This window comes from Lagopus leucura, unplaced genomic scaffold (assembly GCF_019238085.1).
Source record: "Lagopus leucura isolate 7727_CA_CO unplaced genomic scaffold, USGS_WTPT01 Super-Scaffold_100014, whole genome shotgun sequence".
Lineage (NCBI taxonomy): Eukaryota > Metazoa > Chordata > Aves > Galliformes > Phasianidae > Lagopus > Lagopus leucura.
The window spans coordinates 3,741,304-3,885,482 of NW_024962268.1; the positions used below are offsets into that span (position 1 = coordinate 3,741,304).

Genomic DNA, 144,179 nt, shown 5'->3' on the forward strand with positions numbered 1-144,179 from the left:
ACAGAGTTAGAATGGTGTTTCTCTTCAGTCCTCTCTTCTTAAAAAAAAAAAAAAAAAAGTGAAATCCATCTTCATATTTATTTGGAGAGAATGTGTCCATAGCAGCCTTTCTTCATTCTGAGCCTGGCTTGGACTTTGGTCTATCAACCTGATTTAAGTGCTTTATATGTTACTGAGAAATAAAAGCCTACTAACATCCATCTATAATGTTAATCCTTTTACAAATACTTATTTGCACATCTAAAAGCTGAAAGAAACTTTTAGCTAATGTAAACCAGCATAGCCCTAACTATGCCATTTTACACCACCTGTTCTATTTCACATGAGCCACTCTTTCCTGGAGGTGGTCACGTCTCTGACAATGCAGAATTATACCAGCATTGTTCAGGGTGAAAAAATTGAACAAATTTATCTCCTAATAAAGCTGCTAAGATTGCTAAGACTGTTGCTGAGGTCCTCCATGAACCTAACATCCCATCAGTTTATGGAAAACTGGGAGGAAGGGGATTACAAGAAATGGTTTTGCACCCGAGTTAGACTGAAATCTATCGCTTCTGAAAGACCTGGAAGCACATGCTAATCTGGGTTAGTTAGAGCATTCTAAGCTTATATGCAGACCATATTTTGATACAAATGGCATATTTCAGCGTCAGCTTATGCTTGCATGATATAAATAAATATGAACTGGAGCTTAAGAAAGAAAGACTGATTTTCAGTGGCATTTTTTCTGAATCAGCTACATCAAGTTTAAAATCATACTTTGAAGGAAGCCCCTGTGACTCTGCATGCAGACAAGCCTTTGAGCTTTATATTTGTTTGCATGATGTAAAGAGTAAAGAATACAAACGGGATCATTGTTTCCCTCCCAGCTCTGATCCACATCTCTTTATTTCTTCACTTGTTATTTTCTGCTGGATCCATGAGGTCATCACAGTTGGACTACTGTGACTGCAGTAGTGATTTTGTGGAAAAGTCATCTGTGGTGAAAATACCAAGTCTAATTTTGTTAACAACATGGTGAAAGACAGGCAGATCTTTACCTGAACAATGCTGGTCTGTTGGAAGTGCTGTTTTCCTTACCTGAGACTCATTTCAGTCTCAAGCCTATTTGCCTATGTGACATGCCATCAACGCTCCCACATACTCTGAGGAAAATTTGACACTTACAGCTGCACACTGATGATTGCCCCTTTCACTTCCTCTCCCCTAGTTCATTAACATGCATGTCTTCTCTTGTTAGTGTTCATCATTATCAGCTGGTAACTGTTCTGTTTTCCTTCTCTTCCAAAAGAGAGCTTCACAGCCATGAAGAAAATTAGTAGTAGGTAAGAGCAATTTTTAATACTGACTCCAGGTTCATTAATTTTTTCATTATTATTATTATCATCATGATTCCAAGGGTGGGAAGATAGGTTGTGGGCCCAATTCTTCTGGTGCTTGGGAGAGATAAAAGGAGAGAAAATCTGAAAGCAGCAGGGCTGAGATGAAAATTCAGGGTAAGTAAGAATCAGGGTCTGATCAACATTTTTTCATGGCTGCCTTTAAAATATGAGTATTTTCTCTTTCAAATTCCATTAAATGTAATGAAGGGGTTTTTTTGTTTGTTTGCTTGCATTTTTCAGATACATACTCCATCAAACTTTTGACTTACCACTTGCCTCTGTGTGTTACTATCAAGGTAAGAATTATTTCTCTCACTCATTTAAAGAGAAGATGAAGAAGTATGAGGTAATTGGAAACTAGACATATTTCCTAGTTTCCCAACTTCTATTTTTCCTTCAGAATATGATTAAGATAGAATATGCATTTTCAGTGGATCATTGCTGTATTTAAGACTGTGAACTATGAATACTCATGTTGCAAGACACTGCGGAATGTCTGAAACATCCCAGAATTTAGATTTCCACCATCCAGGTAGATGACAGTTTGGGAATAGTATTTCACCTTGCTTTTTTAATCACTTAGGACAGCAATTTTCCAGCATGCCTTTCATCCAAGACATAAAATGTACTCATTTTCCTTTCTCAAGTAATAACCCTGAGAACTTATTCATTTTCCATAGGAATGGACATGCTCACTTACCATTTTATTCTGGTGTGGGAAACTCCATTACATGAGGTGTTAGACTTGGACTGTGTTTTCCATGCTACCTGTGGGAGGAGGCAAGAGCCCTGAAACTGAGACACAACCCACTGAGGGCAAGAGATATCTTCAGCTACGTAATTTAGCTGAGGTGTTATCCATCTATGTGACCTCACACCGCATAGTAGCCCTTGGGTATATAGTGTGACACAGCAACCTTTCACCTTATGAAATGACCAACTTTTTTAAATTATTACTAGCCAAATGTGGTCACTTGGCAAGCCAGGTACTAAAGACAGATAGCTTTAAGGAGTCTTATCTGTGCTTCTTGCCTAGTGGAGCCAATGTCCTGCTGTAGGATTGATTTGATGTTTCAATGTGCTAAGTTTTCCCATAGCTACAGATATTCCTCCTTCAAGCTCTTCTCTTTACACAGGGTTGTGCTGCCACAGAGTAGCTTGCTGTAGTCCCTGAGGTAGGAGATCATTTTTTTCCCCAGAAATGTTGTCATAAAGCTGCGATCAATGGCTGACCAGTCTCCACTCCTTTTCCATATTAAATACAAGGGCAAAATACAGAGTGCTATTTTCTTAAACCAAACAAGTTCTTCAGAATTTATCTACAGTTAAGTGAAAACATGTGTTGGCGTGATAAGGACTGGAAATCAATTGGATTGACTTGGAACTGATTGTTTCCTTTGCATATTCCTTCTCTATTGTTATACTGTCTTGGTTTTCATTTGACTCTAATCTCCCATTCCAAAGAAAAACAATTTAAAACAAATTGATGGGATACTTCAAAGAGAATGGAAATCTTAAGCAGTTGGATGAATAGAAAATTTAGGAAATGATGGAGGCACGATGTCAGGAGCAAAATAACAATATATATATACTTAGAATGTTGAGTTAATTCCCTGTCTTCCAAGTAGAAATTTACATACAGCAATCGGTTGTATAAAGAAAGTCAGACAGACAGCACACCTTCTGCTTACTTATCCCCTATGGGACCAGATTTTTCTCTTTCGATATATTTATTGCCTATTGTCTGCCACTAGAGGGTGCTCTGATTTAGTATTACCGGGAGTTTATAAGAAGTTTCTCTGTTGGAATCTCTTCTCTGCAGTTTACTGCAGCCTTAATTCTTATAGTCCTAATTCTTATACTCCTAATGGCTCTGTCTGGCCTGTTTGTTTGTTTGTTTTCCTTCCCTTTTTTATTTAGAATTTCTGCAAACTGAGAAACTCCTTCTGAATGAGTTAGTTGTTCATCATCGTGATGCTATTTTAATGGCATTTGTCAGCACAGCACAAATACTCTCCCTGAGTCTCTCCTCACATCACAGCCAAACATGACCTACTGCACTACACTGAAGCCATCATTAAACAACAGCTTTCAAGTGATTAAAATAGATGTGGTGGAATCTGGGAATCCAGGACTGTAAGCAAACCTTGGCTCACTCCCTCCTCCGTCCTCTCCTTAAACTAAGGATATTTGTATGCCCCAGGTTTACCAACACGTATTTCCCATGCAAGGAGACACTCCATGTCCTAAAATTATTCACTCTGTCACCCATACTAGAAAGCCTAGGCAAATACACAGCACTTGTATGAGGCATTTGAATGTCACAACTCTTACAGTAAATACATTTCACTGTGCTGTGTAATATATGTGAAAGCCTTTGTGATGACTCAAAAAAAACCTTGCATATACACTATTTATAAGTCCTCCAGGGGCAAGGAGGGGGAAATCTTGATCAGGAAAGCACAATACCTGGTAATTAACTCATAATTTGGTTTTAGTAGGGATAATTAATCTGTGGAACTCCACGCATCTACATTTACAGTATACTACAAAACACCAAGAACGTATTTTTCTGTTTCTTCTCCAGCTTTCGAGACAGGTCAAGACATGGAAAAGAGTAATTATTTAATTAAAGGTACATTTGTGCCATTAGAATCATAGAGTGGCTTGGACTGAAGTTGGCCTCAAAGTTCACTCACGTCAATCCCCTGCTGTGGGCAGGGCTACCACACAACAAATCAGGTGGCCCAGGTCCAGATTCAACCTGGTCTTGAATTCCTCCAGGGATGGAGTACCCACAGCTTCTCTGGGTAACCTGTTCCAGCACCTCACCATGCTCTGAGAAGAGGATATCCTCCTAATATCTAATCTAAATATATTCTCTTTTAGTTTGAAAACATGTCCTCTTGTCCTATCACTATCAGACCATGTAGAAATAAAAGTTGCTGTCTTTTTATATGCGTGCCTTGGATACTGAAAGGCTGCAATGAGGCCTTCCTGGAGCTGTCTCTTCTCCAGACTGAATAAGCTCAGTTCCCTCAGCCATTCCTCACAGGAGAGGTGCTCCTGCCATGATGATCACAGGAAGAGGCAGAACTGTGTTAAGATCGTCTCTCTGTCTTCGTTAACTTGATCTTAACTTTCCTTTATTTAGAATCATACTCCAGATTGTGCTCAGATGACTGAGCAACCTCTCTATGCTGTGAATGACAAGATAATCAAAGTGCAATTTGATGGAATAGAGAGAAAGAATATGTTAGAAGCCTGATTTAAGGGATCACCACTTAATTACAAAATATATGTATATATAATAAAATAAGCAGAGAGAGTTAACAACATGGTCCAAAATTTTAGAGGTGATAAAAGGGTAAATAAAAGAATTCAGTCGTTTGAAAACTAGTTATTGCAGAGAAGTTTGTTCAGAATGGAAGACCAAAGTGTATTCCTGTAGACAGGTAGGGAAAAGATTAAAGTTTGTACAAGTGAAACGCTAACAGGGAGAAAAGGAAAATGATGCGAAGAAGAGAGAAATAATGGGGTGAATGTGCTAGCTTTAGAGGCAAATTGGGACAGGACAGCTTCTGCAAGAGGGAATTCCTATTCTTAATGAGAATTAACTGGTACTGTTCTAAGTCCAAGGCAGCATGATTTTTCTTGCAGTATGCTTCCTTCTTTAGCAGAAGTTGTGTTATTCATTATCATCTGAAATTAAACACAACAGAAGAATTATCATTCTCAAACAATCCAGTAAGAAACCCAGTATGTCATTTTAAAGGTCAGATTTTAAAATGGGTTTGAATCTGCTTTACTGAAATAAGCCTGGAAATGTTGCACACAGTCATTTCTGACTGCAAATAAAGAATATTTTACTTTCCTGGATTGTGGCTGAAGGTAATCTGGGTCAGCAAACAAGCTGCAAGTGGTGTTGTGTACTGAAATACAGTAGAGAATGAAAAAAGGAGTATTCATTTTTTCACACTTGCAGTTAATTACATTCTCTAGAAGGTGTTTTCCGGACATCACTAGGACTGTCCTATGACCTGTGATTTCATATCTTCACTCTAATACTGAAAGACCCTTTGCATAGATGTTGTAACTTTTATACCCTTTATCCTTACATCAGAATGAAGCCTTCATGCAATTTTGACTTTTCTCTGCGACTTCTGTTATTTTACAACTGACAGTAGTGTTTTATAATCTACTCTTACCTACACTGCTGAAAGATTTCTCAGTCTTTTGTGTAGATACCATTTTTACACGCCCATTGACAGAACTGGGAAGAGAGACATATTTTTTTGCTGTGGTAAAGCTGTAGTGAAGATTCTCAAATGCTTCTCAGAGGGCAATACAAGTCATCTTCATTGCTTGTGGAAACAGGCAGATTAGAGCTGTTGTGCCTCAGACAGGACTACACAGCTCAGAAGAAGATGCATAGTCCTGTCACCGTACCTCTTTTGGAGCGGATGTGTTTTATTGTGATTTTGATTTTTAAATAAAAGAAAAAAGGTATTACTGCTTTTCCATTCCCACTCTGAATATTGTTTTTCTCCCAGACTTGTGTAACTACAGATAACTGTGTGGAAACCACAAAACAGGTATGTATGCTAATTTATATAATAATTACCTTTGTATTGTATCAGGTACTGTAATAAAGGATAACAATTTTATTGTGATAGGTAGTTGAAAAGTTGTGCAATAAGTTTTCTGTCACCTGCTGAAACCTCACAAGATATTCTAAAATTAACTTGTTCTAGTTATTCCTAGAGTCAGGTAATATTACTTTCTGGCATGTACTTTCACTAATTCATCCCTGTGTACAATTGCATGCAAAAGGGCCAAGAACAAGGCTGAACTTTCTAAACTGGGACTGACTGCAGATCGCCATGATTTGCAGATCTGAATACCAGGGATGTAATTGTTCTGGGCTAGACATTGTAGAATGCAGGAAAAAAAAAAAAATATTCTGCTGCTGCATCAGTCTCCTTAATTGTTCAGAAATGTTCATGAGGTACTTTATATGACATGAATTGAAAAAAAAAAACAGAATATAGATCTATATGATGAGCTGAGTAGTGATTTCTCAGAGCTTTAACACTGGAGAGATTGTAAACCCAACTGTTAAATATTTTTATTCCAGCAGGTACAGAAGTATTCATTTGTAAACATCACATTAACATTACTTTGCACAGGCATGTTGTCTTTTGTCCCATAATGCCAGTGAGCTTACAAATAGTAACATTTCATGGAGTCTTGTTTGTCATAGCTTCCTTAGCCCTGTGCTTGTCCTTTCAGTCACAAGTGCTGCAAATAGTACGCAGTCTGTTACGTAAACTTTGTATTTGGTTGCACAAGAGTACATCCTGTGATGTAGTCATGCTTGACAATGCATTACTTACCACATATCCCTGTGTAGAGGGATGTAAAATAGTGGGATTTGTGTTTGTGTGTTTAAAGCATTTGCCTGACCATTTACAGGTAGAAGATGATTCTTGTTATTTTGTTATTCTTTTGCATCCTTGCCAAGTAACCATAGAGTCATAGAATAGCTTAGGTTGGAAGGGACCTTAAGGTTTACCCAGTTCCAATTCCCTGCAATGATCAGGGTTGCCATACAGTAGATAAGGCTGCCCAGGATCGCACCCAACCTGGCCTTGAATTCCCCCAGGGGCAGGGCATCCACAACTTCTCCGGGCAGCTTGTTTCAGTGCCTCACTTCTTTGAGAAGAGAATGTCCTCCTAATGCCTGATCTTGCCATGTCTTTTTTGTGCTGGGGGCTCCAGAACTGGACACAGTACTTCAGGTGAGGTCTCACAAGAACAGAGTAGAGGAGCAGAATCACCTCCCTTGACCTGCGGGTCATGCTTCCCTTGATGCAGCTCAAGACACAGTTTTCCTTCTGGGCCATGAGCACACATTGCTGGCTCATGTTGAATCTTTCTTCAACTGACACCCCCAAATGCCTCTTCTCAGGGCCGCTCTTAAGCCGTTCTCCACTTAGCCTGTATCCATGCTTAGGACTGCCCCGACCCAGGTGCTGGACCTTGCGTTTGGCCTTGTTGAACTTCAGGAGGTTGGCATGGCCCCCCTCTCAAGCCTGTCCAGGTCCCTCTGGATGTCATCCCTTCCCTCTAGCATGTCAGCTTCAAAACTCATCTTGGTGCAATGTGTAGAGTTGCTGAGGATGCACTTGATCCCACTGTCCGTGTTAAATACAAAGGTGTTAAATAACATCAGTCCCAGTACTGATCTCCAAGGAACACCACTCATCACTGGTCTGCACTTCAACACTGAACTGTTGACTGCAGCTCTCTGAATGCGACCATCCAGCCAGTTCCTTATACTGCAAGAAGTCCATCCATCAAATCCATTTTTCTCCAATTTGGCAACTAGGATGTTATGTGGGACAGTGTCAGTCTGTACAAGTCTTGGTAGATGACATCAGTTGCTTTTCCTTCATCCACTGATGCTGTAACTCCATCGTAAAAGGCCACCAAGTTTGTCAGGCATGTGAAGCAATGTTGGTTGCTACCAATCACCTCATCTTTATTTTTCATGTGCCTTAGGGCCTTCAGAAGGATCTGCTCCACGATCTTGCCAGGCACAGAAGTGTGACTGACTGGCCTGTAATTTCCTGGACCTTCTTTTCTCTTCTTGAAAATGGGGTAATGTTTCCCCTTTTCCAATCAGTGGGAACTTCACCAGACGTCCATGACCTTTCAAATATGGATAGCAGCTTGGCAACTTCATCTACTATTTCCCTCAGAACCCATGGATGGATCTCTCTGGGTGCCATGGTCTTGTGCACCTTCAAGTTCTTTAGATGGTCTCAAACTTTATCTTCACTTACAGCAGGCAAATCTTCCTTCTCAAAGTTCTTACCTTCGCTTTCTACAGCTTGGGTGGTATAGCTAGAGCCTTTGCTGGTGAAGCCTGAAGCAAAACTGTCATTGAGCACTTCAGCTATTTCTGTATCCCTCATGACCAGGTCTCCAGTTTCCTTCCATAGACGGCCCACATCTTCCCTCACTTTCCTTTTATCATTGATATGTTTGTAGAATTTCTTCTTGTTTCCCTTTGCATCCCAGACTAGATTTAATTTTGTCTGGGTTTTAACTTTCCTAGCCTGATCTTTGGCTCCTCAGACAACTTTTTTGTAGTCCTCCCAGGCAACCCATTTCCACTTCCACTCCCTATAGACTTTATTTTTGTGTAAAAGCAAGCCCAGGAGCTCCTTATTGATCCATGAAAGTCTCCCAGCATTCTTGTTTGCCTTCCTTTTTCTCAGGATACACTGCTTCTGGGCTTGGAGAAGATAGTCCTTGAATACTGACCAGCTTCCTTGGGTCCCTCTTCCCTTCAGGGATTTATCCCGTGTCACTCTACCAAGTAGTTCCCTGAAGAGTTCAAAGTCTGCTCTCCTCAAGTCCAGGGTAGCAAGCTTGCTCCACACCCTCTTTGATGCCCTAAGGATCTTGCACTTCACCATTTTGTGGTCACTGTAGTCAAGGCTGCCCTTGAGATTCACATTACTGTTGTTGAGGACAAGGTCCAGCATAGCACCTTTTTTGTGGTTTCCTGTACCACTTGGAAGAGGAAGATATTACCAACACATTCCATAAAACTCATTGATTTCTGGTGTTGTGCTGTGCTGTATCAGGATGGTTGAAGTCCCTTATGAGGACCATGTTTTGTGAACATGAAGCTGCTCCTATCTCTTTCTAGAGGGTCTATATCATATTGTATTGAGCTTCACCTGGGTGTGAATGATGAAGTGAAGAGCTTGTACGTAAGAGCTACAGAGTGGGCTAACATAGGTGACACAATTGCAGGTATGTACTACAGGCCATCTGATGAGGAGGAATTGATGAGGTCTTCTACATACAGCTGGAAGTAGTCACACAATCTTGGGCTCTGGTTCTTATGGGAGACTTCAACCATCCTGACATTTGTTGGATAAGCAACACACGTGGCAGCTCTGAAGATAATTTTCTGATACAGATGGTGGAGGAGGGCTGTTCCACTTGATGTTGCTCTTACTAACAAGGAAGGGCTGACTGGGGATGAGAAGACTGGGGCAGATTGCGATGCAGTGATCATGAGATGGTGGGGTTCAAGACTTTGTGTGAAAAAAGCAAAGCAATAAGTAGGATTGCTACACTGGACTTCAGGAGAGCCAACTTTGAACTCTTCAAAGACCTACTTGGGGGTATCTCAGAGGCTAAAGCTTAAAAGGTACCCACGGTAGCTGGTTGACACTTAAACACCACTTCTTCCAAGCTCTAGATGGGTGCACTCTTAAGAGTAAGAAATCAGAGAAAGATGGCAGAAAGCCTGAGTGGATGAGCAAGGAACTCATGGATAAACTGAAAGGAAGAAAGAAGGTCCAAGAAATGTGAAAAAAAGGGCCTGTCCACCCAGGGACAATGTAGGTATGTTGTCAGGACCTGAAGGGATGCTAAGGCCCTTTTGGAATTAGATCTTGCAGAGGGGATAAAGGATAGCAAGAAATGATTTTTTTAGGCAGGTTAGTGGTAGAAGGAAGACTAGGGAAAATGTGGGTCCCCTTCTAAATGAGATGAATGACCCAGTAACAGGGTATGCTGAGAAAGCATAGATTTTGAATGCCTTCTTTGCTTCTGTCTTTAACACTAAGACTAGCCCTCAGGAATCTCAGACACTGGAAGTAAGAGACAGTTTCAGGAAAGGAAGATTTCTTGTTGGTTGAGGAGGACCTGGTCAGTGAGCATCCAATCAAAATAAACATACACAAATCCATGGACCTTAATAGGATGCAACTACATGTGCTGAGGGTGCTGGCAGAGGTGACTACTGAACTGCTCTTGATCATCTTTGAAAAATCTTGGTGAATGGGAAAGGTGCCTGAATACTGGAGGATAGCCAGTGTCATACCAGTCTTCAAAAAAGGCAAGAAGTAGGACCTGGGAAATTACAGGTCAATTAGTGTCACTTCTGTCTTTGGAAAAGTGATGGAACAACTTGTTCTGGATGCTCTTTCCAAGAAATTGGAAGAGAAGAAGGTTGTCAGAAGTAGACAACATAGATTCCCCAAGGGAAAATCATGCTTGGCCAACATGATAGCCTTCTATGATGTCATCACTGGTGGGGTAGATGGGGGGAAAGCAGAGGATTTTGTGTACCTTGACTTCAGCAAAGCATTTGACACTGTCTCCCGCAATATCCTTGTTATGAAACTTTAAAAGTGCAGGATAGATGAATAGACAGTGAGGACTGTTGAGAACTGGATGACTAGTGGTGCTCAGGGGGATGGTCATTAGTGGCGCAGGCTGGTTGGAGGCCTATAACTAGCAGTGCTCTTGTAGAGCTGGTGCTGCATCCAGTCTTATCCAACATCATCATTAACAGCCTGGATGAAGGGATAGAGTCCACCCTCAGCAAGTTTACTGATGTTACAAAGCTGGGAGTAGTGTCTGACTCACTGGAAATCTGTGCTGCCATTCAACAAGACCTGGACAGACTGGAGGGTTGAGCACGGAGGTACCAGATGAGGTTTAACAACAGCAAGTGCAGAGTCTTGCACCTGGGGAGGAATAACCACATGCATCAGTACAGGTTAGGGGATGACCTGCTGGAAAGGAGCTCTACGAAGAAGGACCTGGAGTTGTGGTAGACAGCAAGTTGACCATAAGCCAGCAGTGTGCCCTCTTGGCCAAGAAGGCCAGTGGTATCCTGGGGTGCATTAAAAAGAGGGTAGCCACAGGTCAAGGAAGGTGATCCTTCCTCTCTACTCTGCCCTTGTCAGGCCACATTTAGAATACTACGTCCAGTTCTGGCTCCCCAGTTCAAAAAACAGAGGGATCTCATAAAAGGCAACAGAGAAGGGCCACGAAGATGATGAAGGGCCAGGAGTATCTCTCATATGAGAAAAGGCTGAGGAACCTGGCTCTGTTCAGCCTGAGAAAAAAGAAGACGGGGGATCTGACTAATGTTCATAATTATCTAAAAACAGGTGGGAGGGTAATGGATGAGGCCAGGCTCTTCTCAGTGGTGCATAGAGATAGGACAAGGAGTAATAGACTAAAGCTTTAGCATATGAAGTTCCATACAAACTTGAGAAAGAAATTCTTCATGGTAAGAGTGAGGGGACTGGAATAGGTGCCCAGAGAATCTGTGGAGTCTCCTATTCAAGACCTGTCTGGAACAGCTACAGTGTGACTGTAGGGAATCTGCTTTAGCAGGGGCTTTGGACTGACTCAGTGACCTCTCAAGGTCTCTTCCAACATCTGCAGTTCTGTGATTCTGTGATTCTCTGAAATAATTTGTTGAGTACTTTCACGTTCCCCACATTTCTTCCTTCTTGTATATCAGAGGGCATACACTCTCTTTTGCCTTTCTTTTCTGACTGAAGTACCTGTGGAATCCCTTCTTGTTATTTTTCACATCTTTTGCCAAAGTTCAATTTCATCAGTGCCTTGGTTTTCCTGATCCTAACTCTGCACATATGGATGGCATCCCTATATTCTTCCTACACTACACATCCCACCTTCCACTGCCTATACATGTCCTTCTTATCTCTCATTTTCACCAGCATGCTCTTGCTCAGCCATGACTTCTGCTAGTACAGTTCTGCCAAGTATTGTGGCTCTTGAAAGCTATATTTATGTTTTTCCAGGGAGACAGATATTTTTCGTAAGCTACAATCTGCCAAAATGAATAGAAGTTTTCTTGTGATGCCTAAAATGAATACTGATAAATTAATGTAATAGTAAAATGTATGTCGATGGATATTCAAAAGCAAATCTCAGTGCCAAAAGTTGGTATTTGTTTATTGGGCAGACAGCAAAAAGAGCAGAGAATCATTACTTAAACTAGGGAAGATTATTTTTTTCACAATGTTTTTATTATGAGTTTATTTTGGAATGAAAAAATCCATTTTTGGAAAATGCCTTTTTTTTTTTTTTTTTTTTTTTTTTTTTTTTTTTTAAATACACAGTGCTACAAATCAGGGTTTGCTGGTTACTTTATAACTGCTTCCCAGTTAGAGAATGCATACCTCATCTGTTTTTATAGTGGCATTTTTTATTCCAGAGTCAGTCAAGGACTATGATCCACTAAAGATTTGTGTTTCCTAATCATGAGATAACAAGACAGTATCTTCATGTGAACTTCCGTGGCAAAAGGACCAGACAGTACAAGTCCTAAGTTTACTCTAGAGAGAGAAAATGAATTCACTGTCTTTTCTAGCAATTTGAGCAGTGTTTCTCATGTACTACTGCCTGATATACTTCACGAGATGTACGTTCCATACTCTAGCCATGAATGACTGAGCTGTGCTTAATTCTGCCAGAGGGGCTCATTGAGTTCAACGTTTCTTTTTCTGTAGTTCTTCACAATGTAGCATTGTGTTCTCTTCCAATTTGCTGTAAGTCTATAGAGAAGTGATTCCCTTGGTGACTGTTCACTTTTTGTGATGATTGCAGTTTTCTGGCTTGTCATTTACAGATTTTCTTATGCTGGAATATTTTTACACTCCATTACTTTTGACTTACCTTGCAAGGATGTACAAGATACCAATCACACTTTCAGTTGAAAACACACTTAACAATAAATTGATTGTCTACCAACCAAATTAAGGCACTCCAAGGCAATACAAGACAATACTGTACATTTCAGCTTATGAACTGTATAGCTGATTTAAGATATTATGGCACTGACTGCATACAAATATTACACTGCAAAAGATTAATTAGGACAAATGAAAAGCAACTCAAGTAACTGATACACTTTGAAGCCTATAGATAGGAAGAGGATTAATGCGGGATCCTGTAGCCTTTCCCTCATGCTAATTGTACCAGTAAAGCCAAAGGCATCAGGAACGTCTGAAGCCCAATGGAAGCTCTTGTGAGACCTCTCAGTGAGACCTCTCATTCTCAAGTGAACAGAAATCTCTTCTTGCCATTCTCTTGTTTCTGCATGCCAAAGTCGAAAATGGCACTGTGAGCAATTCAGCTGTTCAGCGCTTTTTCTGTTGGGCTGGGTTTTTTGTTTGTTTGTTTGCTTTTTTTGGTCAAGAAGTTCACAGAGATATGTGCAGATGATATGTGCAGATGGAATAGAATTAGGGGAAGAGCTTGGAAATGCAACGTATAGCTAAGAGCCAGGCACCAAAAGAGCAGCATAAAGCCCACAGCTCGTTCAGCTTCCTCTGTGCCTTTACGTGAAGTGGCAGTCAATTGTTCAGGAATGCAAGCAAATTCATTGCTATTGTTCTTGTTCCTATTGTTATTATTGTTATTACTCTTATTATTGAATGATGTTTCCTTCTCTGGAGAATGGTTCTTTCTTAGCTAGTGACAAAAGCAATGCTTTTTTGAGTATGCATCACATGACATCTCTGTCAGGCAGTGTTGTATTCACCCAGCTGTGTTCTGCTAGAGTATTGTTAGACAATTACCACAGCTTCCAGTGTCAATCTCCAGTGATTTGTCTCTGCCCTCGTGACTACCTAAAAACCTGAGGAGAGATTAATGCAAAGTTTGTTTTTAAGATGAATGAGAGAAAAATCAAACAAAACAAAACCAACACAACAACAACAACAAAACAATAAGGATGCAACAGTATTTTTACTCTAGTTTAGCTTACAGTCTGGTAAATTTTTGATATATTGATATTGGAGCTTACATGTAGATTATGGATGTTCATAAAAATTGTTTGTCCATTTTAAACAGCTGATTTTGAATGGCTTATCTATTGATATCTAGCAATATTTTCTAGGCTGGCCGAACACAAATAAAAATAGTTTTTGTCAAAGAACACAGAAATCCTACTTCTACCAAAGAGGTAGGAATGAAATCAGAGGAGGAAATTGTGATGGCAGGGAAATGAGGGAGGACTTACTCACAGGGACAAGTCAATCTGCAAGACCAAGAATCTTTTGTACTTTGCTAAAGCCAAACAAATGGTCAAGCACAGACTTTGAGCTCTGCAGTCTGCTTGAGCCCAAAGCCTCAGAGCCACTGCAGTGAGCATTTTGCTTGCTTAGGAAACATGAGTTCTGTTGCTATTGCAGCATGGGCATCTTGTTCAGGCGTGCTAGGGAAAGTCCATACAAGGAGAGAGTCAAATAACCTTTTTTACTGTTGGCTTAAGTGTAATAACTTCTCAGAAATGGGCTCCTCACAAACTAATCTGTGGAAGAGATTAATTTTAATGGCAGATTTATGCAAAGGAAATCAAGAGGGCAAAATGTTAAGAACATAACTGGCTTGTGTGGAGGAAAGAGCAAGAGAAACATCATAAGAAAGAAACGAGGGACTTCTGGAATGATAAAAATGTTGAGAATTACCTTCTTGATAGTAACAGAAGAAAGTCCCAAAGAAATTAATATGAAAATGCAGCCCAAAGGAGAGTTGAAGTCTGTGTACATTACCCACTAGGAGGCACAGTGTTTGCATACTAGAATTTAAAGTTATTACTCAGGACACTAGAGTGTACTTACAATGCTCTCAGAACAGAGCAGAAGCAAATTAAGAGAGATGAAATGGATTAATAAAAAAGCAAATAAAAAGGCTGTAAAGTTCAAATGAAGGGCTTAATTCCATTCCTATTAAAATATAAACAGCCACATTCCCATTGAGTTCAATAGAAGTAGAATACTGAGTCTGAAGTAGAGTCCATACTACATCCTAAAATCTATGTGCATGGAAAATGCAATGAAAAAGCAGACAATTAACTTTTTTTTACTTCTAGATCTAAAAGGAGAATAGGCAGAATAATGCACTATATTTGGGTTGCTTCCCTGGAAACAAGGACTTAGTTACTTTTTATGCTCTAAATCACTGACGTTAGCACCAGCAATCTACTCTCAAGTCACAGGTGAATAAAAGGCAAGTGGAATTGTGCCTGTGCCGTTTGTTTTCTCACAAAAACCTGTGCTGACAGAACAATGGAGGATGCTATCCTCTCTTGAGAGTGCACCCTAAGGACCATTTGCCTGCCAATGGTTGTTTACAATAGGACCAATTCTGCTGTGTTTCCTGTGTCAGGTTCTCAGTGTTTGCCTGGAATGACACTGGCTGTTCTCAGCATTCCTCTGGCAAGTCCTAAAAAGCCACATCAGCTGGAAGACACAAGAAGAAATGCAGGGAAGATCTGTGTGGAAGCTGCAAAAGATCTCTGCAAATGTATCTAAAATTTTATCTTTGTAAGCACTTCCAAGACCCTATGTCCAGATGTGCACCTTGACCTCACCCTGATGTGTTCCTTAGGTAAGGTCTGAGCACTTCCTGCCCCTTCTCTTATCTTCCTATGTCTTAGCAGGAAAGACGACTTGGCTGTACAGAATGGCCAGAGCAAAAGGCATCCTTTGGTTAGTCCTTGCTGTGTTCAACTGGGGAAGCCAGGGTCCCAAGGCAGGCTGCGACGCTTGTCTGCTGCAGCACTGCTAGTGTGAATGTCCTTTGAAATAACTGGGCAAAGCTGACTCTGAGGTTTGCAGTTAAAGTCTGATTCACAGCATTTTATACCACTTTTGAGACTGACCTGGGCTACAGGCGCAGGTGTCTGAGAACGTGGCTATAGCAAACCTCCTGTTCACCACAGATCACTCTGAGAAAATGGAAGGGACATGCACTTCTAGACAACAGATCTTGCAGATGTATGGCCACTGAACGGTGGGTGTTCTGACCTCCAGATAACAACATTTCAATATACAGTTTCTCTGGAGTTTCTGGGGAGCTCAAGCAGAATTGTGCCTGCTGATGGTGTCTCTTCTCCTGAGGAAGTAGGGCAGCTCTTCACTGTCCCTGGCCTCAATCTGACACAACCTGCTGACCCATACCGTTTCTGCTGCTCCTCTGAAGAACTGATTTCCTCTACAGGTTCAGTGCTTTGAATTTATTTTGTGATATATTTTGTGGTCTGTGTTTTGTGGATCTTTGGATAGGAAGCAGCTGTGAGTTAACCACTGTTTATCCCACAGCTCCCAGTCATCTTTACTCTTGCTTTATTTTTGTGACACTCAGTGGCTCTCCTCTGTCTTGTATGCAAATCTTTGACTCTTTTGGTGTAGGGATTTTTTTCTGTTTTGTTTGCTGAGCTTCTTGTACAGCTCACTTGTTGAGGCACTGTAGAGCAACAACAGTATTAACCATGGTAATGAAGTACCAAGAATCAGTAATGGAAAATGGAAAATTTCTCCAAAATGGAAAATAGCAACATACTGCTTTTGAATCTTGAAGGAAAGAGCAATGACGTGAGACAATTAAGTCCAGTCAAGCCCAAAGATATCATTCCAAAGGGAATGCATTCCACCAATGTGGCACTTGTTGCAAACTGGAGTATCACAAAGATGAAAATACACTTTGCAGCATGTCTTGGGTCACATCTCTGATGTTTGTGATTTGCCCAAGGTCAGGGTAACGCTACCCTCTCTTAACCCCGGGGTGTTTGTTCTCCCTCTCTTTGACTAAGAGGCTGGATTTTACCTGAGGACCCTAGATATCTCTGGACACAAGCAATCTGCTCCACGGACAGATTTACTCTCTCTCTCGAGGGGCGGTAAGGATTTGCCTTTTTCCAAAGGCTGCATAACTGAAGCAAACCCAGCTCCCGATGCATTTTACTTTCCCCATTCTAAACATTCCCATGCGGATCATGAAACGAACAGAACAGGGCGCGGGCTGGAGGCGCGGAGCAGCCGGCTTCACCTCCGTCCCGTGGGAGCGGCGGGGGCTGCGCGGCCCGGCCCCGGGGTGGTGCCGGCGGTGGGACCCGCCCCGCTCACCTGTGCGGGTCGGACGGCCGCGCTGCTCCCGCTCCAGCTGCAGCCCGCTCCTCGGAGGATGAACGCGCCGAGGCTGCCGGCAGAGCCCGGCAGGGAGGTGAGAAGAGAAGGGGCTCCTCTCTCTGGCTGGTTTGGGCCGGCGGGCAGCCTGCGGGTCTCCTGAGTCTGGGGAGCGGGGAGGTCAGAGCTGGCCGGGACCGGTGCAGCGGGTCCAGGTGGAGGTATGTCTGCTGCGGATGAAGCCTGGGCCCGTCCAGGGCAGCTCAGCTCGCCGGGAGTTGCGTTCAGCAGTGCTTCATGTGCAGAGCCAAATGCTTTCACCACCAGAGCCATATTTGCTGTGCAAAAATTCCCATGCAACAATAAATCAAAGGGGAACAGTTGTGTTACTGCAGTTGTAACAAGCTGATGATGAGGAAATGAAGTGTTGCTGGGGGACTTTTCGGTGGTGCTATGGGAACTGCGGACTGATCTTTTTGACTCTAAGTGCTGTGAAGTACGTGGTTCACTCCTATTCTGAAGCAAACCAAAGGGCTTGATGGAGAGCAGGAGACATTTAGGCTTCGTAAATGTGGTGTGATCACTGTTGCCCTACAAATTTTGCTTATAACTGCTGGCATCTGACCAGCGTGCTGCCCAGAGTTCTGCTCCTTGAGGGGATTAACAATAATACATAATGGCAGTGCAAGTGACCAAAACATGTATCTATGTTTCTATACGTTAATTTTCCTGTTCAGAGCCATAGGATATCTGTGTCTCTCAAGAACGTGTTGAAGTACAGTGCTGCGTTAGCCCATTTTAGGGAAAACAACTGCAGAAAACAACTGCAGGTTGTCTCCTGGAGGTAATCTGCATCCCAGAGTACTCTGAGGCAGACTATGGCTTGCACTTCCACCCCTGTCAGCAGTGAGGTGCAAAAGCCCAGGACTGCACATTTACCTGCCCCAGGGGAGAGAAACAGCTGCAGATGTGGGGAGGTGGGAAGTGCAGCCCTGCCTCGCTTCTGCAGGAAGAGCTAGAAGTGAAGAGAAAGGAGGGCCCCTGCCTTTCTGCATTCTGTGCCAAGCAGTACTTACATTGACACAGGCTGCTAGTGGAAGGGCAAATGCTCTGGGTTCCCTCTTCAGCTCTGCTCCCTTGAGTAGTTTTAGTACTGGACTTCTCTGTGACTCAGTCTTCCCACTTGCAAAATATCCATCAGGGAAAGCATTCTATGTACTTCTGGTAAAAACTGAGATAGCTGCTATAGTCCAAGCCAGTCAAATATGCCTGTGAAAGAAGACCAAATTTGCTTATAAGTTTTACAGTGTGATCATCCGAGCAAAACCATTCAGTTTAAGTGGGACTTGCCTAAAAGGATATTATTGTAGTGTGATATTTATTCATAGCACTCATAGAATTTAGTATTTAAACACAGAATTTAGTATACAAACATGTAATAAACTTAAGAAAAAAAAAGTCACAGCATTATTTTTTCAAAGTTAGGAAATAGAGGAGTTTTGAGCAGAGAAAAGAAATACAGGACTTGATTTTGCTTTCTACATGAACTGAAAGAAACTATTTGCTTGCAGTGGGTTACTCTTGTTTACACTGATGTGAGAATCATCACACAATTGTGGGCTGAAAGATACATTCTGCTCTTCCTCAGGCAGAAGAAATAACCCTCAGTCTTGTATTTAACATCTTCCTTTTTTTTCAAGTAACATCATTTCTTATATTGTCAGTGAGTAAAAGCATGAGATAAGCATTTGATAATTTGTTATTACAGAGCTGTGTTTTTTCTTGTTTTGGTTTGGTCAGTTGTTTTGTTTTCAACAAAATGGAGGTATGCATAGAAGGCTTTCATTCTAGCTACCATGATTTTTTCTTCACATCTATTTTGAGTTATGAACACAGCATGTAGTCTGACTAATTTAAATTAATATTTAGGTATTTACTTTTCTCCCATGTGGGCATGCATGTTAGTTTTTAGTGTAGTTTTGAAATCCATTGGACCAATATGAAAGGGCTGAGAAACTGTTGAGCCTCCTCAGTGCCCAGTAAATTTTTTTTAGGTATACAAGCTAATTTGTACCTTCTTAAACTGGTTTACAGTAAAAGAAACACGAACAGAGGTAACTGTCGTCAGAAGCTGGCTGTGAAGTACAAGATTTGCTGTAAAACGTGACCTCTGAAATAGTACATTCTTACTGCAGTGAACTCAGACTTGCAGATGTCATTTCCAATAGCTTACCAACCTACTTGTAGCACGGGGTTAATAGTGAGGTCAGAGTGAAGCCTGTGACTGAATTTGGAAGGGATACAAAGTTTGGAGGAGTATATTTTCCTCATTATGGGGGGATTTGCAGGTGTAAATGCCATAGAGAGTGTGTATCTCTTGCTTTTTACCGGAAAAATAGACGAGGTTGTACAGATGTTCCACTGACATCTTCCAGAATCACTAGTACACTTAAAGCTGAAATTTGTCCTGTAAGAAACTGGTTTCCTGTACAGTGTAAAATTTATTGTATAGTTGCAACGAAAGCCAGTGAAGAATCTTTAATAGTGAAAAAATGGGTGCATATCTTCCAGTGACTGGATGCACTGACTAAATGCTGAGGCCATATGAAATACACAATTCTGAGGGCAGAATCTGCGTTAGTACCTTGCCTGTCCCTCCTGGAGAGGTTCCTGGTTGAATTAGCACATGCTATTTAGAGTAAAACCTTCCATGTTAGTGAACATAAGTCAGGATAAGTAAGCCATAAGACATGGTACAAGGATGTATGTGTGTGTGTTATACATTCCCTCTCTGCCCTGTTCAGTAAATCTATGGCTGTCTTCTCACAGGCAAGATGCAGCAAAAGCAGCAATATTAGAAGAGAATCTTTAACCTGCCTCTCCATTTCCTCACCTGTTCCAGCTGCAGACAGTCATCCTATTCCTCTGCATCCACTTACTTTGCCTCACCCTCTGCTCATACCTGTCATCACTCGCATGTTCCATTCCTTGAAGTTCCTCCTGTTGTCAGATGAAGCAGCAAGTGACTCTCCTTTCTACTGCCTTTTGGCTGTCCATGTATTTCTCTGTCCTGCAGCCTTCCCTCCTCTCAAGCATTCTGGCACTCTGCACAGGCAATTTTATTCCTTCAGTGGCAATTCTTCCCCATTAGCCAAAAATCAGTAGAACAGAACAGGGAGAGGTACTCAACAGTTGCATTTAGTCAAAATTTTCCAGACGTGTGACTTACGCTCTATTCCTATGATTAAATTTCTGGCAAATATCATGTCCAGACAAAGGAAGTCCACATAAGAATGGGCAAATGCCTGCAATGCTGTCTAAAATAAATAGCAAAATTGTAACAGAGCTCAGTAAGAACAATATAGAATGTTGAGTATTGGGAAGCTATGGAAACCTAAGTATTCCCTGTCTGATGAAATAACAGTGAATCTATCTGAAGAAATGGACTGCAAATAGCTGAGCACATAATCTAGATGTGATGTGACATCTTTGAAGTCAAAATACAGTTTACTCCCACATTCTTTTTTATTAACTAAGTCTCACCTAAATAGCCAGCAATTCTCAGGGGTCTTTTTGGGACACTTCATTTACAGTGCATGTATGGATTTCATGTGGGATGATCCTGGTTCTGTTCTAAATCTTTGGTGTGACCCACAGCAAGTAATTCAGATGCTAAGCTTATGTTTCCCATTAATTAAAGAAAGATTAGTTCTTCAGTATAGTAACACTAAAATGAGGAAGAACTATGATATACTGCAAAAAATGGACTTGTTGCTCAATTCATAGAATCAAAGAATCATTAAAGTTGGAAAAAACCTCTAAGATTATCTAGTCCAACCATCAGCCATTCCCACCATGCTCATTGAACCATGCCCCGCAGTACTACTTCTCCATGTTTCTTGAGCACCTCCAAGACTGGTGATTCTTCCACCTCCATGGCAGCCATTCCAGCACCTGACCATTCTTTCTGAGAAGAAATTTTTCCTAATATCCAACTTTAACCTCAACTGGTGCAATTTGAAGACATTCCCTCTTATCTCGTTACCTGGGAGAAGAGGCCAAATCCCAGCTCACTACAGCCTCCCTTCAGAAAGCTGTAGAGAGTGATAAGGTTTCTCCTGAGCCTTCTTTTCTGCAGTCTGGACAATCACAGTTCCCTCAGCCGCTCCCCATAGGTCTTATGCTCCAGACCCTTCTTTTCTGGACACGCTCCAGGGCCTCGATGTCTTTCTTGTAGTGAGGGGCCCAAAATGAATGCAGTACTCAAGATGTAGTCTCACCAGGGCAGAGTACATAGGAGCAATCACCTGCTCCTGCTGACACTATTTTGATACATGCCAGCATGCCATTGGTCTTCTTGGCCACCTGGGCACACTGCTGGCTCATGCTCAGCCAGCTGTCAACTAGAACCCCCAGACCCTTTTCCTCCATGCAGCTTTCCAGCCACTCTGCTACAAACCTGTAGCAATGAGTGGGGTTTCTGTGACCAAAGTGTAGGACCCAGCACATGGTCTCGTTGAACCTCTGGCCTCAGCCCACCAATCCAGCCTATGGATTTTGCAGGACATGTTCATCTGCAGCTAAGTGTATTAGGATCTGGTAGACTGAAAGATCTCACTCAGAACTGCCACCTAAGCAGCAACAACAGCTACACCAATGGGTTGGAGGATAAGGCATTGTTCTCTTTGTTTCACTCACAACCAAGCCTGGTTTCACATTGGTTGTCAAAGACAGCCGTCAGTAGGGCAGTGCTGCAAACATGCAGTATGTGCAGGACATGAGCCACAACCTTGTGAACTTAGACAAGTGGGGAAAAAACTAGTGAGAGAAATGTGTTTGCTAGGACCAGCACAGACAGCCTCTCTCTGGTAAAGCCGTAATTTGTCCTATAGTTTGGTAATCTCAGGCTGGTGCTTGATGGATGACTGAGTGTTCATATTGCCGCAATGACGCATGGAATTGATTGGCACGAGCAGAAGACAAAGCAGCCTTCCTGTGCTGAGGCATTTTGTCTGTGAATCCATCACTCCTGTGGCAATGAATGAACTGGTCTCCGATCATCACGGGACTCCTTTTGGAGTACTAGGAAGTGAAATGAAAAGCTTAAAGCATGCTGTTTGGCATCACAGTACTTATACCAGTCATTCTTCATGTTTCTACCGTATTTACAATGCTTATTAAAAACTGGAGGGGGGAAGAGTGATATCAAATATCAAGAGATGCTCCAAGGAGTGGAAAGATGTATACAGACATACTGTTTGGTAACTGAATGTCGGGTAAATGCTGCATTAGGCAGTAAACATAGAGGCTGGATGACAGTACCAGTTCTTGAAGGATTTATAAAATGCCATGGAAAACAGAGGAGTTTAAACTAAAATGTAGCAAAGGCTTAAGAACTGTGGTTAGCTTTACACCTTGTGTGCACTTTCACTGTAGGAAGCCGAGGAGGTGTGCAGATCACTGCCAGACTGAGCCTGACGGTCTCTGGGACTGGCTGTAGGGGCTGGTACTTACTGGGCATACAGGCTGAGGCTGCAGGGGCAGCTCTGAGCTCTGACTGAAAAGCAGCATTCACAGCCGTTGAGCAGTCCTGGTCTTCTTCTCACACCTGTGCGGCTCCGAGCTCGTACCTGCAGTCACACAAAATAACTGACACTTGCTTACCAATGGCTAAGAGAAGTGAGCACAGTCGGATTTTTCTGTAGAAGCACTTTAGAGACCTTTCGCTTGCAAAGCGAGTTGACGGAACGGGGCCGGGGGGACCGGACGGGGCGAGAGAGCGCTGAGAGCCGTGGGGCTCCTCCGGGCGGGCGCGGCGGCGGCAGGGGGGCGTTGCGGGCGAGGTGGGCGCCGAACGAGCGGAGCGGCCGGGGCAGAGCTGCAGGCTGGGCGGTGGCAGGGGGTGGCGCCACGGGCAGCGCGGCGCAGGGCGGCGGCCCTGCAGCCCGGGCGGGCGGCAGGTGGGAGCGGGCTGCGGCCGGTGGTGAGCGGAGCGGGGCGGGGACGGGATGGGCTGCGCGCCCAGCATCCACGTCTCGCAGAGCGGCGTGATTTACTGCCGGGACTCGGACGAGTCCAATTCCCCCCACCAGACCACCACCGTCTCGCAGGGTGCCGCCACACTGCACGGCCTCTTCGTCAAGAGCGACGCGGCCGACTCCATCCCCGCCGTCCTCGCCTACCAGAGCCGGCAGCCGCCGCCCTGCTCCGGCCCCCGCCGCAGGGAGCCCAGGGCGCCGCGCTGCTGCGGCATCGAGGCGGAGACCCAGACCGGCAGCGCCAGCCTCAAGGTGAGCGCCGAGCGGAGCGCGATGGGAGAGCCGCTCGGCGCTGGGGTGCAGCTGTCCCGCTGACTCACCGCTCCCTGCCCGCCTGCAGAGCTCCGGGGTGGAGAGCTGCGCGGCCGCAGGGGAAGGGCTGCTCCGGCGGCTGCGGTGGGTGGCGGGGACCGGGCGTCCGGGAGAGGTCCGCCGGGTTAGTTCCTCTTGAGAGAAACGCTCCTCCTGGAAGCTGAGCTCTTCCATTTCTCTGTCGGTCGGAATGAGCTGCTGCCGTCCGTAGGAACTCAGCCGTCCTCATCCGCACGGCCGGCAGCCGCGGGCCTCTGGCAGCGGGCGGACAGCGGCCGTCTGCAGGCTCCGCTCCGAGCCGGAGCGTCTGCGGCAGCGGCCGGCGGTTCGGCGGAGAGCGGGCGGACAAGGCGCTGCTCCGGGATGCTGCACTGACCCAGCGCATGCTGCCGGCGTCGTGGGGCACTGGTTTCCCTGCGGGTTCCCTTTAGGGTTCTGTTTTGCAGCGTCGCCCCGCTCCAAAACTTGCTCACAAGACAAGCGGTGTGGTGATCGCAGAAGTGCCCCAGGGTGCGCCTCCTCACTCGTATTAATAAAGACAGGTATCGTGCCGTAAAGTTGTTCTCTGGGATTAAATAGATTCTATACTCGGCTATAATTAAGAAATTAAGAGATGAGGTGAACTTAAAATATACTCTGTAATTAAAAAAAAAGAAAGAAAAGAATAACCAAAGCAACTGAATCCACTTCAATCCACAAAGTTAAAAAATAAATAAATAAATAAATAAATAGATTTGTTGATTTTTTTTTCTACGCACAGTGGGATGCTTTGTGAGATAAACTACAACTCTTCAAAATGCAAAATAAAATAGTTGTGCAAATTAGAAATTATTGCACAATTCTTTAAGTTGAAATTTGGAAGGAGGTTCTTAAAGTGGCAATACCATTTTTTGTTCTTAGGGATTGTTTATACTTTGTTTACCTTTTTACTGTTACACCATGCACTCTTGTAAGCAAATGTACTTGTCAGCTTTCTGGTTGTCAGAAGTGAGAGTATTTCAGATGTTTCTCAGCTTCATAATTGGCACCCAGATGTCATTGCTTCAGTGTTTTGCACAAGCGTGGGGACCTATGCTCAGGGAAATGGTGCTTCTATTCAGTTAAGAACTGCTCCAATGATACAGTGGAAATGTTTCCATCATACGTGCATTAAGATCTGTAAAATACTTTTTGTCACTTTAAAACCAAGTCAGAGCTCCCCATTTTTTCCATCATTCCTTCTACTATTTCCTCTGGGATGATAGGTTCTTTTGTGACCAAAATAAGGTCCGAATATTACAGAACTATCACAAAAGCAAAGTAATAGTAAACTTCTCTGATAGAGAAGTTAAGGGGACTTGCTGAGTATTATAGATGATAGAGACGATAGATTGTGTAAGATGAGTCTGCATCATAATTTGAAATAGGACCCCCAATTTGAGGTTCCCAGTCATACGCTGTACTACTAAAATATTTTATGTGCAAGCACTGAAGTGAAAAACTGCCATCCCTTGCCCATGTTTAATTCTTGATAAAACACATGCTTTATGTATTAGCTATGGCCAACTGATAATCATAATTTACTTACTGCATCATATCACTGCAGACAGTAGATATAGTCTTCTGTGATGAGTTGACTGCAACACCAAATCCTACTTGTAAACAATGCAAACAGCCTCATGGCAGCAAACTATTAACATCTCAAACCTTTCATTGGCCTTTATAAAGATAAGATGCACTTAATTTGCTTAATTGAAGGCTAACATTGAGTATGAGATGATACTAAGTGAATAATAGTTGCTTGATCCATTGTCTAAATATCACCAGTTTTCAAGTGCAAATATACCAGCTGTTCAGCAAGAAGAAAAGGCTTCTTGGACATTTCTATGGTGATTGGAAAAGATAATTAAGTATTTCCTCTGTGGGTCTTAAAGAATGCAAATGCATATTTTTATTACAGCCAGTACAGATCTTGAGCAAAAGTTTGTGCATAGAAGGACACTTCTTGCACACTATAGTACGTAAGCATTGGCCAGAAGACTACAAGAACAAACAAGCTTTACAGCTCTTATCACTAAAACATAGCAACAAATGGGAAAGCAAAACAAACAAACTCCTCAGTCTTTCATTGACTGATTACTTTATCCTCTTCTTGAAATGACAGGAAGCTTCTTTGTGGAAGTGCAAAACGTGTTTATGAACCTCCAAAACTTTTGACAATTTTCAAGCATTTCCATATCAAAACAAAAGCAAAGCTCAGGAATAATAAGAAATTGAATGGACCAGTATCTCTAGTATTAGATCATGACAGGAGACCTTATTTCTCTCTTCCAATATCTGAAAGGTGCTTACAGCGAGAGTGGGGTTGGTCTCTTCTCACTGGTGACAGGTAACAGGTGAGGGAAGTGGCCTCAAGTTGCACCAGGGTAAGTTTAGGTTGGGTATCAGGAAACACTTCTTTACAGAAAGGGTTGTTAAGCACTGGAATAGGCTCCCAGGGAGGTGGTTGAGTCACCATCCCTGGATGTGTTTAAAAACCATTTGGATGTGGTGCTTGGGACATGATTTAGTGGAGGGTTGTCAGTTAGGGTAGTATGGTTAGGTCATGGTTGTATTCAGTCCTTGAGGTGTTTTCCAACTTGAACAATCCTATGATTCTAAGTTCTGACGTAGAAGCACAGGTAAGATGACCCTCCTTAATATATCATGCACCTAGCTTTTCTGATTTACTTATTTGTGTTTTATTTTATTGGGAAATACCAGAAATGATGTAGCTGTCGGTTACAAATCCGAGGACGTCTAAGTGCTATGGAGAGTACTCAGAAACCCAGGTACAGACAGTGCTGTCCCAAGGTCCACAGACCCTGGTGAAATGCAGCCCTGTACACTGCCTTGATCTAAAGTATGTTTCTTCTTTTTACAGAAATATCATGTCCAAGAGTGCAAAAAATCTGTACTGCACTGCCAGCACTTCTTGTTTTGTTTAAACTTACTACTGTGTAACTACTGGCTGGTAATACATTCTGTAGAACATGGGACATGTTAGAAACAGTAAGCTTGAAAAACAAAGCTCTAGACAACACTAGGAGTAGCTGTCCTGCTCTGTGACTCAGTGTGACAATCAGTTCACAACTTGATTTGACATCTAAGACATCATAGTTCTCTTGAACATACTGTGGGACTGCAGAGCTGGGAAATGAAAATTAGGGGCAATCCGAAAAGTATTGGTATGCTGACACTATGAGACAGTGCAGGCTATTTTCAATTTAGCCCAGCTGGTTCTGTGAGAGGTTCTGGCTGGAACAACTCTTGCCATAAAAAAGGAAGCTAGTTGAGAAGTGCTTTTCTTGGACTAAGCCCAGACTTCCTATATCAGCATACTGAAGTGATTTTGGCAAAGATTTGCTGCTCCATATTTGACCTTTTCATTCCTTTTCATTCCTTAACAGGTGCTGTAGTTGTACTCTTACGTGCTGACAGTGGAAGTGTGTAGACTGAAGTGTTACAGAATGGAGAAAACAGTGTCATCAGAAAATAATAAGCTGCTTGGCAAATAAAAAAGAGCAGTCTGATAGGTTAAATTTGGCAAACAGCACTCTGGACTTCCAGAACTATTTTAGGTGATAGACATTTCTAGCATGCTTGTTTTTTGTTTATTTGTTTCCTTTTTCCTTAGCTGGTATAGGAAATGTGTTGTAAAACTAAAAGAGATCAATTTGACTCAATAATTTGGACACAGAACCAAAAGTTATCTCAGGATGACTGCACCCCCATAAGTCTTTCAGAGCCCAAAGTAACCAAGTAACAGTAGCACCTATTTCCTACTTTGTACCATTTGCTATGTGCAAAACAAGACTCTGAGGCTTTATTGTTTGAGGAGCCTGATTTGGATCATTTGTCAATTTCTAATACTCCCTGACAGCACTGAATGCAGAGAAGAGGGAAGACCACACAGGTTAAAGAAATAATGCAAACTAAGACCTTATGCAGTACATCCTGAGAATAATGCATGTTCTTGGAATGTAGAAGGTAACAGTTGATAATATTTTTCAATTTCTGTGTGCTTTATAATTGCTAAGGTGTCATACAGAAAGTGGGTGCATCATTTCCCCTCTTCTCTCCTTGAGGAGAGGAATAACCTGGCAAGTTATGTACTAACAGTGGTGGATTGGTTTAGAAAGTGAAGTAACTCAGCAGTTTTAGGCTGTACAACTAAACCTCACACCTGCTCTGTAGGTACTCTAACCCAGAGCAAATGTGCCAAACAGCTAACACAAACCCTTCCTTACAGGTGGCTTCTCTACGTCCATCATTACTTTGCCCTATTGCTGTAATGAGTGTTGAGGTGCCAGACTCTCAGCTGTGCTTAATCCTCTTGAGGGTCTTTCAACTTTTTGGTGTTTTATTTCAGGCAGGTTGCTGTACCTCTTCTAGTTCCATGGGTATGAGTGGTCCTAGATCAGGTAGTTGTACACTCAGTGGAATAAGAACTGGTAAGAGTGAGTAGTGAGGCAGATGCAGTGTGGAGCCAGGAATGAAAAAGCAGCCATGCTTTGGGCTGCATTTTCCTCTGATGTCAACTGTGGTGCTGCCAGATTTCAGGGTATTTTATTTTTGTAGACCATTCTCTGCTTGTATTTCCTGGCTACCTGTTGATCTCTCCTCCTTTCCCAACGGCTCTTTGTCTTTGTCTCAGTAACAGGCTTATTTAGTGAAGCCCAAAGTGAAGGATGCACGTTATATGTGAAACTTGTAGATGTTTCTTTAATGTATGTGTAACTTTTCTGAAATTTCCTTTGACGAAGGCTCTATGTACCTGCATGGTTGCTAGGAGATAGCATGTGAAGTGTTTTGTAGTGTAGCAGTTTGCCTCTTTTAGGGGATCGTTGTCATGGTAACCAAGGCCCAGAATTTTCTGGACTTCAAAATAAGTCAATGGTAGCAAGGTTGTAGCTTCAGAAAATCAACTGTTGCCTTTACAGATGCATAAATAAGCATAGAGCGCATCGTGGCATGCAGCATGTGTGTTTAAAGTGCACTGTGTTGTGGTTGAGGACATGAGTTTGCAGCAGTGAGTGCTATGCAGTGATCTCTTGTGTGTTGCTGTCTCCCTCTGGCCCTGTTTAGGAGCTGCATTTCCAGCCCAGCAAGACACCTGTCCTGCAGGGCTGCAGCAGCTGGCTGTGCCTCACTGCTCTGTGGGATGGTGTTTGGGGGCAGTTCTTACAGGCCATGAAGTACAATGTGCTCATACTGTAGGAGCTCCTGCTTCTCCCCAAAACACTGCAGTGCTGTGGGCTTCTGGACCTTGAGCCACCTTTGCTTCTATGAGAGGGAAGGGCACAATATTACCTCTGAGTGAGTCAGAATGCTGCAAAGCCTTTTGGAGGCACTGCCTAGTGCAGGTAACTCTCTTCATGTGAGAAAAGCAGCTGGACCAGCTCATGTTCCCTCACAGGCCAACCATTTGTGTCAGCCACTGCTTCAGCCTTCTGCATCCACTTATTCATATGCTTCTTTCTCACCCATATTGACAGCTGTAAAAGAAAAAAATGCATTAATGATATTCTGTTCCTTTAGGTTTCCTCTGCTTCTGTGAAGAGAGGATTACTCTGGAAAACTGATCAAAAAGAATCCTATGTACTTCAACCTATTGATTTGCCCATCAGGTGCCAAATATTTTGTATCTTCAATATAGAAGTAGAACTAAGAACTTATTGCAACCCATCAGCTAAAAGGTGCTACTTTAGAGGCAGTTTCAAGTATGAAACTCTTGATAATAATTTGAGTTATTCCTTTGAAAATACAAAACTAATTTTGTAGATTCACAATTTGTTGATTTCTTGCCCTGGATTCCTATTGCCTCTTAAAATGACAACATTCTTTCTAAAGGGGGAATGGGAAATTCACGCCGGAATCTGGTGGTTTCATAGCATGGAAGGGAGGAGCAGAAGTTGCAGAGATACGGGCCGCTACAACCGCAGACCAAATCCCAAGCAGGTCTACAGGGATTCCATAGAAACGCTGTTTCTTCCTGGTTCCTGTGAGTTTACATAGTGTGATCATGTGCCTAAACATTACAAAATTATATTTAAATGAGAAATCCAAAGAAATGGCTGTTAACTGAGAGACTATGCATTGGCAGAGTCTGCAATGTCCACTAGGTCCACTGCCAGGTAGGGGAATGAGATGAAATGGGCAGAAGGGAGCTTTGAAACATCGTAGCTATTAGAAAACAAGCTATTGAACAGCTATTTATAAGCCTGGGACAAACTGTGCTCATAGCCAGTTTGCATGTGGTGCTGTAACCTGTTAGATTTAATTACAACTTATTTATTTTTGGAGGAGCAGTGTCTGACTTCCTTCTTATTTTACAGCCATTTTAATGAAAATATTGGTATACTTACCAATGGCATGCGGTCTAGTACTATTAAAATATAAGCTTAGTTTAATGTGGAATTGGGCATCAGGCCTATTAACTTAACTTTGGAGCTGCTTTCAGTACTCCTTTTTCCCTTTCTTTGGAGGTCAACAATTTGGCTACAAGAGCAGCAGAAGAACAGCAGCTTTCTGTTTCCCCTTTTACTGGAGTGGACGGCTTTTGGAAGGCACTGTCAACTTGAAAGTTGTCAATAGTCATTCTTGTCTTGTAGTTATGTTTAGTAATCATTGCGTCTGATCAAAGATCACAACTCAACCACGCATTGTGGGGCCTGAAAACCAGGGAATCTCTTTTAGAAGAGCGGAAAAACGGAACTTAAAATTTCCTGCTCATTTTCAAAGTGAAAAAGCAGATTTCTTTTGAAACTGACAGAAACTTTCCTCAGGGTTGATAATAATATGGCAGTTAAGCTACCTTCTGCAGAACAGACACTCAGGTTCAGTCCACTGATTTCAAAGAATGTGTGCCCCCTGAACTGCTGACAGTAGTAGATTTCTCCTTCTGTATGTCTGAGACAACTTCCCTGAAATCCACCATTTGCAAAGGATTCTGTCCTGCTTATCCACTTGTGTCACCAAGAAAAGAGATACCTAAGCAGGTAATTACTTTGGAAAATAACACAGACTTTCAGAAGAAGTTCTATATCTCAGAATAAATCTGTTCAGAAGTCAAGGCTGTGTTTATGTGCTGAACTGTGTTGTGATTTGTGGAACCAGTGAGTTAATTGATGGAGGTCACGTTTCTGCAGCCTATCTTCAATCTACTTCTCTTTACATCAGAGAACACAGTGAGGGAAACCACAATGACCGAAAGTTTCAGAAGGTCCAGTTTCCTAGGTTCTTGCAGACTTGGTGAGGTGGGGACTTGCAGAGGCACTACCGAGCAAAATATCAACAGCATCCAGTGAGCACTGCCTTTTAAGGAGACTGAAGGATCTGCTTGACTGTCTTTGTTTTGGGGAGGCGTTCGTAGAATCACAGAATGGTTTGGACTGGAAGGGACGTTTAAGATCATCTAGTTCCAACCTCCTGCTATGAGCAGGGACACCTCCCTCTAGACTGAGTTGCTCAAAGCCCCATCCAGCCTGGCCTTGAATGCTTCCAGGGAGGGGGCATCCACAGCCTCACTGGGCAAACCGTTCCAGTGTCTCACCACCCTCACAGTAAAGAATTCCTTCTTGATATCTAGTCTAAATCTACCCTCTTCCAGTTCAAAACCATTTCTCCTCATCTTCTCACTATATGCCCTTATAAAATGCCCCTCTCCAGCTTTTCTTCAGGTAGTGGAAGGCCACTATAAGGTCCCAATGGAGCCTTCTCTTCTCCATGCTGAAGAGCCCAACACTCTCAGCTTGTCCTCATAGGAGGGGTGCTCCTGTGCTCATCTTCATGGTCCTCTTCTGGACCCACTCCAATAGCTTCATATTCTTTTCTTCTTGTGCTGGGAGCTTCAGAACTGGACACAGTACTCCAAGTGGGATCTCACAAGAGCAACTCCCTCAATCTGCTGGGTTGGAGGCACAGAAAGGTCAGCAGAACACTACAGAGCACGAGAGTCCAGTGGTGCTTGGAGAAGAGATGGTGAAGGCCTGAGATTGGTTAAAGCCTTTAATACTTTTTTTGCTTGAGTATATAAGAGTAATGACAAATGACAGAACTTGGGCTGCCCCAAACTCAGAGTCAGAGGATTAGGAAGGAGTGAGGGAGCACATACTTTCCGTCTGTGATCAAGGAAATTGTAAAGGAACAGCTGTAATATCTCAATGTTCATAAGTCCACAGGGCCTGAGGGGATTTGCCCCAGAGTACTGAAGGAATTAGTGGATGTTATAGCTGAAACCCTCTTAAAAGTTTACTGAAAGCTGTGGGAGTCTGGGGAGGTCCCTGTGGCTGGAAAGTAGCAAGCATTATACCTAACTTCAAAAAGAGTTTGAGAGAAGACCCAGAAAATTATAGACCTGTCAGTCCAACTGTGGAAAAGTTATGCAGAAGACTGTCCTGGAAGATACTGAAAGCCATTCAAACAAAACTGTTCTCAGATGTAGCCAGCATGGGTTAGTGAAGGGAAAACCCTACCTCAGTAATCTGATCTGCTTCTGTGATGAGGTCTCCCACATTGTGGATGAAGGGGGGCAGCGGATGTTGTCTTTCTGGATTTTAGTAAGGCCTTTGATATTTTCCTCACAGCCTCCTTCTGGACAAATTGTCCCACTGTGAGATTTGTTCATGTTGTCTTAGGTAATGAAATGGCTCGATGGCAGAGCATGAAGGGGTAGTATGAGGGATACTGAATGGGGGCTACATCTGGTTGGCTGGTTGGCTACAGTCACCAGCAGTGTCTGGTGTTCATTCTAAGGCCTGTCCTGTTGCACATTTCAATGATTTGTGTGCAAGAATAGAGTGCACCCCTAAGCAAATTTGCTGATGACACTGAACTGGGAGGGGCTGTTGCCTCCATGTAGGGAGGAGAGGCTTCGTAGAGGGATCCAGAGATGTTGCAGCATTGGATAATCATCATGAGCATGAAATTCAACAAAGAAGAATGTTGGATGCTGCACCTGGGGCAGAGTGATACAACACACAGGCACAAATGGGAAACAAATGGGGAGCAGCTCAGGAGGAGGGGACCTGAGAGTGCTGGTACCAGCAGCTCAGCCTCAGCCAGCAGCAGTGTGCCCTGGCAGCCAAGGGTCAAACAGCATCTTGGAGAGCATTAACACAGCACAACCACATGGTCAAAAGAGGTGATTCTCACTGTGTTCAATGTTGGTGAGGTCTCACCTTGTGTGCAGTTCTGGGCTCCACAGTATAAGGATTTTAAGGTCCTTGAAAATGTCCAGAGGAGGCAATAAAGCTGGTAACTGGACTAAAAGACATAAAACATTTCCTAGTGTGGTGGCTGCACCCCATGGGTGTTAGTGTTCAAGAGGCATTCGGACAGTGCCATCAATAAATGTTGTACCTTTTGTTCAGCCCTGATGTGGTCAGGCAGTTGGACTTTGAAGACCACTTCCAGCTGTTCCATTCTGTTCCATTCCATTCCATGCAAAGCAGGATGTAATTGTTCAAAAACAAAAATCAATTCATCTGCAGCATTTGTGGAAGAATCATCTCTTACAGGGTAGAAAATGCCTGTATTTAGACATAAGACAGGGTAGTGGGACTGAAGAAGCACATGGGAAAGAAAATGTTTTGGGGAAAAGATTTTTCCTGGTGTCACTGCTGATGACACCTAGAAGTCCTGAGGATGTCTGAATTTAGATATTCTCATACAAACCTTATATCTACACTAAAGGAATGTAGTTTGCAACTCACTGCTGAGAAGTTTGTTTTATAGTGGTCTTGAAAATGCTACTTCTGAAGTTTTACTGTGGTATTCTTAAGATATTTCTAAAGCCACTCAGTTACACATCTGTTTCACTGCAACAGGGAATTCATAAATGGGTTCGCTGTTGCCTGAAGTCACCTAAATAATCCGGGCTTTTTCTGTGTATTTATTTTTCTTCCTCCACAGTGATATAAGGCTAATAAATCCATGTCATCTTGTATTTGAGAACAGGACAAAAGTATCTAATATTTATCCAGACAAGTTGGAGGATTCTGATCAGTCTGTTTGGAAGATGTACATTCTTGAAAGTAAAGTCTTTTTCGAAGTATTTTTTCACTGGAGTACTGCTCCCAGCAAACCATCCTGCTTTACAGTAGTGTTGTACCTGGGGGATACCTGGGGAAAAAGTGCTGGTAGTTCAACCACTGCTTTTACAGGAAAAGTAGCTTACTGCAAGGTCTAAAGAGAGCTTGACAAAAAGGAAAAAAAAAAAAAAAGGAAGAAAATAAACAAGTATATAAACAATAAAAATAAACAAGTCAGGCACAAGGATGAAACTTGTAAATATGGAGGTACTTCTGATATAACTTTGTGAAATTACTCTTGTGCTCTGGCATGAAGGGTTAACACAACCTTTTAGCTCTGTCGGAATGAATTTGATGTTAGTGTCAGCTTTTCTTTTAAAAATAGCCTTGTATTAATGTCACTTTATTTGGTGCAATATTTTTTCCTGATGCATTCTGCTCATTTTAGTGACAGAGCTACATTTTACTATGCTGGTCCTTCAGGTGAACTTGGAGTGAGCAACAGAACTTGTTTACTGCACCATTACTGGAATTGTTCTCATTTCAAAAAGATATTTTTTTCTAATGCAGTTGAAAACAATATGTTTGATAAATACTGTTGAGGTCACAAGCTGGAGGCAAGCAAGATATGTGCCAATTTTAAAATACACTTAGAATTTCGTAACTGTAAGTTAGGTTCTAGGCATTCCGGTTTTGAAATTGTCAGGTTTCTTTCAGGCATGCAGCAAGCTTAGTTGTTTAATTGAAGTACTCAGGTGTGAAGCCAGATACTTAAGGAAGTCAAATATCTTAACATTAGCAATGAAATAAGAACCAGGGAGCTGACCAATGTTACATTCAACTGTAAAACGTGAGGATATTGCATGGCCTCTAGTAAGATCCTGCAATGGATTATGTCTGTGTGATGCCCTTGGATCCTCATTAATTTATGTGAAACAGATTTCTGTATTTCTCTGTGTTCATGGATTTTGCCATAATAAACAGTTTGTCCAGGCAAATCCTTACAGATTTAAGAGGAAAAAAAAAAAGAAAAAAAAAAGCAGGTGAAACTCTTAAAAATAGTTCAAACCAGTTTTAGCCTTCAGGCTTAAATTTGTTTCTTTCCTACTCTATCAACTTGAAAGATTCCTTTGTTGTCTCTTTGCAGATATGTGTTAACTGGAACAGCTGATACACATGTAGATCTTTTTTGGCCCTCTAGCATTTCAGTGGCTTAGGGACTATCCATATAGTTCAAAGAGTTCAGCAATGAATCATCTTCAAAGGAGAGAATCTTTTTCACAGGTTCCACCAAATTTATACAAGAGACTATTTTTAGATCAAGGACCTTTTTTTATTGTTATTATTTTTTTTTTCCCTTAGGACTTGAAGGCATCTGTGGCCTTGCATAAGATTTAAAAAATGCTGTTCTGAAAGTAGGTTCTTCAGGGCTATCCTTTCATGTTCACATTATTGCATTATTGTTATTTTTCATGTAATTGCAATAGTCTGCAGATAACTTAAAATTGTGAAGGGCTCTGTATTTCTATAGCTTACTTGTAAACCAGAGAAGGCTGGTTCCCTGTACTGTGAGTGCACATGTCTGCTTGTGACAGGATGGTGCTTAATTATCATGCTCATGTTTATTCTCTGATGTCAGTAAATGAATCAGTTTATCTGTCCAAGCCTAAGATACACTTGTGTTTACAACTTGGTGCTTTATGATACACATACAGTTTTGGAATATAGCTTGTTAAATATCAAGTGAGTGAAGAGTATCTTCAACATACCTTTGTTCTATTTTTGAATGTAAGTAGTATAGTTGTACAGGATCTGCTGGGATAAAATGGAGGAGAGTGCAAGCAATTTTCTGTCATTTGCAAGGTGTTTCATGTGTGTAATCAGTGTCTTGAAAGAATAGTAGTGATATATAGGATCATAGAATCACCAAGGTTAGAAAAGACCTCCAAGATCCAACCAACCATCCATCACCATTATTTCCTACTAAACATGTCCCTCAGTACAACATATAAATATTTTTTGAATATCACCAGGGACAATCATTTTTGAGTTTGAGTAAGAACAAGCTATCCTTACAAGATACTCTCATCAGGCACATTTAGAAATACTTGAATGGTAAGGTAGATGGCCATGATCTTAAGCATAGGAAGTTCCACACCGATATGTGCAGGAACTTCTTCATAGTGAGGGTGTCAGAGCACTGGAACAGGCCGCCCAGGGGGTGTTGTGGATTCTCCTTCTCTGGAGATATTCAAGAGAATATCTGCCTGGATGCCTACCTGTGCAGCCTGCTGCAGGGGGCCTGCTTTGCACTGGGGTTGGACTCAATGATCTGTGAAGGTCCCTTCCAACCCCTACAATTCTGTGATTTGCGATTCCGTGCATTTCAAAGGCTTAGGTGAGAGACACATGTTAGGATCCAAATCTTGCTTTGAGAAAGACTCCACTGGCATCAATGAGATGAAGACCTGGTCTCTTGCAGAGAAGAAGATGGCAATGGGTAGAAGGCTACCCAGATTTTCTGAAAATGTCAACATATTTCACATCTAGTTCAGCAGAAATTGAGGAGTGGACTTTGATATCTTCTCTTCTTATTAATGAGCAGTCATGCTCCAAAATCACTTCCCTCTTACATAGCCTTTATCTTTTATAGCTGTAGCTAGGAGTTGGGCTAGGCAGTGTAGCATCTCCAAATACTTTGTTCCTAATTCTCCCTTGTAAGTCTCCAATATTTGTTGATGATCAAAGGAGGCAGTGGCATGCCATCAGTGCTGTATTCTAGCTTTACATCAGTTGGAGATGTCACCAGTTCCTTTTGTATGTTTGCTTAGTTTATGCCCATCTTCAGGTGAGGATGACCAGGGTGAGCCATTTTCTGGAATCTGCAATCCAGTTTCTCTCAGAAATTTACTTGGCAAGTGACTTGTTTATGCGAAATGGATACTGTATGGAAATATCACTTCAAAAAGAGAAATATTTCTGAGAAAAGATTTTGGAAATAAGTGTGAAGTCAGTCAAAAACTTAGTAAAGTTAACCTCAGATTCTGTTTATACTTACATATAAATATCCACCTGAATTACTGCATCTACAAAGTCTTTATTCTTGGTGGCTGGGAAGATCCAGCTGAAAAACTTCCATCTGTCTGGCAATGCTAACTAACTTAAATCATTTCATGCTGCAGCTGGGAGGTCCAAAGATGTTGTCATAGAGATACACACATTCATTTTAAACCAGCTTTACAGTGCTACAGCTTGAGGCTTAATGATTACAGCAATATCAAGTGTGAAACAGACACCGAGAAGCTGATCCAGTGTGGAAACTGATGTACTTCAGTAGCTGGCTGGGCTGAGTACGTATAATTACCACCCTTCAGTGAGCGATCTTGAGGTTGGAAGCAGAGGACACAGCTCAGTTCTTGCTGAGACACAGTCAGCCTTGTGCTAAGGGGCTTGACCAGGTGCCTTAATTTCTCAGTTGTGTCACCCCTGTAGAGAACAACCAAGTGGCATCTGACAGATGGATCAGATCTACCTAGAAAGGCCCACTCGTTCCACAGATTGAGTTGTTCTGCTTGTTGCTACTCCTCTTCATTTGGTGACTTTTTTTAAAGTTGGGCTAATAGGCTGCTGTTCAATCTACTGTTGTTATGCTTCTTTCTGTGGAGAACCTAGTCATGTGAGGGAAGCATATGAATGGTTATCTGATGTTACTGTCAGCAACGGAAATGCAAAGTGACTGACAGTAGTGTGTGTTCTGTACTTAAAAAATCATGAAGACTCTGTACTGCTTCATACTGCACACATTTCAATGATAAGTAATCTCAGAAGGAAGTGTCTGCAGTCTACCTTTCAAGAGTAGCACCGGCAATCATTGAACCCAGACATCTTAAATAAGACAGATGTTCTTGCAGCTGTTTCATTTTTTCAGAATCAGTCTTTTCATTAGAGCTCATTTATTAATCCTTGCCTAGTAAAGTATATTTATCCTATTTCTGCACTCAGTTGCAGCATCTACACTAGTCTTACAAGGATAATAAAATAATTTGCGGTGGCTACCAGTGCAATTAGTTTGTTCATAGTATAATCTAGTTACTTGGACCTGCACATATTTTCATTGCAATTACTACAAGTGTCATGCACCAAAGGATAAATTCAGTTGAAGTCTCTGGCATGCGTGAGAAATTGAGGAACAATTCTTATCTGCTGAGTACATAGGTGAGGTTTCCATTCTGAGATCATATTTTCACTTTCTGAATTTATTTAAGTGATTGATAACTACAAAATCATAAGTTTTATTAACTGTTGAAGTAAGAAGAACTTTTATGTAAAGTAAGTTCAGGAGTTAAGGACTCAAAACTCTGAGATGGCCTGATGTCTTTAATGCTGTGGATTTTGGCTCCTCTGAGATGTCTGGCTGCAGAAAGAGTTCCTAATTTGCGATCATGTATGTATCATGAGTGAAATTAAAATATCAGGGCTGGGGAGAACTTTTTATTATTATTTTTAGGGGCAAATCATATAAGGATATGTCTTGGGCTCTTGCCATAAGGTCAGACACAAAAGTGTTGGTTATTATGAATGTGTTTCAGTAAAATTTTTGCAGGAATAACTGCATCTGCGCATATATGTGCCTCTTTACTGGAAGCTGTGAGAAGAAATGGAACAGAAAACAGGAAATATTAACCATAAATCAGTACTCAGACATTTATATGGAAATGGCACTTTTTCAGCAATTTGTGTGTTTCCATTTGTTGGTTTTTGTTAAATTGACCCTGAAATGGGTCAACACTGCACTCTTACCTAAAATCTCTACAGTTCTCATCACCAGGAAAATGACTTTTCACCTTTCTCATCCTTAATGCTAACTTATTTTGGATTCCTTTCCTAAGTCCCAAGACCTTACCATCAAGTAATGGTCATAATTTGGACCTGAGAAGCAGCATTCACCTTTCTATAGAGAAACAAAAATCAATAGCCAAGTTGTACATAAATGTTGTATGAAGGCCATTTTTAGACTTCGAGAAGCAAACTCCCTGCAGGTGGAGCCTCATGAGAGTAGAGCAGAGGGGACAACCACCTCCCTCTCCCTGCTGTCACCTCTCTTCTGGTGCTGCCCAGGATGCAGCTGGCCTTCCACACTGCTGGATCATATATCAGTTAGCATACTTTTCACAGAAACAACCATTTCTATCAATAAAGCAAAGCCATTTGAACTTCTCAATTTAGATAAAAGGTCTCATTTTCAAAGTTTCTGAGAGCCAACATATTTCTAGATCTCCAGCAGGTATGAGACAATAGCTCTGATAGTCTTTAAGGCAATTTAACAGCCAGTATGGTTACTTTATCCTGCAGACACGGAAGAATGGGAGTTTGCATGCAGGCCTGGTGCCTCCATGCAAGACAGACATGGAGCTGTTGGACTGAGCCCAAATTATTTCCTGAGGTACAGTCAGTTTTCAAAGAAGTTTAGAAATACTTCACTGACATAAATGGAGGGAAAGAAGCTTCCAGGAGGGGCAGAGAAATTTATTTAGGCAACCACAGATTCATCGTGTTGTCACACATGGTGAAAAGCAGTGCCAGAGTTCCTAAAGACATTGTGTTATATTGAACAGAAGATGCAATTCACTATAATGTTATTAAGCTTACTGAGTCAGCCTAATGAGAGCACTAAAAAAAGCAAAGAGATTTTTCTAAAGAAAGGAAAGTTAATAACCTTCAAGGTTTTGGGAAAGAGTTTGTGTTATCAAAGACAAAGCTATTCAAAAAGCTAAAGCAAATGAGATGAAAATAATTTAGGTAAGGTAGCAGAGAACCTTGAGGGCACAGTAGTAGAAATGGACTGAAATTCAAACAATATGAAGTGCTGCACTGTGCACTTAGGTTTGCTGCTGTATGTTGGAAGACTCTTGGCTGAATACATCAGAAAAATCAGAGGGGACCTGAGGAGAGAGTAACAGGTTTTAAAAGTGAAAGGAAGTTTCTCTTTTTCAGAGTAGTGTTCCAGAACTTTGGTCAAGTAATGTCAGAGATGAATAGAAACAAACTTTTCCAAAACTGGTGAGATTAAAGGGTTTTTAGATGACTTTTCCATAGAAGATGACTTCCCACAGTTGCAGGGACCTGCTCTCTGACTGTTTAATCCTTTCTTGAAAATGCATTTGGCTTCATTTGGCAATTTTCTGTTAAAGTTCAAATGCTCCTTGTGAAATAAAAGAGACATTGAGCTGGAAGCCTCCTAACAAAACAAGTAGTGAAATATCTGTAATTGTTACGGTCATTGAACATAAAAAGCTCCTTTGCGGTCATACACGAAAGACTGGCTCGTTGCTCACATCTGTGGAATCCCTATGATGAATTGATAGTGCAGTAGGAAAGCTGAATTCTCCGCACTGAGTAACACAGGAATATCATTGGTTATTTCAGTTACGGTATTACAAATATTTTAATACTGCTCACTACAGAATCTAGGTCTAAAGTCTTCAGAGTCACGTAACACAATCCGAACAAGAAACTTCCACATTCACAACTCCTCCCAGTGAAGTAGTGCTTTTCATCTGTGCTCCTTTTTAGACCTTTGTAGTGTCACAGAGCTAACCAGTTGTTCTATATTTAGCTGCCAGACGCAGGTTGTAACCACCTCAAGGTTGTTTAAGGATTCTTCCAAGGGCAATGACCCTGTAGAAATGTAAGTCCAGCCACTGCTCTGGTTTTTCCAGTCAAGCTGGATGGTTCTACTGGTTTGCTTAAATATCTTGCTAAGTTAGGCTTCAGTGAAGGGCAGGATTGCAAATACATAATAGCGGGTGTAATGGATCAGATCAAACTGCCAAGATAATATCGTGTCTCTCAGAATGGTCTCCACCGGATAATAACATGAGGGCAAGCTCATGATACCTCCTGCAGCCACTGCTGACTACAAAGTTTTGTGTTTTATGGAACACTCACTCCTTTTTGTATTTGTAGATATAAAATGGGGCACAGTCTGATTTATTTTGTAATTTGTAGTCATAGAATCATAGAAGGGGTTGAGTTGGAAGGGACATCAAAGACCATCCAGTTCTATACCCTCTGCCATGGGCAGGGTTGCCAACCACTAATAAATCAGTCACCAGCTCAGGCTGCCCAGGGCCCCATCCAACCTAGCCTTGAACCCCTCTGGGGATGGGGGCATCCACAACTTCTCTGGGCAGCCTGTGCTGACATCTAATCTAAATATATCCTCTTTCAGTTTTAAACCATTCCTCCTTGTCTTATTGCTATCTACCTGTGTAAAAAATTGGTCTCCCTCTTGTTTATAAACTCCAAGTATTGGAAGGCTGCTTTCAGGTTTCCCTGGAGCCTTCTCTACTCCAGGCTGAACTAGCCCATCTCCCTCAATCTTTCTTCATAGGAAAGGTGCTCCAGCCCTCTGACAATCTTTCTGGCCCTTTTCTAGACACACTCCAACAGTTCTGCGCCCTTTTGTGCTGGCGGCCCCAGCCTGGACACACCCAATCCCATAATCTATGTCCTTGATAAAGGTGTGAAAGAGTACTGCCCCAAGACAGACATCAGGGGAACACCGCTCATCATTCATCTAGACCTGGACATAGAGCCATTGAGAACAACCCTCTGGCTATGACTGTCCAACTAATCCTTTATCCATCAAAAAGTCCAGCCTTCAAACCAATATCTCTCCAATTCTTAGATAAGTATGTGTTGTAGGAACATGCCAAAGGCCTTGCACATGTCAAGGTTGATGACATCAGTTGTCCTTCCACTGTCAAATATGGCAGAGAGCAGCCTGGCAGCCACATCAGCTAGCTCCATCAGGGCTATGAGATACATGCCTTTGGGCCCCAGAGACTTAAGCACATTTATTCTTGTTCTTGAGAATTCAGAATTTATGCACAAGTAGCTCTTCAGTGGAGCTATGTGTAATACTGACTCTAATTCACTAAAATGGGGAAATGATACTTGAATAAAAGCTTTGTTGCCAAACAGTTTGTCAGTAAATTGGAAATGAAATCTTCCGTGGCTTTCTGGGACGTGATTTCTAGATAGAGGTGGTTGGAAATCTTCAGAACTTATATATTGCAAAGGAAATTAATTTTCTTTTAGAGTTGACTATGTACGTAGCTCCTGTTGTTACTAGTCACTTAATTCTGAAGAAAAAAACCAAAAACATAAACAAAAACACTAATCATTTGGAGAAGAAGTCTTTTTCATAAAGCTTTCGATGATTTCCTCCCAGTATGTAAAAATAATGCTGAGTAGTACAGAAACTATTACTGCTTATTGCTTAAGTAATAATTTGCTCCAGTGCAGCAGGCTAGCTCAGGGCTATGTAATGCCTTCTTTCTATACTGTTGCAGAGCTTATTTGGATTGCAGTTGCATGCAGTGTTAAATCTTAACATTAGATGTTGTTCCTACCAGTATTTGCATGAGTAGAGTAGGGACAGTGAAATTAATATGACTGAATTCTGGTGTTTAAGACTGGGTAGTTAAGTTTCCAGATTTGTAAGACTAGGTAATTAACTTTCCAAGCTTATCAGAGCAGTTCTTACTTTTTGCATCTGTTACTCCCTCTTCTTTTGAGTCAGATTTTCCCCTTCTTCTCACCATTTCATTTGTACCACTAAGCCCATCCTGTACAGATGTTACTCCCACTCTTTCTCACTTCTCGTCTTTGTTTGGGTAGGTTTATAGGATTGGTCAATCCGTGTTCCCTTATAAAAATACCTGAGGTGTGGTGAGGTTAGGTGAGTTTTCCCTCTGTGATTTATAAACTAAATAGATGAGACAAGTTTCATGAACACTTTAGTCTTGGATGACAAAATATGGAGGTTAATAATGCTGGTCTTGAGTAACATCCACGTGGTGAACCATTCATGCCGTTAGATGATTCACCAGGGAGCAAGGCATTGTGCACTTCCCAGGAGGTGATACATGAATGTCAGTATTTGACATCTCTTAGATTCATACACTACTGCTGCTGTCCGGATTATCTGCAGTGGTTTTGTCAAAGTTAAAACAGAAACTTAAATGGAATTAAATGTGATCATGAATTATTCAATCAGTATGCAAGCCTCTGGGTTGTTTATTTTGATGAGACATGTGCTTTTTGTTGTCTGCACAATTTTTTTGGTCTGAGACATGGCACACGCTATCATGTTGACTGTATCTGCGTAACAAAAGGTAATTTTTAGCTGGAAGCTGTTTTCTTGAGAGAACCTTAGACTTCATACTTGAGATGGTATAGTCTACTCAGAATAATTTTTTTATCTGGACTTCTGATAAAAACAGTAAAATAGTTAATTGTAACATATGTTTATGTTAGATTGGGGAAAAAAAGTGTACATACGTAACTCAGGGAGATAATGATTTTTGCTTTATATGGTGGTGGTACTCGGTGCAGTCAGGAAATTTCGAGGTTTTTTTGTTGTTGTTTCTTTGATTCGTTTCGGGGTTGGGGGTTTCTTTTTGTTTTAGTAGAGTTTCTATGTATAATGCATTTTAACATTAAAGTAGTCATCTTCAGCTGAAGATTACTCAAACAATCCATCCTCGTAAACAGCCATTCCCCCTCCTGTTTATACACTCCCTTCAAGTACTGGAAGGACACAGTGACGTCTTCTCAGAGCCTTCTCTTCTCCAAGCTAAACAAGCCCAGTTCCCCCAACCTTTCTTCACAGGAGAGGTACTCCAGCCCTCTGACCATCTTAGTGGCCCTCCTCTGGACCCACTCCAAGAGCTCCACGTCCTTCCTGTACTGGGGCCCCAGGCCTGGATGCAGTACTGCAGATGGGGCTCAAAGGAGCCGAGTAGAGGGGGACAATCACCTCCCTCTGTCTGCTGGCCACCCCTTTTTTAATGCAGCCCAGAACACAGTTGGCCTTCCAGGCTGCTGGCTCATGTCCAGCTTCTCATCCACCAGGACCCCAAGTCCTTCTGTGCAGGCCTGCTCTCAAGTGGCTCTTCTCCGAGTTTGCATAAATACCTGGTATTTCTGGAATAGTTTAGACTTAGTTGCTGTATTTTTCCCTGAGGCTGATGGAACAAGGTTTGACTGGATTCATCAGTAAAGCATGAGACTCATTTTCTTACTAAGATGAGACTGGACAATAATGACAAATGCACTTACAGAAAGAAGTCTTTTCAGGCTGAGATCCACAAATGTTGAGTGTATTGTGTGCACTTTGTCAGATGTTTATTTTCACTCCGCCAAGTGTCCCCCTGCAAGGACATTAACATAACCTGAAATGTGCATGCTAACAGAAAAAATGCACTTTCAGAGAAACCTCTGCTGACAAAGTCAGTATTCAAAATAAATGTCCTTGGAGACTCTGTAAATAGTTTTCTTTCCACAAGTCTAAAAATTTTGCCATTTGTGAAACAAATCTATCTCTTCAGGACCTTTGTGCTGCTGGATTGAAACATGGAAGCTTACTTTTCTTAAAGAATATTATTAATGACCTTGCCCCAGTAAATATACTCAAGAGTTGCTAAAGTTTTATTTCTCTGAAGGAGTCCATAGGAGTTCATTGTTAACTTTTAAAATTGTTCTCACAGAATCACAGAATTGCAGGGGTTGGAAGAGACCTAAGGCACTATCAAGTCCAACCACCCTGCTACAGCAGGTTGCCTACAGTAGATCATTTCAATTTAAAATGAAATATGCTAATGGTTTTCCCAAAACTTGGGCTGAAATTGCTCAGTATTACAGGTAGGTAGAAGTGAGGTAAGATGTAACTACATTATGATAGCAGATATTTCTCTCCTATATTGTAGTTTACAAGTCAATAATTTTGGCTGTTCTTTAGATTTTAATTCCTTTCTCATCAGTACAGACTGGGAGATGGTTGCCAGAGCAGCAGTCAAACTGGAAAGGCATAGACAAAAGCATGGCTGGCCTGAAATACAATAGCACCAGTTGGAGCAATTAAATGACCTTCAGGGGTCTCTTCAAAAAAATGTTTTTGTGATTCCTTATTCATTGGGATTACAGTGAGTATCTCTAAGCATTAGTCAAGGCCCCTCTTCCTATTTGGGTTCTGAGTATCTAGTTGTAACAGAGGGAGCTTCTTCCTGTTCCAGACCTTGACTGCCTGTGCTTTGCTGCTCTGTGAGCAGGAAAATGTAGTAAAAATTTAGAGAAAATACTGTTGAAAATTGATACATTAGATTTTTGCTGTGACTTGTTCCCTGATTAGAAAAAAAATGTTGCAGTGTAAGGTTCATTTTGTTTTGTTTTGTTGTTTTTCTCAGTAAGAGATAAACAGCACCTATGCTAAGTGGTGTCTTGAAATGTCACCTTGTCACAGCTAGCTTGGTTTCATAAATATTGTATTACAATAGTGTAGGTATCAAGCCAGTTCTAATTAAATATACCTTTAAAATTCTACTTAATCCCAAGACTGAAAAACTCTCAATACCTTAAAGTGGTTTGATGTCCAAAGGAAGAAATGCCTGGTTTTCTCATCAAAAGATAGGAAGTAAAATATTAAGCAGGAAATCCAATAAGAAATGGGATTCTTTTTTTTTCTTAAAGTCCGTACTGGAATTAAAGAAAAAAAAAAGGTAGGATTCATTGAAGGTAGGATTTCTTGAAAGAGAAGTGTTTGGTATCAGAGTGTGATGCAACATTTTATATTTTGATGTCTTCCTTGGTGCACATTTTTTATTTATGACAGTTTTATTAATTTTATATCATTGCTATAAAAACATCCTTGACAGTTAGTACTCTGATAATGATAACTATATGTTATGAGACTATGTTCTTCTCAAGCTGCACAAATGGCTGACAAGGCAACTGAGCCAGCTGTCCTCTGGGCACTCTGCTCTTGGGAGACATGAGAAGCAGATCTGGGTATGATGTGTGTACTGCTGTAGGGATGAGAAGAGATCACTAGGACTTAGTTGGCATATTCACCCAGGAATTCATATAAACCTGAAATTGCTGAATAACTAAGTACTAATGGTGTGTCACCTGTTCTTTAAGCGGATCTCAGTGGCAGCCAGCAGAGTGAAAACTGGGTAATCATAGATACAAAGAATCACTAAGGTTGGAAAAGACCTCCAAGATCATCTAGTCCAACTGTCCAGCTATCACCAATATCTCCCCACTAAACCGTGTCCCTGAGTATACCACATGTTAACATACATTAGCTCTCCTTATGTGGTTCAAAATGTCATCTAGGAACAACATTTTCTTTCCTTTAATCTTTAAAGGAACCTTTATAGATCACCTAGTCCAATTCCCCTGCAATGAACAGGGACATCCACAGCTCAGAGCATAGTCCAGGTTGGCCTTGAATGCCTCCTAGGATGTGGCATCTACCACCTCTCTGGGCAGCCTGCTCCAGTGCCTCACCACTCTCACTGTGGAAGACTTTTTCCTTATATCCAGTTGAAATCTACCATCTTTTAAGTTTGAAACCATTTCCCCTTGTCCTCCATGCTTTTAATTTTTATTTACTAGTTCCCATGCATCTGCTGTTAAGCACTGTAAAAGACGTTCATGACACACTGAGGGGTTAGGCTTCTCTTATGGATGGATGCCTGCAGTTTGCAGTGGCTAATCAGCTAACTCAACAACAAGGCCTTATTTTTTCTAAGCACTATGTGCATTTGATCATCATTTTTGACTCCCATTTATAAGAAAGGTCGTAAGGAGGATCCGGGGAACTACAGGCCTGTCAGCCTGACCTCGGTGCCAGGGAAGGTTATGGAGCAGATCGTCTTGAGGGAGATCATGCGGCATGTGCAGGGTGACCGGGGGATCAGGCCTAGCCAGCATGGGTTCGTGAAGGGCAGGTCCTGTTTGACCAACCTGATCTTCTATGATCTAGTGACCCATCTGGTGGATGAGGGAAAGGCTGTTGATGTGGTCTACCTAGACTTCAGCAAAGCCTTTGACACTGTCTCCCACAGCATTCTCCTGCAGAAGCTGGCAGCCAGAGGCTTGGATGGGTACACTCTTGGCTGGGTAAGGAGCTGGCTGGAGGGCCGGGCACAGAGAGTGGTGGTGAATGGAGTTAAATCCAGCTGGCGACCGGTCGTGAGTGGTGTTCCGCAGGGGTCGGTGCTGGGGCCTGTCCTCTTCCATATCTTTATTGATGACCTCGATGAGGGCATCGAGTGCACCCTCAGTAAATTCGCAGATGACACCAAATTGGCTGGAAGTGTGGATCTGCCTGGGGGTAGCGAGGCCCTACAGAGGGATCTGGACAGGCTGGAGAGCTGGGCTGGAGCCAATGGGATGAGTTTCAACAAGGCCAAATGCCGGGTCCTGCACTTCGGCCACAACAACCCCAGGCGACGCTACAGGCTTGGGGCGGTGTGGCTGGAGGACTGCGTAGAGAAAATGGACCTGGGGGTATTGATTGATGCTCGGCTGGACATGAGCCGACAGTGTGCCCAGGTGGCCAAGAAGGCCAATGGCATCCTGGCTTGCATCAGAAACAGTGTTGCAAGCAGGAGCAGAGAGGTGATTGTTCCCCTATATTCAGCACTGGTGAGGCCGCACCTCGAGTACTGTGTCCAGTTTTGGGCCCCTCACTGCAAGAAAGATATTGAGGCCCTGGAACGTGTTCAAAGAAGGGCAACAAAGCTGGTGAGGGGTCTGGAACACAGGGCTTATGAGGAGAGGCTGAAGGAGCTAGGAATGTTCAGCCTGGAGAAGAGGAGGCTCAGGGGAGACCTCATTGCTCTCTATAACTTCCTGAAGGGAGGTTGTAGTGAGCTGGGGGTCGGCCTCTTCTCTCGTGTCATTAGTGATAGGACCAGAGGGAATGGTTTCAAGCTACGGCAGAGGAGATTCAGGCTGGACATGAGGAAGTATTACTTTTCAGAAAGGGTGGTCAGGCACTGGAATGGACTGCCCAGGGAGGTGGTGGAATCACCGACCCTGGGGGTGTTCAAGGAAAGACTGGATGTTGTGTTGAGGGACATGGTTTAGTAGGAGCTATTGGGAATAGGTGAACGGTTGGACTGGGTGATCTTTTAGGTCTTTTCCAACCTTAGTGATTCTATGATTCTATGATTCTATGATTCTATGATTTTAAATTAATAAAGCAACATAATTCTACGTTAACCTTAGCTATCCGAATGTTCAATGTTCTTCTGGACTCTGGGAAGATGGCAGCTGACTGGCATTGAAGAGAGCAGTGGTTTTACAGCCCTTGTGTGGGAACTAAGGAAATCAGGGCCTGAGCAGCTGGGAAAGTAAAACCACAAATCAACTGGAAGCTGCAGAAAAAGAATGAATAAAAAGTCAAATGGGAACATTCTGAATTATGAGGAGTACATTACAACAGAGCTACCTCCCTGCTGGATGAGTAGCTGTGTTGGTGAGAAAAGAAAATTATCTGAGACAACTGATTAAATGAATGAATCAGGGAGGAATGGTGTCTGGGAAAGCCATCTAGCCAGGACCAGATCTCTAAACACCAAAAACCATCTAGCTCAGGGCCAGATCTCCAGCAGCAGGAGCCTTGGGAGGAGCAGATAGTGATCTGTTTTGTTTATTCTCCCAGCTACTGGCAGATCATGATTGAGGGTCTTACTGAGGCTGAGGTGGCATCTTTCTGAAAACATTTCATTTTTATTTTGTGAATGTGTCCTTATTTCAACACATGTAAATTGCCAAACAGGACAAGAAAGATATTCCCTATAACGGTGCTCACAAAAGAAGCATGTGAGAGATCCTAAGCATAGAAAGACTGAGCTCAGGTGACACAAGAATATCAGTTAATGAACAAGAAATGATTTCAAAGACAGAAAGAAAGAAGGAAAGATAGAAGAAAAGCAGGAAAGAAGGAGAGAAAGAAAAAAAAAAGAAAGAAAAAAGAGAAAGAGAAGAAAGTTTGGAGTATAGTTCTGCTAAACAACATGAGACAGATAAAGAAAGGAAAAAAGAGAGGCACATAACATTGCTCAACAATGGAAGAGGACGTTCACTCTGGTTGGTGACAGCTGCAGGCTGGGGATGTTTTAGAAAAGCTGTGAGCCCTATGTCTCAGAAGGGCATTCAAGACATCAAGAGAATGGAAAGTCAGAGGTCCAGTATGGAAGTCACATGTGATTGCAATCTTTTTCAGGGCCAGTTCTTGGTCAGGGAAAAAGGGAGATCTCTACCAGGCATGTTTTTCCTGTGCCCATCTAGAAGACTGCTATACCATTTTGCTGGCTCCAGCTGCTGTTGTTTCTCTGGAACAACAAAGAGTTATTCAAGAAGATTTTGCTGTGCTAATTAGTCACCATGTTTACAATAGTTGTGCTATTAATTATTGATGATTCATAAACTGCAGGGGCCTTAAGTCTTCAGTCATATGATGAGTAAAGCATTTTGTATTAGTGATTTAAAAGAGTAGAACTTAATTAATAAGTGGTGATTCCATTTTGCTTAATATACTGCTTTGAAAGGAAGATAATTGATAATCACCAATTTATATAAAAAGAAAGGATTTAAGAAAATACCATTTACTTTGTCTTTAATTCTTTGATTACTAGCGGATTCCTCTGGAGTTTACAATGATGCTGGAAATAATGGTAGACAGTTTGAAATGTTAAAACAAACATTTCTTCATTGTTTTTAAGCTCTCTGTTATCCCCAGATGGTTAGTTTATTTATGGTGTCTGTTCCTCTGCACTATTAAAACAGGAATTCTCTCACTGACCTCTTTGGAAACAAGCTCTGCATGTTTTACCAGAAAAGTTTGTCATGAAATACTGTACTAATTGAGTTAGGATGCAAGTCTATTAGCAGTCCTTCCTGCCAGTCAATAAAATAATGGGAGATTTATTTTAATTGGAAATCATCAGCAATGAGATGTTCACTTGAGCCAGGAAATGAGCAGAGGTATGGTCATGGTATCATTAATATGCAGCATCCACATCATCATACTTTTCTGGGAGTTAGGAAGATTTGAAATTAGTTCTTTCAGGCCAAGGAGAAATCCATGCTTTTTTGACAGCGAGGTACTTGTGCCTCTTCTAGCAATGTTTTGAAAGAAAAATGAGACTGTTCTTTGTACCAAATGCAATTTAGGCATACAAATCTAGGGGATTGATTCAGTTAGTAAAACGAAACTCAGAAGTCCAAGTCCATGAAGGAAGTCTTTGAAAATGCTCCTCGTTATATCCAATGAGATGGTTTATGAATCCTTCCCATGTTCAGTCCTATTATCAGCCTTAATTTGAGGACGCCCCTCTTATTTCCATGTGCTGTATAAGGAATGTCTTAAAGGTCATTCTTCCAGAATTTCAGTCTTTCAGGAAGAGCAGCACACCATTTCTACATCCCTATATATGGCTGTGACTGTAAGTAAATCATGTCTCTGCAGAGCAGGACAGTGACAAGCTTACCTGTGTTGCGACTCTCCGATTTTTCTAATCCTCATAAAGCTTTTCTACTGCCAGCAGACACAGGAACACCCTCAAATACTAGAGGGAAGAAAAAAAAAGACAGGATCTGATTTTCAGGTCCTTGCATTCAGGTATTTTCTGTTCACAAGTCTGAAGTGAAAGCAGCACAGAGAGAAGCTCCTAGTCACAGTTATGTGAATTTTTATTTCATTTTTTGAATACCTGAGCTAAGATAAGTGAAGAAATCTCTGAAAAGAATCTGATAGACTTGGTGGTGGAGATCTGTTTTTTAGGCACAGTTATTCCATCTTGGACAAAACTAAGAAATGAAAACTGAATGCACTCTGAAGTGGTAGTAAAGAAGAGATCACTTATTTAGAATGTCACTTCCATAGTGTTACCACTAAATAAATCATAAAATGGTTATTGATGTCCTAAGGGTACCTCGTGAAGAATGGTAGGCTCTTATCAATATGTTTTTTTAAAATGTGCATTTTAAAAAGAAGGTTTTGGACTGATACAGACCAAAGCCTGTTGTGTATCTGTTGACTGTTCCCCTTACTATCGATTCTACAAATAAGACTACTTAAGAACACTTATTTAAATCAAAATGATTCACAATTTTAAAAATATTTTAGTTTCTTAAATAATGCACTGTAATATGAACGTACTTTTTCTCATTTTTGTCTGTTTGCTTGTGAGGGGAGAGGAGTTAGGAGCTTTGAGAGAATTCTGTTTCCCCAGCTTTATTACTTCACGGCTTATGATCAGTGCTAACTTCCATTTCTATTCTAATATCTCTCCTTGCACTGTATTTCCTTCCAACATGGCAGGAGATCAAGTGGGAAGTGAAGCTGTCATGTGTGGAAAGGTTAGCTATTCTTGTATTGGAGGCAGTTTTTGCTATGGAAAAGAATGGCAATGCTTTGTGGTTTAATATTCTGGAGAACTGTTTGCTACCTTCTGGCATACATGGGATTCAAAAGGATCAGTGCTCAGGGATGTATGAAAATCCAATGCGCCATTTGTCACTATGCATAATTCCACTGTCTGAAGTGCAAGGCAAGACTAATACCTGCAACACTGGTGTGTCCTCCAAGGAATAAAACCAAATACTAGTAACTTCATCTATGTTGAATATTTATGTAAAGTCCTTTGAAAAAATACTATATTTGAGGATAAGGTAATACCCAAGTAAAAGGCTTGACCTAACAAGCAGTACACAGCAAAGTGGTGCAGAAATAATAATCTAGGGATCCTGGGAGTGAAGGAAAGTTCTGGAAATATGCCTGCAGTTAGGGTTTTGTTGAAACACCTGACCTGCAAGGCAGTTGCTTGAACTACCTACCCCAATGACGTGGAGTCACTGGCATCAAAAAAGCAGTTAACCTGCCCCCTCAAATACTGCTAACTTGTTTGTAATCCTCTGTAGCATGAGGAGAGTAATATTCAGTGGGTTCAAAGAATTTTTTAAAGTACATACATCTGTGGGAGGACATAGGCATTGTTCAGTTGCTTGAGAACAGTCTGTAATCTAAAGTGAATCAAATCAGCATTACAGGAGGAGTATATTGAAATGTATCAGTACACAAAAAGCATGAAGGTAGTCCAGCTATTAGGAAATAAGGCTACGAAGCATTGAAAGCCAATGTTTGCTGATTTTGTTGCTGTAGTTTTAAACCGTGATGTGCTCTCAAGTCTTCTGAAAACACCCTGATTAGGGATATCAATGTTGTTTGTTTTTTTTTTCCCCCTCTAAATTAAAGGCTACATTTCTGGAAAATATCTTTAAAACTATAATCCAAACAAACTGTCTTGTCTGAAAACTCACTTGTTTTTCTAACAAAACGTATTAAAATATTATTCTCAGTATACATTACAAGATCTTGAAGGTATGTATTGCATTCAAATGAATAAGGCAATATTTGGCCAGAAAAATAATAGTTTTCCGTAGTCTTAAACAAAATAGAATTCCTTTGTAATCGAAGTGCTCTGGGGAAGGAGGAAGATGGTGGTTAGATTTTTATTGCGTTAAGCCCTACGATGTTTAATGTTGAAGTACATGAAACAAAATTGTGAGTGTGGTTATCTGTTATCAAAGCTACACTTAAAGCAGCTGGATAAAGGCTGCATGTTGTGTGGCTATCCTGTGAGAGTCTTACTGGTTATGCTTGATCTTTCATTCTTGCTTGCAAAATGCTATCTTGTCAAGAAGCAGAGTGGAAAAAAATCTCTATTACTCTTACTTAGCAGGCTTCAGCTACAGCGGTACAAATTGGGCCTATGAGACTGACACAAGATCCAGTTCAGGTAAGATGTTCTCTCAGTTTTTTGATACAGTCAATTCAGTGCTAATGGGTGAAAAAATTAAGGCATGGTTACACATGTTTTTATTTTACTTCTGCAAGGACTGTGAGTTCAATAATTGGTGTTTCGGTTTATCTGAGTGCTTGAAAAGAGATCTGTGGCTAAATTAACTTGGTAAAGAAGGTGCTCACATTTCCATTAACATCAAGTAATTTATTTTGTGTCCTGTCAGTAGGAGTGTGTCCATATGTGTGTGCAACAGCAAGGAAAACAGCTGTTTCTGAACATTAAAAACTGCTGAATCTTGACTTGCCACAGCAGAAAGCATTATTATATAGTTTAGGTACCAGGCAAATTTTGCTGGGTTTTGTACAGTAGAACAGAGAACTGTGCTTTTACAGGTCACAAATGTAAGAAGTCACACGTGTTCCAACAAGAGCATTGAATTTTGTCACACAAGCAGCAGCTCTGCCCATACTTACTACTGTTTCTGTACAATTTGTACCTATGTCTGTAAACAGAGGGATGCCAAGAATATTATTTTTAACATATAGTGTAATCTTTAATACTGCTCCTGTAAAGCAGTGTCTGTTAGAAGTAACTTTTAGTCTTGGTCAGCTAACTGCAAAATGCAGAGATATTTAGCAGCCACTCTTTCTGCATTTGTTTGTTGCTTTTATTCTTGCCATGACTGCCTACAACTAGAAAAACTTACACATGGAATTCATGCTATGCTGTTTTGGAGGTCATAAAGCCTTACATTTTTTTTATGTATTAAATATGATAATAATAAGTATAATTCAGTCTTAACAGTGGCTTGATCTTTTGAAACCGTGTATGTCATAAAAAGACTGCATAACAGTGGGGTCGGCAGTAGACCAGTCTTCATTTGCAAGTAATTTAAACATAAATATGTGGAACTAATTATGGAAAAATGCTGAGTAGACTGTGATAATCTGCAGTAAGATGCTCACAATAATACTCGAATAAGAATACTCATTGTCTATGGCAACATTTTACTTTATTTACTTCATAGAAATTGGATTTGCAAAAATATACTATCCGTATTTGCTGTTATTATGCAGTTTAATCATGTAATAGTTCTTCATGTAAGAAGGGAAATTGTTCTGCGTTTTGTATAGAAACTTTCTTGACATTCATCTTTATATTTAGTTAGCTGTGGGTGTTGTTTTGTCCCTTTATTAGTGAAGACACGAATTGCAGTGCTACAGAAATCACAGAATCACAGAACGGCCAGGGTTGGAAGGGACCTCAAGGATCATGAATCTCCAATTGCCCTGCCACAGACAGGGCCACCAATCTCCATATCTAATACTAGACCAGGCTGCACAGAGCCCATCCAATCTGGCCTTGAGCACCTCAGGGACGGAGCATCCACAACTGTCTGGGCAGCTGTTCCAGCACATCACCACCCTCATAGTAAAGAACTTCCTCCTGACACCCAACCTGAATCTTCCCTCCTTCAACTTAAAACCATTTCCCCTTGTCCTGCTGCTATCTACCCTTTCAGAGTTGACTCCCCTCCTGTTCATAGGCTCTCTTTAGATACTGAAAAGCTGAAATCAGGACTTAAGTAAAACTTGTACCTGAAGAGTATTTTGTAAAGACTATGCCATACTCTAAATTAATTGCACTAAAAGAAAAATACTTTCTGTAAACTCAGTTCCTTTATGGAACAAGTGACATGACCTCAGCTTATTTGACAAGGATGGCACATACCTATTCATTTAAATAATGTGCGCTAATCTTTTATATTCCATCTTAATGACTGAGGTATGTATTTCTCTGTGAAGTGCAAAGGGCTACCAACTATGCATTTTAAATATCTTTATGTGCTGCTTAATCATGTTCTTAATTGTCTAATAAGATAATACACTTTGTTAAAACAATTGTCACCAGGGCTTTTCTTAGCAGTGTTCATTGTATGCTTGTGCATGTTTTGAACTGTTGTTTGGCAGCAGACCTATGCCAGCTGGCAAATGGGTTGTTTTTTTTTGTCTGGGAGGTGACCTTTGTTATGGCTATGACTTGCCATAAACCATTTAATAGATTCCACCTCAGATTTTATGACCATCTGTGTTAGAGGACAAATCTGTTTTGGTTTGTACCAGCTTTTACCCTCCAAATGCCCTCCCAGCATGCAGCTTATGTGTCCGCCCCGATTTTGTACCAGTGCTTACAAATTGCCTTAATTTGGTTTTAAGACCTTAGAATTGACTGAGAAAAATGTACATACATACTCTGAAAGTAATGCCTCCTATTGGTTTCCATGGAAAATAAAACAGATACAAAGAGCACTATAACACTATTTGGTAGAGCAAATTCTCACCTACAAAACACCATTTTTCAACACATTTACCACCATTAGCTGTGCATTTTAATTGAAAAAGAGCCTGCAGTCTGCACTTGTAAGAGTATGCACCAGTGTAAGTGACCCACTGTTTCACAGTTGCTGTGGTGTTATTGCTGGTAGGAAAACACTGACCATGCAGTTCATCCTTTATCAGCTTTACCAATAGCAGTCAGAAAGCACCAAACCTAGACTATACAGTAGATGCAGTAGGACAGTCCAGCCAAAGTGTCAATGTGCTCTATGGTCTTCAAACTTGTATGGGGTCTGGCATTATTGCTTTGCAAGAGAAAGGTTGTCTTCTTCTCTAACATTACTCTGGAAGTTCAGATCTTCAGCTTAGACAGCATTTTGTAGCAGCTGATTGTTTGTCTGGGTTCCAGGAAATCCAAATGGATCACCCCTTTTCTATTCCAAAAGATAGTGCACATCACTTTACTTGCTGAGGGCTACGTCTTGAACATTTTCTTCAGTGGGGAATTCCCGTGTTGCTATTTTGACCCTGTCTAGTAGTGGTAACATCGCATCTTATCACCAGTAATGATGCAGTCCAGGAGACTGTCACCTTCAGCCTTGTATTGGTTCAGCAGGTCCTGAAAAAACTTGCTTATGATGTTCGTTCTCTTCCTGTGTGAGCATTAGTGGAGCCTACTTGGCACAAACTTAGCCATATTCTAACATTGCCACCACTGTTTCCAACACACTGAAGCTCTCTACACAGTTCCTAGATCAGAATCTGCCAATTCACATGGATGAGCTGATCAAAATGCCCTTCATTTTGTGGTGTGAATGCTGTGCATGGCTGTCCAAAATGTGGCTTGTCTTTCATGTCACTGTCACCACTGCTGAAACACACCACCCACTGCCTCACTGTGCTCATATCCACTGTTTGATCTCCTTAAATGCTCAGCAAGCATCAATGGATGTCAGTGGGTCAGTAAATGTCTTTTTTTTTTTTTTTTTTTGGCATGGAAAAATTCAGTGACTCACCTTTGCTTCGTACACACTTTCACGTCAGACATGATTTTGTCAGAGTGCCTCTCTGCCTCCATCTGTCACATGGCAACAAAATGGAAAGGAATACTGGCAGGAGGGTTCAACCTCTACTGCCATACCACCAACATCTGCCTCTGATGTCATGGGACGTCATAGAATAGAGACATTACTTTCAGAGCAGCCTCATTATAAATGTGCAGCTTCCCCCAGTGACATGAGAGAAAGGTGTGTTAACATCTAGTGCATATGAAAAAGAAATACGGTACTCATTTGCAGAACTAGGGCTGACAGAGGTTTGTATATGGGACTTTCCTATATGATTTTTAAGTCAGTGCCCTATGTGATTTAAAGATTAGGAGAAAAGAGGCTCAGTGATTGTCAGGGAAAATCAGAAAAAAAGTGGATGTGATCGGGAACTTCTGTTGGGTTTAACACTTTTAATAGAGGAGATAATTCCTTAATGGCCAAAGAGTTGGCTTGCATCAAATGCCTTCACATGTAATCAAATGGATTGAATGGGAATCTTTTCAGCTGATGATTAATGAGAGCTTAGCTTGGAGATCAGACCATAGGTAGAAACTTGTTATCAACTAATGGGGACAATGTTGCAAAACAGGAAGCCAATTTACATCTGCAAACTTAATGATTGTTAAAGCAAGGGCAGAGACAGAAGGTCAGACTATGTTATGTTTCAACATACAATCTGAATGCCTTTTAAAGCAATGAGTAATGGAAAAACTCTTGCTCCGTTATTTTTATGTCGTATTAGAGTGAAACCATGTATGAGCTGTAATTTCCCTAATGACCAATGAGTTAACATTTTAGAGTGGGAAGGAGTGGAAGGTGAGGAAGGCACAGAAATTATAGTAATTACCACTCCTGAAGCTTTTATTGGCATTTGAGTTGAAGTTTGTCATCATCTCCTCACAGAACTTCATATACTGGAAGTGAATGTGGTTGTTTCCCGCAGTTACTGTGGTGCTTTTCTGCACTCATGGCTTTAACACACAAACTGAAATGCTTACTCTTTTTTTTCCCCATAGTCCCTGTCTTCTATATTAAAAAGTACATTTCTTTCTTGTTTGGTCTAAGCAAATACCTTTTGCTTCCTTCCAGAGAACTGCTGTAGAGTTTGTCTGCCACCTGTCATCATTCACTCACTTTCTTTTACTGCTTAATCCCGCTCCCCCTTCAAATACTGCATTTTCTCCCTCTTATGAAACTCATTGGTCATCATCACTTTCACAGTGTTGATGGTGAGCTCCATGTCTGTTCTGATCATGACGATCTTCCCCTCTTGATCTGCAGCCGAAGTGTTGATGATGCCCAGCATCTAATTGTTTTCCTGCCCATTTAATGTTTCACACAGTATCCCTCTGGCTATATTAAAGACACTATTAAAATAATTTCACTGGAATACCACAGAGGCATAAAAAGGTTTAGGTGTCATGTTTTATGACTTCTTAAGTTCTATTTTTGATTTTCTCATTGTTTCCTTCTGGTGTATATGCACCTGTTCTCACTGGGCTGTATTTTGAGATTTTCAAAGCAGATCTCTATCCATTTTCTGTATTTGCATGATAAACTGGGAACAAGACATACAGTAGCTGTGCAAAACAAATTCAGAAAACTGTGGTAGGAATTCCAGTAGATTACAGAAAAAAAAAATCTCAGCAGGAAAAGTGTATGGTATTCCTATGTCAAAGCAGCACTGGATAAAAAAGACCTATTCACAGCAAGGCTAACAAACCACATACCAAAACAGATGTTTTCCATCAAGAAATACAGATTAAATTCAATTTCCTGTCATACTGTCAGTCTGATTTACACAGATTGCTGTATTTTCATTTTGATTTTGGGAGATTAGCTTGCAACGTATTTGCATAATTCAAGTTTTGCTGTGTTTTCACTCTCTACAGTAAGCTTCATACAAATTTTAATGAGCAGGCATGGCAGTAATGCTTTAATGGTACCTTTAAAGTTAATATTCTCTGAACGATTCACACACTGATATTTAGTTTCCAGTGGGGGAACAGGTGGTTTAACTAAACTCCAATACTTTGCATCTGGTAAATGGCTGAATTTTGCAATCCTGTATTTCCAAGTAGGGAATGTTGAGAGAAGAGAGATATCAAAACATCTTCAAAGAAAAACCTCTTCTCCAACAGCAGCTGGAGCCAAACAGGATTGAATCAGAGTAGCTACTTTACCAGAGTATATGCAAAGTTCTATAGCAGAACCATGTAACTGCTTTTGAATGTTTGATAACTGGAAAAGATAATGGATTAGGTAGAGTGACAGTTGCTATCTTGGATGATGAGTGGCAGTAACCTTACACTTATTAGTAAGTGTACCCTTACTAATAAATTAAAACTTTCAGATGAATTTCTTAATATTTATTGAATTTCCAAACATATAATTTTTTACTACTTTTTAATGAAATCTTGAATGATAGTCCAGCCTCAGTAACATTAATGGCTCTGTTTATTGTTTAGACTATTCCAGACCATTCCAGACCATTCCATACTGCTCAGGATAAAAGAAAGGGTATGGTCGCATTGTCTAGCTTCTAGGCTGATGGTGTTGAATTTTATGTGGTGATATTACAGACATGCAACATCACAGATGAAAGGTTATTAGCCTTCCTTGTGAGCATTTTTGAAAAACTTTGCTCAGATTGTTTCAGTGAAGTTGGGGGTTACTTTTGTTTGTAAAATGAACAGGATTTTGCTTTATATGTAGATTATCCTCAGTCTTCTGCCTTTCCGTGCAATGTGAATACCTATAGTTGAACTTCTGACTTCCTAAAGCCTTTCTTTTTCACAGCATTTTTTCAATAATTTGATGTTTTTCTTTATCTGTCACATGGAGTGGCATGGTTAGAGATCAGCTGCAATGTCTGAATCATTGTTTTCCTACTACCCAGCCCTTTCCATACCTGTTCGTCTATTGTTTTTTTCTGTTTTGAAAGAAAAAGGCAATTACATTTCAGAAAGTTCCTTACAATTTAAAATGTGTGTAACTCCCACAACCTTAAAATGGGAATGATGTTTGAACATCTGCTCACTGAGTCTGGAATCTGTTTAGATAGGGGCCTGTGTGTCAAAACTGCCTGAATAGTCGCAGTGCTCCTGAAGCCATCATGCTCTAGGAATGAGCACAGCAAGGTAACCTGTCACCTGCCAACACATTTACATCCAGAACAATCACAGCTTATTCAAAAGCAGTAAATATCAGTCCTACACAGTTAATGCTATGTTGATAATCACTCTACTAATTAAGTAGAGTCTTTTTATCATCTGCAGTCCAATATTTCCACTCTCAGAGTGGACTTGATCTTTCAATTAGTAGAAGTGGTTGTTAAGATTTTTGCCATGTGGATAACTATTCTGCATGTTTAAACTGATGTTGCTCTGCATGCTTTGCAGGTTTTGCTGATCTTCGCAAAAGAAGACAACCAAAGTGATGGCTTCTGGTGGGCCTGTGACAGAGCTGGTTACAGGTGCAACATTGCCCAGACTCCAGAATCAGCACTTGAATGTTTCCTTGATAAGCACCAGGAAATAATTGTTATAGATCACAGGAATTCCAGATATTTTGATGCAGAAGATATCTGCAGGTAACTAAAGGGCCTTATGCTATTCTTGAAGTCTGGAATATATTATACAAAATCCATAGTCTTAATTGTAAAAAAAAATAAAGAAGAATGCACAAATTGGAAATTTGGAGATTGAGTACAAGAGGTTTTCTTCCCTCTTTAAGGAAGACTCTTAAGAACTCTTAGGAACTCCTCTTAAGAGGAGTAGAATTTGAAAAATAAGCTTTTGGCCAGGGTGACATTTGACCTGTAGAATTCTCTCTTCAAATCATGAGCATTATTCGGAGCATAAGCCACAGCTGTTGTGCAATCACTCTGTGCTTTCTGTATCTGCTTCTCCCTGGATCTCCTTTCCTGAGTTAGTGCTGTAACAAGATTTTAAGCTGCAAGGCTTGAAACTAATGCTATTGTTTGTTGACTACGTCAGGCACACGTCAGTGAGTGCTCTTCACAAAAGTTCACATCACTCTTCTGTACATGTGGAAATGGAAATGGAAAATCAGTTTTACCATGCAGCACACTACATTTCTCAGTCTTGCATGAACTGAAATTTCTGTTGTTTAAGACAAATATTTTAAAGTTCACATATTTAAGGTTATGGAAGTGTTTCTGGAAGAAGTACACATACATATGACAACTCTTTATTCAGAAGAGAGTGACATGTTTGAAAAAAGTGTATTTTTCACTGGTGAAAGATGAATGGAGTGTTCTTGGTTGTTGTTGTTGTTGTTTTTTCAGTTCTTCAGTAACATAAAGTGTTGATATTTTGTTAACCATGGTGGTCATTGTCCTCTATAGAGAAGTGTATTTGCTATACTTTGTTTTCTTACCAGTGTGCCCCAAGAGCACTTTGTATACGTCAAAGAAAATTTTACAGTATATGAAAGGACAGTTGTGAAAGTGGGAGAAGGTGGTCAAGATTCCTGTTTAATTAATTTTTTTGAACTAACAGATACCAAGAATGCATTGTATAGACATTGCATCTTGTCAACCCCTGTGTTCAGGGCAGCCTGCCCTGCCTTTACCTAGGTAAGAAGGACAAACTTTTACTAGGTTTGAAGAGTATTTGGAGCTGTTGTCTCTGTACTGCACTGTATTGTGCAGATTCTGAGGAGGCTGATACCAAAAGAAATTGAATGTCTAAGTGAGGACCAGTTGGTCCTATTTTCATAACTCGTTGGACTCTTTCAGAACTGTTTTTCATTTATATTGCCTGTGAAGACATTGTGTGTAACACTGAGAAAGCATGTGGTGTAACTGAGAAAATATTGTTTTCTTAGGTCTATTCGTGCCACAAAGCCATCAGAACACACTGTAATACTTGCTGTGGTTCCACGCACGTACGTTTTACTCTGTGTTGTGAAATATTTTTGTTTTACTCTATGAGAATAAGTTAAAATAAAAATTAGCAAGTAACAGAAGGTATCTCACAGATAAGATATAAACTCATAAGTTTAAAAACTTACAGAATTAGTTTAATGTTAGTTATTTTTTACCTGAAATGGTTAAGTGATGTATATGGCCTATTTAAGTATTCAATTACTTCCATTCATATAGACTAATATATCACCTTGACTTTAGAGAATTGTTATGAAGTGGCTTGCGTACTAAAAAAAAATAGACACAGATACATTTGTTTTTAAAATGAAAGAATAGAAAGCTGTTTATTGTGTTGTAAGGGAAATAGATCAAATAACATGCTGTGGTTACTAGGTAACTAGGCAATGGAGTAAATCTTATTGCTGATGGTACTAAACTTGGTATTGTATTGTCCTGAATTCCTTCTTGAGTAATTCATGCTCAGTGCATTCTTACAGACTTAAATACATCTTTTATCAAATATCTTAGAAAAAGAGTGGTTTCCCATCATTGTTAGTACTTCTACATACTGCTAAATCCATTCTAATTTTGTTAATTTCCTAGTTCAACTAAAACATTTGCAAATTGAGTTGGCTGGAGAACTTTTCCAGCCAAGATTAGAAAATAGATTATGTTTGCTGCTTAACAAGACCTTATAGCTTGTTCCACATTTCACTTAATAGCATTATTTTAGTTTCTTTCATGTCGGATATCACAGGATATCCTTTGTTTTGTTAAACTATCTATCTATTTATTTATTGGAACATCCCTGTATGTCTATGAAGAGAAGACGGACATCTGTATAAATATAAAATTTGCTGTAGAAATTATTTTCTGGCCATAATAATAACTGTAGGTATATATAAAAGACTGTATCATCTTTGACGGGCATTCAGAAGATCCACTTCTGTAATATCTTGATTTGATATGTGTATTTTATGCAAGAGCATTCATACTACATTATATTTGGATAACTGCTGAATTGATGCCATCTAGTTCCTGCATGTTGTGTGACCAGCATTTTGTCTTGTAGATCTGCTGATCAAGAAGAGACTTCTGTTCTTCCCCTTCTTAATGCAGGCTTTGATAGGGTATGTCTTCTTTCATATATTATGTATTTAATAAAGTAACTGTGGTTGCTTTGTAAATTAGAGGCACTTCAACTTCCTCACATTTAAATCTTTCATATAAGTTCTTCATGTAAACTATATGTTTGCTTATGTCAAAAATGTATTTATGAGATAATGGTCACAGTTGATTGGGTACTCTTATTTTCAGAAATGTATTGGAAAAGCATATGAGATAAGAGAATCTGTGATCCAGGTAGTCCTTCCAGAAAAAGCAGGGGTATGGCTCTTCTCTCAGGTAACAGCAATAGGACAAATAGGCCTCAATTTGCACTGGCGGAGTTTCAGGTTGAATATCAGGAAACATTTCTTTTCAGAAATAGTGGCGAAGTACTGAAACAGGCTGCACAGGGGAGTGTTGGAATCGCTGCCCCTGCTGGTCTTTAAAGAAAGGGTAGATACAGTGCTAAGGAGTATGGTTTAGTGAACAGGATTGATGGTAGGTGGATGGTTGTACTGAATGATCTCAGAGACCTTTTCCAACCTTAATGATTCTGTGGTTAAATCCATGTGGTCTGGACAGATGGTGAGTGGATTTTGTTTATGAGTGCAATTAAAAATCAAAGACATGGCACCCTAATTAATGTGTGCCTAGTCATCTAGACATGTTTGTGTGCATGCTAGGAATCTTTTCTGAATGGAGTACCAGCCTAGTCCTGCTCCTGCTGAATTGAAAAAGGATAATTTTTGTTTTGTTTTGTTTTTTTCAGTGAGGTTTGAATTGAGTTGTTACCTCGGCGTGAATCCTTTCTATTCAGAACATTATAAGCTGTTCTGTACAAGAAACCAGAGGAGGAAATAACTGTTTACTGCTGTTTCTTAAAATGAATTTGTAGTGAAGAGCAGTGATTTTCAGTTCTGAAAGTCTAGCTTCATTTGCTTACCATCTTCTAGCCTTTGTTTGAGTGGCTTTGGGTGGTCATTAATGTTTCCTAATGTAACATAAAGCATCTGTAATATTAAAGCGAGCTCATCATAAGAAAGTTAATCAATAGGAGCTCATCAGTAGACTCTGTAGTTAGGGGGGATTAAATATATGTGTTTAGAAGAATTATCCCAGTCAAAACACTATCCTATTGGTTCATAATGAATCCAGTATCTGAGCTAATTCGTGCTAAACCTGAGTTTCATTGCAAAAAGTATATGCACCTGAGTCACCACTGTGGAACATCACCAGAAAGAGGTAATAGATCTTGACTCTCTTGCAAATATATGTATAAATATATATACATATATGTATTTAAAATATGTATGCAAAACAAAAAGACACAAAAACCCCAAATAAACACCTTCTCCAAGGAGAGGGACAGCACATCCAGGGATCTCTTCCTCAACAATGTAATAAAATTGATTTTTGAAAAATCCCATCTGCTCAAATTACAGCTTTATCTTCCCTGACTTTATTTTTATACTCCACCTTTTCCAGTAGTTTATTTTGCATTATCACTATTCAATGTATCAGCATTTGTCATACTAGTTCCATTCTTCCTCCTTCCCTTGACAAAACTTAATTGTAATTGTTCTGTTTGGTGGTACCTGTCTTTTAAGTGCAACTCCAAAATGATTAATAAAGTATCTGATGCTGTAGCCAATTAGTCTGTCACTTTTTTTCTAGAATTTTATAGACAAAACCTCAATTTTTACATCAGATTCAGAGCTGAAGATTCCCAAGAGCTCCTTTAATATTTTTGGGGGAATACACCTACAAATACATCAATCTTAATGTCTTTTTCCTGCTGTGAAAAGTGACAGTTATAGAAATATTTAATATCTTAACATGAGGAGTGAAGTAGGCCCATGGTTAGTTACTTCTAAATTTGGGCTTAAGCTGTTGGTTCCCAAATCACATTTTTTTCGTAAAGGGGAGAAGCAAAGATTCCTCATACAACACTCTTTGTTCTTCACAGATCTGAGTGCTGGCTCTTGACTCAGCATGCAGCTGTATTCTGAAAACTAATGATGTCACAGAGTATTTTGTATGAAAGGCAGAATGATGTGAAGAGATGTATTTACAAATCACTGATGTAAATCCTCACAGCAGAAGTTGACTAGTGAGCAGTAAACTTGAACTGAAGTCAGAGAACATGCTAATGCTTTTGTGATGAATGTGAATTTTCTCACTGCAGCTGGTCCAAGCACAATACCTCTCTGCTAACTGCTTCTGCATAACAAATAGAGGACATTCCATCTAACACATATTAAAAAAGGTCTTGTTAACAGCTGTCAAATTTTAGTTTTCTGCACTTCTGAATTCAAAAATGACAGCTCACTGACGTTACTTACAAATTCAAGTTACTACAGTTTGTGAGTTTCAGCTACAATGCTTACTTAAAAACAGACGAAATGCCTAATGTCATTAAATTTATTTTAATTTTTAGCATGGATATTTTATATCTTTAAGGTATTCCGTTCCTGTTCTGAATTAAGGCATAGGTGCTCCTAATGAAACATCCAAATGCTACTGATTTTGAGACTTTTGTTTGTTTTTTTTTTTAAGATGACCTATTTCTTACTGAATACCTAGAACCAAGTGGCAAAGCTCACAGTTGTGGTTTCAGCAGATTTTTATGCTCACTTTTTATTTAGCTAGCAATATTGTCATAGTGACTAGAGAATCATTCCCATTAAATAGATGATTGCTTAACACAACAGGAGCAATGAAAGCATTTCTACAGAACCCCAGAATAGCTGAGGTTGGCAGGGACTTTTGGGTCCATCTGGCCCAAACCCTGCCCAAGCAGGACACGCAGAGTGGGTTACCCATGTCCAAGTGGCTTTTGCACATCTCTAAGGAGGAGACTCACAGCCTTTTTGGGCAACTTGTGCCAGTGCTCAGCCACCCACACAGCAAGAATCATAAAATCACTTAGGTTGGAAAAGATCCTTACGATCATCAAGTCGAGCTATCATCCTGACACTGGCAAGTTGGTGTTAGGAGGAACCTCTAGTACTCCATTTTGTGCCCATTGCCTCTCATCCTGACACTGGCACCATTGAAGAGAGCCTGACTCTGTTCTTTTTGCACTTTCTTGAGGTACTTATTTTATCTTAATGAGGTCTCTCCTGTGCTTTCTCTTCTCTGTACTGACCAGTCTCAGCTCCTCCAGCCATTCCTCATATGAAAGATATTCTGGCCCCATTTTTGTGGCCCTTTGTTGTCCTATTGCCAGCTCTCTTTATAACATTAGAGTTTTAGATACAAGAACAGGAATAATAGATTACAAACCTTCCATTCTATTTCATGCACTTCTGATTTGTTTTCCAGCAATTCATGGAGAATAGCAGCATAACTGCTTGTTACAATGAACTCATTCAAATAGAACATGGGGAAGTGCGATCTCAGTTCAAATTACGGTATGTAGACATATAAGAAGGCATAAGAAATAAATATTTGGAAATAAGTAACTGGTCTACGTTCCCAACTGCAGATATATGTGTTTCATATGCTAACAATTTCCTACAGCCTTGTTCCTTGATCAGTTACAAAACAGACAAATGTAAGGGCTTTAATAAGTGGTGCCTTTAGAAAGCTTTGTTGATGTGCTTCATTCACTGCTGGTTTAAATGACAGTTTTCATTAATGCAGAATGCAGTACTTGTCCTTTATTCTGATGCTTGCCTGTGCCCATATGTCTTGAGATGCCCACATTGAGTTTGGCAATAGTACAGCAGCCATCACTGGTATTGCAATCAGAATGAGATCCCTTAGCAGAAATATTGCAGAACAGCTTCTGTTCGTTTAATTGAATGGTAGCACTTTAATGCTGACTTGTGTGTAAGAAAGGTTTATGGGCTGCAAAGTGACATGACAGGAAAATTTCTCAAAGTCATTCTTAATCTTATGTGTGTGAGATTTCATGTCTTGAACTGAGCTCAGTCTTGGGCTGGCTCTTCCTACTCTGTGCCAAATCAAAATCACAATTTTTTTTCTTAATAAGAAATATTTAATTGTAAAATTATCTTCCAAATATAAGAAGGAATATATAATTATATAATCAGTTTAATATGATTGATTGTATATTTAATACTGGTGCTTCTGGTGCTTACACCTACATATAAATATCTTTACAATTCAACTGTATATAAAAAAAAGGTCTTTGAGTTGTCACACAGAGAAAGTATATTTATCTGGATTCCCATAATTGAGTTGCATTTCCTTCTACAGAAAATACTATCACTTCACTACTGGAGTCAGTGTTGCTGTTTAAGCAGTAGATTTTTTTAAGATTCCATTCACAAACCTATCACAAAGGAACTTAATGTTCAAGCAAATATGTGTTTATGTATGCAAAATATGATTGTAGTAGAATCTTTAGGAAAAAAAAATAGGGTTCATGCTGTCACAATATTAATGTGTATTTCCCAAAGCTCAGCAGAAAAAAATAAAGAAAAAAAAAAAAGCACAGAAATTTTAGAAGTTAATTAGAGCTGAATCTGACTTGGTTCAGTTGTAAATGCAGTGTGAAATGTGTGACTTGTGAATTTAGTTAGCAAACATCAGTTTATGTTCATACAAGCTATACCTGTAGCTTGTGTTTAGGTCCAAAACGACAGATTTTGTAATAACAAGCATGCTGTAGACAAAAAGGAAACTTCTTCCAGCTGTTGTACATCATCTTGAGGATTACTCTTCTCACAGTTCAGGCAGCATTCCACTTTGTTGCCTGATAATGTCTCAAGTAAGATTCTTACCAGAGACCATAAAAACATGTGCAGATAACCTCCTTAATTTCTTAGCCTAGGACATTCATTGCTTGTTACTCTGTGTATAGTAACTTTTTGTCATTTCCATCTCTTTCTTAGTGTTTATCAAAACATAGAAGAGTGGAAATTATCCTTCTGTTTCTCTAGAACATCAGTGTATGTGTCAATGACTTCTTGTGTTATGTTTTGTTTTCCTTTATTTCTTTCTGTTATAAACTTTATGTTCTTTTCATTGAAAATTACCTGCTGTAACACACGGAATAACCTACTTTAAGAATTCAGTGCCAGTAGAGTTTAAGCATCTCTTTTAGTTATATCAACTATGAATGCAGATAATTATAACTCAGAAACAGGGAACATGATTCACATATTGATTGCCATATTTTTCTGTGAGATTATTTAAAACTATCACCAATAAAAAAAAATATTGAAATTTGGAAGAGAGTGTCACTCCTCAGAAGCTTTTCAGCTACTGACAATTCTCTCTTCTGTATTGTTTGTGTAAACAGTGTTGTACCACCCACTTGTGATTTGGCTTGTTTTTACTCTTCTATCTTTAGTTATGTAAACTGTGAACTTCCTTCCCTTTAATTTATGTGAATGTATAGCAAATTAAATGTTTTCTGTGTTACCGCGTGTTTTGTATGTTAGTAACGCATCATGTATATATCTGCACATGTGTATGTCTGTATATTTACATCACCTCTGGTGCAGTACTGTTTCAGAAAGCTTTTGGCAGCACAGCTGTAGTATTTTGGAGTTTGTTGCTGCCACTGCCTGAGGCAGACCCAGAGGAGTTAAATTCTACTTTTCTTTTAATGCAAGAAGCTTTGTGCTAACACCTGGGGGATCAAAACAGCCAAATTGTCTTTTGAAAAATTTGTTTTTTGAAACATTTGTCTTTTGAAAGACAAATTTTCTGAGAAGGCATACTTGTAACTTAGAGAAGCTGACGCCTTGCGACAGAGAACTTCTTCCTGCTTTTGCCCAAAGAGGCAGATGTTTTAATTGAGCTTACCATAAAAAAATAAGCACAACTAGATTTGCTAGCCCTACTTGGTTGCAATTTGCTTTCATCTCTGGGGTTTAATGAAATGGGGGAAAAAATGTTGCACTGTGTATTTATCTCACGGGGCTCCTGGTCTTTGATATGTCTTTGTATTTTTGAGAAGAAAGACATAATGTTCTCAGAAAGTAAATCAATGGGACAAAATCCAGAATTTTTTTTAGGTGTTTGAATAGAAGAGAAAGTCTGTGAGAATTTTGGACCAGGGACACAGTATCTGAAGTCCTTTCAGTGAACAGAACTGTCCGGATGGGTACACCGTTTCTTAGACAGATTTTTTGTTTCTTTAATTCTAAAGGTTTTTTGGGGGGCATCTGTGGGATGTGTGCATCTACCAAAGCTAGCTTGATTGCCAGATCAAATGAAAAAGTAGGTTTTGAATAGTGTAATCAGTTCAAAACAGCTCTGCGTTTTCTTGCAGAAAGCTTACTTAATGACTTGTTAGTGTTTGTGTACCAGATGAGCATCTACCACTGAGATAACTCAGTTATTTTGCGCAGCACAAAATCACACCATGGAGCAAACTTGAACTGCTAGGTTGTCCCTTGTAAAATTACAGTGATAGTTCGTTTTATTGCATAAACTGAAGGAGTACAGTTGTCTTCTGCGTACAACGCTTCTTCCTACAAATCTTCATCCATATCATTGTGTATGTATGTCTTCATGTGTATTCCCTTTCCAGTTTGTTTCTGAGTTACTTCCATGATGAGCAAAGCTACCAACATCCAATATTCCTTAATGCAGAGGTAGAATACTTCTGTGCTAACCATGCACTGATCATCAGTATTAATCACACCTCACTGTACAGTTTGTAAGCAAGACATTTCCACTAGGTTACAGCTGTATACAAGGATGTTTCTGCATGGTGCATTTTATGCTCCCTGCAGTGAGACATACATAGCAGACAATTGGTCTGAATTTAGGCCAGAAAATGGACTGGGATCTATCACAGCACGTCGTCTGATTTGTGTCTTTTAGTATGCACTAAATCTCCATAGTTTACTGTGTTAATTAATACATTGTTTTAATTAACATAATTAATTAGAATTAAATAACATTATTTCAATCCCATTCTGTGTAAATTATAGTTTAAGCAGTATCAGTCCTGTAGCAAAAGGGTAAAGATTTTGTTTTCCTGCATTAGTTCAAGGATAGCCCTGAAAAAGTGGAAGGTGGGGATTATTTTTGCCCTTAATTAAGACTAACCCGTATGAAAGTCAACCCACTGAATTATAAATTGAAAGCAGGAAAAGTGATATTTTTCTGACTAAGATTTTGTGATGGCTTAAATCATTTCCTCTAATCGCTTAGCATTACAACTTCTTTGATAATCAAGGTCTGAAAAATTTACATTTATACTTATGTGTATATACACATGTAAAATAAGCACAGCACATTTTATCCGTGTGTATGTCAGGACATATTTTATTGGGATATATATTAGGATATATTTTATATACATAGATTCATAAAATGTACTGTGCTGATTTTTGTGTTCTCTATCCTTGATGTTCACAAAACTTCCTATTGCAATGTATGCAGCCATTTGTTATTTTTACTCATTTTTAGTTCCTGCTCTAGAAAGGGTGTTTGGAAAAGGCAACGTGCTGTTATGTGATGCGGTGCCTGTGAGCAGTTTTGTAAGTGATCTCAGAAAAATATGTCAGCAACGGGAGTGTCCGAAGATTAAATTCCTCAGAAAATTATAATGGTGATGGCTACCTGGTTTGGTTGAAACAGCATGCTAATTTGTGATTAATCCGTGGATAAGTACAGTGCAATAATCTGTTTATGATAAGCAAAATGTTCTAACAATAAAACTAATGTGAATCATTTGCTAATTTCAGGGCATGTAATGCAGTATTTACAGCATTAGAACGTTGTCAGGAAGCAATAGAAATAACCAGTGAAGATCGTGTTATTCAGGTATGGGGAAAAGACCAATCATTTTGCAGAATTCAAAGGCAGAAACCCCAAAGAGATCTTTGTTCCGTAAAGTCTCTTCTAATTCGGTGTTTTGCTTTTGTTGCCGTATTTCTGCAGCATTTCTGGATGCTGCCTGTTGACACTTGCTGAATTTCTAGAATATTTCCTTCTCTAATTTTACTCAGATGATAATTTCCAGTTGCTTATAGTAAAACAAACATGAAATCTACTGCAGAAATAGATACCCTGTACAGTAAAGGGGCTTGTTCTCTTTCCACATTTTCTATATCAGATTCTATTTCAACTCCGTATGTAACATGAATAAATAAATAAATAATATGTATCTAGCAAATGTAAGTGAAATGTTTCTCTATTGGCATAATGTTTTATGTGACAGACTGCAGGGATGTGTGGTTTTGGATTTAGGTGCATACCCTGAAATACTGTGATAGTTTTATGTGAGTAATTATCTTATAAGTATATCCTTCTCATCCCGAAGTTCTTTTGTTTCACAGTATGTTAATCCGGCCTTCGAGCATATGATGGGGTATCAGAAGGGAGAGCTCATTGGCAAGGAACTTACTGAGCTACCAAAAAGTGATAAAAACCGTGCAGATCTGTCAGACGCTATCAACGCATGTATTAAAAAAGGAAAGGTAAGTAGCTAAAATCAGCTTGGGCAATTCTAATTTGGATTTCCAATCTGTTTTATTTTTTAAACTCTGGGTTTAAAAACATGAGACTCTGTTCTCTTGAGTTGCATATATCTCATCTGAATTCTGTTCCTCTGATTCCTAAACTTTTTTGAAAATACTGGGCACTTCTTCACAAGAGAAACATATCAAAAAAGTTTACACTGTCCTCAGACAAGCAAATATCTGCTTAGCTGCGCTGAGGATTACAAGATTTTACACTTTTTTAGAATGTAAACATGAAATAGTATGTAATTATTTGCTACATAAGGACTAGGCAATAATAAATGAATATTCGACTGCAAACTATGTATTATCAGATGCTTTCTGTTGTGCATGTTTTCTTAGGAATGGCAAGGGGTTTACTATGCAAGAAGAAAATCTGGAGACAGTATCCAGCAACATGTGAAGATAACACCAGTGATTGGTCAAGGAGGGTAATTAACATCTCCAGAGCACAGTTCCTTTTTTTTTTTAATCCTTCTCTGTGCTTTCCCTGTCCGTGCATTTGGCATGAACCTCCATATAGTAAGGAGCAGGGTGGTGATAACACTGCTGACTTCAAGCAGTTCAAGGAAAATATGCAAAATTAAGAAGGCCGTGATTTTTACTGATTTGTCCATTTTGGTGTCTTCACTTGCTGGCTAAAAAATTGTGAAATCATAAGAAAGGATGAAGTTGCTATTATACAGACAGCTGCAAATTGGTGTTTGGGTTTATTTTACCATGCTTTTCTCTGTGAAGTTACTCTAAAGTATTCAAACTGTCAACCAGGCAATTGGAAGAGTCAGCAGCCAGGTGATTAATTTTGTGTGCACACTTGCATGTGCTTGCACTTTTGCCATGTATGATGTGCATGTTGCCAAATTCTGCTCCCAGATGTGTGAGTGAACTCTTTCAGCATCAGCATAGTCGTACTTTAGAACAAAAACACGACTGTTTCACTGCTTGTTGCTCAGTCAGTTGTTTTGTGTTGGTTTTAGTTCTTGTTCCATTAGTGCATCAAGAATTCAGCTTAAAAAAATATCACTATGTCATTTCACTTCCCTCTTTACCATCTGATGTGATAACAATAGATTATTTCTGTTGCTAGGAAGATCAGACACTTGGTGTCCCTCAAAAGGCTGTGTTGTACTAACGAAAACAACAAGCAGGTACTGTGTTTCTACGATGTCATAATTTCCATCTCTTTTAGTAATTATATTTTTTGCTTAAGAAGTTGATGTACAACCCAGAGAGGAGGAGGCTCCACGGAATCTCATCAATGTCTATAAATATCAGAAAGGGAGGTTGCAAAGTGGATGGAGCCAGGCCCTTTTCAGTGATGCCCAGTGCCAGGACAGGGTGCAGTGGGCAAGCACTGAAGACTGGAGGTTCCTTGCCCATATGTTTTCACATATGTTCAGCCACATATCCACCACATCCTGTAAAAACTGTGGAGGCATGAGAAGTTGTTTGAGGAGCAGAAGTTGATCTGCTCCTGCACACTATCTGAAAGAGCATTTGAAGCCACTGAGCATGTTGTATGTTTTGCTTCAAAAACCAGTGGAATAAGAAATTTTGGACTTCTCTGAGTCAAAGAGTGAAATCTATCTGTGGTCTGTGGGAGTAAGATTGAATGTAGGGAGCATAAGGTGTAGCTGCTAACGTTTAAACTGAGGATGTGCTTATGGAGTATGATATATTTCCTGTAATTTCCATTTTTTTCTAAAAAATTTGGGTTTTGGGAACTGAGTATATTGTTTTGTATAAATTTTTAAATGTGCTTTTACATAGCTGAGAATAAAGATAAAAATTGTGTGCATAAATATGCATGGAAGGTCACTAGGATTTCTAGTTGCCTATTCTTCAGCATAATAATAAGCCTATCCTTAGTAATAGATTGCTGAAAAAAAAGTATTGGAAGTTAATAGATAATATTCTGTAAAATTGTCTGTTTTTTGAAACCATGCCTGTTGCAGAGATATTATCAAGTCAACGAAGAAATATGCATAGTTTTTGGAAGAAATTTGAACCTCTGCCCCTTAAAAACAAAGCTTGGAATGTTATAAACTGACCTCCTATTTGGATCAAAAAACAGATTTTAGTATTAGCAGCAAGGTATAATCTACAGAAGCAGGATTTTAAAAGTACAGCCTAGAGTGCAGGAGACTTTTGTAATGGAAGAAGTACTAATGTTATACAGTATTTCTTTTTTTATTCATTAGTAAAACCTCATTGTTCATGTTGTTTCATTTACAGCTGCTTTGATGTTGATTTAAAAGCGAGGTACCATTTGATGTATTTTTCTACAGCGTACACACAGCTGAAAGGCTGCTGCAGTGTAAATGTAATATTGTTTATGTAAGATGATCAGTACAAAACAATTACAGACTTGCAGTCATCTGTTAAAAAAAAAAAACACCAAAAGCCAGCAGTGGAAGTTTTCTGGTTCTTTGGATTAAGCAAGTAAACTTAACAATAAATGTTATTTAGAAATATGTGTCAAAGGCCGTGCTCTCTATAGTACTGGCACTGTTGGAAAACACAATCAGTTTGTGTTTTTCAGTACTGAATCATGAGCAGTTATCAGTAAATAAAGCACAAATGCAATGATCTTTATGCCTGGGCAGTCTTAGACAAGGTTGTATGACCTCTGAAACATTCTGAACAGATATAGAAATCTACTACAGCGATTAAAGATTACAGCCTGACAGAAAATATATTCTGTAGAGATTGAAGGTCTATATGGAAAAAAAAAAGGTACAGACCACAAAACTAGGTGGGTTTCTTTGTTGTTGTTTGGTTGGGGGTTTTTTTGTATGCGTGTTTGTGTTTGTGTTTGTGTGTGTTTCTGTTCTTTGGTAGAAATCTCTCCTCCCTCTACTACAGTATCAGATGCTCTGGCATCAAATAGAAAACTCTTAACAGCGTCTTGAGGTCTTGTTATTGTTTAGATTGGGGATGGTGGTTATGTGTAATAACACCTGTACCGTATTCATAAGACTTCCTACAATTACTTTTGCAGTGATGCTGCTCAGATTTTTTTGTGATCAGTATTTGAGCACTGCAGTTTTGCACCCTCTGGTGGTAAAGAGAAGTTCAACGAAAGAAAAAGCACTACTGACTTTTGCAGGAAGGCTTCATTTTGTGCAGCAGTTGGTGGCGCAGACTGAAAAACCACGAAAACGTGATGAAAATTAAAAATAAGTTTATCAATTATTTAATACACATAAAGTGTTAATAAAACGGCCCCTGAGGGATAAAAATTACTTGTTGGATTTGATTCACTTAGCCTTGTGATACTCCCTATGTTTCTAATTCTCAGTACACTGCAGTATTTTCAAATGCTGTACACCATCCTCTTGGAAACAATTTCAGGGAAACGAGGGCATGTGTCTACCTGTGTAGGCTTTCTGCATTTCTGAAAGAAATGTTTTCAAATATTGAGGAATTCAACAGTTACTGGCATTCTGTCTGCAATTGCAGAGAATTTGGGTAAGAAGACCAGACAGACAGACAGAGCTTGCACTGAGATACAGCCACTTTCTCCGTTCTCCCCATTGCACTGAAGATGTGCTGCCATTGAGTCAAATGAGACTTGAGCAAAGAATTGTATAAAGTGAAATTCCAGTGTAGGCAAGCCCATTACAAGCACTCCTATTCTTTGGTTTCAGAGCAAGTAATCTCATCTATTTCTTTACATGCTCTGAGTTCATCCTTGGGTTCTACTGCAAGGCAGTCCCTTGCTTTCATCTGTTGTGTGTCAGTATGTTCCTGTAAAAAGAGCATACCTCTTCCTTGATATTGCAGCAACTGGGTGAGTTGATTATGTGCCCTCAGGCACTAGAAATTGCTTCAGGTGCAACAGGGTGCTTCTTAATTTTTCCAAGCCATGGGGCTCAAATAGCTCATGCTTGCCTTGACCTCCTCTTGTGAGGTGCCAGCTATGTGTTGGAAACACCAGCACTGCAGCTGCAGCTTCTGTTGGCCAGGAGGCCTCAGCCTGCCAAGAACATCCAGAATATATAGTCCTTCTAAGCTAGTGCCTCTTGCTGAGATGTCTTGTCCTGTCCAGATGGTGGAGTCAGTGCAGTTCATGAAGTTTTGAGGCTGCCATTGTTTGAGGATTTCCCTGAGAGATTGGTACCCTGTGAGATAAACAATGAGAGTGGCCCAAATTTTATCTTTTTTTTTTTCCCCAGCACTGGTCAATGTGTGGCTCTGATGAGATTCGTGCTTTATGTTGGACATTCACCTAGTTCCTGACCAAGGAGCCCACACCACGGCACTGTCAATGCATGTGGTAGCTCTGTCACCTTGCTCAGGCCATGCTCACGGGCCAGCTGCTTTTGGGAGGCTGGCACAAGGCAATGGCTCTGGGCAGCTCAAGGCAGTGGGTGCCTGCCAGGGGGGGTGGGACCCCAATGCTTGCCGCAAGTACCCTGCTGTTGTCTTCTGTGAAGCAAAAGAGAAACTCATTTCTCAACATTTCACTATTTCTTGTTTTGAAAAACAACTCTGGAAAGACTTTTTCTGTGACAAATAGAATATTTGCACTATTGGTTTCCTCCATTGTTTTTTTTCCTCTGGTTCAGTTCGTATTCAGCTTTTGTTAAGGATTTTAGTTATTCTCTCAGAACACTTTCTGCAGAAAATTATGAATATAAAGAAGTTATGTACTTGACAAATGCTGACATCCACTTCTGAATACTTAGATAAATAAAAATTTATTCTGCCATAAAATATATCAGGGTTATTTTCAGAACAAAAATGGTTTGTTATGGAAGCATGCAAGGAAATCTAATGAAGTACATATTTAATTACAGGATAGTATCTGTCGTGATTCAAGTTTTGATCCAAATCACTAATGCTACAGTGTTTCACCATAATTATATATGACTTAAACTCAACTTCTAGATAACTTCCTTTAGGAGGTTTTTCTCTCAGACAGTGGTGACTCATTGGAACAGGTTGCCCAAGGAGGTTGTGGATGCTCCATCTCTGGAGTCATTCAAGTCCAGACTGCATGTGCCTCTGGGCAGCCTGGTCTAGTGGTTGGTGACCCTACCTATGGCAAGGGCTTTGAAACTAGATGATCTTTGAGTCCTTTTCAACACAGGCACACACCCACAACATCATTTTCTATGATTCTATTATATGATTCTATGATAATGCATGGAAGCTTACAAACATTCATGAATTACTATGAATACAGTCTGGGAGAAGAACTCATTCGTAACAACCCTGTGAGAAGGACTTAAGGATTCTGGTGCACAATAAACTGGACACAAGTCAGCAGCGTGTGCTTGCAGCTTGGAAGGCCAACAGTGTTCTGCACTGCATCAAAAGAATAGTGGCCAGCAGGGAGAGGGAGGTGATTGTCCCCCTCTACTCTGCTCTTGTGAAGACCAGACTGGAGCACTGCATCCAGGTCTGTGTCTCTCCCAGTACAGCAGGGATGCAGAGCTGTTGGACTGGGTCCAGACAAGACCCACAGAGATTATCAAAGGGGCTGGAACACTTCTTTTATAAAGATAGGTTGAGAAAGCTGGGCTTCTTTAGCTTGGGGAAGAGAAGGCTCCATAGAGATGTCATTGTGGCCTTCCAATCATAAAATCATAGAATGATTTGGGTTGGAAGGAACTTTCAAAATCATCTAGTTCCAACCTCCTTGCCATAGGCAGAGACACCTCCTTCTAGACCAGGTTGCTCAAACCCCATCCAGCCTGGCCTTAAATGCTTCCAGAAAGGGGGCATCCACAACTTCTCTTGTGCAGCCCGTTCCAGTGTCTCACCACCCTCACAGTAAAGAATTTCTTCCTACTGTCTGGTTTAAATCTACTATTCCATTTTATAACCATTTCCCCTTTTCCTGTCACTACATGCCCTTATAAAAAGTCCCTCCCCAGCTTTCTTGTAGGCCCTTTCAGGCACTGAAAGGCCACTATAAGGTCTCCTTGGAGTCTTCTCTAGGCTGAAGAGCCCCAGCTTTCTCAGCCTGTCCTCATAGGAGAGGTGCTTCAGTCCTGTGATCATCTTCATAGCCCTTCTCCAGACCTGCCTCCAACAGCTCCACATCCTTTTTGTGTTGGGGGATTTAGTACTGGACACAGTAGTCCATGTGGAATCTTACGAGAGCAGAGTAGAGGGGCAGAATCACCTCCCTTGACCTGCTGGTCACACTCCTCTTGATGCAACCCAAGGTACGGTGGCCTTCTGGTCTGCAAGCGCACACTGCTGGCTCATGTTGGATCTTTCCTCAACTGACACTCCTAAATCCTTCTCAGCACTGCTGCTCTCAAGCCATTTTCCACCCAACCTGTGTTTGTGTTTGGGACTGTCCCAATCCAGGTGCAGGACCTTGCACCTGGCTTGTTGAACTTCATGAGGTTGCCATGGGCCCACCTCTCAAGGCTGTCCAGGTCCCTCTGGATGTCATCCCTTCCCTCTAGTGTGTCCACTGCACTCAGCTACTCAGCTTGCTGTCGTCTGCAGACTTGCTGAGGATACACTTGATCTCACTGTCCGTGTTACCCACAAAACTGTTAAGTAACATCAGTCCCAACACCGATCCTTGAGGAAAGCCACTCGTCACTGGTCTCCACTTGGACACTGAGCTGTTGGTCACTGCTCTCTGAGTCTCATCCAGCCAATTCCTTATTCAATGAGTGATCCATCCATCAAATCCATTTTTCTCCAATTTGGTGACCAGAATGTCATGTGGGACAGTGTCAAACACTTTGCACAAGTCCAAGTAGATGACGTCAGTTGCAGTTTTTAAAGGGAAATTATAAACAGAAGAAAAATGAACTTTTTACATGGACAGATAGGGATAGGACAGAGCAAAATGGTTTTAAACTGCAAGACGAGAGATATAGATGAGAAAGGAGGAGAACATTTCTTAGTCAGGGCAGCTCTCATTTTTTAACTTACATGGCTCTTTGACGTCATGCCTACAGCAAAGGGTAAGAGAAATACTACAGAAGTACTGAAATGCAGTTTATTTTTTGATGAGGAAATGAGGAATGTGCCATGGTTTTCTTTCAGTAGAGGGAAGTGGGAAGAGATATATCCAAGAACTCCAGTTTTGGACTGGAATGAGCAGTTCAGATGCCTTGTATCAATGTACTGTATGACAAGCTTCCACAATCTTGTTCTGTTGAGATAATTTCTGTGAGAGTTTCTGCATAATTGTAGGAGAGATGTTTAAGCTTTTAAAACAAGTTTTATGAGGGAAGAGTGCCCTCTTAAATTCCCTCAAACAAGATTTATGTAGAACATTACTGCAGGATTTCCTCTTCCTTTTTTAATTCTTACCCCACACAGTAAAGCACTCCTTAATTTTGCTTTTTGTCCTTCATTTTCTTCTCTTTATCTCCTGTCCCCAGAAGAAAAAGAAAAACAAGATGGAAGGGTCTCAGGAGTGATGAAAAAGAGGTCTCATGTAATTATTTTCTTTCCTGAGTAATCCCTGCAGCTGCACAACACCGTGCTCTGTCACACTGACATGGACACAGAATGCATAAATGCTATCTTGCTGTACTTCACCTTTTACTTATTGGTTACAACCAACAGTTTGCAATCTAGTGTTTTGTTATAGGCAGGCAGGCAGGCAGGCAATGGATTTGATCAAAGGATCACCTACAGCAGATGGGGTAACTGCACTGGATTCTTTGGTATGATGTATAATGAAAGATGTGCAAATGCAGCATGAAGGACTGTTCATCTTGAGCAGAGTTGAGTTTCAAGGCTTGTTTGTCTAGAGTAGATGGGAATGGGCTGAAGTGGATAGCAGATATTAAGTTGTCATATGTTGGACAGATTGTGTGTTTGTTTCTGAAAGGGATGAAAAAGCAGAAGAGCTTTTAATTTTTTATTGTGCTACCAAGCAGTAGGTGGAACCATTAAGATGATGGAAAAGTCCTACTCAAGTTCTAGAAAAACTGAAATATCTGTTATATTTTCAGGTGTTTCAGAAACACAAACAAATTAGATATTGTGGGTTTTTGGGGTTTTTGTTTGTTTGTTTGTTTGTTTTATATTTTTCATTCATGGGAGTGATTAAAAATCACTGAGAAATAAATTTCTGATGGATGAGACCTATCTTCTCCTCAGTATGTCAAGTGTTCTTTTTCTGTCTTTTTTGAAAATGATCCATTCTATCACTAGTCCATGAAAGAGCGTATACAAAATTGGCTTAACAGTACGAAGAAAATAATGTTAAAAACACTGTACAGAAGACAAGAAATGAATAACATCTTAGGTTTTTTTGTTTGTTTGTTTGTTTTCTCTATTTTTGCATTTTATTTCTGGAATCTTTCATGTTCATATGAAATTTGTACTTAAAATGTTATCTAAAAAGGAACCTCAGATCTCTTACAGACCTGGCCATTAAACAGGAACTGATTGTTCCTACGTAAAAGCACTGTTGTATCTGCGATTTATTTGCTTTATATATTATTTCTCTACTTGTAATTACACCTGAAGGAGAGTCTTTTCCTATATATGTATATATATATATATATATATATATATATATAAGAATAATAGTGATTGTTGGATAAGGATAGTGTTGAATGTAGCTCTTTTTAAATCTCTGTGTGTTTTTTTTTTCTTTTACATACGTAATTTACTCTTGGTGCGTCTTCAGCTCTGCAAGAGTCAACGCGATGAGAATTATTCAGGAGACAGTTCTCAGTCAGGTTAGAATGTTATCATTTACCTTTATATACTTCTGTCCTTGAAGTCGTGGCCAGTCTTTGCTGTGTTGTCTCCTCCTTCTGTGGAGCCTGTGCTCACAGAAAAAAGGCCAGCTGCTCAAATGTTGCACTATAATTGTGTTTGTAAAGTCAATAATAATTCAGTCTACTGTGCAGAGCGCTCAGAAACAAGTTGTGTTGCTGTTTGTTGTATTAAAGCACTGTATCTCATCCCAAAGCTGACATACCTTGTCACTTCCTGCTGCTTGAAATAAAATTGAAGCTGTGCCTATTTGTGCCAGAGTATCTGCCCTGTCTACAGTGTGCAGGCTGAAGCTAGTCATGTCCCATCAGCCCTGAGCACAGTGGTGGTGTTGCAGAACATCTGCACAGCCCTTGCTCTGTGTCTTAGGAAGCTCTGTTTACTTGCATACAGATTCAAGATCTCAGCCAAGAGCTGTTTGCAGAAGTTACTAACGGTGACTTCAGAAAGGAACATAAGGAGATAATCACTCCTTCCAGTGCTGTTTAAATAACACTTTTCCCTAGACATCCCTGGTCTCCTAGAGGAGGCTCTAAAGGACAATTTGAAGTTTGCAATGGTCTTCTGTTGATCTGAGGTAGATGCAGCCCTACTGCCTTATTCTGAGAGAAAGGTCCTTGCACTTTGTTGCTTTCCAAGACCCCAAGACCCTTCCCACAGCAAACACTGGGCAGCACTGCTGTGCATTATAAGGAAGCTTCTGATTTTCACCAGGGAGGATATAATGTACTGAGAGATTAGGAAGTGAATTCATGACATTTACTGCTTTTCCAAGTAACATAAGAATATGTGGAAGCATTGGAGAATTTTGTGGTGCAGAATAAAATCTGCAAGGGAGGGTGAGAGTGGGGATAAGAGACCACGCATGCAATTTGATATCCTCATTATTGTTGTTGCCGTTAGAACGGATCCATGTTGTGTTAAATGGTTTGCTGCTGTGTTGCTGTATTAAATGCAGGTTCTCTTTCTCACTGTTCCTCCTTTCCTAGTAATGGAGTCTGCAAACAGAGGAAGATGAGAACACCTGTGAATTAAGTTGCAGAATACTTCTCACTAGTTAACACAATGTAATTAGCATACTAATCTGTTTGAAAGATTTAGGTGTTTAGACTTTCTTGTTACTGTGACAAGCAAGACTGGAAAGAGATATCATATAAGTCACACTGATAGCTATGGTACAATTAAAGCAAGTAGCCAAAAAGTCACAGGGACTGTTAGTCTGGGTACAGCACAGGTAAGACAGCCCCACATCTTTCTTGTGCTGGGGATCCCAGTGCTGAACGCTGTACTCCAGATGGGACCTCACAAAAGTGGAGCAGAGGAAAACCACCACCTCCCTCTCCCTGCTGGCCAGGCCACATCCTCACAAAATACTCAGTACGCGTGGATTATTTTTCTACCTTCAGTGCAAACTGGTTTAAACCTTCAGGTGCCTTAGGTATTAGGGAGAAACTATTTACTTGGAGGGTGGTGAGGCAGTGGCACAGGCCATAGAAGATGGGGGTCCTGTGTCCCTGGAGGAGTTCAAGGCCAGACTGGGGGTGACCCTTCCCTACCCATGGCAGGTGGGTTGGGACTGGATAGTCCTTAAGGTCCGTTCCTACCTAAGACATTCTATGATTCTACAATTCTTCGTGTTTTGTTACAAATCTGGATGGGAAGATTCCACTCACCCAGTGAAGGGTAATTTTTTTTTTTTTTAATATTTTCAACTACTGTAGAGTAGCTCTTCTATGCCTGTTTCTCTCTCCAGATGGCAGCAGCAAAGTTTCCAGCTGGCTAGCTGACATTTAAAACAAGGAGGGTTATATTACCTCCAACTGCCACTTGCAGCTCTGTTTGCGTGTAAATGTTTGCTCTCACTCCAGTGTCTTTTGAAATCCTGCAAAAGTTAAGGTAGGAAAGGGATTTAGACTTGATCACACTAAATAAATTAATAAAATGTCATGCTTTAATAAATTAATAAAATGACATGCTTTAATTATGTAGCACTTAGATATCAATGGGAAAAGATGCTTTCAGTTTCTTCAGAGTGGACAAGGATCAATTCTTAAGGCAGGAACTGTATTCATCGTTTTTCATCATACTTTTAATTCTGGAGGACTGTATACTAATGCTTTGTTACAGAAGAGCTGCATATATACGGTCTTGACAAAGGTGATGATGGTTGGTCCTGATTCTTCACATAGTGGTTATCTCCCTTTGAAAGCTTTCTGTCATCTCTGATCTTTGAGTGGATCTCCGATACTCTGTGAATAGGCACTATGAAGATTTTTGCAGAGATACAGCGTTGTTGTTTTTGAGGGTAAAGGAGAGGGCAGACTGCATTGTGTTGGAGGAAAATTGCATTTTACAGAGTGCTCTTTTATATATAATTGAGACGTTTTTCAGTCATTTATTTGAGTTTGTTTCATCTGGCTTTTCCATTTGTCTGAATACGAGGGTTTCTATTTATTTTTTTGTTTTAGTAAGTGGCAATTTCAAGAATGACAGCTTGGTGCACAGTTAATTTCCACAGCAACTGGTTAATTGTTTGTAATTGTTCTCAATATGTTGCATTTTTCTTAAATAGCTTACAAATAATTACTGAAATTAAAAACAAAAGCTGTCTGAATATGGAGAGAGCAGATTAGTCCTTGTGCTGGGGCCAGGAGAGTGTTGGCTGAGATGGGATTTTTCTTGCTTGTCAAAATTTCTGGGCAGTTAAACTCAGGGTTGTCCAATGGTCAGTGGAGAGCAACAGGAAGGGTTGCTGGAGGGGTCCACCCTGAAGTAGAATGAACTGTTCATGGGCATGCCACTGCCTATCTCTGTAACTACAGAAGGGTCTTTGATAGCTACCTCAGGCAAAGACAGGCTGGAGGACTGCTTTTAGGCAGCTGAAGTTAGGCAAAGTGAGCTCTCTGCTCCATTGATGGTCTTCTGCTTCTTCCACAGCATCTTTCCAGGCATCCTTAGGCAAGTTGCTTGGTGTGCTCCAAGTTTGTATCTCAGTCCCTCATTCCCCAGTTCTGAGCTGTAGATTACAGTATTTCCCCCACTTACGTGGTACAGTAAAGATTATTTAAATGGTGTTCAGAGTTTGGAAAAGCATTTATTACTGACACATTTTAAATGGTTTTGTTTTGCATTTACAGAATCCCATTCCTTCAAATGCAAGAACAGAAGGAAAGACTCAGTTGATGTTAAGTCGATAACTTCACAAAGTAGTGATGGTAAGAAAATAGAAAACAGTTAGGAATAAGGTTAGAAATAAAGAACAGAGGCAGAAAAACACAGAGTGAAAGAGGAACCAGGCAGGTTCATGGGTGATTGATTGATCAGAGATTTCTTCAGTGTCTTACAACTTCTTTAAAAATTCTTTATTCTGAACTGCAAAGCAAAGCCCCAGCATGAGCATCAGTGTAACTGTGCTGCATGTCAGTGCATGGTGCCTTCAATGAGAGGATTGGTGGCTTCATTGGTGAAGGACATGGAGGGACTGATTTCTGCTGGTTACTTGAGAGCAGAGCTGCTCTTGATCCCACCTATGGCTGCCTGGCAGGCCTGGAATGGTGGTGGCAGAGATTTTCTCCTTCTTCAGTGTGTAGTGAGAGAAGCACACCTTATAGAGTGCAATAATGGGTTTCATTGGAGCAGCTGCAACACTGAAATGAGGGGGCTGCATTCTCTCGCAGAAAAAGCTGTGGCTGACTCAAGTCCATCGGCAAACAAGGGCAGAGTGGGAGTTGCTGGGCATGAAGTACAGCGTAGTGTAAGTGTGTAAGTACAGCTTTCTTTCGGTATAGCTGAAGTGTGGGATGGATGGATGGATGGATGGATGGATGGATGGATGGATGGATGAATGGATGGAGAAAAACTGACAGCAGCAGTGAGAGGTGGCTGCATGGGAGGCAGCCTGCAATGCAGGAAAAGGAACAGCAAAGCAAAAAAGTGCAGAAGAAGAGATTCAGGAGAAACTAGTGGATTCTGGCATGCTGTTCCCTAATGGCTGCCTTTGGCACTGGATAAACGGTGTCAGATAATTAATTTATACTCTGCTATGCCTAAAAAGTGCTCTCTCTAATGCCAGCTCCAAGTTTACAGACCCGGCGGTACTCTTCTATGGCAAGGATCCACTCAATGACAATAGAAGCTCCTATCACAAAGGTGAGTCCTGAGCATTGCCTTTTCTGCGGGCTCAGAGTTTGAAGTTGCCCTTATAGGGAAATACATAGTTTTTGGCAGTACAGCCAGATCTTTACTGCATCTTGTATTTAACAAAACATTTGAAGTTAGACTTTCTTTTCTTAAACCCTTCTGCACCTCTCATTCCAAGACTTAATTATGAAGAAAAAAATAGAAAAGGTAAATAGGGTGTTTGTCCATGCCAGGTGCTCTGCTTGTGGCAGGAAAAGAAACCTGCTTTGTTGTCTGTGCTTGTATAGGAGAAAACGCATGATAATTTATATCATCAGTGTGCCTGCTATCTCCTGTCCTGGTAAACTGGTAAAAACCAGTTTTTACTCTTCCAGCTCTTTGCTTCCTAGCACCTGCCTGTCCATTCCAGCAGCTAACTCCTCTCCTTCTCCACAAGCACAGCCTGTCGTGCCCCTGCAGCAGTTCTGACTGAGATTTTATCTGAGTCCGGGCATTGCCAGGAGCAGTCTTTAGGGTTGCTGCACCATTGCTACTTTCCTGTATCTTCTTCTTCTCCCTCGTTTGCAGCTCAACTGTTGCTGCTCTCTGCCCTTTTTCACCTACACTGAGAAAATGAAGGCTTTACATCCATTGTGAGGATATCTGATTCATAGGTGTTCTTGTTTTTTCTTTCCCTTGGGACTAAATGATTTCTTCTGAGCAGCCTGGCTGTGCTGCAGAACTGTGATGTGGTTATGTGTTGGTCTGCTTGCCTCCAACTATTCTTCATACCCTTCTGCTTTCACTTCCCAGGAGTCTGCTAGTAACAAACAACAGATGGGTACCAGGGACTCAAAGCACACAGTTACATTTTCAGAGTTAAAGGACTGAGGGAAACTACACAGTATTTGCTAGATGGGAAGTAGTGTAATTCAGTTAGTAATGTTACACAGCAAGAAAAATATTTGGTATTCACTCTTCCTTGCCTACCTCCCTAATCTGCTTTCAGGTTATTAACATAATTAATGCTGCCCAGGAAAACAGCCCCATCACTGTAGCAGAAGCCTTGGACAGAGTTCTAGAAATCTTGCGGACAACAGAACTTTACTCCCCTCAGCTAGGTACCAAAGATGAGGATCCTCACACAAGTGATCTTGTTGGAGGTCTGATGACTGTAAGTAAAATTAGTAAAGATGAAATCACTGTTACCAGTGTCATGCATCACAGTTCAGTGATCTGCTACCACAAGCAGCTGAAGCAGAATTGTAATGTATCATATTCACTTAAACGTTTTGGCTTACTTACCAGGATGTGGTAAGACACAGCTATGTCTCAGTCAGTTGGGTGCATTCATTCTCATACAGGAGTGAACACTGTCTCCGCTAGAAACCATATCATCTAATCTGTTTTGTCTCAAGTAGATACTTTTTAGAAACTCTAGAAACATAGACGGAATTAGAGGGATTGTTCTACAGCTACTCAACCTGACAACTAGATGAGAATAGTGGCTTTTACTTTCATCAAGGTATGACTTTGGTCCTCTAACAGTAGCAAAACTGCCTGCCAAAGACAGACTGCCTGGATTTCAACACGGATTGCCCCATTCTGTAATGAACACTGAGCTAATCCTTGTCAAAGTAATGAGAAGGAAACAGAAAATAAATGATGGTGGTTAACGTGAATGATGAAATGCTGCGAGTGGGAATGGAGGGGTCAAGAAGGGCAGTACACTGTAAGGTTAGTAATACCATTTCTGGAGGTCTCGTGCTAGTGTTCCTTGGATCCTTTCATGTCTGTTTTGAAAGAGTTTAAAGCAAGAATTACACTTACAATTCTATTATAGTGCTACAAGTAGGAGCATATGTTCAGCGCCCAGGTGCAGCAGCTAAGAGGGAGCGTGTGTATAGTGTTTTAGCAGGTAATGAGACATGGAAATTATTTCTGCCACCTTGCCTCTAATAACATTGTTTATTTTAGGATGGCTTGAGAAGACTGTCTGGAAATGAGTATGTGTTTTCCAAGAGTAAGCCATCATTTTAAATTTCTCTTTGCATGTGTGATTTCATTTCTAAATGCTAATGACAGAGAAATTCATGCTTGCAGTGGGATGTATGTCTTCAGAAATGGTCATCTAAGTGACTGTAGAGCGAGTGTTGGACTGCCTCCATTTTGGATCTGAAGCAGGTTCAAATAGCTAAAACAGTGCATTTAAAATGTGGAAAATCAGACCAGAAACTTAACTAAATTGTCATTTGTTGATCTATTTCATTTATTTCCAGACAATCAGAAGTGACAAAAGCCACATATAGTGGGCTTTTACAAACTTTGTACTGTGAGGGAAGGAGTCATTTTTCTTAAAAGAATTGTTTTCTAAATAGAATACTGCATGTAAGAAGAAAAAATCCATAAATGCTGTAATTCCCAAATTCTATTTCAACAGATATGAACCTGAGCCATAGTCACCTTTCAGTGCCAAATACTATCAATGATGTTCCACCTTGTATTGCACAGCTCCTGGATAATGAGGAAAGCTGGGACTTCAATATCTTTGAATTGGAAGCTGTTACAAATAAAAGGTACTTGAATCCTTTCTCTGGGTGTCCATGAAACTGTCACTGAGGTGCTGTAGCATGAAGTGCTCTACTCAGGAAAGCTGAAGAAAGGTATTGCAAGTCTGTGAGAGCTGTCTTCCTATTTTCTGTGTGCATGCATGTACATGTCCCTACCACCTACAACATCTACAAGCCAAGCATGCATCAGATTTAAGATATATGCACAGGCCACAGGAAGCTTTTTGCAGGCTGTTGTCTTCCCTGACTTCATCTCCGACCCTCCCAGGTTCAACTCCTGTTCAACTCCTACTTGTTTGTCTCCCCCCAGCTTTCTCAGGTCACACCATCACAGCCCAGTGTTCTTACGTTCTAGATGTCCCACCAATGCCCTCATTCCTGCTACTGTGCAGATGGTCGGGCTGCAAGCAAGCTGCTCCCCTCCATCGACTAAATCACCCTATGATTTTGTGAGCTGTGAGACAACTGTGGCTTTTGATTATAAGGACAGAAACTGGGCTGGAGGATAAGCCAGTGATAGGATCAAGAGCCTGAGATTGATTAATTGATTGTAATGATTGTAAGACGTAATCAATACAGTTTGCATATTGCCAACCTGATACATTCAGGAAGTAGAAATCTGTACTCATGGAGTCGTAAGATTATGTGAAACTCTAAGTTTTTGGCACTTTATCTTATTGTTTTTTAGACTTTGGGATGTGGCTGTGTTGAAATTGTGCTTTTTTCTCTTCAAAAGAAAATGTATTTTTGATTGATTGACAGATACTCAAAACACAAAGGAACAGAGCTTTTAAGCATTTTTATCTGAGTCTTCTTGAAGCCCAAGTTAAAATTTCAAGAATTGGTGAATCTGTAGTGGAACTGTGCCACTTTGCAAAACACATCGAATCTGAAAGAAGATGTAACCATCTGAAACCTAATTGATTAGGCTTTATAGAGGTTCAGGCGTGCAATAAAGGTGCTTAATATTCCCCCCACCTTTTATTGTTAAGGTCTTGGTTTCTTTGACGAAAACATCATTCTTTAGAAGTACTTACATTACAGCAGTGCTATTTTCTGTTGTTTTCTAGGCCACTAGTATATTTAGGCTTAAAAGTTTTTGGCCGGTTTGGGGTCCCTGAGTTTTTGAACTGCTCAGAAGCCACACTGCGAGCATGGCTGCAGGTGATGGAAGCCAACTACCACTCCTCCAATGCATACCACAACTCCACGCACGCTGCGGACGTCCTGCATGCTACTGCCTTCTTTCTGGGAAAGGAGAGAGTTAAGGTAAAACTGTTGCCAGGAGCTAGGAGTTGGGTATGCTTGCTCAGGTGCCACACTGAACTGCCATTTTATATACATCATTCAAAGTCATTTGTTTACTCAAATAATGGTCCGGGATCCATAAAGTTACTCTGCCCTCGAAATCTTTTCCTGTGATGCCTGCAGGCCCACACAGTTTCTCTGAAGTCTGTTGATAGGAGGAAGGAATTTATACTTATAACTAGTGACAGTAAGGGAAAAAAAATCTTTTCTCTCTATTATTAACTGACTGTTGGTTCCTTGTAAAGCTTTGCAGAACATACAAGGTCTGTAGGAGTACTGTTAGTATAGAGCCATTCAGAGAGATGTGCAAAGTGGAAGTGTGCACAAGAGGAAGTTGTTAGGTGACAACACAGTAAAATGTAAATTAATAAAGTAGGGTATGGGCGAGGATAGAGGACTTTGGAGAAGATAACCAGTGTGCACAGTGAGTAAGAAATGGAGGTGTGTCCCTGCGCTCGAGCTTAAGGTTGTTTATTTGTGAGTACACAGAAATGATCATAAATTATTTTGTCGTAATTTTTGTGCCATGTCATGATCTCTCTCTCATCTGTAGGGAAGCCTTGGCCACTTAGATGAAGTGGCTGCATTGATAGCAGCCACCATTCATGATGTAGATCACCCTGGACGGACCAACTCTTTCCTGTGCAACGCAGGCAGTGAATTAGCTGTCCTTTACAATGATACTGCTGTGCTAGAGAGCCATCACACAGCACTGGCATTTCAGCTGACAGCTAAGGACAGCAAATGCAACATTTTCAAGAATATTGATAGGTGGGTCTGCTGGAGAAGGGCAGTATGTCTGCATGGGTTTGTTGTTTGGGGTTTTCAGTCTGGGGCAGATAAGAACCTAACTTTTGAACCAGGAAATGTAATTTGAATGGAGACATTGATAACTAACCTTTTCAGAATCCCAAGTAAACATTATTCTAAAATAGGTTTTGATTCCTCCACCCCCTGTGCTCTGCATTTTGTCACACCATATGTTTTGTATTATTTGGAAGCACATGGGTATTTGGTAATCCTTGATGGACTGCAGTGGCATGGTGCAGCTGGCAGGCCCTTCAAACCCTGCACCTTCCATAGCCATGAAAGCATCAGCTCATGTGGGTGAGCAGCTCATGTGGGTGAGCCGTGTTTTCAACAGTCTGGGAAGGGACAAGGGAAGGACAAGGTTCTGTCTGGCAGGACTGTGAGCAAGAACTACTTTTGTTTCCTAGAAATCACTATCGGACATTGCGCCAGGCCATTATTGATATGGTTCTGGCAACAGAGATGACAAAGCACTTTGAACACGTGAACAAATTTGTGAACAGCATCAACAAGCCAATGGCATCTGAGGAGACCACCTCACATGTAAGTGTCTGCATGACTTTGCACCTTTCGGCGTTTCAGTGAAATTTCTCCAACACAACATAAGGTATCATTTCATTCACACTGAATGAACTTGCCTGAAGGACACAACTGGAATTGTGATCTCACACTTCAGTGTATGAAAAAATACGTCCTTAAATTTTCTATGCATGTCTGGACACTGCATTTAGCTTACTTCTATTTTATAAGCCTTGCTCTCAAAGCTATTTTATGATCCTGGGACATGGAAGTAGATGCTTTTGTAATGCAAAAAAAAAACAAAACAAACAACACCTGTGCCTACAATCCTGCCTCTGAGCAGAGGGACCTCTCTAAGCCTAGGGCTCTAGCTGAGGAAACTGCAGTTTTGTTCCTATGCAATCAGGAGTCTTCAAGCCTTGAAGAACAACTGTTGTTTGCTGACATCTCTCCACCCCAGCCCCATTTCTGATTTCATCAAAAGCAATCTGGGCCATTTTTCTTGTCAATTCATGCACATTAATGCTCCACAGCCAGCCCAGGCCTATTTCATGTGTTATCTATGTGTTTACTAGCTCAGGACCCTCTTTGCCTTCATGTTGCCTTTTGAGGTTGAACATTGTCTGACATGGTTCGCCTGGCAGTGTAACTCACTTAAACAAAGATCATCTTATCACCACTTGGTGAAAGAAGCATTTAATTAGAAATGGGAATAAGTAATAAGGTAAAGTTCAGTTATATTAAAAAATTAAAATAGCTTCCATTACTTCCCCATAACTCAACTTTTTCCTCCATAAACTGTCATGGATGCAGAAACCAATCAGGACTGGTGAGGTTTATGACTTCAGAATGACTTTAACTGGCCTGCCTGTAAGGACCACTGAGCTCCATTCTCCCAGCAGTCTGAGCTGGAAATCACAAATGCATCTGAATTTCATTGGCTTTGTGTACCCTTTGTACTGTTAGTCCCTAGCGCTTCCAAGCTGTGGAGGGCTCACTGGATGTGGCACTGCGTCTGACTTTGCCTGATGCATCTGTGCTGCCACAACTCACAGGCGCAGGACAATGGTTAAACACCACAGAGGTCTCCATCACTGTTCTGCATTGTGCTGCCATCACACCACCTAAGCAGAGCTTTTCACAGGCTTCTTCTCATGGGATAGGCCAGCCAAGACAGCAGTGATTCCACCTTACATCAAAGCACACAGGACAATAATGCCTCACTTAGCAGAATCAGCCACTTTCAGATTTGTCTGCCTGTGCTTAAAACATGTGCCAGACAGCAAATTGCTCCAACTTCTGAAAAACTCCCAATTTCTGAAAAGCTCTCTGAGTTGGCAAAGGGGAATTAGCACTCTCAGATAGCACTGCATGTCTCCCTTTGGCAGATCAGATGTATTTCTCCACCTCCTTCCTTAAGAAATGTCCACGTTCTGGCATCCCTGTCTGTAGGATTGGTTCACAAGTCCCATTGAAACCACAGTGTTTCTAAGCTCCAAATGCAGTCCTGAGAATCTTACTTCTGTTACATTAATGCATCTGTTCTAACAGTTCCTAAACAGCTTATGTATGTTTGCTGTATTTCCTATCCCAATCACCACAGCTTACCTTTAGAAAACATGTTGTTTTCTTTTGTTTTGCTTTTTTTTTAATTCAGCCTCCTTTATCTTATCTGGCTTTTTAAAAACATACTTGAGTTAGAAGCAATACAAGTGTAGCAAAAGCCAGACATCTTAGAGATTTGTTTTTTTTCCCTAGTGTAGGTTGTTCTGTTCCTTATTTTTAATGGTGGCTCTTTTAATCTTTTTAATCTTGAACAGCAGTGTACAAGCAGGTCTAATCTAGCAGCTCTTTGCTGGGCTGCCCATGCTGAAAAAATTAACTGCTAAACATAAAGTTAAAAGATTAATGCTGAATTGGCAACTGCAAAGTATCTGCCCATAAACCATGAAGACATTAACTTAGCAGTGGTGGTAAAAAGTATTTATGTTCAATTTTTGACTCAGAGTTGAATTTAGCAGTGAAGGGAGACCATAATTACACAAATGTATTATTTTGAGTATAGCATTAATGCCATGTCGAGCTGACGTAGAGGCTTTTTATTACTCAGTAAGGAACATAAGATACCTGTGCCCTTCTAATCTATTCAGGACCCAGAAGATGATGTCACAGCAGACATTTCACAAATGCTCAGTTCCCTCCATTCATTCTCCACAGACTTCAGTGGACGCTTCAGTATGTGGCTGCCTTGTAAAAGCAGAGACTGTCTGCCCTCAGTCTGCCACTACTCCATTCTCCTACTGTTAATCTCCTAGATTAGGTGAGGCTCAAATTTAGCAGGTACCAAAGACAAAAGGTATTCCAAGCCTAAGGTACAAAGTCCAGCACAAAAAGGGGCAAATGTCATCAAAAACACAGTGGAACTGAGTGGCATACACTTGCTTTTCTGCCTCTAAAAGAAATTGTGCAAATCAAATCACTCCTCTGTGCCTGCCTCATTTTAATTAGTGAATTAAATCAGAACACATCCACCTCTATGAAGCAGTCTCCTCCCATCAGAGCCCCCAAACTCTAAACACAGCAGTGACAATGTTTTGTCAGCTTGCTGTAGATGGATGACTCCCTGCTCCGATCCAGTTCCCAAAAGGCAAGGGCGACCTACCTTAGCTAACAGAGCCTCTATTTATTTCACAAAATACATTATTTCTGCGAACCTCCCAAACTACTACCAGTGGTGCTGCTACCGTCAGCTACTCTGCAAGGCTGCTGTTCTCAGACATTGCTTTCTCCTCTGACTTCCTGGTACTCTGCATGGAGGGAGAAAGCACCAGGCTGGGTACCTACCTGCCACATAAGCACTGCTAATAATGATACATTTACTCCTAGCAGGGATGCTGGCCATCAGTATTTATAATCAACTCTCTGTTACAGAGTGAAGGCAGTGACTGTGAATGTACAGCCAACATGAAGAACTTTCCAGATAACCAAACACTGATCAAGCGTATGATGATTAAATGTGCAGATGTAGCAAATCCATGTCGTCCCCTAGAACTATGTATTGAATGGGCAGGGAGGATTTCAGAGGAATATTTTGCACAGGTATGTACATTTTTATCACTGGATTACTATCCTGTGTAAGAAGGCGGCTATTAGCACTGTTGTTCCAGTGGAATCTGTCTGGCATCACCATGGACCTTACAGTAGTTTTCTCCCCATTCATGAGAAGAATTCACTCCAAAGTTAGTTCATTTGTTTCTTCTGAAGCTTGTGGTACAGAATGGTAGAAAGGCTTTATACATCATACTTTCTCCATCTAACAGAAACCAAGTTACTTGATTAACTTCAGTAAATTTATTTGTCTAACATTCAATCATCGTCGCTGTTCTAGCTTCTGGTCCCAGTCAATACCTGCCCTGAACAGAGCATGACGAGCAATTCCATGCCTGACGAACCCTTCAACTGAATCTGATGCTGACACTTTCTCTTCTGAGATGGTACCTGAAGGATCATTACCATAGGCAGAGGATGGGGCAGGCCAGTATGCAGGCACATGGGCATAAAAATGCTTAAATTGCATGGGATCCCTAAGAACAAAACTGGAAGCCCAGTTTCCTTTCTTAATACTTCATTTTTTTAACACAAACAGAAGTATCTTTGCAGTGAAACACTCTTTAGGTTTTGTATTTTGAGTAAGTGTTTTCTTAGCTTTTATTTGCTGCTAATGACATGGAAACCTACAGCTTGGAATAGAGAGACAGAAGGATAGATGGACGTCCTAGCATGCCTGCCATGCAAATTCAGAGCATAAAGACAATAGTTGTTACTGGGAGGAAAGAATATTAGTGAATAGGACCTGTTAATTTTATTTTAATCCTCCTGAATACATTTGATTGTTTTCAGATCAAGATCAAGGATTGCTTTGAGGTGCACCTCTCAAGCCTCCACGGTAGCATACTAGCAGGCAAGCTAGTTTTAAATTGCCAATCTTGGGCAGTAGCAAGCCTACAGCAGTATAAGGTGTTGAGAACTGCTCTCCTTTTCATTCACCTCATCTGGTAATTTTGGGGCTGCTTTGCTGCCAAGTCCAGTATTCAGTTCTGACAAAAGTACTTCACTTGTGTGTTACAATTGTGACTGGGCTGGTTGGCTCCACCACCACACTAAGAACAACACAGTCAGCCCTCTTACATTTATGGGCAGTTAAAGGGCATATTCTGACTTCTGTTTAACACGAGAGAAGCAAAGTTCAGGCAGCAACAACCCTCTTACTTAAAAGATAAATGTTTTGGAACAGCAGACATAGCTGTGGAAGAGTTCAAACCTGTTCTTTGCTAAGGGACTCTGAAACTCCATTTTCCATTTTTAACTGGTGTGCCCCAATCACAAGATTACAGTGTTCTGTCTTACTTGAGCTAAGAACAGTCACAGCACCCCAGCAGCAGTACTTGCAAGGTGGAAGAGATGTTAATTTTAGTCCCTGTTCCAGAGGAAATAAAGCACAGGAAGTTCACCTTTGGGGTTCAAACTTTTGTCTGAAGCCTCCCACTGCAATTCACTTAGTCCCAGGGACCTGGGACTGGCCTTTGCTCTTCCAACATGAAAGGCAGGAAAGCTGCAGAGGCTAACTGGTGTTTCATTTTCTTAGACAGATGAAGAGAAGAGACAGGGTCTCCCTGTTGTGATGCCAGTATTTGATAGAAATACCTGCAGCATTCCCAAGTCTCAGATTTCCTTCATTGATTATTTTATAACAGACATGTTCGATGCATGGGATGGTAAGTAGTTCTCCATCTTTTTCCTGGCTCTCAGGCAGCAATTTGTACAGATTAAAAAGAATAATCTCAAACTAGCCATTAGTATGTTTTTCCACAGGGGCAGCACAGTATTTAGTATACAGCCTTCAGTCTGCAGTACAGCTTGATGTTGAATTTGGTTTCTGCCACCATGCAGTGTGAACTTCCCACTTCACAAAAGCTGAGTACTTACCAATTATGTAAAGAGAGAAGGAATAGTAGCTTAAATCTATGTTTTTCTATCTAGGTCTTTTTTCCTGAAAAGCAGAAACCAACATCAAAGTATTTGCATGATAGGAATAAATGGCTAAACTCCTTATAAACTAAGGGATTCACATGAAGGAGAAAGACTGAAAAAAATCTTTCCCTGTTAGCATTAACTTACAAGAGATAGGAGAATGCTGGTTTTAGACAAGGCTGGGCTGTTCTGCTGTACTTTTTGTAGACGTAGCAAAATTGTTCCTCTGTTTCAGCATTTGCACACCTGCCTGTTTTGATGCAACACTTGGCCAATAACTACAAACACTGGAAAATGCTGGATGAGTTAAAATGCAAGAGTCTCAGGCTTCCATCAGAAAACAACAACTGACACTAAAACAAGAAAAACAGACCTCCCAATCTACCAGTTCCACTGTGAATTGCTTACTAACTTGGATACAACGGGGATAGTGTTTCCTTTCAAGTGAAACTAGACTGTTTGTGAAGAACAAAGTATTTTATCTACCATTTTTAAGCTTCTCTGAATTCCACACAAAAATATTTTCAAAAAGGCCATAAACAAGTGCACTTTGGAAATATCATTTTATGGCAGATAAGGTACTTCCAAAACTAATTTCTAGTAACAAATATAAATCTGTCGAATCTTGAATCAAATGCAACTGTATCCGCTAACACTTCACACAGCTGTTTCTCAGAAACAGGTAATCTAGTCACCAGGAAAACAGTAAGTTGAAAAACAACCATAAACACTTCTCAGTTACCTAGCATAAATTTGCTCCAATTCTGCCAATGTTCTTTAGCTCTTTCAACCACAGCTGTAGAGAGAGCGTGCACAGTAGAACAAGTAAACCTCAAGAAACTGGGCACACTAAAAACAAACCCAGCACCGTTAAAAGCAAAACTTTCATTACAGACAATATAAACCTGCCCTTCCTTTTCTATATAAGAAGTGAAATTCCTGTAAATTGGTTATACAGCGGAGGAAAATAAGCAAGTTCTGTGTAATTGGTGCCATCCACATTTTTCTTTGCCATCTTAGATGTTAACATGTGATACTTTGTCAAGTTTTACATATAAACCATTGTGGCAGTTGATCGACATCTCTTTTTATAATGTGATGGTTGTACATGGTCATCAATTTTATTAAACTGATCTAAGCTTTATGACAAGCCATATATTATGCTACATACTTATCAGATGAACCTTCACCTCTAAAAAAAAAAGTTTCCAGGTTATAATTTATAGCAGCATTACAGTTTGTACTGCTTCTTCCTTCCTAACAAAATGCTGCTTTGTTTGGTCACGTAAAAAAAAACCAAAAAACAAAAAAACCCCACAACATTCCAAAAGTTGTAAATAAGTCAGAAAGCAGACATAGTTTTTCATTGGTTTTAAATATGAAATTTATGCTAAAGCTTCCTAAGCACAAATGTGTATTTTTGTACATCTCATTTTAACCACATGCAGACCATGAACATGAGTTCAGATTTTAGACTGTTCTGATTATTCAGTAAAAAATGGCAGAACTGCTGATTTTTAAACACTTTGCACTGCGGGCAAAAGCATCAAATCAGTGACTTGAGTTGAAATGAAGGGTCTCAAGGCAGACTCTTTTCCACACCCTTACACTGTATCTACAACTGAACTAAGAAAGAAATACAAGGAGCTTAGATAGCTGTGGAAGAAAAGTGACCGTGATTGTTTACTGCAGGTAGCTTATGTAATGTGCCAACCTTTTTTTGTATGTTTTGTACCAAGTTTGGAAAACAAAATGAAACATTCATAAAATGTATGTGCAGAAAAAAATGTATATAAGGTATATTTTTGTTAGAATTGTAATAGAATCATACTTTTGGTTGCTATGTGTTAAAATGCTGCACTGTGTATATTTGAAGAATGGTGTTTCTGGTGAAAGATATATAGTAAGAAATAATGAATATATATGCAACATTTTTTCAATGGATTTTTATTCAGATGAGTTGAACCTCTGTTTTTTATACAGTAAACTGCTTTTACCATTCCTTTATCTAGAACTAGTGCTCTCAGTGGTTGTATCTTAACTATTCCAATGACTGAATGCTCACTGCAGCATGCATTAGAGAAAAGAATTTAAACTTCCAAAACTTTGTCCTCTTAATTTATTAAATGCTGTAAGATCATACTGCGTAACTGTAAGACCATAACCATGTAAAACATTTCAATTCAGTATTGTCATAGCTCTGTCACACAAAGAGGAATGTCAATGGCAGAAGGGACGTAAGAAATAAAGTTCAGTCTCAGTACCCGAGTTAAAGCATCAATGTGAAATATTTGTTGCCACATCCTGTGTATTTTTTTACCCAAAGTAAAAAAGTAATTCATGTGGAGTATCACTCCTCTTTAAGAGTAGAAGCAATAAGCATGAATTGATCTTTATGCACCACTTTTGTCAGACTCCTACCTGTCCCAGTGACTAAGTCTGTTGCTTCATACTGTTATCAGTACATACATACTTAAATTGCCTCTTTTCTCTGTATCGATATTAAGGCTATTTCTGACAAAGACATTTACTTTCACAAGAACATACAGAATTCTGCTTTACTGAGATCTGGAAAAAGAAATTTAAAAGGAATCATAACAACAATGAAACGCCCATTGCCCTCCAAACTTTTCACCAGCTTTGCAGCCCTCCTTTGGACACTCTCCTTATCTTGTCATTACAATGGCATCCAGTGCAGGAGGTGAGGCCGCAGAGCACAGAGCAGAGTGGCACAACCCCTCGCCTCGCTCACTGGGCCTGGTGCACTGCAGGGTGCAGTTGACCCTTGGGCTGCCTGAGCACAATGGGGAAAAAGAGCCAAAGAGGAACTTCCTCTCCCACTTTGTACGTCAGTTGTACAGAGTGCAACACTTGCTGAGGAACGCTATCTGAAACAGTGCATTAGAGACTAACGAGCAGATGAGGCTAACATGCTTTCATCCTCACATGTGTAGTAACACATACCCAAAAACATGCTATAACCATCTGTAATCCAATCTCTTTCCCTCCCATAGGATAGCCATCTCAAGAAAAAAACATGCAGTTCAAGATTTAAAGCTGACTTCACCTTCCTGAATATAAAGGGAAACATTACTCAACAATTTCTCCATTCTCTTTTTGTTTTTTAATGCCATTTGGGGTTCTAAATTCGACTCACAAAAGCAGGGAAAAATACAGCCTAAAATGTTATTGTTCTCTGCTCTCCCTTGAGACTTAAAAAGGCAATGTTTGTCTTTTGGGTGTTACAGGAAATGCATGTATCCATGAGAGCTGGGGGAAGCAAATCTAAGTTTCTTCAGCTCCTCCTAGGAAGTTGGAGTGCCTCCTCTTGCTTTTGCTCTGGTCAGGATCCACTTCGCTCTGTTCTAATTACATACACTGCAGCTGCTGGACTTCAAACCTGGACTTAAGCCACTGGAGTCTACAGTACTGAAAACAGTTAACTCACTGATTCAAAAGGAAGCAATGGCATTGGAAAGTTCCAGAAGACGTATCCTGAGCTGTTTTGAGTGCTGGGTCTGAGGAGCAGAACTGAGGACACTGGAGCCCTATTTTAAATTCCTCAAGTCTTCTTGACCCTGGGTACTCTCTGTTCCAGAAAGAGCAGTAGAAGGATGGTAATCCATCCTCCTTCCCACTTCCTTTCCACTGATTTTGGTAATTCCTTCCCCTATTTCCCATCTCATGATGATTACAAATAACTGTTCTGGATTTAACTTAGTGGAAGGTTTTGGGGGATTGGAGAGTTTTTGATTGGTTGGTTGTTTTTTTCCCCCAGCGCTTTTCTTTTCTTTTTTTTTTTTTTAATTATGTTTGTTTTCAAATCTGTTCAGCTTTGCAGACTACTGCCTCTTTCTCAGACTTGAAAAAGGCATTGTGTACTCGGAGGCTTTACGTTTTTGAACTCTAAAATAGTATCTGGACTTACATACATAGAGTAAGTTTCTTTGCAGTCAAATTTTATTCAAGTGTTCAGCTGACAGAACAGATCAATTACTACTGGTTATGAAAATATTTTACATCCTGAAAATCCCCAGTAAGGACTGCACCTCTGTGACAGACAAATGAATTCAATGAGTACACTATGCAATGACTAACTTGAATCAATCACACTTCATGGTAGACATCATAGTGGTGTTATATCAACTCCAGTGTAGGTTAACCCACAGTAAGACTGCAGACTTTCCTTCACATTCACATTTAATGTATATCCAGTTATGCATATTTAGCCTGTATTCAAGCAATTTAAAATTTTGGTTGCAGATCACCATTTTGTGCCAGTTTCTGAAATAACGTTAAACTGCGGAGTCTAGATTCGCGTTCACCATCCTTCCACAAAATAATGAGATGGTCAGCAGAGCATGTAACCAGTCCCAGTTCACTGAAGTACAGGAACATCTGCAATGAAACCATTACGATTATTATGACACTCACATGATATTATCAGCTGGCTTAAATGTTCAGTGTAACCCTGGACTGAAAAAGTACATGTGTCTGAAATGGTTCTGTTCAAAACATTAGGTATTCAAAGTTGCAACATATTTTCTGTATGTTTGAGATGTCATAAAATGTCTGTATGAATACAACCCTTAAATAACACTTTGCCCTGAAAGATTGCCATGTGAAGAAGGAAGTAAAGCTTTACAGATAGAGAAGCTAAGGTGCAGCAACTTGAATAAAACCTTTTCTAAGTCAGCAGTAGAAGGGGCATGAGTTGCATGATCTCTGTCATACTGTTTCTGCTCAGAAATAGAAACCACTGTAGTGTTCATTTGACTACACAGTACCACACTACAACACAAGCTACTCCCACCAGGCCTGGAGAAATCAAGAATAAATACCTCTTCAGAGACACTGGCATGCACCTGGTCACACACAGAGGGCGACAGGCCAGTGAGAACTGTAATATACGAGAAATATAGAAGTAGTGGAGAAATTCCACAAGAGCAGCAGAGCCAGTAAGTAGTGATCCCTGACTTCAATGACCACAAGGCTGCCTTTCATCAGCTAACATTTCAACATAGCATTCAGTGGAACAAGGCCACACAGAGACATCATGGCATGCTTGCAGTGCTCTGACCTCTCAAGATACTGAAGAGATTTGTCTGGAGAAAGAACCAAGATTGTGTACAGCCTATTTTCCCCAGGAACAGACAGTTATTAGCTCTGTGATTCCAGTAAAATACACAAGTCAAGCACACATCTTTGACCATTACATTTCATCCACACTCAACATCTCCAGCCTGAACTGCTCCCGTCTGTCTAGGGTCTAAAACACTTTCCATATGTAGAGCCATGCAGGAAATGATTGTCACCATTATCTTAGCTGCTACTTGATTCTAAAGCATCGCAGTAAAGACAAAACATATCGGGACAGAGCAAAGAAGGCAAGAGACAAACTAGACACTACATCTCCTTTTGTAGGTACCTACTTTTCTTACTACTATGATAGTCTCTCCTAATAGTTTTTGAAATAGTTTTAGAGAGAAAGATGGGAGAGGCAGAAAGATTTGCAGAAATCTCTGTAGCAGATAGGATCATTCTATCTATTAATGAGAAGCTGCCAGCTTTTACCAGTTCTGAAATCCAGCTAGTTTCATGCATACTTTTGAGCAAAATTACTCCAAGACTTGCCTCCTCCTCCCTTTCTCATTACCAAACCTTTCTCCTGCTCCTAGCAAGAATATAACAGTTCACTGCAAGAAAGCTGTCTTTCACTCCAACATTTTTGCCAAACGTTAACATTGAAAACACAAGTGTGGAAGGGGAAATACCATTTAAAAATACGTATACTCTGTTAGGCAGCACAGCACAATACCTGATGTAAACTTAAAAGACAACCTTAAGGCTCACAGCACAGGAGTTACAATTACTGAATTGATTTCACTTTCATGAGCCTTTGTACAGACTGTAAACTTAAGATGAAATTTTGAATAAGCATCCAGTTCCCAGTTGTACTGTTTGCAGTCTCCAAAAGAACCCAATATCCTACCATATTTTCCATAGCATTTTCGTACAGTCACAGACTTCATGCATCTGTCACTGTTCAAGCTCTGATGAACTTTAGATTACTAATATTATCATTTTCATACTGTTCTACATATTCCACACAACCAATGTGTCTATTTTATTAGTTGCTAAAACTCTGATGAATTTAGAAGGACCTAAAGCCCAAGACTCCCATACAGCTCCATAGTATGATGAAGACATTCCCAGCCTCCCGACCTACAGAGTCAAAAGTTACAGCTTTTTAAAGAACATAAGTATTACATAAGTTAACATAAAATTACATAAGTAAATGAAATTCTTTTTTTTCATCCTACTAAAACTGGCCTACCTGTACAGCTGATGAATGACCAATCAGATCACCAACCAGCTCCAAAAAATGCATAGGTGTATTCTCCTGCACCTTCTTAGCTTGGTTTGCCTGCTTGTTTGCCCTTCCAAATCCCCACATGTTGAAGAACCCTGTAGGGGGGAAAAAAAAAAAAAGTTTTCTTTTGGAAAACAAACAAACAAAAAGCAATTTTTATTTCCATTAGCTAAAAAGAAAGCTTTGAGAGTTGCTTGTAATCTAGAAGTATGACAGTCTGCATGGCAAAGTAACTGAAGCATTGTACTGCACAGCATTTGTGAATCAGAATTACTCATTTTTATGGCAAACACATATTTTGAATCTTGTTATAATGTGGCAAATTTTGCATTACTCACTTGGATAAGAAAATATATGTATTCAGCAGAAAATCCAGAAGATGCTTAAATGAACTAACTGAATGGCAAAGGCAGATACAGGACAGTGATGCTCTGTTCTGCTAAACTGCCCAGCTGTCATTTGTGCTCACAAGAGAAAAATGAAGTGCTGATCTCGTCCCTGTGTGTCCTTCACTGCACCTTAGAGCACTGCACACAAGTAGCAAGCAAGTTTTTGGTGCTGAATTGCCTGCTTTCATAACACTTACTGACTTCTCATTTAGTCTTAAAATCATCACCCAAAATGTTCAACAATAATCCTCCACGCATTCCACTTAGGTACAAGAAAATACATACCTGAAGAACTGTGTAATGACATTTACAGAATGAGAAAGTTTGAGTTCTGTACACAGTGAAGTTCCATCTTCGTTCCTAACCCATCCTTCAGGCCTATCAGCAGACACAAAGAAGTGTGCTAGGCCAAGGCCTTGGTACAAGGCAGATGACAGGGGAAATGAACTACTACTTAAGGGATTCCTCAGAATGAAAATAGCACAGCAACAGCAGGCTAGCCATCCCACTATGGCATATGGTTTCTTTGAAACCTAGGTCCGATTATCAAAGTTAAATATTTCAAACATGAAAACACATCACAATAAGCAGCTGAACTGCACAGACCAGCTGTCATAAGCAATACTGAAGCAGGACATTCCTGAAAACCAACCCAGAAGGCAAAAAGATTTGCAATTAGAAAAAAATATTAGAAAAACATCTTTATAACAGTCCTATCAGTCAAGCAACAAGACCCTGAGGGCTGTATGCACTTGAAGTTGGGACAATCTCAAAGTGAGTCCGAAGTTCAAGGAAGAGATATAGAAATCTTTTTTTGTGCCAGCTGTTCATTTCCAAGTTAGTCTTCAACCTTTTTTACAAAGTCTTGCAACTTACTTTTGGCAGGTAGAGTACCCAGTAAAAGGAGATGTGAATGAAAGTTTGACAGGAGAAACAGTAATTTTTGTTAGACCAGCTAATATAATTGAAAACTGAAATAAGCTTTATGGCACAGAATTGCTCCAGTAGGACCTTCTAAATTCTCAAATCAGATTTTAGGTGGCTTGGATGCCCAATGTCTTCTCTGGTTCCCCTCCCACATCTGTCCCAGTGATTGAATACATGACATTGTCTCGTCTTAAAAAGCCTTCAAGCTTTTGTACACCTGAATAGAGTTCTCTGGTTTTCTAAATGCTGTTTTCACCCACACTCCAAGCAAACCTGTTGGAACTGGTTCATTCGGCAGCTGCTGCTTTTCTCGGAGCTCCCAAATGCGTACACTGCCATCTTCTGAACAGGATATCAGCTGCCTGTCAAAACAGTTGATAGGCAGTACAAGCATGGATACAAATAAGCTGTATCTGTAGCAGGACAAACTATAATGGACTTGAAACATATATGGAATATGTATGTTTTCAAACTTAAAAAAAAAAAAATCACACTAAAACACATCTACACTCTGCAAACACACAAAATGACTTCAGCAAGCTTTCTTTCACTAACCAAAACCATATTATTTATTGAAACAGAACATAAGGAAAAACAGCCTTTTTCACTACACATAAAGGATGTGCTTAGAAAAATGTGAATTTTCAAAATCAAGACCCCAATTTTTAGCTTCTGACAGAATTTTGCTCCATCAAACTTAAAAATAAACGGATTTAAAAAACGCAACTCCTAGATAACATTAAAAACTTGTCATATATGTAATTTTTGTTAATTTTTTTTTAACTTGGCTGTCCAAAATAAGTTCTAGCCAGAAATTCCACTTTAATGAAAGAAGGCTGGAAGTTGTTATTTTTTTGCTAAAATATTTTGTTAGTTCTGGTAAATAATTTTCATTAAATATCTAAGATCTGCCATAGGTCTTTGCTTTACATAAGTAAAACACCATTAAGCTGTATTTCCCAATGTAGACAGAAGTGTTTATGAATACTGACTTTGAAAATAGCCAAGATATTTTATTTTGAATCTGTCTATCAAGCACACTGGATTAGTTATTTCACATTGAATTTCGAAAATAAAATCAACAAGTTCTACCCAGTAAAAGCAGATCAAGCTAAAGATTAAGTCCCTGCCCTAGAAATTAGATATAGCTTTGTAGACTGTATCTAGCCACTCTGCCAAGTTTTGAGCTTCTTTACTGCAGGACAAAATGTACTATGACTTGTACCTGTTTGGAAGCATCTCAATGTGCAGTACAGAAGAGTCGTGAGCAGTTCTCTGGCAGGCAATCACACGCTTCATTTGAAGATTATATACGTATATGCCTTTCCCAACTGCAGCATACACATACTGGAAAGAAAATTCAATGGAACAACTTACAGAAACAGACAGTGAAATAGCACCCTGTGTAATATGGATTTCCAGCAGGCCTTATGATATCATCTAGTCAGCATTACACGGCTAGTTTCTGTACTCACGTTAACTGCTTTATCCTAAGCACATGGAAACAGCAAGTTTCAGAAAAAAAGATAGATCTTTTGGAAGAAATGAGAGATACTCTACTATAAGTGGTTATTTAATTTCAGTACTTTCATCCTCTGTCCTACAGTCTAAAGAGAAACCAGGAATACCAACAAATTAAAACATTTCTACAATTAAACGTTTATATACTTACACTAAAAGTATAGCTCTGTGTTTTAGCAAACCCTATTTTTCTCAAGGAGTGAGAATCCAGAATTCTGAGAATTTCAGGAGAAATCTGAGAATTCTGCATTTATCGTTTTTGTTTTGTTTTTAATTTAATGAATCTGCACAAAACAGTCTTACCCAAGGATACAGGCTCCACTCCCATATATTACACAATACTGTGAAGACCAGTAAGCATTTTATATGCCATGTTCTCCATCAGTACAATGCAGGGATTCCATCTGACAACCACCATGGTTCTAAGAAGCCAGATATACCTTGCATGTCATTGGAACTGGATCTTAGTTTGGTTTTGTTTTATTATGTATATCTACAATGAGAGCTCTATCACCACTGAAATTGAAGTCTTTCCATTAGTTTTTTCCATTTTGAGACACACTCTTGACTTTTTTTTTTAGGTTCCATGTATGCTCTACTAAACGCGCTCTTCACAGAAAACCTTCTTTTACACCAGCCCTGGTAAAATTGCGGTCATTAAAAACCCCAAGAAAATAAGAAAATAAATAAGACGAGGAAGCATGAACGGTACACTGATGTTAACAGGCAGGAGAAGCAGACACCAGGACAGGAGGTGCACTCCTTAGCACACTTTTTTAGTATTGCCAAACCTTTACCATCCCACTGGATTCTGAATGGTGCTATGCATGCAAACGCGGCATCAAATTAGACAAGCTCCTCTTGAGCTAACCAACTACCTAGTCTGCCAACAAAGCTCCTAATAGAGAATTTGTCACTGTAAAAAACATGTAATTAAAAAAAACAATAAAAATAATGAAGAACTGTGTACTGCTTTTAGATAGCAGGTAACAAAGTAATTGATCAGAGGAATACATTTCTAATACATTTCTTCTCCACTTTTTTTGGTAGGAACTTTACAAGACAAAGACAGATCTCCCCTACAACCTTCTCTTTCAGGATGTAGGAAGAAAAGGCGATTCTAGTGCTACCATTCAAACCTCACAATAGAAATACAGTTCAAAATTCTGCAGCAATCTGTGTTTAGTTCAGTTCCATGAACGGAAGAAAGTTCTCAGCAGACTTAGATTCCACCCCATTCAACACTTTAAACTGCTTCTGAACTTCCCAAAATTCCTTTTCTCCTATAAGCTCCATTTTGTGCATTCTTTGAGCAAGGAGTCAGAATGCTTTGAAGCCAAGTCACAGAACTCCTCCTGAAGAAGACTGGCTTTTTATTCCTCAGCACTGACAACAGAACGACATGAAACCCTATGTTTAAACACAGGTACATCTCTTTCCTTCCATTCCCACTCAATGTTTCTATTTACAGTATTTTTGAGAATGCTCTTTCCATAATCATGCAAGACCCCGAATGATGACTTTGCCCTCAGGCTGCATTCAGGCTTTCCCAATTTTCATTCTGTTATAGCTTACACCTTCAAGTCATTTCCAGAAATCTTTTTCTTAATCATTCCCTTGCAATACACCTTCATGCTCCAGAACAGAATCCCACTGTACTCCAACAATGAAATACTTTTTCCTTTGTCACTAATAGGCAGTGACATTTCTCAAAAGTAAACAGCAATCTGAGGATTTTTACCATCTCCTCAATAACGACTGAGCTCTCATAGGTCATCTCCAGAGTAAATGTACAAGAGATGCACTGTTTTGAAAAATGTCATTCCAGAACCATAACACAAAAGATGTACACCATCAGAATGTTGTGGTTTTTTTTCCTAGTGGTACTGCAAACAGCTAATTTTCTTTTTTCAGTCAAAAAATAGTTGTTGAAACAGTCCATAATGTTAGCTCCCATACAGCCAACACCCTACAATCTGCAGTAAGCACAATGACCAAAATCTGCACGTGAAAATTGTGCCCATTTTAAAGAAGTCTATCAAATTGCTTAAAACAGCAACGAAACTGAAAACACAGAACATTTGCCCCTTTCAGTAGTTTGCACAGCTTAAGAATCCTTACCTCGTCATCAGATGCTAAGTGTTGAACTGAAGTTTCATTTGGACTTTGGGATAGTTTTATTTCTGTCCGTGCATCTGGTTGGACAGAAGAGTCCCAGAAGTTGCACTCAGATGCCTGCTTTGTCCAATCAAGTGCATCCCAAACTATTAACTCACCCACATGAGAACCTGTCGCAAAAGTCAAATCTAGAGGGGAAAAAAAAAATTAAAAAAAAAAATCACATTGAGATCATATTACTTTAAAACAAACAAACAAACCCATCCATTTCAGACAAGGCTACAGTCCTACACAACAAAAAAGATTATGTCAGCATAAAGCTATATGTAGAATGCAGTCACTAACTGACTGAACAAAATCCTCTTCCATTTGAGAAAATTTTTATTTGATTACTTAGAACAGCTGAGGCAATTGAAAGGAGATGAGCTCTCTCCTGTAAAATCAAAACTAGCAAAGAGGGCATTCACTTGCTGCAAAGCATAGTATGACAAAGGCAGAGACCATCACTGATAGTATGTACAAGTATTTGAAGTTCATATGTTGCTTACATGAAAAAGCCTCTTATTCCTTTGATAAGTAGGTACATCAGTAAGCCAGAAACAACCACCAGAGAACCCAAATTTTATTCACTCCATCTCTTTTCAGTAGGCCCTTTGTGCCAATCTGGCTGGCACATATTAGCTAGAGTACAAATATACCCTCTGTCACAATGAGAATAACTTCTCCTGGGCTCAGAGGGAACTCAAAGAGACAGATAAGATAACAAAACAGAAGGGTAACTACAGTCTTTACCTAGGCAGAATTTCAGGCAATCCCTTGGTCCACACAAAATAAGCAACAGAGACTGCATTATCTTCCAGAGCCTCTAAATAATGCATCTAAGTGCAGGCCTACATCTGTACCCTCTGAGCCTTTTCTACATCACAAACCTACTTGGTTTGATTTCACATTTCACTGCCTTCACAGCTACCACTTACCACAGGATCACTTACTAGATATGAAGCTTCACTCCAGTTACAAGTTTGGTCCCAACAAGAAGCATGCAGTTGAAATATTCCATCAAAACCCCTACTTACCATTGACACTGACCAATGACAAGATGTTATCTTGATGATCGACAAGGCGTTTTACTTCAAGGATATTCCAACCTTCAGACTTATCACTGGAAGCAATCAACCTAAAAATGACTTCCAAGATAATGAGAGAAACTGACTAAATAAGCTTTATCATTTGTCAGAATAAAATATAGATATGCTCAAATAAAATAGATCATATTCAGACAGACACAAATTTAAGCACATTAAAAGTGGGACAGTGCAAGATGCACAGTACCATTTATGATCATCTCTTTAACTGCTTTCCTCATAACACAAAAATGTGAATAATTTATTACAGTGTTATTATTAAGGTCTCCTATTACAGTAGCTGTAGGGAACAAGATTTCTACTTAGTAACTTTGATATTTAGAGAAATGATCAACATCAGAAATTGTACAAAGCAGAAGTGGAAAGAAACATCTGTATTGACAAGTAAGGTAAAAACAATTGCTGTCTCACAGACTTATTAAACAAAAGGATGAAATACTCTGTAATATCGCAATCAAAGTCTCCAGTAATTAAGACTTCCTTTTAATCAGTCTTGGAATTTCTTTTTTGCTATCTCAAAGGCATGTCAGAACCGAGGGAACTTCAGATGGAAGTTTATGCTGTATACCAAAGTCTAAACAAAAGAAGACTATTTCTGGTTTGCTCCCAACTCTCTGATCACACTATTAGATTTTTTTTTTCATCCAAGTATTTAACAATATCGAGCAAAATCTGTTGTTTTGTGGACTCGTTGCTACACTTTATCTCCTGAAACTTTTTCTACATTTTGGCATTTCAACAGTTTCATAAAACACTTCCAAAAGGCTCCCTACAAACAGCTAGCAGATGATTTACACTTTGCATACATAGAAAAGCTTATCTCTAAGCGAGTATCAAAAATGACCATATCATCTCCTTGCAGCTTTGGATATTGTTTTATTGGCAATACTGCACTCTGTATCTTAGGAAACAGAGTTCCTAGGCACTGAACAGGTATGAAAACAAGTTCCAGACCAGAAGGACAAATGCAGATATCCACAATCAGATCTGTACAGGTGGCATTAATAATACTAAAAGAATGCATTGACCATTTCTCAATGAAACTCCTGAAGGAGACGAGTACTATCTGCTTTATTATCAAATAAAGAAAAACATAGGAAGGTTGCTAATTACATCTTAGTACCTTTCACTTTTCCTATACAACTCCAGCAGTGTTCTGAGTACAGGTATCTCTGATAAGCAATAACAGAAGATACTAAGACCTAACAGAAATCCAGAATACTCACTTAGCTCTTTGCCAACAGCAGCTGCAACACAGTTTTTAGGCAATTCAACCAAAGCACTAATACCTTTGAAAAATAAAGGAAATAAGGGAGAAAACAGTATTTATTGACCAAAAGTAAACACAGTTGCTGATAAATCCTTTGCAATAATGCTTTTCATAATTTTTGGTCCACATACAAATTACTAGCAAAACAAAATCATACTGCATGAAGCCAAAGTAAAAACGCAACAGAAGTGAACAGATTACTTCAGATGGAAGAAGAGTTCGGTTCAGAAACCAGCAGAATTCTTAGCACTGAACTTGACATAGGAGCTAAAGTTCCTACAAATAATCTTTTTATTTTAAGTAGTGATAAGATGTACATGCCCTAATGCTGGACAACATAAAGGATACTGTGGTAATTATGAGACTTTAAATACGAGTTGTTGAAGTTATTAGATACTGATATGGCCACACTATACATGAGATTAAAATATTATGCAGAGCTAGCTGAAGCATAACTCTGCATAAGAGAAGATGCCCAGCTTACTGTTATCCTGCTTTTGTTCCACATACACATCCCAAAACCTGTGTTGTCACATTAACATGGGAAAATTCCCTGAAGAATAAAACAGTCTCTTTCTTCTCCCAAAAAGGAAGCAAGGGATCAGGAGAACCAACGCAGCACATTCCATTGGTCAACGCTACATACAAAAGTTTACATAGCACTCTATGCTACCAACTACAAACACCAATGAGAACTACTATTTGGTAGGATACTTTGCATCAAACCTAAAGAAATACTGGTATTCTCAAAGATTCAGAAGGGTTTTACTTACAGCTATTACTTATATGACAAAAATAAGGAAAATTAACAGCTTCATAGCTATCTTTGTAAAGCATAGCAATAATGTGTAACTATTTTCTTTGCACAGCTAGATAATATAAGGTTATTAACAGAAAAGCATGAATTTGAGGTTTTGATAGAAATACAGTAAATATAATCTGATCTCAACCTTCTACAAAAAAAAAAAAGCACTGATTCTTAATAATGAACAGAAATTTTACTACTCTACTTCTAATACCATTAAGTTTTAAATAGAAATAATAAAACTCCAGCTCCTTCACAGAGGAAGTGAAAGGATCTGGCCCCAATTACAGCAAATGCATGCAAGTCAGCAATAGAGGGTACAGCCCTCTAAGATTTCAAGTTAATTGGAACACATTTATTGCAAAATATTTAGAGTAACTGTAAAGTATTACACTTACTAAGGTTTGACATACTCTAAAATTCACGTAGCACAGGAGACTAAAAGCAGTCTTAATTTTGAAATGATTACGTTTGACATTTTTAAAAAGTGGCTCTAATACATAATGTTATCATTAAAATTAAAGAGAATTTGCCAAGTTGGTTTTGCATCATTATACAGATCCATTTTACTTGCACTTTAACGGCTATAATGAGTCATTTACATTTTTACCTGCATCAGTAAGATGACTGGTCTTACACAAGAGATCTAATTTTCGGTTCCAAACACATAGATCACTCCCTCCAGACAACCATACATCCAGTCTTTGAAGGACTGTCAAACACTGCAGAATAAAAATCAGATATATGCCCCCTGCAAAAGTTCTGCAGGGAATTTTTCACTAACGTGATCGTGAGCTTTAGCTAGATGAACCTGCAAGTACTATGAAATACAGTACTAAATGCCAGTTTCTTGAGAAATACAGAATTAATTACATACTGTATGTTACATTTTTTCTATCAACAATGCAAGATCTGATCTCTAATGATATTTTCGATTAACATTCAAGAATAGTTTGATTCCTGATTACCTTTTCCAATGCAATAACAAAACAGAGGTACAAAATCACCCTTAATCTATAGCCTTTCAAAAACAAAATTGAGGAATTCAAAGTTCCAGAAAGAAATTAAGAACTTCTTAAGAACAGTTCTCAAGCAGTCACTGTTAAAGGGTTACATCTTCTAAAATTACACTGTTGTTCATTTAAATACACTTGCCCATAGGAAGACCCACACAGAAAAGATTACTGTGCACAAAAAGAGAGGCAGACTTAGGGTTTCCTCAGCTTACCTTTACAGTAGAATGGAAACATGACACTTTTTGCACCTGTCTGCCAGTAGTGCAGTCCCAAACCTGACTTAATTCATTAAGGAAATTGATTTTATATATTTATTGTAACTGCTGTGTTTTTAACTAAAGGAGAGTCTGGGATATATTTATGCAGAAACTCAGTCTTACAGCTTCAGATTGTCTTTTCAAAAGGCCAAAATGACATGCTAATAATTGCCTATCATTAAGATTCATTTTCCTAGTAGGGATTACATCCAACTGTGAGCAATGACTAGAAAAAAATCCTAGTTTGATCCACTGCTTTACCAGCCAATAAATTCAAACAACACATAGCCTCTGTAAATGCTTCCAATAAAAACAAACAAAAAAAAGAAGTTCAAAACCTCTCCAGATCCAAGGATACAATAACTGTTCTATCAGCTGATGCTGTTAAAATCAAATGACTGTTTTCTTCAGAAGCATCTGATGAAAAAAATGGTGCTATAGCTGTAATCTTGTGTGTGTGACCATGAAGTTCAAAAAGTTTCTCTCCAGTCTGAAAAATAAGAACAGGGAAAATTAAGGGTAAAACTTGGATTAAACCTATTGTAATACATGACACAGGTACCAAAGTACTTTCGAAAACAAAAATTTCTAAGAGTCTAAAATGTCAATTTCCAAAATCATTTATGGTTTCACTTCACTAGACCTTCAACACTTTCCAAAATCTTATTAAAGTTAAGTTAAATAACATATTAAGTACCTACATGAAGAGTATTACATAACAAATACAGTGGTTTTCACATTTACAGAGCACAATTTCCATAAGAGTTTATTTATTTTAGAAGAGTTTCAAAAATTACAATGAAATTTTTGTCACAGCAAGCGAGGCCTTGCTTTGGCACTGAGTGAAGAACTTAACTATCAGTGATTGGTGTTCTTCCAATAAAGTTCTGCATCAGCTCTCCATTTAGACTCATCAGTTTTAATGCAGTTATTGCAAACAGGGCTACTAATTCTGAAAGAGTTATATACTGGGATCTTGCCATATAATCACAAAGTCCACAGTCCCAATATGACTGATGATGTGTTGATGTGAAAAGCAGAAGTGAATATGAACTTACAACTAATTCTTCTTTTAATATATGCTCAGTGCTTGCTGAAAACACTAAGGTGCTAACTGTGGACTTTGTGATTATATATCCACTTCTACATTCTCAAATAGTATTTCTGATACAAACCAATGCAGGAATTTTTTATGCTAGCAGACATTCCAAATAGCTCTCAGTAATGCTTACTTCCTCTGAAACAAATCATCTACCCCCACACACACTAAAAAAGAGCAAACCTGAGCATTCCACAGAAAAATGATTCCATCATCCCCTGCAGATGCAAACCTGGTAAGAAATACAAAGTGAAACCTTGAATATATCATAATATAATGGAACAGAAGTAAAATTATACATAAAAAATATTTGAAATATTAGACTCTTGATTTTGATCTAAGGAATAAATAAATATCCATAAATCTCAATTAGTTTTCAAATTGAAGTCCTGAAGTCAGTACATTTAAATAGGGGTTTGCCAACAAAGAACAAAGCTAGAGAATTCCAATAAATACTATTATAAACAGAAGCCCACATTGCAGAACCAATTCTCTTGTTGTTTGAAAATTTAATGAAAGATTTTATATACTGAATAACCTCACAGCCTAAAGCCAAATATTATCAGTCAGAGCCAATTGACTGCATGACATCAAACAAATTAGAAACCACTCATCTGAGTTCAGCACAGGAGTAGAGGAGCCCAGTATTTACCGATACTTGCAGGTAGCTTAAAAAGCCTCCCTAAGGTCTGTATTTAAGGCACCAGCAGGGAGAGAGAAGCAATTGCCCCTTTCTACTTTGCCCTTGTGAAGCCCCCCATCTGCAGTACCGTGTACAAACCTGGGGCCCAAGTAGAGGAGGGATGTGGACCTGTTGGGGCAGTTCCAGAGGAGAGCGATGAAAATGACTGAATACCACTTATTACAAAATGTTGAGGGAACTGGGCTTGTTTAGCTTGGAGAAGACTCTAGGGAGACCTCACTAGTATTTAAAAGGAGCACCTAAACAGGAAGGACGCAGGCTTTTTACATGGAAAGATAGTGATACAAGGGGGAACGGTTTTAAACTGAGATTTAGATTAGATACGTGGAAGAAATTCACAGTGTGGTGAGGCACAGGAACAGGGTGCCCAGAGAAGCTGTGGTGCCCCATCCCTGGAGGCACTTAAGGTCAGGTTGGATGAGGCCCTGGACAGCTTGAGCTTGGGGGCAGCAGCCCTGCCCATGGCAGAGCATTGGAACTTGATGGCCTTAAGATCTCTTCCAATTCAATCCATTCTATGTTCAATGAACTAAAATGTCTACTCACGTGCAAGAAAGTAGTGAAGAAGAAAATTTATATCACTTCTGATTTTTTTTTTCTGTTGCCAGATACAAATGTTTTCATTAACTACACAGAAGTCTTTCTTTTGGACTCTTACTTTGTAGTTACATTGCCTGTGAAACCTGCTAACAAAGTAAGGCTTCTGGCAGAAAGCTGTACTCCCTCAGCCTCAATTATTTTCAAATGTCCTCATTTTTTTTTTCCCTGTTACAGTAAGAAATATGTGCTAAATATGCTTTTTTTTTTTTTTTCCTATCTTTTGTTATATTACATTGAATCACACCTCTTCTTTGAAAAGAATATAGTGAAAAAACATCTTCCATGTGTGCCTTTAATAACAGTAATATGTCATCTTTAGTGCACTTTTAGCTGAATTACGCATTGTTTTGCCACAAGGTCAAGAACTTAATCAGACTCTCACATCTCAGCATGATCCCTTTAAATTCCAGCCGCTTTTCAACTAACGTTGGAACAGTGTGCTGCTTTACAGAATTCTGAAAAAGAAACTGGTGTTTGGAGGAAGTTTTGAGCATGATTTATCAGCACAGAAGTTAAATGCAGCACTCTTCTGTTTCCTCTTCAACATCTAACCTGGATTTCTGTTTAAGCAGAGGTACACTGTAGGGTAGCTGACTTTACAAGTACATCCTGTTCACCCAGATGGAGTTTCGCAGGTGACCTGATTCTTTTCCAGTCATGATCACCATCCTTTGTAACCCTGTCTGCTTCCTGAAGGAGTAAGGAATGGTCAAATGAGCAACAAAAAAAATCTATTCTTAAAATGTGTTATGAACTCTGTTTAGTTTAATGTGTCAAATGCTAGAGTATAACATGCAATTTTATCTCAGTCATTTTTTGGAAGACACTTGCTGAGTCTTAGCCTTCTTTAGCAATCTCCCAATCAATATGACCCTCACTTCATGATCAAAAAAATACAAGATAAAAGGAAAAAAAAAAAACAAAAAACAACAGCTTTCTGTTACATTTATACAGGATTTATTTAGTATCTTCAAAAACCAATCTGAGAAAATTTTCCACTCACTGGTTTTAGCTGAGCCACTGAGAAAACAAGAAAATCCTTCTGCAAAATTCTCAATAAGATGATATTATCTAAAGATCTGAAGCGTGAAACTTGGCTTACAACAGTTGACAAAAAGCACACAATGGAATAGCAGCAACTAAATAAAAACATTTCAGAAGCTGAGTAACAATACTAATTTTACTGAAAAGAATCAAGTGAAAAATATTATCAGCTGTTTAACAACCCAGAAACTACAATATTCTTCATAAATAAAACCCTTGAATTACTGTTCAGCGAGGCGACTATCAAACTCCCCAAACTCTCAGAATATTAACCACCTATGTAACTTACTCCTTATCCAGATGCTATTTCACAACCTATCTTCCATGTAGCCAACCAGGCTACAGCTTTATGCTGGTTACCATTAGTTTAACTCCAGTAATTTACCTACTACCATAAAATGATGCCCAAATTATAAAAGATTTCTTTACCTCAGAAAGTGCCTGAAATCTAAGAACAGTCTGGTATTTTATTCAGTGTATGTCTTAAGAAAAATGTAACTTGAAGAAAATTTATTTTTATAACTTCTCTGAAAAGGAAGGGAAAGGACTGAGGAAAAACAAATCACAATCTTCCAGTTTTAAATGAATTTTGCTTCTGGTTAATTAGTGTAATGAAAAAATGCCATGGAAATGAATGAAATTTTCTGCTAAACAGTTGTAAATTAAGAACGAAAATTGACAAGCTAAAAATCCTCCAGAGAGTGAAATATACATATATGTACATACATATATATATATATATATATATATATACACACACACACACACATATATATATATATATATATATATATATATATGTATGTATCTTGGCGTCAGAGGATCTCCAAGGTTGGAGCAGATCTCCAAGATCATCCAGTCGAACCGTCCACCTATCACCAATACTTCCCCACAGAACATAAAATGAACTAATTGGGAAAAAAATGAACTAAGGGGAAAAGACGTACCTTGCAAGTATATTATTAATATATCATTAATTACAATAATCCTCCACAAAATGCCTGTTTAACACTGTAAAGATAAAGCATAGGTAAGAGCTTGGTTTCTGTTTGTGTATTGTACTGAACGGTACATCAAATATTCCTCTGCGCATAATCCATAAACGACAATAAATACTCCTCAGAAAATAGACTCCCACCTATTAAGTAACGTAACTAGTTCTGAGGGTTTTCTATTTAATTCCTCAAGACAGATAAGAGTCATTCTGGTTACTATTGACTAAAAGTTTCACAACTTTATTCTAAGGCAGTTATTTAATTTGTCTGTTTAATGATTAGGTTAAAAGAGAGAGCATGCAAGGTTAATTTTACACTAAGAAAAAAGGACCATACTTCATTCTCCTAGACACGCTTTCAAAGAAGCAAAGGTAAAGTTAGTGACTTCATCTTTGCTTCATAATCAGATTTTTTTTTAGATGACACCTTCCTTGGAATTTAACTAGTTACAAAAAAAATAAGAACAGAACAAGGATACCAGGAAATACATGAAAAAAATGCACAAAGTTAAAATTGCATGAGAGAGACAATGGAACTGTAAGGTTTCAAGTAAGTACAGCAAATTGAAAACAGGAATTTGGAGTAAAAATATAACATAGTGATTAGCCCCTTTTCAAATTTTAGTAGTCATTATGCACAGAATTAAACTACTGAACACTTCAAGATTTGAGAATTTCAGTTGCATCAATTGCAGGTCAAGAGAATTAAGCACTGGAATTTCAGAACAAAGGACAACAAATGCATTGCTTTTGACCCAGGAATAGCAATATTCAGTGAGAATACACTGTTCAATTACTACATTGAGGGGATCTGTAAGAGATGTACATTAATTTGTGGAACCGAATGGTGAAATGCAACAAATAAACTCAAATCAAGAACACAGAACACATCAGACCACACAGGAAAAAAAAGGAAGCACTATTCTGTAATGTCTCAGGAGAAGGTATGTGTATGCATATACAGAAGGGAAAGTTCAGCCCAGAAAACTATGGGCTCAATTAGCTAAAGGTGTTTCCTTCAAATAAATGAACTTGAGAAATGAAAGTAACTACTTCACCATTCTTTTTTCATAAAAAGACAAACAACGGAAAAACATAATAAAATAAAAGTGTTCACCCCATGTCTTTTTAAAAAGTCTTTTCCTCACCCTTCCCCAGCAAAAACAGAGAACTGAGAACATTTCTATATTTTTAAAGCTATTATCTGAAGCATTCCCAAGAGCATTATGGAACAATTTAAGATGCAATTTCTTACCTGTAATCATCTATTTGTACAAGAAAACGTACTATATCTTGATGACCTTTCAACACAAGGAGCTCAGTGTAAGGATTTTGTACTTGTTCTTCACCAATGGTCTGTACAGACGATTTCTAAAATTCATTTTAAAAAAAACAAATTCATTTTGTGCTGTTGCTTTCATCAGGTTTTTGTAACATTTAACAATGTATTTATAGCCTCATGTGCAAATGTATAGTTACATTTAAAGTTAAATTAATTTTCTGAAATAATAATTTTACTTTAATTAAGATCGCCAGAAAGGCTCATTTCTTATCACTTCAAGTAAATAATATCCTTTTAGAGTATTTTAAATCAAAATAGAGCATGTTCTGTTTGAAAAACATTTTGTACTTTGTTCACTGATCTACTGAGACAAAAAGCCAGATCAGTCACCAGCTACCACATGGAGCCAGCTACACATACCATATGTTTAGTTTTTCATTAAATTACATACCCTCCTGAGAGGTTTCTGCATCTCCTGGTTATCTCCTCCTACCATTCAATTTTGAAGTTTTATATAAAAGACAACACCTTCAATGATGTATCTGTATCTACATATCTCATCCACTGCAACACTATTCACGAAATACCAAAGCCAACAGTTTAAAAAAAGCATGGAGGACGATTAATCACTTCATAGGACAGCATCTACAATTACATCAACAAGACTATTAATTAAAAGCACTATAAATCACTTGGAGCAAGCTGATCATCCGGCAGGGTCAACAAAACACTGTATAAGCACTGCTGAGTTGAATAGGATAGTTCTGCTAACGTCAATCATCAGTTTGCTCAATAGAAGGCAATCTCTTCATGCTTACACTCTTTACTTTCAAGCGTTATGAACAATTTTCTATTAGACATAACTTTTAAAAATGCCAAGGACATATAAATTACTAAGCAGTAATTCAGTGACAAAATTCTTCCACTTCCTAACTTTATTACCACTACGACCGTCTGTTCTTTAAAGATATCACAGAAACTACTGTAAAACTGTAATTACTGAACACTGTAGCATAAATGAGAGATAAACCTACATTAGACAAACATCCTCAGAAACATCAATATTTTCCTGCAGGAACAACCAATTATTTTCCATTATTTCTATGTTGGTACTTCACAAGTTAAGAACAACAAAATTAATAAAAAGGGAAGGAAATCTGTGTTATATTTAAAATGAAGAGGTTGTCAAAATGCTAGTTCTTGCAGTTTTATCTTGGTTCTGTGGTATCTGATGCATTTCATGAAGCAACTGTTCCTCATTTTATGCAATTATGTGAGAATAGCAGTTCCCATTTAAAACAATGGAAGTATAGTCCTCAGAGTTATAAAGTAGAAAAATATGAAAACTAACAGTTCGGCCATGAAAAGCAAATAAAAATATTCCTTTAAAAAAAAAAATAAAAAACTAGCATTTTAAAAATACTAAAATATCTCAGTAGCATTCAGCTGATGACATAAGCAGTACTGTAGTCAAAAGAGTCCAGCTCTTTTATTTAATAAGAGAAACATGTATTCACAAAACAATTGCACCACTGCTCTGAAAAAGCCAGGACTTATAACACCAACATCCTAATTCTATATTCTGTCTTTGCTTCTTCTTCAGTATAACACAGTGACACTTCCTTTGAACCTGCCTAATTTTTTTTTTCTGACTTCCGCTTCACCTAAGATTGCCCATGAATACTGAAAGATACAGTGCTGCAATGTGATGCAGAGAACAACAACAAGTTTTTCCTCCAGTTGTGCCATACTGCAAGCCATTCTTGCTTCAGATGTTCAGATGTTAAGATGAATCTTCTCAATTGTTAGATTATACTTGCATTCCTTCTTTGCAGAAGTCTGCTTGATGTAAACTAATTGTTAACTGAACTCTCCTGTAGCAACACCAACTTTTTACAAGATGAGATGCTGATCCCAACGGAATCCATTCCCAACTTCCAGGTTTTTATGCAGGGTCTGCAACCATCACTGCAATAATAACATTCAACACAGCTTCACAACTTTTTGATAATCCCTGTGATTAGAAGCGCTTAAAGGTGGGATGTTTAAAAGCAATCCACCAAAACTGGATACAAAAGTATACAGAGATTCTTCTGTAGTTACCCTGTACTCTGGAGCACAATAGAACAGTTTGTACGGACTATCAGGCACACACCGCGGCCATCAACATAAGAAATTCAGGACCTCGAGTCTAAATCATATACTGTGAAACTGAAAGAATGGAAAGGCTAACAAGAAATTCATATTTCCTGAACGTAAAATTAAAAACTTTTGTCAAAGGTTTTCACTATTCTCTTAGACTCTAGTCCTTCTGCCTCTCTGAGACCGACCGAAGCCACAGCAACAAACCAAACGCAACCAGCCCAAAGCCTACTGGCTGTAATGGACTCCCTCATCTACGCTGTTCAAGTACGAAGGCAATTAATGGTTATGAAGATCATCTTCACATTGTCTGTAGCACAACATAGTGCAAAGGGGAAAATAAGCTTCCAAAAATCATCTTTATGAGTACTTATTTGTCAGTTTTCCACTGAGGGAAAATGCCATCATTCAGCACATAGAATGCAACACAGTGATATCAGTGGAGAAAAGTCCCATGGATCATGCTTATGAAAGTCAAGAAAGGCAGAATGGGAGAACTCCACTACATTTACGCCTTGTTAAAATATGGTGAGCCTTGAATGTAGCTCAAGCTTAAACTCCGGAGAGGAGCAAACAGCAGGGGAGCTGCCTAGCCCATTTTAGCATTGCTGTTACCAACTCCTGCCCTGCACACAAATCTGCTGAATACAACCACAGGATAGCCGATGTTTGGGCCGATGACGCAGGTCAGTGGCACTGCCGCCGTGGTTAACACTGACATTAGAAACAAAACAAGACGCAGTCACGGCTTGCTCACGCACAGCCGCTGAAGAATGACTTCCTCGTGTCTGTCTGGCATTAAGAGTGAAAATCCCCGCAGCAGCGTTGCTAATTCCTGTTAAACGCAGGCTCGGTTCAGCATTCCTCGGGACGGGGCAAAGACGGCAGTGCCTCCCTCACACCCAGCACGACACAGAACCAACCCACACACCGGCCGTGACAACACCGTCACGGCCCGTAGTGCTCCTTACCTCCGGCGCGGGGCTCACAGCGCCACCCCGCAGCACGCACAGAACGCGCAGGACCGGCTCACAGCCACCCGGCGCGGCGCGGCAGCCCCACCTCACCCCACTGCTCCCTCCCGGGGGGTTGCAGGGAGACGCCCCCCTACCAGCGGCCTTACTCGGCCCCGCCGTACCTCCACCAGGCCCTGCGGCTCCCGGCCGCCCCCGATCAGCCAGCGCAGCATCCCACTGCCGCCGCCTCGCTGCAACTGCGGCCCAGCCCCTGCCTCCGCGCCGCCCCGGCGCACGGTTTCCCCACCGCAGGAAGGGCCTTCTTAATCGAGCTCCGCGCCGACGAACGAGCGGGCCGGGAGAGGCCTGAACAATCGAGCACCGAGTGCGTTGATTGCACACGGTGGCAAAGTAAAGGTCTTTCCTTCGCTAGGTTCTGATCTGCCGGCTTCCAGTTCCAGAGGAAATGCTTTACAATCTGAGAATAACAATCACGTGTTATTGCTACCCTCTTGCCTGTTTCCTGAAATAAAAAATCCCCCGAACTGCTTGTCTCTAACATTTTCTTGCGTTTAGCAGCTTCCCTTGACTGCGGCTGCTTTCATTCTCTGCTGAGCCGCCCTGGGCTCCACGATGTCTGCGTTGAACTGGAGGATCCAACACTCTACCTAGCCTCCAAAACAGGGCTATCCCGTCAGGTTAAATGCCGGTCGCACATCCCTCAGTCCTGCCCTCACCTCCCTTACAAATGTCTTGGAAGCCTTTAAAGATTCAAAGCTTGAATTCCAAAGGCTCAAGGAAGCGAGATTATAAATACAAACCAACTCAAAAGATTGTGCAGACCCCATTTTTGGGCAGACACAGGAAGCCATGAAAGTAAAAACCCATCTGATGAGCGCTACTCACTGCCTCTGAGCCATATATTTCGTTTGCCATCCTGTTGACTGCTCATCCATGTTGTTTCAGATAATCAGTGCCCCATTGCATCCTGAGATGTATTTGAGATTTCCAAAGTACTACAGCAGGAGAAAATAGTGGCTTGCTCAGACCTGAACTAGCAGTGACAGACCTGTGTGGAAAGCATGGCAATGTCTGGGATGAAATGCCTGCATTGGCATGTTCATCAAGCACAGGGTGGCATGCAATCTGAATATTGACATTTGTTATAAGCTGTGAATTCTCCGCTGCTTCTCAGAAGACTGAAGTTGGCGGTCACCTTGAAACAATTTTAAAGAGGATTTTACTCCTATAGCAGCACACCTCTGATTTTCTACTTAGTCACTGCAAATTTCACTGAAGCTGGTTTGTCAGCTCAGCAGCATTGTGGATTGCCAGTAAAGGGCGCAGTCACCAGGATGACTGTGTGCCTGCAGCTACACCTGCATGGGTGCCCATGGTAATATTTTGTCCTCACTAATCTGTTCTTTAACAGTCTTTCTAAATAATTTGGGCACTTGTTATCTTCTCCATTGGGCATTTAATTGCAGCTGATTTATTGGAAGGAAGCACTGTACAATGTAACACTTCTTACAGTTGTATGAGCTGTAATCTGCATATATGATATCCCCATCCCACCACCCAAAAAAGAAGGAGAGAGCACTTGGTATAACAGGAGCAGGAACAGGGAATGCTGCTTACTCAGATCAGAAACACGAACATGGATCTTCTTTCTTCTTTAATGCAGTGAGAAAAATTCACCCCTCAACTTCACTTTGCCTTTCCCATCATACCTCCCTACTTTAACCTATATTATTGTAATGGCATTCACACATTGGAAGATACAGGATAAAAAAACCCACAGAGCTGCAATGTGTAGGATTGTGTGGAGAAATACAGAGTTTTGTTGTTCGTGGCAGCCAGCCTGGAAGACTGTAGATATCATGCAGTCATAAAAATTGCTGGAATATATTCTTCAAAACATATGAGATGGAAATGTACCATGTTCCATCATGGTCTACATGGATTCAAGAGCATTGTGTGGCTTTGAAGGATTTCAGGAGCACTCCTTTTGACTTTTTAATTAAATTTGACTTCAGAGCTCTGCATTCAAACATCTTCAAAATCCTTTATAAAACTAAGAGTGTAGTCTGCTTCTGTCTCTTACTCCAGTCTCCATTTCTCTGTCTTTGTATGTTGTTTGAATTTTGATATTCCTCTTTTTTAAATCCATCTTTCAATACTAAAACAAACAAACAAACAAATATCTATTTCCTGGAGAAGCTTGTGCAGTTACTATGTTTGTATAGATGTTAAGTGATAGTGTGATACACCACTGCATGCCAGTTGCCAGGCTGAGATGAAGTTTCCTTTTAAATGTAATGGTTTATTGTTGTCAACCATTGCCTTTTGGTAAAGAGTTGTGCTAAGGTTCTTAAGCAATATCAGAATAATGTTTGAAGGCATCTGTCACTTCAGGAAATCTGATAAAAGTATTCTAGTTTACACAAAGACCCTCCTCCTCAAGCTTGTCATTTCTGGACCCTAGTTCCTTCACAGCTGGATGGAAGAACACTTCTTCTTTCCAACTTCTAGCACAATGTCTTCCATTGTAACATCCTGGCCTCATAATGCATGCGTAAAAATCTGCACAGTGGAGGTGAACCGCTGCCATTGTTGCCACTGCTGAAATGTGTCACCCACAGCCTCACTGAGCTCACATTCACTGTTTGGTCTCCATCAGTGTTCAGCAAGAGTCGATGAATATCAGTAGGTGCCATTTTTTCTGCATGGAGGAGCTCAGTGACACACCTTCTCTTCATGTCAGATGCCACTGTGTCAGTGCCTCTCTGCTGCCATCTGTGAAAGGGCAACAAAATGTAACAGAAAGAGTATTGGTGGGGGATTCAACCTCTGCTGCCATATAACCAACCACCTGCCTCAGACATCGTGGGCCAACATCATGAAGTAGGGAATATTACTTTCAGAGCAGCCCTCATACATTTAAAAATCCAAATTCTTCAGAAACAGCAATTTTATAGTTACATTAGACTGACAACATTAATATTCCTGTGAGCTTTTCATAGTAAGAATAGTGAATAGCAATACCACTGGGTCTGGTTGCTTAGTATTTGTTACTCTTCTCCAAATATTCTCAGGTTTGTGTCACAGACACATGTGGCACTTTTATTTCTCATCATTTTATCTCTCAAATGATTGTTAATAATAAGAAGCTTTTCACACAGTCACCCGCAGTCCTGTTAACAAACTGTGTAATGGCCTATAGTTTACTATATAAACTAGTAAACTAGACATTTAAACAAATCAACCAATCTTTTTGTTGCATGAACATGCATGTGTGTATAGATCTCCATGTACATATATCTACATACAAAAATATACAGGTACAGATCTGTGTAACTATGCCTAACGTGCATACATTAAAATTTAATTTCATATACCAGAAGGAAAACATTATTAATGCACCAATGTTTTTCTGCTAACATATTGCTGAAGCATATATCACAGTTTGATCGAGTTACAGATTTTATTTTTTTCAATAAATTACATTTATGGAAATGAATAGCAAGGTACAATAAACAGTTTCAAATGTCTTCTTAAGATGCAATTGGAAGGGCTTTTACAAAGAAGGTACCTGAAAATACTTGTTTTTGTCAAAGATGAGTTCTCTCAATCAAACCATGTACCTCTGAGATATAGTCAGCTGTGCTTCAGTTTCAAAATCCATACCTAACCCAGACAGTATTTTCCCCTATGTCTAATAAATATGTCAGTTGAAAAGTGCCTTCAAGGGTTTCGTACTCTACCAGAATCAAATATAGTCTTTCACATATTAAAGAAACAGTATTCCAACCAATATATGATATTTTAAGAGTATGTTACACTCCTCTATGACCAGCACGCATGCCTTAAAAATCCATTCTACTCTTCTTTATATTCAATTTCTATCAAATTTGTCCACTTCAGAAATAACTAAGAGGTCATTAAGTCACATTTCCAAGATCAAGTGAGCAACACAAATGCTCAGACACCCTCTTTTGCTGCAGAGATGTTACTCCTCTGTGAGGTTGGAGCCCAATGCTTCTAGGAAGCTGCTAGATAATGGAAGTCCAACCATGGGTGATAATTAGCTTGAATCTCTGTGTCTTGAGAGTGTTTCTGCAGTTTCAGTCTGTCTTGTCTGAGAGGGAGAAAATGCCTCTTCTCTGAAGAAGGGGTCACTGGCTTACGTAGAGTTTGCCATGGGCCAAAGAAGTGAGGGGATTCAGATCCACAAATGCAAACAAACAATATTGCCTTTTACCAGATATGAGGAGACTGCAAGCAAGGGTTTTGACACTCTACCAGTCAAACACTCCAACTAGACATGAAGGGAGATTAGAAACTCACATTTTGCCCATTTATATGGGATCTCCTTTGCACACAGTCTTCTTCCTCTGTTGTTTAGGTGATGAATCCATGATTTAGACAAATACAAAATAACACCAGCCACCGTCACTAGACACAGACTTACTTCATGCTCCATCTTGCCACAATGTCCGCCTGGAGTAGGATAGCCAGGTTTCCAGATCTTTGGCCTCAGAGCAGCTCATGTAGTGCAAAGATCCAGCGTTAAGTACCTGAGTGCTTTCTGTTCTTATGACCGTGTTGTAGCTCATGCCATTGACTTTGCTGGAGTCAGGTTGTGTAGTTCTACAGTTCATTTCTTCAAGGAGAACCTCACGAGATTGGGAAGGAGAGGAGAAAAATGTTGAATTGTCTTTAACTGAAGCAAAGCTTAGTGGTGACTTAGAAAAATTTTCAGAGAAATAAGACTACCTCTTCTTCTCCAGATTTAACACCTAACTGGGCAAAATGAATGCTTGGTTCTCCTGTCTGGTCTGAGCCATAATGAAGGGTATAAAGGTTCACATAATTGCACGTTAATGCAAATGAAGGGGAGAGATTACCCACATTTTTCTCAGTACAAGAGTTTTTGCATGTAGTTTTACTTTTTGGCAAAGATTAAGGTCAGTTCTCATTGTTTGTCACTCTAGGCTCGTAATGCCCTAAATTAAAGTAAGGAAAGATTTTAATGCTAATTCAGTGGATTGGAAGTGTGGTTTGTGTATTTCCATTTTAATGCTTTGATTTGTCACATTACAAAATTTATTTGTACTTGAATGATCCCATATCTGCTTGCAGGAACTCTGTGGCCTTGTTGTGTCACTGATATCATCAAGAGTTTTCTAATGTGTATTATGAAGAAAAATGTTTTTTGTGTGTGTGTATATTCTGTTTGTCTTAAATCTATTTTTTTTTAACTGTATCATCCTACATATAGTCCTATTGCTGTGTCTCCCTTTGCAATACATATTAATTTTACTTCTACAATGCCCACTTATCCTTTTATATGTTTGTTGAAGCACTAAGGAAGAAGATGCCATAAAATGGCATGATTCCTTCCTGAAAATCTTGCCATAATACATGAAGAAAATGGACAGAATATTTTTTTTTAGTCTGACAATATAAATCACAGGCAGCTCTGATCTTAAGCGGGGTGTGATGGCAATAGAAGCCCCCAGGTGGCATTCTAACCTTGTTTTTCTAAATCATTTGTTTTCATAAGGAATAGATCTGATTCTTTTGTTTAAAACGAAATTTTCCTCACCCTCATGGTAGATTTGAACAAAGAAATTAAAGCTGTACTCTGCTTTTTTTTTTTTTTTAAGTTTCCAATTTGTGTATGTTTTAATAATTTAAATTCAGTGGCCTTAAACCCAGCTTGACATCTGATAGACATTTAATGGAATCATGTAAATTTTACTATATTCTAGATACTGAAGTCTGTAAGCTAATGATGTCCTGCAACAGCTATTCAATAAAAGATACCACTCAAATTTTAGAGATCACTATTACATTAAAATTAGTTACATTTCAACAACTTTACGAGAAAAGTTAAATCCAATTATGACTAATACGTTACAACACATGGATATTAACTTATGCCAGTCCATGATGAAATTCAGACAGAATTTGATTCTATGACTGCATGAAACCAAAGGCATTCTGGTATGATTTACGTTCCAATCCAGAAGCACAAACAAGAAGCTCGATTTGTTCCTCCTAACTTAGGCACCTAACGTAGGTGCTGCAGGTGTTCTTGGTACATCTTCAGCTCCCTCTGCCATCAGAGGAAAAATTGTACCATAGAGACTGACTCTGGCCATTGCAGGCACATTCTTGTGCACGTTGATCCCTCCTGAAGTATTTATGCCCCTGTAAGTTTTAAGATTCAAAGGCTGGAGCTTGATGCTGAGCCATGAAAATGCCCTTTCTTTTGCTTTTCCCCTTTCAGCCATTTCATGCCCTGTCATTACTTTGCTGGCAAACATTTACTTATATGCTTTCCCCACACTTTATTGAACCGATGGGAGAAATGTCTGCGAAGAAAGCACACTGCTTCCCTTTAATCTTTTGTCCAGTTCTCACCCATAACTTCCCCACTAACTGCTGGACTGGTGCGCTGCATGTTGTTCTTACAGCACTGACCATAGTAGTCACCTAGTCACACACCCCATGTGCTGCACTTTCTGTGTCTCTTTGTGGTCTCCTTGCTTGTATTTCTTTTATAACCTTTTTGAAAGGTAGACTATTTAAATTTGTTTTTGTGCAGCACTTGGACGAAAGGAGTTCTAGAACCTGCTTAGGATGCCAGTTGGATACAGAAGCAAAAATACACAGCAATCATATTTAATAAAGCAAACAGAGCTAATCTAAATTACTGCTTAAAATACATTTGCGCATGGGTCATAAATAAAAATAAGCCTACACGGTGCCCTCGAAATCTTTCAGAGCACACTGCTGGAGGAGACAGTAAGTCAGATTATCATCAACCACACTTTCTAAAGCAAAATTGCTGCAGCAACATAAGGTTAGTGGTAGTCATGAGATGCAGAAGAAAAGTTTAAAGATCAAATTTGCATCTGCTCTTTCATGTTTCAACCTTATAAATCTCAGTAGTTCACCTGAAAAGTCATTTCACTATCAATTAAGAAGCTAAGCTTTATTCTGCTTTAGTCAGTTGCAGGTGATTTTATTACTGAGTTTTGGACTGCACCAATGAAGAATTCCTTTGATTTTGAAACAACATCCTGTGTATTTGTGAACAAGATTTACAAATAACCCTTTTTAGACAGTCTTGCTCTGTGTAATAACAGTTCTGTTCTCTTCCTCCATGCCAATAGCAATTTTTCATGCTCTGTTCTCTGGTGGCATTTAGGTACATGTACACTTAAGTATTAAGCAGAGATTCATGATTTTAATACCTAAGTCCCTTCACAATAAGTGCAAAAAGGACCACAGCTTGTTCTTTCTTCCCTAATTCAGAAGTGGCTGGGAAGATTCTTGACCCTTAAAAAAAATAAAGAAATAACATTACCCTTCAGAGGAAAAGTATAGCCTGAGATCTGATCGAAGTAAAATTTCTTGTGTGTACTGAAGAGGTCCAAAATAGAAAAGCAATGAACCCTAGACTGGCAACAGCAAAAGTCTTCAATATTTACACCCCGATAAGTAACAAAGATGTGAAATCTGGTTGCTTTTTTTTTGGTCTTAGAGGGCCTTGCCTCAGAAGAAGTTCCTGAGCATATGAATGCATTGGCAATGTGAAGTAAGTCTGCAAATAATTTACACAACTTCCATGGTAGGATACTTCTAGTATGTATATGGACCTATAAAGACCAGTGTACAGGATAGCAGCAAGATTTCACTCAGTGTTGTGTAGCAATCCGGTCACCTAGCGAGATTAATGCCATTGTGTGAGCTGGACCATAAGACACAAGGCTGATCACAGCGAATGACATCTGAAGTTCATCTCAGTCAAGCACAAGCAGAAAGAGGAGAACAACTCTCCCTGCACTATCATGGAGACACTAGAAAGGAGAAAAAGCTGATGTTGTATCAGAAAGAGTTGAATACTTCAACTTCTGTGACTAAATTTGTACTAGGATGTGGAGTGCTGTTTTGTTTTTGTTTTTGTATTTTTAAAACAAATGCAAAATTTCAGAGGGAGAAACCCCTAAGTCAATAAGCTGCTGTGCAACGGCACACTGTCAGACTAGGAAAAGAGCCTAAAGGGACAGAGTTGGCTACTCTAGGGAAGTCCTTTCCTGAATTTATCTCCTGGCCCACCCGGCTGGGACAAGGCCCTTAGGCAACAACCTCAGCCATAGAATCAGATGGAAATAAAAGATAGATACCTTGCTCCAGTCTCTAAATGAGAAACGGAATGATGCGGACATTTCAACATTCATTTGACAAGTCCAATCTAGCAAAGTGTTTTCATCACACTTCCAATGTGCATATCCGAATTGTCCTTCCCAAACAGCAGAAGGTAACTTTCTATTTTAAGTACATTGAGTTCTATGTGGGTCACATGCTGATACTAGTTTTCAAGTGGCACATCATTTACCCTATTCAAGAAGAATCTTTCCACTTAGAGCAACTGATTAAAGATGAAGTCTTTAAAATATTTTGATATTTCATCCACTCATTCATAATAAGCTACAGGATAGCAAGGAACTAAATACCTAGAAAAGTAAAGGTTCCACCATAGAAAGCAATCACCAAACCCAAACTTAGTTCCAGAATTCCAGTTAAGAAATATGTTGAAGTGTATGTTACATGTGCCCTATATACTGAGATTTTTTTCTTTCACATTTCAGTCTACACACTTCAAGATAAAATGACATTCAATTTTACATAATAAGTTCAGAAAAATTATAATTGATGAGCCATAATGATTTAGAAGATTGGCTGGGGAACAGTTCTTTTCTACACATAACATGGTTAAAAAATATTACTATATTAATTCATACTATGTCATTAAATGAAATGGTTTTCTCATTCTGACTCTCTTCCCTGTATGAAACCATTGAAATGCCACCAAAGACAGCAGTACTAGACCATATACTTTGCACCTTCTTCATACAGATTTCCCCTTGAAGTAATGCATAAGCTTACGTCAGAAGAGGGCCTCATTTTTCTTGGACTTGATCACATAAATCCTTGCATGGTGTACAACTGAAAGTTGTAGAGAGATGTTTACAGGGCTAATTTTTTTGCCAGAAAAGTCTAAGTGGTGCAGAAGAGTGTGTCTGAGCACTAGCTTAGTGGTCGTGTCACTATTTCTGTCGCTATGCTGGCCTTCCTCACCTGCTCCCTCAAGAAAATTGCCTTCATTGTTTTCCAGTGCAAGTAGGGGCAGGGGCTGCATTTGGGCTGCAGAGAAAGTTGGGTAATAGTTGCCATCTTCGAATTGGTGCACAAATGATTCCTGAGAGGGCGTTCTCTTACAGTGTTCTCTTCATGACCACAGTAGCAAAAAATGGCTTGAAGGGCACGGGCCAATGTGTGATGAAGATTGTCTCCCATATGTGGTCATTGGCAGCACTGGAACATCCAGGTCAGCTTTCGGGCTGTACTGTTGTGTCGGTGCATTTGATCCCAACACTGCTAGCACACACTCTGATCCCGGTGACAGCCTTTGGGTGAGGTTTGGATGCCCAATGTAGTGAATGACCTCTTTCTTTTCTCAGGTCGGTTTAGAAACAAACTTTCTGATAACAACATTTTGTGAAGCAAAACAGTTTAACTGGATTTGTGATAGAAGACTGTTCTTGTGCCACAGTTTTAGATGCTTATTTACTCCTCTTGTCTATTTTCTCCTCTAGGCTGCAAGCAATGGGGGCTGTTTTCCCTGGTCTCAGACAGCCAAGAGGTACTAACAGCTAAACGAATACAACGTTACAAATCCAAGGCTCGCAGCTCCCTGTAGACAGACATTCCCACCTTTGCCAGACGGCTCAGCTCCTGTTGTCATCTCCCAAGTTAGACAAAGAGCCTGTCAAAGCCAAACAGATTGGAACATTCAACAAAATCCCCTCTGACCCACTCTTTTTTTCTCCAGAGGCTTCAGCTTCTCTCAACTTTTACATCATTAGCACTCTAAGGGCAGGCAGGGGGTCATTTCTAATTTGTGAATGCCCTTGGATGGCAAGCTGGGATTTTAATTTGTTTACCTTGCATATTAAACAGGACTTTCAAAGGTATTGTCAATAAATCCTCTATGAATCAGGAGCTTCATTCCAAACTTAGTAGTTACTGTAACTTTTTTGTTTTGATTAAATGAGAGAAAAAATTTCCTTCAGGGCAACCTCATTCACCAGACACAGTGCCATCACCAAAATCCCCAGAGGGCTGAGGGCAAACCTCAGGCTTTGTGATGTTAGGGAAGAGTGCTGCTTTGCAAAGGAGAGGTCAAACTAAGCCGCTACTTCAGACCCAGAAGTGGGCACTCCACTTATAGGCATGTGGCAGTGAAAATAAAACTAAAGGAAAAGCAACATATATCACCTCCCTGACAGATCAGCTCTGGGTGGAGCAGCTGCAGTGACAGAAGTAAATACTCTCTGCTGTCCCCTTTTTTCTGTTTTCAAGCCCCACATGTATTTCATTTCATGGTATCCTGTCTGTATGCTTCTCCCTTCTCTTTATTCTCCAGGATAAAGCAGGAGATTTTATTTACTTCTCAGCTTTACATTTCCAAAAATACTTTTATTAAGCTTACAGGGCAAAAAGGGGAATGTTTCCATATGGTCAAACATAAAACAATGCATGGTAATCGATCAGTATCTCTCTTTCTGCATGATGTATGGTATTACAAGGCTATTGAGCTGCAGCACTGGTGTCATAAACAGAGACAGGTGGAATTCAGTGGTTTTGGTTCACAGAGTTTGAGCTAACCTTGTTCTCACTTTCAGCTCCTGTGAAGTTTGCTGACATATATGGATATGACCGGATCTGAGGGCATTTTTTAAAGAAAACTTAGGTGAAGTCACCTGTTCTCAGTTTCTCATGGAAGCTGTGGGAAAGCCATCAAATATTAGATAATATGTCATAAAAGTGCTATTCAAAAGAGGGGTAGTCAAACTTTTCCAGTTTTGCTCCTTCTTAGTCTGAGAGTTCAAAATGGTACTCACACATCCAAAAGCTGCAGGAAAGAAGCCAAATCTTCAAGACCCAAGAGATGCCCACAGAGCACAGGTAACTGTAAAGCAAATTGGACTTTGGGTCATTTTACCCTAGAAAATACCAAAGGGGGGGAGGGTGGGGGAATTCAAAAATGCAAATCAAGCTAGTAACTACCTCATACGCAGCTACAGTTTGACCTCACTGGGCAAGAAGTAAGCTACCTTTCAAATAACTGTGTTAAGAAGTTGACAAGTATCTTGAAACATCAAGGATTTTCTCTAACTAGGCACAGAGAAAGTGCACTGTCAAACAAACACTCCAAGCAAATGCTGCTAGCAGAGGAACAATGACAAGTTCCTTCCTATCTTCAGGGAACTTGTGAACCATCATTTAATTCCAGCCATTGGAAAGCCATAAGCAACTCCTGGGCTCCCTGCTCCCTACCACAAGTGAGCTCTGCAGATCACTGCTCCCTCTCTCATCTGCCACCCTGTTGGTGACACCTGGGACTTCCAGTTAGGGCTGCTGCAGTGTGAAGAGATGGTTTCATTAAGCAGTCTGTCTGGTGAAGGCAACAGGATTGTGAACAAGAGAACGAGACTAAAAAAGAGACAAGAGAGTAGGTGGCTAACCTTGTCCATACCCTTCCACAATGGGCCTGATGCAGAAACACAAGCACAGTGGTGCAGCCTGCCTGGCCTTGGGACTGGGGCCATCTTGGTGATGGGCACAGCACCCCAGTGGCAAACATCCCTACAGAGTAGTGTGCTGGAGTGGAGGGACTGTGTCTGTGCCCATGGGGACATGCAACCCAATGGACTCAGCCAATTGACATAGGGAGGAGAGGCCAGAGAAGCCCCTTGGACTATGGATTACTTGAAGCAGGTAGTAAGGTGTAGCACTGATTAAAAAGCTTGTTCAGATTGCTTTCACTGTGATTCATAAACTCTTCGTGCAAATTCATACGTTGGGATGAGGAAGCTGGAATAAGATTGCCTTAATTTAAATAAGAGACATGGTTGTGAATATTAGGCTTTTACACTGTTAGCAGTAACCCATCAGATGTTAACAAAATCTGATATGCAACAGTTTTACATATCCCCTTGTGGGAGAAAGATCAACTTGCAAACCGCTTTATAAATCAGCCACACTGTTAGACTTAGGCTACTGTATCTAAATGGCTTTTAGATATGCTTCCTCTTTTAAGCTACCATATTTACAAATGAAAGCTTTTTCAAACCACGTCTTTTAATATAATTTGCATATTTAGTAATACATTGATTAACATTAAACACGGATTATTGCAATTTATTTCAGAAACAGATGGGATGCATTAAGTGAAAAAGCCAGAGCGTTTAAACACAGTGTACTCACAGGCTGGCTCCTGATGAGTGATGAACGCAGAAACTTTATTAACTAACAAGAAGAAGAGAAAGGAAAGAGGAAAGGACACTTCTCACGCTGCCTACTTCTCAAGTACCTTCCTCACGTGAGAGTCCAAGAATAGTTTCCCTTAAAGATACTTTAAAACAAACACTCCTCGAGTGAGAGAGTTTGCCGAGGGCGAAGCGGTACCCGCGGGTCGTGAGGAGCGGACGGAGCTGCCCCAGCCGCGGGCTCGGCCCCGCGTGCCGCCAGGTGGCAGCCGCCCCCCAGGCACACTTCTCCTTCACGTTCCTTTTTCCCGCGACCCCAGGGAACTTCTCGGGCTGGAGGAAAACTCCGTTTGTTTTCCCGATATTCGAAATGGTCTCAAAGCATCTGCTTTTCGCATACGCAGCCTTTAGATAACGGAAGGAGCACCCCTCCTCTGCTATAGGCTGTGAAGCTCTTTGCGCTTGCAAGCACATCGGCAATATGCAGTATTCTGAGACAAAAATAAGGTTTACATAACCTGCAGTAATCAGCTATGTGGATACGCATGCTTTTTCATTGCAAAATGAGCATTAAGAGCAGCACTCATTACTCAAACATTTGCTCACAAATACTCTTCGCTCAGAGAAAGCATCCTTTTGAAAAAACACATCAGCGGTTGGTTTTGTTTTGTTTTGTTCATTTTGTTTTGTTTTTCCTATTTATTTAGGAAAAGGACATTGAAATAGTTCCAGGAAACAAGTAGATAGGCCTGTGGAAGGCAGGTTTGTGGATGTTATTAAACATAACAGTCCAACATCTGGGTGAAGCTGATTCCCACAGCCAGAGAGGAACAGTGAGGAAGGGATTGGTTACGTGTGTCCCACTTCCTACAGCATTAAGAAAGTATGTTCACTGCCGTGCACCAGCAGACTTGTAGCCTGACTCAATGCCTTTGTTTATACCTTATTTAAATTAGCTTTCTGTATAATTAATAATGCAGCCAAACAGCCTGTCAAAAGTTGAAGTGCTACAGTTAAAATAAGCTTTGACACTTAATAGATCTGTTCTTGTAGGTTACATAAATGTTGCTCATATAATACTCATTTTTTTTGTTTTATGGCCTTTATGCTTTTAACAGAAATTCCTAAAGTGGGAGGTGGAGATCTCCAAGGGGAGCAGTTCTGCCTTTCTAGCTTTTGCTTCCAACAGGCTCTATTCTCCGCCCATACACAGTGGCACAGGGGCTGACAGCTTTGGACAGTATAGGAAGGGCTGACAGCTTTGGACAGTGTAGGAAGAAAACCATCCTGCCCTTCCACACATCCTGCACGCCAAACTCAGGCAGGCAGCATATTTGTGTTTCTTCTTCCTTATTACCAAACATAAATTGTTGCAGATATGGAAAATGCAGACTGTACCTGTTAGAGCACACAGTCCATGCTGAGGGATGAGGAAGCGGTCTCCTCCAGCAAAGCCTAAAGGAAGAAACCAGGAAAGCAAAGTACTACAAAAGTTACTATGGAAGGAGTTTGCTCTTTTTTTTTTTTTTTTTTTTTTTTCCATATAGAAGGTGTAAAATCAGTGGAATCCTGCTGAAGTTTAGCTCTCAAATCCTAACATTTCCCCAGACTCTATGTGGACCAAGGGGAACTTGCAGAAGAACAGAAACATCTGTGCTCCAGTCACTGAGGACAGTCAACCACCCCAGTGTTGAGGCTCACAGGGACTGCTCAGGAATATAAATATTTATTTTTCCACCCAAGTGTTCCCTCTATGTCCTTTGGGATTGATGGAGTCTTCCAGAGGGGAGAGGTTTTAGATACCATTTCTGTGCAGGGAAGGGACTGAGCCACATACAGCGAGGGCAACTCCTGCACAGTCCCAGGCAGAGGCTATCCAGCACACATCTGCACTGGGGTAGGGGTTCATTGCCAGCACTGCTTCCTCTCCTGCAGTCCAAATGAGAGAAGGCACGTGGCTTTAGAAGTTCAGATCCTTCCCATATCTCTTCATCTCATTTCAGCTTAGGCTGTACACCACCTTCACTAACTCACCTAAGCCTCTTAATCTTCTTGTCCCTCCACTATTTTCCCTCCATTTAGTTCTGTGCTGCTGTTATAATATGCAATTCTGGGTACTGCTTTGGTTTACACTTTTTTTTAGGAAAGATGTTGCCGACAAAATAGCTGTGTTGTATCTTCATTTAAATCTCTTTCCTGTTAACCAGCCATTTGAAGACACCTGGGTATGCTTCAGAACATTCAACAGAAAATTATTCTGAAAAGAGATCACATATTTAGTGTGTGTGGGGGGGGAGGATATGGAGAAGTAACTCATGAGCTTTTTAGAACACATTGGCTCTCCCAGCACCAGGAGAGAAACTCTTTGTTAACATTCTGATTTGCTGTGGCACAGAGCCAACGTTTCAGTTACAATATAAAAAGCACCCCAAAATTACCAACATCTCCTTTCTTCTGCCTTCAAAGTTTTATTAAATATTCAGAAGTATTTTAAAAGGTCAGTTACCCATTTTGCTGCTACCAGGGGATTACTTTAACATGAAGTGTTTGTCTCCTGTTGTGAGTAGTGAAAATCCCCCTGTATCCAGCGTGTTTTGTTTGGATTGAGATGGCATGCAGCTGATGGCTGTGACCTTCATGGTGGCTTAGATCCCTGGCTGGCACTGATTTTTGATTTAGTGCCGATCTGCTGCGCTTGTCACAGGCTGCAAGGTGCTTTCCATGCACTAATGGAACAGCTCAAGGGCAGAGGGGCCCTGTAAATGTCTATCTTTCACCAACACTGTGCTAAATAGAGAGCTGAGTTTTCTACATGTGAATGACAGACTCTGAGATTATATACAGTAGAGGACTGGGAGTTCTTCCGCCTGAGCTGATGCTTGGTGGTAAATAAATGTCACTGTAAAACGGGAAGTTTTTATTATTCTGAGTGGTAATTAATGTAAGTATACAGTGTTAAACAGAATATGTAATATCACCTATATATCCACATCCGATGGCGGGACCAAGCCATATACAGACCACATGCCCCATAACCAGCGGTGTATTTCCTCTGAATTCTAGAGGATTTGTACCACAGCTCGGTTTGACCTGTCTGCATTAATAAGTCATTAATAAATCCTGTTCCTTAATAACATATTCAGCTGAAAATGAATTCACCCCCAGCTCTGCCTTGAAGGAAACCAGCACACCGTATTGCAAATGGCAAAGGCTCTCAGGTTAACTCTTTGCTTATTCACAAATATAAGGAGTAGAGACAGCCCTGCAGTGCTTACCCAGGGAAGATCTCCGATAAGGCTTGGTGGAGGACTCTTCTGTGGACAGGCACAGGGAGAGGCCATTCAGTTCGTCAGCTGTAGAGAGAACAACACAATGCAGCTTACTACCTTACCAATCCTATAACCCTATTCCACAAAACAGGTCTATGGAGGATAAACATATTCCTTGTGCTTAGAACACCACATTGAGGTGATGCACAATTTCCGTATGTGTCAGTTGGAATATTCAGAATACACACACACACAGAAAGTGATAATAAATGCATGCTCTCTTAAGTGCAATGGAGCAAGTCAGACCCTCAGCTTCTGCATGCAACTCCTGGGTGAAATCATAATGAAGAAGAGCTCTGTGTTGAATTGAGGAATGAAGAACTCAACTTAAAGGCTAGAACTGTTCCTCTTTCAACTGGTCTGGTTTCTCCTGATTATTGGAAAGTGACCTGTTTCTTAATTATGAACTGTTTTTGAAAGTTTTTGTCTTAGTGATTAAAGTTGCCATCATGTTTCTGACAGACAGAAACAAACAGAACCTATTCACTGGCTGTGGAGTCTTGGTTTCTTCATCTACAGTACAGAAGTGCTTTACTTACGGATGTTGCTGGGCTAATTAATTACCATTATTAGAATGCAACAAGAGTATTACGGATGAAGGACACCATACAGGATCAAAGCCCTGACTTCTTTCAGTGCTTTTCAGGCTGAGGATACAAGGGTCACCTTCCCTGCCTTGACACCTGAGGCTGTGCCCACTCCCAGTACTCAGGATCCACAGACATCTGAGTCTTTGGCCATGCCTGTTGGAAAGGTGCTGTCAAGAATCTGGCCCTGTTAGTGGAAAATACTAGGACATCTGATCCAGGAAACTACCACTGTGGGAAAGGTTTGGGCATCAGTAACCAACACTGTATGAATCTTCATAACAGTTGGCCTGTTGAGACACCACAGGTAGGCACAATTATTAACACCTAGAAGACAATATACCATCTGCTTTGGTGTGACTGTGATGCTCAAACATGAATAAGCATCTACAGATAGTCTCATATGTACGATGTCACAGGACTCCATTAGCAGGTAACAAGACAAGGTCCTGTTTCACCTCTTGATGTGTTCTTGTAATACAAGAATAAAGCAAATATAGAGCAAATTTTCTTTACCCCAGTCATAATAGAACTATTGTTGGAAATTCAAGAAATGTGTAGACTGGACACAAAAGCATGAACTTACCTAGCACATAGATGACATTGTTCAAGAACATTTCATCTTTACATCAACTTCTCTCCGTGAAGCTGCCAAGGTCAGTAAAACCTTGGGTCACCTGCTGCATAAGTGTTGGCTGCTGAAGTCAGAGCTGCTGGAGGACGAGTCTCTCAGAACACTCCTGCCTCCCAAGCCTGTCAATTGTTGGAGAACACCACATATGCTCTCCAAATCCTCTTCCATCCTTCCTCGTCCCTTCCTGCCACTTAGGTTTCCTCACACAGTGTATGTTCCCATGCTGCTCCAAACATGCCTGCCTTCTGGGGTGGAAAAATGTGAGTTAAATTAGTTCTTTTAGCAGTGTTAGTTCAAAACCATTTTAGCAAAATTTGCTAGAGATGTTCATTGCATTCCCTCTTGTTTGACTGAAGAGCAATATGTACAGAACTTACAGCCTGTGAACCATAAACCCCTGCAGCTGATCCACTCTGCAGAGGCATCAATAGACAGATAATGCAGTCCTTGTATCCTATGAAAGACCTTCTCCTTATCTTCTTGTATGTGGTTTTTTAAAGTGATTAATTCAGGTTCATGTACCTAAGACCCACATTCTATGGGAATCTCTGGTCCTGGGGCCAGAGCAGGCATTGTGTGCATGTGGGCCTGAGCACTCAGTCCCTGAAATGGCCAGAGAGTCCCAAAGTGAAGAATATTAAAAGCTAATTTTCAGTTTTAATTTTAGAAAAAGCTGCTTCAGTGTTATGCAGTACAGAGATATCTCATTAGCTCTTAGAAGATCCCTGCCTTTGGAGGGCTCTTTCACTGTGCTAATGGCACTTTGACATTTTGTGGATTACTCTTTCAGGTTCCATAATCAATTTAACATTAACATTCATGTAAACTATTAATGAAATAATATTAAAAAAGAAAAATGTTCCTACAATACTGCAACATTTTAATGCCTCATTAAAATCATTAGTAATGCTAATATTAAAGAACTTACTTCATCTTTCAGAGAACCCCAAAATAAATCATAATCAAATGTTTGCTAACGTACAGCCAGAGAAATAATTTATACATTGCTGGCATATAGGCATCACGTACACTAACGACGACACCATAAGGTCACATTATTAAGCACTGCCAACTAGTTATGGCTTTGGAAACTTGTGGTACACAGTATTATTTTATAATTATCATTAAACATACTGAATATTATTTGTGTTCTTTATTTAGAGGAAAAATACATAGTGTGCATCTCAGGCAGCCAGAGCTTTCATGGAATTCAAGTTGCAAACAATGACATGCTTCACCGACCTCAATGACTTAGAAAAGCCATTTATATTCAGTACTCTCATTTATGCTATCTTTAAAAATGAGTAAGAGACATATATTAATAGCAAGAAACTGGTAGAATGATTGCATCACGACCCGTCTCCAGACTTATTGCAACAGTTCATTCTCCATCAGCTGAACTGACATGGGAATGTAAATGCTGTATATAATAGCTATATAAATTTCTACAACACATGTAAGAAAACCAAGGAGGTGCTGTGGTCCCCCTTTGCTGGCCAACTTTTGTACCCCATTCCGGAGAGCCATGGCCACACAGGTCACCTTTGCTCAGTGGGTCAAGGGAATGGGGTCGCAGGAACACAGCCCCAGCTGAGGGCTCAACTGGGGCACACCGTAGTTCTAATCATTAGCAGAACCTTTGCAAGGGAGGGCAGTGGGGGAAGCAGGATGGAGGCGCCATGGGGCTGCAGGCGCTGACCCCATCCCACACCAGCACCCCCTGAGCACATGGCCTGGCCAGGGATGACACTGAGATGGAAATCCTGTTATGTTTGATGTAAAGCTTGTGTAGACATGCCAGACGGCCCGGAATCAGCAGACAGGAGCTGATTTGAGGAGCACCCATATCAAAACCCAATGCAATCAGAAGGAAGCCTTGCAGCCGCTCCTCAAGAGCCCCATTCTGCAACAAACGCTCAAGTGTCAGGATCCATCCCAGCCTCCCCAGGGCCCTGTGCCTGCCTTCTGAACACCACTCTCCTTTGGAGATAGGATGGCTTTCTCAGCCTCCTGCTATTTTGAGAATTGCCTCCTCCAAGCCCTCGTTGCCTTACGGGTTTCGCTTTGAAAACCTCATCAAGGAAGCTCAGCAAATAACTCCAACAGGGTACTCTTGTGAATTGAAAATCAGAGAACTGATTCTGGCATTGTTTGCACTTTCTGTTTTAATTTGTCATTTGGTGTAGATGAAAGGTTAATTTAGTTTCCTCTTAATATATTTAATACGTTGTGGTAACAAGCGAGCTCTAGAAATGATAAAGCCATTTGTTAAAAAATTCAGCTACATCATCTTTAGCCATTCATGTTCCCTTCAGAGGGAAAATTAATTGTTCCAATCTAGCAAGCTACAAAAGAAATGCAGTCGACAAAGGGTGAAATATGAACATCAATGGTAAGTTTTGAATTTACCCTATTTATTTTGAGTGTAAGATCTCATGACCCACTAAAATTCAGTTCACAATGTTTTATGAAAAATAATGGCTGAAATTGAATGTCTTAATTTACATTTAATGCAATTAAGAATGGTTTAAATTATGACTGATGAACAGCACACACAGATGTCAGTCAGTTTCATCAGAATAAATTGAAGTCAGTGTCAATGAATGCTCCACTGATAAATCCCACTTTACATAAAATTAATAAAAATAAGGAAATATAATCCTTAGCTAATTGCAAAATGTTATGGAATTCCCCTGAATTTTGGGGGGAAAAAATGTGTAACTAGAGAAAGCCACAAAGTAGTGTCTGAAAAGCAATTTCTTTTCAAAGGTGCTCTGTGTGAAACTGCCAAAGTGCCATTTAAAGGTTTACAACAGAGGATATTTCTGTGCAGAAACACATTACGTGGAGGGAGGGGAGATGGGCCCTGCCCAGCACTGTGGGACCTGACCCAATTCATGGCACAGCTCCTGCTGGTGCCATTGCATGAGATGGCAATCACTCTGTGGAAGTCAGAAGGTCAGATTTCAGGTTTGCACTGATACATTTCAGCCTGGAGTTTCCAGCCCATGCAGCAAACGCAATGTCGTTTGGTGCTTGTGCATCACCAGTGTCAACTCCTTGACATGGGCGTCACCTTTCAGCTCCATGCATGGAACACTGCAGGATGGTGGCTTGTTGCTGATCCTCCTAAGCATTTTCAGAGTGTACAGGACTCTGGTAAAACTTGATTTACAGAGCAGTTCTGAAGTAAAAAGCAGTCATAGAGCAAAATTTCACCAGATGTGTTAAATGTTGATATGTGGGGGCAGATCCCATTCTAAATTCTTGATAGGGGATATCTGGCTCCTTTTTACAGGAGTATAAAACAAACAAAACATTTCAGTCTCTTCCAGGATCAAGCATCAGACATGGAGCAAACATCAAATGCATGGAACTCTGAGAGCTCAGTTCTTGGTTTGTGAAGTACTTACAGAGGGGTTCTACAGTCCTTGTTCATGAGAAAAAAAAAAGAAATCCAATAAATACTGAGGTCAACTGAAATTTTGACATTTCTTTCTATCTCTCTAAGGACTGTGGAAGCTGTGTTTATTAGCTTAAATTCTCAAGGTAAACAAAAACTACTTCAGTGGAAGACAAGGGAGCAGTATTTGCATGCAGGAAAATGTCAAAGACAATGTGATACACTGTGTTTATGGTGATCACAAAAGCTGATTTGCCTTTGTGCACAGCAACATGAAGGCTCAATCTGTGTTTGGAACCACTGGCTTCTGGAGATCTCTGTAGGACTACACATGAGCTGTTCCCTGCCATCCCTGAATGGCATTTAGCCTAAAGCTACACATAAGCACTTTCTGTGCAGAGGCCATGGATTACTGACCATTTGCTCACATTTGTATTAAGACAACCATCTCCAAGAGAGCTTCATATTCACATCAAACAATTTCTAGCCAAGAAGTAGCTGTTCTGCACTAGGAAAGCCTCAGCCTTCTGAAACCAAGACACCACATCTTCTACAATGTATGCAAAGGCAATTTACGATGCTTGCATAACTAAACCTCCCCATAATATCTTGCCATTAGAAGATTGTCCTTTCATGGGGCAGTTTTAGAATAGGTGGCAATAGCCCAAGTTTAAATTGGCACTTAAATGCACGTGGCATAGATTTTGCATAAGCAGATTATTGGTCTTTACCTCTTTCAGGATGTGCCTATTCCTCCTGTATCTCTGCTCAGTGATATCAGGTTAATCAGGATGCCTTAATTGTGTATTCTCTCTGGGTGCAGGCATCCATTGTCTGTATGTTAAAGAGCTGAGCATCCCACCGTCCTTATACAATACAGCCACTGGGCCAATCCGTGCCCTAGAAAGGTCAATTTCAAAGCATGTTATCTCAGAGGAATCTGAATGATTTGTGCAGCCCCTTCCTGGTGTCCCAAAGCAAACAGAACCCAACACCCAGAGATGCTCAGAGGCAGCAAGTGTTCCACAGCTATTTCCCATGGTGTCTGCTAGTGCATAAGCCATGCGTGGATTGCACAGTTCCAAACACGGCTGTACAAGGACTCTACAGGCACCAGAGTAAGATGCTGCCTAGGGCCAAACTCTCAAAATGGGGATGACCAGGACAGCAAATCAAAAAATGAAGTATGTTCAAAAGTGCACTCAGAATTGAATGCAGTATTAGTACAATGTGTCTTTGCTGTGCCCTTATTATCTTGTAGATATATAGTGTAATTTATGCTAATAGACTGACTCCCAAATTTACCCTTGCTGTGCTAGTACTTCTCTAGAAGGTACAAATGGCACATTGCTCGCCAAGGAGCAGAAAAACCTGGAAGCAGAGGGCATGAGGGGCAGCCCCATCCCAGCTTCATTTGTGCGGAAATGTGCCTTATATTTTTTTATCCTTATATTTTCTAACGCTTTTCCAGTTTAGTTCTAAATGCACAGTGCTTCATGTGATGGGGCTTCTCTGCTTCCCAAGAGAAATTGCTCTAGAGCTCTATTATACATTTTGCTGTCAGGAAGCTTTTCCTGATTCTTAACCTAAATTTTTCCTTTGTTAACTTCATCCTATTACTCCTACTTATATCTCCTTTGTCAGCCTAAATAACTTTCCCACCCTCATTTGATAGCTGTACCCTTCAAACATTTGTAGCATGCCATCCTGTCCTCCCCACTTAGTCAAGCTACACATATTTTGTTTTTTTAACCCCTTTTTAGCAGCCGTTCTTCACTTTCCTTTGCTCACATTTGTTGCTGTTCTTCACAGTTTGCTCTTTTGTTCAGGCACGAAAGAAAATTATATTCCACATGCAAATATCTTCTGAAAATAAATGCTATGCATTCGCCTGCTTGCCTCCTGTGTCCACAAATTTTCCCCTGTGCAAGCTAAACATATAGCTGGAAGCACAACGGAGGAGTAGGATTTGCAAAGGCACGGAGGCTGTGTTGGAGTGACACAGAATGCTAATAAAAGCAGCTTAAGGGTTTTTTTTTAATGTACATTTTTTTTTTCCATTTGACTTTAAGAGATCATCACTCAATGTTATTTCTTAAACTGAAGAATCTAAAGTGAATGCTTTGACTTGATTTTAAAGACATTGAATTTTTTCTGCTGGTATAAATAGTATGGACACAGTAAAAGTACTTGAGAGAGCCTAATGAACCATTTCTTACACCCCATTACCTTTAGTCTGATATGACTGAGAGTACGGGCACTAATTATCCTCTCTTTCACAGGCACAGACATAGATCTACAGTAGGTCTTAAAACACAATATTCTATACAACTCTTAGCAGTTCCTCATGTAATACATTTCTGTATTTTTTTCTAATTGAAATTTAAATTAGAGGCATGCCACTTCCCATCTACCTGCCACTTAAGTATGCTTTATGGACAATCCTTTAAGCTGATTTCCTACCAAAAAAGAAAGAAAAGAAAAAAAAAAAAAAAAAAGTGCAGGTAGCATGCAGCCAGTCACAGGGGAAGTGCTGAAAAATTAAAGCATTTTCCTCTGAAGGAAGCCAGACAACCAGAGTACTTACATGGGCACGTAGCTCCACACCAGCCAAGAATCAGCCAAGAGTGTGAGTGCAAGACCCACCTCCCCAGGTCCCTCTGGGAATGGAAAACTGCTTTTGGTGTTCTGGCTCAGCTCTCCACTACAAGTGAGGAGTAAGACCAATCCACAAGGAAGTGGGGTCAAGGATGGCTCTGCATTGCTTTGCATTTCACACAGCCTTGCCAAGGCAGCAGCCATGTGCTAGCACATCACCCATTCTCCAGCTGAATTTTCCAGGCTCCGATTATGGGAGGAAGACTCCAAGTCTACCTGGACAGCAAAGACTGAGGCACCACACCTTGTGGCTGGGGATAAATGCTGCTCCAGCATCAATGTGGATCTGCACCACTGTGCTGGGCTGGAACCTGTACCTCATGTCAGGTGGAAGATGAAGTTTTCTGCCAGTTAACGAGGAAACACTTGGAAACATATGAGCTGCATATTGGAATGCAGATGGTTCTATAAGACAGTACATACATTTATAAAGGAGACATGTAAGGTCATTGGGAACCATCTGCTTTAAATATTTAAATGTCCTCACACTGAACGTATGAGTAGTTTTGCCCTGGACTTGTAATATTAGCAATCCACCAATTTTTTATAATAATGGTGAAACAAAAGAAAAATGGGAAGGTGGGAGACAAGGCATGGCAACCAATTTACAACATCTGGGTCCTGCACGGCCAGCTCAGGCATAGCTCAACCTCCCTGGGAGCTGTTTGCTCTCACATAGTGTCTCACCCCAATGTACATACAGCTTTGATGTGCACTGGATGCAATGCTGCTCTGAATGCAGGAGGAGGCCAGGCACAAGGCCACTGAGGTACCAGCAAACCTTGATAGTTCTTCTCCCCCCTGTGCAGAGCTCTCAGCAGGGCATGGATTTTGTGCAGAAGCTCCTTTACTTCACTACTCAGCAGTTCAGCACTGGGGCAGTTTTTGCTTCAGAAATTCTTGCTTCTGCTTTGTGAATACAGCATTAGGCTGCTCTCCAAGTGTTCTGCATGAAGCGGGGTCCTTAGCTGGAGTGAGAGGAGGGCATGCAGCAATGCCCAAGCCCCGAAACTTGGTTCCAGTCTAGGACTGGGGAGAGGGATGTCCACAGCCCACCTGGCTCTAAGGGTGCAGCAGCTTTGAGGGGTTCAGGTATACTGGGTTCAGTTGCTTCCTCTGGCTTTTGGGACTGGTGTGTGAGGGCAAAGAGTGCTTCCACCTCTAGGTTTCTCATCTGAGTCTATCTGAACCACATGCATTCAGCTTCCTGGGCCAGTGCAACCCATCATGTTGTCTAGCACTGTGGAAGGCAAAGCTGGGGCAGGCTGGGCAGACCAGCCATGGGTAGTGGAGCTGTTGCTCCTGCCTGTGACCTCAGCAGAGTTTCTTCATTTACTTTACGTTTTTCTCTGTCTCCTCCACAACCTGAGGAGTACCATCTACTCAGTATTTATCAAACCTTTTTAAAATGGTCATCTGGATTCACAAATCACCATACATATGTATTGTATATATTTACAATGTGTAACTTACATTCCTGGGGTCACTTCTTCCTGAGATTTTCATGCAGCCACTCAGGGGCAGAGAATGACTGCTTTTTGTGATTAAGGGCTGCTACCAACAGAGGGAAAGCTGCCCCATAACTCTTCTCTGAAAAAGAAGGGGGGAATGAAACCTCAGGCCAAACCACTGGTGGTTCTTTTGTCCGAATTCCTGCCCCTGGCTGCCCTGGACTCCAGGACCCCATCTGCTTGCAATTGCCGAAGTCCACGAGTGGACTGGGACTAACTCTTTTCACATCATGTAGCCTTGAATCAGTCTACTGATAAATGCAGTCAGTGGCTGTTGCATGTTTCTGATATTACCATTCAGAGCCTTGTCTCATGCCTACTGGAGAGAAAGGGCAAACTCGACCAGCCTTTGGGGAGCCCCTGCACTCTTCTGAGTTCTGTCTGAGATTGCTTTCTTTTTATCCCCAGGAGGTATTAGTCTGTGTTATTACAGATTCACTACATCTATCTTGTTATCTTCATTTCAGTATTTCTGTCCTTTTAAAAGATCCCTTTACAAATATCATTTGTAACATCTTGACAGCAGTTTTCAATTCAGAGCAACAATGTGACTTTTTAATGAAATCTGTGCATCCATCTATTCTTGGATAATATTCATAACGAGCCCCAAATGGCTACCAAGAGAAAGAGTGAAGAATCTGAGGAGAAGAGAAGCAGCAAGAATAAAAGATGAAAAGCAAAACTGTGAGAAATAATTGCACCGCTCTGTTCATGCAATTAAGGAGCATATCAGAGGAAAACAGTTAAATTAGCTGACTGAGTGCTTACAGGAGTTTTAAAGCTCTACTGTCAGTTCAATTAGAAAAATATCCTAACAACAGCACACTGGTTTCTAAAGCAGATGACATTCTCCAGCAGCCTGAGGTGGTCTCTGTGACACTGACAGCCTCCCTGCCTCCTTGTCCTTTGGAGAATTATAGACTACCCAGGCTGGTTGCAGGCTGCCAGGGCTCAAAGGCAGCTGTTCCCGTTCTGGAAACCAAACAGCCCAACCTTCCACTTTCTATGGCAACAACTGTGAGCCCTTCGCAATCTGACCTGCTGAGGAAAACCTGCTGTTAATTAAATGTTAATTACCTTAATGCAGTCTGCATTATGTGGAAAACTGCAAGCTATTTTAATCCGTATTTTAAAGGAAACATCCAAGGCTTAAAATGCCAGGCAGAGGCAGCTTATGAGTTGTCAGGTAGATAGTGCTCTTGCCCCCTTGGTGTCGAGAGACTCCTATCAGTTTAATGAATGCGTTGGTCTATTTCTGCAGATGTTCAGGTATCAACTGTTCCAGGCAATTTACTTTGATTTCTGTGAAAACTACAAACATAACATTAGTAACTAATTTTAAGTGATATTAAGGTGTATTGATACATTTTTCATACATATTTGGATATTTACTTCGGTGTGAAGGTAGGTCACAAACTGAGTCCTTCCAAACCTCAGCAATGCTGTCCTCAGATACTATTGTGCCCATCCCCATGGGCAAAGCCATTCCAGGTGCCACTGCCTGCACTTGCAAGAAAAGGGCATGGCCCAGGTCCCAGCATGGTATGCCTTGGAACAACCTTCCTGCAGCCTGATGCTGGATGCTTCGCCTTCTCTCCACTGAGTAAAACTGGGCAGACATTCCTTGCTGCCAGGATTTCTTCTGGCTTTGGCCAGACCAAATTGGCACATTTGGAAGGAGAAGACAGCCCCAAAAATCTGAAAGTGTTGATTGCTGAGTCTGCTCTATTCGTGGGCCTGTAGGAGACAGATTGAGTTTAACACATGCTTCTCCAGCCTGAGGTTGGTACTGCATTTTACCAGACGTGGCTATTGGAAGTAGCTTGTACAGAGCACTGTAGGTAGTGCAACTGCAGAGTGCTTCAGAGGTGCTTAAGTGTGCCTGAGGAATCATGTTCCCTGTCCGCCATTCTGAAGCTCTTCTTGCTCTTTTTTTTTTTTA

General features: G+C 40.2%; 2 protein-coding genes across 2 annotated transcripts; one reads left to right on the forward strand and one right to left on the reverse strand.

The window, feature by feature from the left end:
* The first annotated feature begins 23,154 nt into the window (after nt 1-23,154).
* PDE8B (phosphodiesterase 8B) lies at nt 23,155-93,478 on the forward strand. The gene is made up of 22 exons (XM_042875257.1): nt 23,155-23,436; nt 52,151-52,210; nt 59,003-59,193; nt 60,453-60,512; nt 61,565-61,622; nt 64,924-65,012; nt 69,276-69,354; nt 69,870-70,010; nt 70,395-70,483; nt 71,140-71,200; nt 78,679-78,730; nt 81,908-81,985; nt 82,843-82,919; nt 83,899-84,063; nt 84,867-84,912; nt 85,330-85,465; nt 86,530-86,728; nt 87,321-87,538; nt 87,985-88,120; nt 91,028-91,195; nt 92,742-92,871; nt 93,363-93,478. Exons 1-22 carry the CDS (start codon nt 23,155-23,157, stop codon nt 93,476-93,478), a joined length of 2,631 nt encoding a protein of 876 aa, XP_042731191.1.
* A 3,591-nt stretch (nt 93,479-97,069) lies between these two features.
* Nucleotides 97,070-118,026, reverse strand: WDR41 (WD repeat domain 41). The gene is made up of 13 exons (XM_042875428.1): nt 117,951-118,026; nt 114,644-114,759; nt 110,231-110,279; nt 109,307-109,438; nt 108,904-108,966; nt 108,286-108,397; nt 106,827-106,889; nt 105,532-105,642; nt 104,459-104,643; nt 102,042-102,163; nt 101,090-101,178; nt 99,465-99,595; nt 97,070-97,525 (listed from the first exon to the last, which is right to left on the reverse strand). Exons 1-13 carry the CDS (start codon nt 117,999-118,001, stop codon nt 97,373-97,375), a joined length of 1,377 nt encoding a protein of 458 aa, XP_042731362.1. The 5' UTR covers nt 118,002-118,026; the 3' UTR covers nt 97,070-97,372.
* Nucleotides 118,027-144,179: the final 26,153 nt, after the last annotated feature.

Excerpts from the sequence above, each read along its gene's own strand:
- WDR41 (XM_042875428.1), bottom strand. The coding sequence starts at position 118,001 with ATGCTGCGCTGGCTGATCGGGGGCGGCCGGGAGCCGCAGGGCCTGGTG. Across the intron at positions 108,398-108,903 it reads GTTTCCATTCTACTGTAAAG|TGTTTGACAGTCCTTCAAAG; the intron begins GTAAGCTGAGGA and ends TTTATTCTGCAG. Across the intron at positions 97,526-99,464 it reads GTCATTCATCAGCTGTACAG|ATGTTCCTGTACTTCAGTGA; the intron begins GTAGGCCAGTTT and ends GTTTCATTGCAG.
- PDE8B (XM_042875257.1), top strand. The coding sequence starts at position 23,155 with ATGGGCTGCGCGCCCAGCATCCACGTCTCGCAGAGCGGCGTGATTTAC. Across the intron at positions 78,731-81,907 it reads AGGAGACAGTTCTCAGTCAG|AATCCCATTCCTTCAAATGC; the intron begins GTTAGAATGTTA and ends TTGCATTTACAG. Across the intron at positions 81,986-82,842 it reads AACTTCACAAAGTAGTGATG|CTCCAAGTTTACAGACCCGG; the intron begins GTAAGAAAATAG and ends CTCTAATGCCAG.